At 41.2% G+C, this 144,179-nt stretch overlaps 3 protein-coding genes across 3 annotated transcripts in view; 2 read left to right on the plus strand and 1 right to left on the minus strand.

Moving 5' to 3' along the window:
• Nucleotides 1–10,743, plus strand: part of LOC126284232 (tetratricopeptide repeat protein 28) — a 778,784-nt gene extending 768,041 nt beyond the window's left edge. The window contains exons 28-29 of the mRNA XM_049983010.1: nucleotides 2,641–4,322; nucleotides 8,653–10,743. Coding sequence (XP_049838967.1) covers nucleotides 2,641–4,322; nucleotides 8,653–8,889 — 1,919 coding nt within the window. The 3' untranslated portion in view covers nucleotides 8,890–10,743. The remainder of the gene's footprint in view (nucleotides 1–2,640; nucleotides 4,323–8,652) is intronic.
• A 28,214-nt stretch (nucleotides 10,744–38,957) lies between these two features.
• On the minus strand, nucleotides 38,958–50,968 carry LOC126284234 (peptidyl-tRNA hydrolase 2, mitochondrial-like). Its single transcript, XM_049983012.1, has 3 exons — nucleotides 50,654–50,968; nucleotides 40,167–40,253; nucleotides 38,958–39,390 (listed from the first exon to the last, which is right to left on the minus strand). Exons 1-3 carry the CDS (start codon nucleotides 50,846–50,848, stop codon nucleotides 39,106–39,108), a joined length of 567 nt encoding a protein of 188 aa, XP_049838969.1. The 5' UTR covers nucleotides 50,849–50,968; the 3' UTR covers nucleotides 38,958–39,105.
• Nucleotides 50,969–51,104: 136 nt separating this feature from the next.
• On the plus strand, nucleotides 51,105–94,172 carry LOC126284233 (coiled-coil domain-containing protein 42). Its single transcript, XM_049983011.1, has 7 exons — nucleotides 51,105–51,180; nucleotides 51,257–51,372; nucleotides 51,459–51,669; nucleotides 53,780–53,944; nucleotides 84,765–84,929; nucleotides 90,851–91,000; nucleotides 93,752–94,172. The coding sequence occupies exons 1-7, from the start codon at nucleotides 51,178–51,180 to the stop codon at nucleotides 93,980–93,982; spliced, it is 1,041 nt and encodes a 346-aa protein (XP_049838968.1). The 5' UTR covers nucleotides 51,105–51,177; the 3' UTR covers nucleotides 93,983–94,172.
• Nucleotides 94,173–144,179: the final 50,007 nt, after the last annotated feature.

Below are 144,179 nucleotides of genomic sequence, written 5' to 3' on the forward strand. Positions count from 1 at the left end.
GATGTTCATCTAATAATTTTACTGATATTTCACCAGCATGAGTGGCTGGCACTGTCAAAGCTTCACCTTCCATTGCCGTTGGTGAACTGGAGCCAAGCTCGTGGCCGCATACTGTATGTACCTGGTGCACCAATGTCTGAGGGCTTCTCTGCACTCATTTCCAGTGCGGTTCTCCTCTTGCTGCATGCAACGGTCATTTGCTGCAGTACGGGAAGCCAGGATCCATTTACCTTAAGGCTTTCCTCTTTCTTGTTGAAGCTGTTCACGTGTTTTTGTATTTCTACAGCTTCTCTGAACAAGCGGATGTGATAATGCTTCTCTCTTTTACAAAGCCCATTTATTTGTAACAGCAGTTGTGTTATACAATAGTTGTATCATTAAGATACATGTTACTTACACAGAGCACTGATAAATGTGTGAAATAAGAAGCAGAACTAGAGAGAGATAATCTTTGAAGGCATGAATGGAAACTATGGTAGATTTAATAAAAAAAAAAACTGCATGCGCTGACTCTTTGTCACTGGAAGTACACTAGACTCTCGCTAATCCGGCCATTCCTGGCATATACGGGGGCGGATTAGCAGAAGTGCCGGGTTATTGAGTGTCTGAAATTTATTTTGTTTTTTATTGAAATTTATTTTGTTTTTTATTTATTTTGAAAACATAGAGAAACTGTGCTTTATTACACCAAAGAAAGCAATTTTAAAACATAGACGATATACTTTATTAAATCTAAAAATACATTAATTTTCAAAGAAAATGTAGTCCTTGAGTGTACAATATACTGTACATAATTATACAGTTGTATCACTCACTATGAAACATGTCCCTAATTTGATACGCTACAGTGGCATGGTTTATCATGGAACTGCTTTACAAGCATTACATTGGCAGTGCATGTATCTGGTTGTTTCATAATGTACTTGAGGAAGACTCCAGCTTCAGGACCAGTTGTGTGAGAAATCTTCATGATCTCTCCTCCTGTGTCCTCTTCTTCATCACTTTCATCTCACTACTTTCTGGCACGCTTTTGATTATTTCTTCATCTGTCAAAGTTTGGCCCGTATCACAGTTTTCCTCATTCAGCCACTTCTTCATCTTCATCATCAATTTCTTCTCCTCCTGGAAGGCTGTGGAACATGTCAGTGTACAAAGTAATTGATAATTCCGAATTGTCATACTCATTGCTGTCACTGACTACTGAATCCAACTCGGGATCAATGGATGGCCACAATTTTCTCCAGCTCTTCATTATGGTAGCGCTCTCCACTTTATCCCATGCTTCATCACGTATGTTAATTGCTTTCCACGCCTTCAGCATAGTCTCGATAGAGTCGTTTTCACTTTCGTCCAGCAGGGAGATGAGAAGTGAATGTCTATAATGACATTTAATTGATTCCAAAGTTCCCTGCTTTATGGGCTCAATTAGGGCTGTCACAATGGGTGGGAGAAAGAGTGCTTGTATACCATCGGACTATAGAGAAACATCTGAACGATGACTGGGAGCATTGTCAATTATAACGATAACTTTCAGTGGAAGCTTTTTCTTCTTTAGCTCTTTTCTTACTGCTGGTACAAATGTTTCATGGAACCACCAAGAGAATATTTGTCTGCCCATCCACGCTTTCTTCTGAGTGCAATACTGCACATAGAGTATTTATGTCAGTGTGTTGAAAACAACATGGATGCTGGGATTTTCCAGTCACTACAAGTGTTAGTTTATGACTCCCATTTGCATTACAACACACCATTCATGTTAGAGGCTGTTTCTGTTGCTTGTAACCACAAGCTTCCTTCTCATTCTTGGCAGCTATTGTTTTTGAAGGAAGCATCTTGTAAAAAGAGTCCTGTTTCATCAACATTATACAAGTCATCAGCAATTAAATCTTCTCCCTCTGCTACCTTCTGTATCTTGCTTACAAACTCATCAGCATCCTTATCATTAGCTGAGCGACTTTCCCCGAAGACTGTCAGTTGCTGAATGCCACGTCATTTTTTCCAGTTAGATAGTCAACCTTTATTTGCTGCAAACAAGTTACTACCGCGGAGCTGTTTGTTAAATGTAGCTGCTTTTTCCTTTGTAATAAGGCCACTGATTGGAATTCCTTTACAGCATTGTTGTATGAACCATCTATAAACAGTTATGTCCAGTTCTTCATTCTCACTCTTTCACATAATGTTCTGTTTTCTCAACTCACTATCCATTTGTGTTGAGTACTGTCGAATATCATCTTCTTTCTTTTCAATGTCATTAATAGTTGCTCGTCCATCATTGAACTCAGTAGCAATGGCTTTCTGCGAAGGACCTCAAGTTTCTTCATGAGGTCTAGCGTAACATGTTTCCTTTTAGAAGACATGATTCCAAACAGTAAAGAAAGCTACAGTTTCAAGAACAGTATATAAAACATTGTTTAACTGAGCATTGTTGCGCACAGTTATTCATTGTGTACATGTTTTTGGATGTGAGCCGGATTACTGAGAGACCAGACTACTGAGGGCAAGATTAGCGAGAGTCTAGTGTACAACTTATGTTTGCCCCTGGATATGCAAGACAATCTTCTATATTTTTGCACAGTATTTTTACATTTCATTGATATTAAATATAAGCTTGTATCAGTTAGCATGTTTCAACTTTTTCAGATACACAAGAAGCACCCAAGAGCCTCAGTTTGGACTCATCAAGTTCACTGGAGAGCTTGACGTCACTAGACGGAGAGAATGAGAGGGTTGGAGGTGCATCTGGAGGCCTACGATCCAGATCCCCACCACCTGTAGCAATGCCACCACCCCCACTGCCTTTCTCTCTGCTGCCTGGACACCGCAGTACTGGTGGAGCCTTCACAAGCTATGTCCGTAGGAGAGGAGAACCCGACGGCCATACAGCGTGTGCACCAGAGACAGTGACTGCTGCCACTGTCACAGCAAACACCAGCAGTACCACTTCAACAGCTGCAGCTCCTCCAGCCAAACCCACCATTGTTGGGAGACCCGGAGGTGGTGGTGAGAGTGATGCCGCATTCACTCCAAGTCCACCGGTCGTTCAAGACATCGCAACGCTTACACTCGCACACCAGACACGTATACGTACTCTGTACTCGGGCAATATTGCAGGCAGTGGCAAGGGCGGTGGTGGAGGAGGTGACGGATCACCTCCATCCGGTGAGACGAGTGTGGCGCTACTGCGCTGCAGCAGGCCTGCCAGTTCCAGTTCAGCAAGCTCTGCCACAGACTGGGAGGGATCCGGACACAACACAGTGCTCCGCAGGGCGGCACAGCAGATGCCCTTGCCTCCACTGCCCCCTCCGCGACAGGTACCCGCCCCGCCAGCTCCTGTGGTTGAGGCTCTGCACCCTCTGCCACCTTCAACACTGTATAACCCTGGAGGCGAGTCTCAGCACAGCTCTGATTCTGACTTTGGTAGTCCAGTGAAGTCTGTCTTCAAGACGACAAGATCAAACTACCATAATGCACCCACCCTCAAGCTTCAGTCCACCTCTGCAACATCGTCCGTGCAAAACCCACAGCAAGCTTCAATGTTAGAAAGGCTGAGTGTGAGAACTGAGCTCGGGAATCTGGGAAGTGCCGGGTCTAGAAAACCACTGGCGTTGAGTTCTGGTGATGAAGGGACTTTACCAAATATTAAAGATTCATCATCACGAATTCATTACTTCCCTGTTGCAGATAGTAATGATACAAGTGAAAGCAAGACATTTGAAGAGACACCTGATGTAATGGCATCTAACAGCAATAATGCTAGTAGCAGTAGCACTCAGAACAACAACAGCAACAGCATACAAGACCAGATAATTGCAACGCAACTCAGGCGCCTGAATCGTGAACTGACGCCGACAATATCAGACGTGTACCACGAGCGCAACATCGGCCTCGGCCTCGCACCGCCCCTGTCGAAGTTGCTCTTGCCATCTCGACAAGCCGCGGGTACAGTTGGCGCCAAAGAGAACCAGCAGCACGGAAACGAAGTGGAATCTGGTACCGGTGAAGCACTTCTCGCAGCTGGTCTTGATAAACTGGGATTGCTGTCCGAGGAGTCTAAGTCAGGCACAGACACGTCGACATCGAAGGCACCGTGGCTATCACTGCAACAGTTCCAGCAGAGTGGTGGAGATCTGTCTACTGCTGATCTCCTTGCCGAAAGTAAGGTTCGTGCAACTGGTGGTTCTCCGTGCAGTGAACTGAGTCGCAGAGACGAAGGAGATGGGCGATCTATTGCAGATTCACAGTGCAGTGCAGGCTCCTACAACAAGCCCTCACTTTTAACGAGGGCAAATCCAGGAATTTATTTTGGACAGGATGATCAGAAGGCAAGTATATCAGCATTTCTACTTAATTATAATTAAGATTATATTCTCTTTATTATGTCTCAAGTAAAATATTTAACAAGCAGTTGCCAGTTTCACAAAATGTTTCTAAAGATATGAACTAAAAGGCAGACTTTGTGTAGGATTAAAATTACAAGAGGTAACAAATCTTATTCTTGTGTGAATAATGAATTTTTCACTGAAAAGTAAAGGTGCTGAGTTGTCAAAGGTACATAAACAACATTGAGAACTGTTATAGCTTCTGGGCAGATGCAAGCAGAGCTTTCAGTCTTGTTTATGTTGCTTTCAGTGACTGAAGTTCAGTACTATTTGCTTAGTTGTTACCTACACTTCTTAAATTATTTAAATTTCACCAGGACTTCCAGTTACCATGATTTATCAGTACATGTTTAAGTGTTACCTGTCTTTTTTTGCATACTAGCTGTAAGATAACCAATCTGATTTTTATTGTCTCTTCTTCTTTGCCTCTCTGCTAGTGCTGTAGTCAGGAACCATGAAACTAACCTTAATGAATAGTGCATGATGTTTACCTAATTCTGTATGCAACTCCATAGTTTTTTATTCAGTTTTTTACAAATTTATTAAATTTGATGTCACATTGTTGAGACGATAACCAGTTCCTTAACTTTGCAAAACAAGCAGCACATAAATCAGGCTAGCCACATTTAACAACAGTCCAGTGGCAGAATTTAACAGATAAACTATGATATTGTTTTTAGATAACTATCAGTGAAGTGATTGTTGTTATAAAAGTCTTCAACACAAAATATTTAGTATGGCACAGAACAGATTTCACCTTCACATCAATTGTCACAGTAAGCACAATGTCTTGTAGAGAACCACCCAAGAACATTACACATAGATGTTTCACTCAGTCCATTCTTTAGCAAAGGTCAAACCACACAACAATCAATGGTTCCATAAAAGTAACAGTCTGACTTTCCCATTATTCACAACACAATTTAGTCAAAAAATTACAAATTTAAATAAGAAAATTTGCTAGTGGGTTCTTAGGCACCACCACTTAAGTTTTCTCAGGTACCGATAAGTATACTTTGTGGGAATCTTAGCGTAGTGAATGAAATGTATTGTGACCTATGATATCAGAAAAGTTTATGAAACCGTTTTGTGCCGCTGTGTTGAGAATAGCCTCTTACAGGTGTAAGTGCCATATCAAAAATCATAGTAAATTAGGCAACAGTCTTAATTAAATGGCTTTATCAGTTAGTGAAGTATGCCACCTTGTGCATAAAAATTGGATCAACTAAAGTATAATGACAATGATTGGAATCTTGAAATTTTTATGTACATACCACATATAAATTATGTAGATAACTGTGTAAAGGCAGGATGAAGATCAGATGAAGTAACTCCAACTTGTTATGATTCATAGTAATATAATAAAAAATGAAAAAGAATGAAAAAGGAGACTGAGACAGATTAGATTAGATTAATACTTGTTCCATAGATCATGAATACGACACTTCGTAATGATGTGGAACGTGTCAGGTTACTATCAGGCTTTTGATGCTGTTTGGTAGGTGACGAAAGACTTTTGTGGCAGCATAATTTACCCCCTTCTGTGCCAAAGTCAGATTTAACCCTGCATAGTGAAGATCATCCTTTCTCCTGGTGTTATAGCTATGCACACTGCTATTACTTTTGAACTGGGCTGGATTATTAACAACAAATTTCATAAGTGAATATATATACTGTGAGGTTACTGTGAGGATCCCTGGATCCTTAAATAGATGTCTGCAAGATGACCGTGGGTGGGCTCCAGCAATTATTCTGATTACACGTTTTTGAGCAATGAATACTTTTCTACTCAACGATGAATTACCCCAGAATATGATACCATACGGAAGCACTGAATGAAAGTAGCCATAGTAAGCTAATTTACTGAGATTCTTATCACCAAAATTTGCAATAACCCAAATAGCATACGTAGCTGAACTCAGACGTTTCAGCAGACCATCAATGTGTTGCTTCCAGTTTAACCTCTCATCAATCGACACACCTAAAAATTTTTGAAAATTCGACCTTAGCTACAGACTTCTGTTCAAAGTCTATATTTATTACTGGAGTTGTGCCATTTACTGTACGGAACTGTATAGTCTGTGTTTTATCAAAATTTAAAGAGAGTCCGTTTGCTGAGAACCACTTAATAATTTTGTGAAAAACATCATTTACAATTACATCACTTAGTTCTTGGTTTTTGGATGTTATTACTATACTTGTATCATCAGCAAAAATAACTAACTTTGCATCTTCATCAATATGGAATGGTAAGTCATTAATGTATATCAAGAACAGTAAAGGACCTAAGACCTAAGACCGAACCCTGTGGGACCCTGTGCTTGATAGCCTCCCCAGTTTGAGGAATCAGCTGTTGTATTAACATTACATGAACTACTTATTTCAACTTTCTGCGTTCCTCCAGTTAAGTATGAATTAAACCATTTGTGCACTGCCCCCCTCAAACCATAATGATTTAGCTTATCTAAAAGAATTCCATGATTTACACAGTCAAAGGCCTTTGAGAGATCACAAAAAATACCAATGGTATGAAGGAATATGTATCAAAAAATTAAAGGAAGTTGAGGTCAAAGAGTGAAGGACATGATAATGAGGAGAAAGGAGCAGATGAAGAGAACTTGTGCATTGCTTAATGCATCTGGGTGCACAAAACTGCCCAGGATAATTGTGAAGATGCCTAACAAAGAATTAAACATGACTACATTATACTGAAGCATCTGCTTTAAGAAATAACATACATAGGAAACATTTTCATAGAGCAGTCACACTTCTACAAGAAATTTTGGAAAATACAGTTGTTAGTATGGCAATGGAAGGTCCTGATAGAATGTAAATAATTTTAGGAGTAATAGGAGTAAATATAACAACTCAGTGAAAGGTTTAGGTGTTGGGTCATCATACATATGTGTGTGTGTTTTTAATGTATTTATGCAATTATTGAGTGCCCAATTCACTGAATTATTGACATGTGTTCATACATAAATAGAGAATAATTTGGAATAAATTGTGTGCTGGTCATTATTTTACTGCATTGTGTGGCTCAACATCATAATCTACAAACCACTGTGAAGTCTATGGCAGAGGGATGTCCCATTGTAGCAGTTATTAGGACTTTTTCCCATTCCATTTATATATGGAGCACAGGAAGAAAGATCACTTAAACACCCTATGTATACTGTAACTACTTAATCTTGTCTTTGTAATTCCTATGAGAGCAATACATAACAGGGTGTAGTATATTGCTAGATTAATCACTTAAAGCTAGTTCATCAAATTTAGTAGGCTTTCATGTGATAGTCTGGATCTGCCATTCAGTTTTTCAGCATATCTATGACATTTTCCCATGGCTTAGACACATCTATAACTACCTGTGTTGACATTCTTTGCATACATTCAGTACCCTATGTTAGTCCTATTTTGTATGGATCCCACAGACTTGAACTGTGTTCTTTGAAGTTGCCCAAATTCAATCTCCATTGTTGACTGATTGCATTTCCCTTATATTCTACCAATCAATCAAAGTCTGTCACCTCCTAACATTGAATTGATCCTGCGTGATCCCTTCATTTCATATCCCTACAAATAGTTACAGCCAAGTAATTGTATGTCTCGGTGATATTTTAGGCATAGGATACTACATTTTTTTGTTTTGTCAAGTGCGCAATTTTACATTTATGAGCATTTAAGGAAAGTTGTCAAATCTTTTCCAAAATGAGGTTGTCACTATTGTTGGACTGAACATTCTGCAGTTTTTAAAATTAATTCTTCGTTGTCAGAAATACTTCTCACAGTTGCTTTGCTTAGTAACTTACCAACCTCAATTTCAGTAATACATCCACATTTTTCTTAGCAATAAAAACTGCTAACTTATTTTCTGTCAAATACAACATTAGTACAAGCTATTTCACCTTGTCAGGCCCACTACTTTTCTTTTCTCCTCCAGTTTTGAAAATGAAACTTGCTCACTTATGGCTAATGGCTATGGATCTGCTGCAATGGTATTATAATGATAAAGATGAGCAAACATAATGTATTATTGTTTCTACTTAATGACAGATAATGCTGCAACTGTTTTACTCAACATACCCTTATGCATATGTTACCAACAGTAAAACTCATGAGTAATGAAAGCACAGTTATTGAGGTTTTCCTGTACTTTGCATTAATTTAGCAAGCAGAATCTGTCTGTACTGCCAATTTTCTTCTAGCTAAAGAACTTGTCACATTGCTGACCATTAGTATATAATTCTGAATTTACTTTACTCCATTTCAGATGCAGCCAGCTAGAGTAGTCAGCTTCCTGGAAGATGTAGTTTCAATGGGTGCAGATGAATGTGGAAGTTCGAGTAAGTCGAGGGGTGCTTCCAGAGACAGTAACACAGCACCCCTTCCCAGACTGAGGGCTTCTAAACAGCCCCCACCCCCAATTCCCACTTCTAGGCCTCCACCCACATCCGTGAAGTTCCCTGGAGGTTTTGGACATCAACAGCAACCACCCTCACAGTGCTGATTATAGCTACAATGAGAGTGAGGACTGAATCATTCATTATATGTGCTGCAAAACTGTTTTGTTCTTACAGTACCAGTGCTTCTGTTACATGTGAAAGTGAGTGTTAAGTGTATAAATTTAATTTTTTGTCATCAGTTTATCTTCTTAACTGTGCTTCAGTTACATAAAAAATACTGTAATCATTTGCAAACTGAAAGTGTAAAGTTTCACCATATTAGTGTCTTCCAAAAGGCAATCATTTTAGGGAGATGTTGTATTGTTATTGTCTTCCAAAAACGTTACTAGCTTTTTAAAAAAGATATATACTTTGTAATATGTAAGTGGTTTCCATTATCATTAGGAATAGTATTGTGTGCAATACGGGAAACAAAATGGCATCATCCATGGATGATATTTGTTGTAATAATGAAATAAGAGATATGTGAAACAGTTTAATACAATAATGTTGTTTCTATTGTGGCTGAGGACTTATTTTCTGAAATTAAAAATCCAGAATTTGTGAGAAAATTGTTTTTCGGTAGGCTAGTGGTGCTTGCACGCAGGGTAGGGAAAAGAACTGTGACTGCTCAGTTAAATTGTTAATTTATATAATGGAAATGTACCTTTGTGTTACATTTTTGTTACTAAGTTTCAGTACTTGTGGGGATCAAACACATAAAGTGATAGAGACCTAGCCAACACTGGAAAAATTGTACACAGTTGTAAACTGTGTTGGAGAAAGTATGGAAGAGTGTAGAAAATAATGCCAGAAGATTCGTTATGTGTTGATATCTTTGTTTGTACGTGACTAAAATATTAAGATATTCCTTCAGCTTCTCAAAAATTGCTGTCACCAACCTTGCCATTTATCTTTGTCCTAATGATGTTGACTACTACTTAGTAGACGTTGAATAGATAACAAGTTGTATATTGTGAGATTTATGATTTCTCTCTTATGCATCAGAAAGTCTTCTAAAATTTATTATTTGTTTACTGCAGCAAAAATTGTATCACATCATGAAAATGGCGTTCACTACACAACATTAGAATTTTAAAGAAAAATAGATATGGGCATTTCAAAATAGTTGATGCTATAGCAGAGATTTATGGCAATGGTACATTATCACAACTATTTTCTTCCTGAAGTTTATATAAAATTGTTCTGACTGAGTGATGGAAATTAGTAGTTTATAATATTCCATACAAAATAACTATTATTCTGCATGCGTTGAGCTTTACCACTCAACTGGTAATTTACTAAGACTTTATTTTTATATAATGTATCTGCAGTTACATTAAGTTATAAGAGAAAAATAGTACTCTGTGCAACATATCGAATCTCAGTTTAATTAAAGACGTTCTCAGAGAAAGAATATGAAAAATAATTGTGATATGCTTTAAAATTTCAATCTCTTGATAGTCTTTTTGAAATTGTCTTTTTTATTCAATTCTTACTTCATCTTAAAGTACTGCTTTCAAGAGTGTAACATTAAACTCATTCTTTTCTGGTCTGCAGTCACTGCATAACACAGGTCATCATTGACATACATATTTCAGCAATTTCAAGTGCAATTAGAATTATCTTGTGATGGAAAGAGTTGCTACAAAAGAAATCAGACCTTTATTAAAAGTCTTGTTGGTAACTGGAATATATGTACATATTCAAAAGATAATCATTTAAAAAATTGTAGATTGTTATTAACTAACCAAAAGATTTTTAGCATAGTTCTTGAGAACTTCTGTATTTACTACTTGAAGGCAATGCTTTTTTGGACACTTTTGTTTCATAGAAAATGAAGAGGAAAGAATTAAAAAGAAAAATGATGCATGCACATTCTACAACCAATTTTTTTTTTTTTTTTTTTTTTTTTTGGTCAGTCATCAGCATTGATCTAAAAAAGAAATACCTGAGTTATAAATTTCTTTTATAATTATTTTATGTAACACGGATACAGATGCACTGTAGACACTAACAATCTATTGTCATTGTTCCTTTAGGTGCACTGTCTGGTGTGGTTGATATTTTTGTCGGTGGTAATATAGTAAGTGGAAATTCCATCCTTCTTGGAAAAATGAGTTGTTTTGATATTGCAACTGTATTATTCCTCTTAACTGCACAGATATTTGTGAGTACTGAAGGCCTTGGTCTTTAGAACATGATATGAGAGTGTGAAGCATCTGTTCCAACTTTTCCATTATATTTAAGGTTGGCTAGATACTCTGGCTTTCTTGTGAAGAGTGTATAGAATGTGGATTTGATGTCCTGATTAGGATTGTCAAAACAAGTAGCTAAGATTGACAAAAGGGAAGCATAGCAAATATAAAATGGCTTTCACATCACATTGTTTACACTGTCCCAGCCAGTTTTTAACTTGCGCTCCTCTTCATTTCTCAGTTCTTAATTCTTCTACATTGCCATACAAAGAATACAAGTTCACATCATAAATCTTAGAGCTAAATAGAAGGTTCTGTTTAAAAATGACTCCCTGTTTCTTATTTATTTATCTTCTTTAAGCTGGCTACAATTGCAATTGTACCACCATATTATAAAATAAATATTGTATCTGTGAGTTATAAATGTCAGTTTCTGTGTGTGTGTGTGTGTGTGTGTGTGTGTGTGTGTGTGTGTGTGTGTGTGTGCGTGCGTGCGTGTGTGCGCGCGCGCACGCGCTTGCGTGTGTGTTGTGCAGAGAGAGATAGGCATGAAATGTAAGTAATGACATAGGATTGTTATTGTTGAAATTTGTGTACCACCGAAATACAGCAGCATGTATAATGTGGTTAGTTATAAATTGGTCCTATAATGCAGTTCTTGACCCTCATGTATAATTTATAATGAGCTTCTAAACTACCTGGACCAAAGGCTGGTATTGTTTTCCAAATGTAAAAAAAAAACCTGTTACAAATGTAGGATATTTATATAAATGTTAAGAGACTGATATTTCAGGATATATGTACTTTTACTGTCTACAGATGATTTAGTGTTTCATAAAGAATGTTAATTTTTGTAAGAATGATATAAAAAGAGAAATATGTATCTTGTAAAATAAATGTGTACAAATGTTATAATTCCACAGTCATACATTTATTTGATGCGCAAAAACATAACCTGCAGTCAAGTGATCATCTTTCCCATATCTGAACAGCTATTTTGATACTTTCTTCATAAATGTAAATAAGTGTTCATAGTATTTTAATAAACAGTGCCCAGTTGAAAACTTCTCACAGAAACTAACACATGCTAGCACTTAATAAGAGAGTATTTAGTTTCAGTATTCTGTTTATTCACCATTGACCACTTATAGTGAAATATACAATTAAGGGTAATTTTTAGAGTGAAGTTTTTATAATTTAGTTCCATATCGTTTAGGAATTTCCTTGAGTACTAATGTCAGTCATATTTATTTCACATATTTTGACTATCTTGTAAAATTGGTGTTTGAGTAACCAGTCATACATCTTAACTTTGAAAATATTATACGGCAATATCTGTGCAGATATTGGAAGCTCATTAAAAAGTTTTAGGCATGTTATTTTGTGCAAGTTTGTAGTCCAAACTTCCTTCAAAGAAGAGCATCTGTTTTTGAGTGATACAAACTGCCTTCTGTTTCTTTGACTTGATTACATCTAAAGATGGGTTGTTTATGCCATAATACACAAATTTTGCAAGTATGGTGTTGAACAGTACACTGTTGAAGGCTTTGCTGACATCACGAAGCACGAAGTCACATAATACTAGATCCTTGTGTTCAAATGCAGTTAACTCTTACAAGGGAACCTCCCCATCGCATCCCCCCCCCCCCCCCCCCCCCCCCCGATTTAGTTATAAGTTGGCACAGTGGATAGGCCTTGACAAACTTAAACACAGATAAATTGAGAAAACAGGAAGAAGTTGTGTGGAACTACGAAAAAAATAAACAAAATATTCAAACTGAGTAGTCCATGTGCAACATAGGCAACTTCAAGGATACTGTAGGCTCACGAGCGCCGTGGTCCTGTGGTTAGCGTGAGCTGTTGCGGAACGAAAGGTCCTTGGTTCAAGTCTTCCCTCAAGTGAAGAGTTTATTTTCGCAAAGTTATGATCTTTCCGTTCGTTCATTGCTGTCTGTTCACTGTAATAAGTTAAGTGTCAGTGTTTTGCGACCACAAAACCATGCGATTAGTAGACGAAAGGACGTTCCTCTCCAATGGGAACCGAAAACATTTGATCGCAAGGTCATAGGTCAACCGATTAATGGACAGGAAACCACGTCTGATATATTCTATATGACACTGGTGACGGCATGTGCATCACATGACAGGAATATGTTGTCGACCCACCTATCTTGTACACTTGGTGATTTAGGTTTTCTTGTGGATTCGATACTCATAAATAAAATAAAATAAACTAAACTTTTCTCTCGAGGGAAGACTTGAACCAAGGACTTCTTGTACTGTAGCTGCTCACGCTAACAACGGGACCACCACCCTCCTGAGCTCACACTACCCTTGATGTTGTCTATTTTGCACATGGACTGCTCAGTTTGTATATTTTCCTTATTTTTTTCATAGTTCCACATAACTTCTTCCTGTTTTTCTCGATTGATCTGTGTTCAGTTTTTCAAGGCCTATCCACTGTGCCAACTTATACCTAAATCTGATAGGGGTGCGATGGGGAGGTTCCCTTGTTAGTTAACAACTTCAGAAACATCAGTAGTGGTATTTTTGGGATGTTGGAGTACAAACTACCTGTTGGAGAGGAGGTCATGCTTTCTAAATAGCTGTTTAGCTGGTTTTACATTAGATTCTCAAAAAAACCTGGAGAAAATTGAGACAATAAAAACTGATCAGTAGTTTTGGGGCAGATGCATATCTTCCTTTTCAAAGACTGGTATCACTTTACCAATTTTGAGTGCTCAAGGAAACACTCCATATTCTAAATACATACTGAAGCTGACAGAAAGAGGTTGATAGATGAGATGTATTATTTTTTTATCACGTAGTTGGAGGACCAATAACAGTCCATATTTCTGGAGTTTGAGAATCCTGACACAGCTTTTATAATATCCTTGAGGGTGACAACATTCCAGTGAAAGGCATACCACTTATGTGGCTTAGCGTCAAGGATATCGAAGCACAAGTGCCAGTTTGATTAATTTTCTCTTTCAGCTTGCTCACAAAGGTTATAAAGTAATTGGTAATTTATTCAACGTCCAGTGCTGCATCTTGTGTATGGATTTGGATCTTTTATGTAAACTTTTTGGACAGGGTCAGTTTGTCTTTGTAGTTCATTTTATGTTGTAAATAAACTCTATATGAGGTGTCATCCAGCTCAGGCTCTTGTTTAAAAGAATTTTTATATATTCTGTAGTCTGAGCATATCTTCCCTTATATGAGCTAGCATATCTGTACACCATTTTAATTGTTCCTTTTCTGTTTATGCTTAGGGCTAATTTTGATTAATGGTGAACAAGAGTAGCATATTTCACTGGATTTTTTTTTTCCGGGAAATTATCAGACATTGCTTGCCCAGTGCCGTTCCCAGTCTCCTTGTTGTATACAAAGCTAACATCAGCTAATCTATCAATAAATAGATTAATATATTCATCTTTCTGGCCTCTTACCCATGTAGTATTACACTTGATACTGGTTACTGTGTCTGGCTTAGATTACTGATCTCAGCAGAATGTCAAAATTAAGGGTTTATGGTCCGCTAGTCCATTACTAATGAGTCTGACATTGTACATATCTCTAGAAATTTTTTTAACATTATCCATGTGGGCTTGTAGTTTTTAGCATGTAGATTTAGAGATCTTAATATACTAAAAATGTTCTTATAACATGTTCATCTTTATTGGTCATTTCATTGTTGAAATCACCACAGATAATGAGTTTTCCGCATTACTCCCAGAACAGAACTTCAGTGGCTGCTGGCCGGAGACAGTCCAACTGGCCCTTACTGGTGTAGCAGTCTGGCCAAAAAATTTCATTTTCTCGGATACACCAAGAAGATAATACGTAACCTTTCCTACCTGTTATTTCTGTTAGTCATTTATTTCCATTCTAGTAGTCTGAATCTGTAGATTTCACTAGTAATTATAACAACACTGATCATTTGCAAACCCAGTCAACCACATAATCAGTGACCGGCATTCACCTGTTCGGCTTTATTCCACTCACCTTATATAGTCTTGTCACCTTTTGCCTGGAGGAAAGTTTATTTCTAGATGCAATGAGAATTCACATGGCAGAGACATCACATACACTATGCACACATTCAAAAATCAACTTATTCGTTTAGAAATTAACTTAGAATTTGTTTAAAAACTAAAAGACATGTTTCAAAATCATATGAATAATCGGTAGACCAATGTACGCTGGATGCTAGGCACTTTGTGAAACAAGGTTTTTTTTCCTCAAGAATATGAAATTGCCCCCTCACCCCTCCCCCCCGATACGCCCGGGGCAGATATCCTGTTTTGTCCCCTGCCACCTAGATCCTGCCCTGTTGTGCATGCGTGAATCTGGCAGCTTAGGCGCACCAGTAAAATTTTTTCAGGTAGCATCTGGCTGTTTGCTGCTAATGCTTATAAAGTTAACTGCCACACTTCAGTAGCCAGAAGCAGGAGAAGGTACTACTCATACACGACTCAATGGCGCATGCACATGAGCTCGCTCACAACTGCTCAAATGCATCTAATTTAAGCAGTTGTGAAGTCACTCATCAGAGGCAATTTGTTGTTGTGAAGCGTTGCATAGTCTTTCTCGAGTGTTTGACACATTTTGCTCTTGGCAGATGCTTGTATGAGGACTGTTTTGTTGTTGTATATGGCACATTTCCTTTGCAACTTAAGTTTTATTTTCTTTTTTTCTGTCATTCATGTTTTATTGCTGCAGCATTATTCTGCAGTAGGAAGAAACTGTAATTTCCTTTGTTAGAGTATTGGTTCTTACCAGTTAAAGTTATAAAATTTAACTGAAAACTAAAACAATGAAAAAATTCCCGGAATTCTAAAAAAATCCCCCTTGTTTTTCCTGGTTTTCTCCCAGATGAAAAAAATGCTGGTTTTTACCAGATCTATAGGTTGCCCCAGAACATATACACCCTGAAATTATATTTTATGAACAAAGAATGCTCAGTACAAAAATATTTTGCGAATATTTGTCTTACTTAGAGCATAACTTATTTCTACTGGGCCCTTTAGAATGGGATTTAATCAAAGTCTTACAGAATTATTTTATTTGATTCATTAAGTGATCCTACATTAATAATGATTACACATACAGAAACTAATTTTTTGTAGTATTACCAACCTTTTGTTCAAAACATTGGTCATCCTAGTGAATGTCTATGTTATCACTGTCTCCATCCTCATTAACTAGTCATACATCATTATCCTGTACCACACTTTTGTAGAAAGGAATTTGGTTTAATCCATAGATCACTGCAGAAAGTGCAGATACCAAGTCTTTTTTTTCCCCTCTTCACCTGTTGTACATGACTACTATTTGGAAAATCTTTTACTTGAGATAGAATATGATCATATGTTATCCCACTTCTGATCATTTTGTGTTTGTACACTGGTGTCATCGCATATGCAACATGCAGAGCAACCATTGGTGATGTATAATAAATAGTGAGATGTTTAGCTTCACTTTTTTAAAACTGATATTTGACTGACTTCTTACCAATTGCCCAAGGAAAAATCAGAATTCTGGGAGTGAAGTGTTTCTGCTGTCTGAAATACACCACCATATTCCTCTGAGAGCATTACAGTTTCAAGTTTTGGGACTTTCTTTTGTACAATATCAAAGGAACTTTCTGCAGACATGGATGAATAGCAATATATATTGACGAATCATCCATTTTGAAATATATATTATCATGGAATCACACAGAACACAAAAAAATACAATAATTTTTGTTTTGAGATGCACAACTGTCACAAAACAAATGAATTCACTTAACATTATTTACATCACATTATGGTTTTAAGGCTGACTTGAAAAAATGCCACAGACAATATCTAATTTTCTTTGGACTTTTCACCTTCACTCTCAAGCCACCCACAAAAATGTGTCATGTTTGGTGAATTTTGCACTCCTCATGAATAACTATTCCCAACACATGATAACATAATTGGTGCAAATAATACACTCTACCAATTTGTGTTTTTGGTAAAGACTGATTCTGCATCAATTCAAAGTTACACTGCCACCTGGGAATATATTAAGTTCCTAAAAAAATGACTTTGCTTTTAGTTTATGAGCAAGTCTTTCCACAGAAAGCTGTTTTTTGATATCCTCAGTAGAAGCTTTTAAATGAACACTGAATGCTAGGGAGTCATTGCAGATGTCCTGTTTTATGTTGCCAAGCCTCAGACTGAATCTGATGACAAAACATTAGTAACTGCCTTCTAGTATGCAATGATCTTTACATAAATTTTATGCATAATATGAATCTAACTTTTTACTGTCAACTCATGACACCATATCTACTAGATAATTAATTTATTGCTCACTTTATAATACATAGCATAAGTAGATATGTTGAAATTGTTCGGTCAGCTGCTCTCTCTTCGGAAAATAAATTCCACATCTTACATATGGTTAATTCTGGAGGCAAGCATTTTTTAAGGTGTCTTTTTTTCTTCCCCAGTGCTGTTCTCTGCATTTAAAACATGTTATGGAGCTATATTTCAGCCTGGAGTTTCTTCATATCACTGTGAAGCCTTGCATCACCTCTTGTTTCAGAAACTCCTGCTCCACTATTCATTTTCTCATCAGCTGCATGCTCAACCTTCCTTCTCCCAACAATAAAAATACTTAGGAATGCAGATTACAAACAGGGACCTTACACTGAAGAGCAGTTTGCATGCTGTAGCTTTAGTTTCTCTTTCTAGAACAGTCTTTCTTACCTCAATTAGGCCTCCTTCTTTTAGGTTAGTTCACTTGAATATACCCCATTAAAAAGTTTCTCTGATTCACAGCATTTACAATGTTGTCTAACAGCATTTGTAATGTTCCAGTATCTGGTATATTCACTTATCACATCATCTTCTGATACACATAATGCTTTGCAAAACTTGTCAGCATGATTTGAGATTTTGCACTTGCAGCAGCATTATGTTTTTCGTGTTTCAAAACACTCTATTTCCACATATTAATGAATCTTTTAATTTTCCTTGGCTTTTCTGTTAATTCTGGCACATTCATCGGACATACGAGAATTCATTGTAATTGTTCACCATAAATGAACATCTTGTTATGGAAGTTCAAAGGGATTTGGTATACTTTCGTATAAAATGCAAGATTTGATGATCTCTGTATACAAGATTTGGTACTTTTTGCAAGAAAATATTACTTGTTAGATCCAACAAGCCATTAGGTAGGGGCTGCTACCTCTAACTAATTTTTTTTGATTTGGTACCTTTTGGGAAACAAGCTCCTCTTGGAGATCTATGTAAACTACCAATTGTAATATTCTCTGTACTATGTCTTGTGCAGCTAAATTCTCTGTGTAGTTCAGTACAGTAAGGGCTAACATCTATCTTAAAAAACATTACAGTATCTCTAACAAACATTAGTGCACCTCCATTCTTTCTTTGACATTTACACATAATGTCACCAAAAGTATAGCCCTGAGGAACAAAATATTCTACATGATCTGTCATCCATTGTTCTGATACCCATAAAACATCAACATTTTCAGTACTACAAAAATGTTCTAATTCCAATATTTTTTTCCAAATTGAGCAAATGTTCATTTGTACAACAGTAATGGATTTAGATTTATTGTCTGTGAACACTCACCCTTTCGAGTGGCGCTTCTTGTATCTAGCTCAAGACCAAGAGATTTATTGCCTGTTGAGTCTCTTGTCTTTTATCCTAAATATATTCCTGTTCTTATTCAAACCACTAAATTCATAGGCAGTTTTATTCTGTTTGAGTCTTTCTTTAATCATTTCACTGACATCATCACACACAAACTTTTTCCCTTCATAGTTCAGGTGGAAGCCATGTGTGGCGTAATAGCTACACAGCAGTGATCAACCACATCACAGTTTGCTTAATTAGTACACATTTTCTTTATTTTAATATTCGTCCTTCAAATTTTTTTTATTTAGACATGAACTATAGATTAGATTGTGCCTGTGTGTAACTATAGTAACTCCTGTGTTTCTTTTTTATTCTTTCCTAGAAAATTCTGCAGAGGTTTTACGCAGACATCTGTTTCATTTATTGTTACATCATTGGACTCCATTATGCATAAAACAGTCATTTTCTTGTGTGGTTTTTGTTTGAAGGCCTGTGTCGACAGCGTGTTAAGTTTCTGATCACAGCTTGACCACATTTTTCAGAGGTACCTCTTGTTTTATTTCTCAAAACATACTAGATAGTTTTTTGCCTTGCATATCTGTTAGAAAAATCACACTAGTCTTTTTACCTGATAATCCTTGCTTGTTGTTATAATTTTTTCTGTATTTCCCTTCATTTTCAGTGCACTGTTTTTTTGCAAGTTCTTGGTCATTTGCATAATCCTTAATGCGGCAACTTAATTGCTGAACATGATATTTGTTTTATCCATAAATGTAGCCGATCATTGTTCTTGTTGTGACTAAATTCTTAACTTCGTGAATCATTTCTTTCCCTTTGTACACCTGATTACTTTTGCCTCGAGTCACTTCACTATATTTTTGCTTCACCCTTAGCTCCCAGTTTTCATTGTCGATTTCATTGATTTCGCTTCTTAAAGAGTTGGCTAAGAATTGTAAGCTTCAGACACTTAAATTTGTTACTTCGACATTGTAGTTTTTACAAATTTCCTTTTTAATGACAGAACTGTAGCTTTTTCTCACATTAGAATTACACACTTTTACAATCTTGGTCATTTTGACTTAATTCTCTGGCTAGTGTTTCATAATAAACAATAGTTAGAATGCTTTAAAAAGACATTGTGGATCCCAAAAATAAGTTACTCTTAAAGCTCTGAAAATGTTCCTGTAAAAAGGTCATGAACAAGAATGTGAAGCTGGAGAAATTCAGGACCTTACTGAGGTCTATAACCAGTCTGTCTTCCTGCTCACTGACTGGAAATGGAATGAGACAAGGGACTTATTAAAAGTCATTCCACTCCATTCCCAAACTCTGTGGCACCGGTACAGCAACCATGGCAATGTTACAGATAGAAATCAGTCATGGTTGCAATTAAGATGGATTTATTAGTTTCCCATTTGTGACAGTGTCACCTGTATTGAAAGGCATCTGCAGACAACCTTGGAAAATTACAAAACCCAACCATGGCTAAATATACTTTTGTACTGTTTTTTCAAATTTCACAAACTGCATTGTAACACAAGAGCTGCACTTTGTCATATTTCATATTGGCTCTTGATTGTCTATGACTGTATCAGACATAATTTCACCTTTGTTGGAATGCAAAACCAAGTTGCCCAAAACTTGCTTAACTATTAAGCTCAATAAGACCTGATTGTCTGAAATCTCACTCCAAAGTGGGTTAGACTACTCACAAATAATAGAAGGGGAAAAAAAAGGACTAGATTAAAACAGAACCTAAGTGAAAATTGAAAGATTTTCGAAACAAACAATTCACAAACTACATCTTGAATTGTTTTCAGTGCAACCATGATAATGAAACTATGCCTCTTTCTTTAAACTATTTTACAAAATGTTAGATATTTAACCATTAATTCTTTCCCCGTGTATTTTCAGTAAATAAATCATTCTTCTGCATTATCATGATCCATCTACTCCTTTAATATATCACATAAATCACTTTGCACAAAATTGGTCAGGTCCCTGGAACAGAGAAACATTCCCAGTGATTGGAAAAAAGTATAGTTCACATACCTCTAAAACAATGGAAGTAAAACAGATCCGTAGAACTGCCATCTTAGTCACTCACCTCTATTTGCAGTAGAATTCCAGACTGTGTTCAGAGTACAAAAGCTATCAGGAACAAAATGACCTTCATGGAAATCAGCATGTGTTTTGGAAACACCATTCATACGAAACTTGATTCACCATATCCACAGATAAAGGAATCCAGGTAAATTTGGTATTTATAGGCTTTCAGAAATCAATTTGTTCAGTCTGATTCTGACACCTCTTAAAGGAAATATTTTCATGTGATATCTAACCAGATCTGCAACTTGATGAAAAATTTCTTTACAGGCAGGAGGCCACATGTTATCTACAAACACTGAAGCAGTATTTGGAGGCAGGGCTGGTTTAAGAATATTTTCTCACACACACTACATATAATTTGGCACCCCCTTCCCCTCCCTCATACACTAGTTTCTATATCTAGGGCTCTTGGTAGGATCTTTAAAACTGAATCTAAATATGGTGAGTGTGGGAACGGGTTGTTTTCAATACGATCTGTGGACAAGTTTTGCACTAGATGCACCTCTCTTGCCCCTCTCGGTTTGACACTGCAAGTGGCCACTTGGGTTACTTGAGCCTTAAACCAGCCCTGCCTGGAGGGATGTATGATAGTAGAACAATTACTTTTCTATTATACACCGACTTCATGTATAGTGTTACATTAATGAATTCACAGATAGTGTTAGTTACAATCTCAGACTCTCTGGAAATGATACCGTTATCTGTTAGGGAATTTTGTTTAGCAAAAATACCAGCCCAGTGCAAAGACTGGCAACTATTAATTTAGAAAACTGCAAAAGCTATGCACTTCATGAACTGCAAAAGCCCAGTATTCTTTGACTACAGGATTAACGAGTCACATATAGATTCAGTCATTTCAGAAATATCTGAAGGTAACAACGAAGTGGAATGACCACATGGGCTGATTGCACCAACTTTGACTAAAAGTTAACCACAGTTATGTCAATATTCAACCCTTGTCAACACAAAATTTGACTGCACCAATCTCGGTTAAAGTTGAACAAGGGAGTTGATCACGGTTAAAGTCGACCAATGTTGAACAATCATTTATCTTGAAGTGATTATGGTTAGAATAAAGTAAACATGTATCGTATTAAGAGGGTGATGCATTTTGATGTTTTAAATGGCACAGGAGACGAAAAATGTTATATCTTAAACATGTAAATCATCATTGCAACCACATTGGTGTACTTCTGAAAAGGGCAAATTATTTTGAAAATTACAGGGACAGAACATTTGAAGAGAGATTTTGTCATTCAAAAGAAACAGTGTGGTGATTATGAGGTCTAATCAGTGAGAGGTTGGAATTTCCTACTTATAGGGTTAATCCTGTTTTGCCCATGAACAGACTTCTAATGACATTAAAGGTGTATGCAACTGGTGCATTTAATATAGTTATTGGTGACAGTGCTAATGTTCATAGTATAACAGCGCAAAGACTTATCAGTGATGTATTGGGGTCATAGCACCAGTACCACCACAATATATAAAGTTTCCTCCTCAAGCAGAATTACACTCTGTTGTGGGTGGTTTCAGTGTATTGGATGGATTTCCTGGGGTCATTGGAACAGTAGATTTCAATGCTTCAGCACAATGCTGATCTAGCAAAAGCATGTCACTAACTTAATCATTTTTAAATACAAAATAATAATGTTTGCAGACAAGGTAAGTATACAGTGTATACTGATACTGAGAGCTGGCTGCTGTGTCGAAACTGTAGCTTAATTATTAGCATAGTGAGCTATGAAGAGGAAGGTAGCAGGTTTGCATCTACCTCTTTCCAAATTTTGTTATCCCTTTTTTCTACAGATGTCCTGTGCCTTTCTTCTTAATGTAATAGAAGTATTACATGTAGTAGTAGATGTTATTTATTATAAATAATCTATTTGCTGTTATTCTCATCGCAAAGGTCCGTGTCTGGAATGTTGCCCCACTGGCCAGTAATATTAACATAAATGTCAGTCTACATCAGAAAGTAAACACAAGTTACACATTGGAAGTTTTTGTTATTATGAAACTACACTCCTGGAAATGGAAAAAAGAACACATTGACACCGGTGTATCAGACCCACCATACTTGCTCCGGACACTGCGAGAGGGCTGTACAAGCAATGATCACACGCACGGCACAGCGGACACACCAGGAACCGCAGTGTTGGCCGTCGAATGGCGCTAGCTGTGCAGCATTTGTGCACCGCCGCCGTCAGTGTCAGCCAGTTTGCCGTGGCATATGGAGCTCCATCGCAGTCTTTAACACTGGTAGCATGCCGCGACAGCGTGGACGTGAACCATATGTGCAGTTGACGGACTTTGGGCGAGGGCGTATAGTGGGCATGCGGGAGGCCGGGTGAACGTACCGCCGAATTGCTCAACACATGGGGTGTGAGGTCTCCACAGTACATCGATGTTGTCGCCAGTGGTCAGCGGAAGGTGCACGTGCCCGTCGACCTGGGACCGGACCGCAGCGACGCACGGATGCACGCCAAGACCGTAGGATCCTACGCAGTGCCGTAGGGGACCGCACCGCCACTTCCCAGCAAATTAGAGACACTGTTGCTCCTGGGGTATCGGCGAGGACCATTCGCAACCGTCTCCATGAAGCTGGGCTACGGTCCCGCACACCGTTAGGCCGTCTTCCGCTCACGCCTCAACATCGTGCAGCCCGCCTCCAGTGGTGTCGTGACAGGCGTGAATGGAGGGACGAATGGAGACGTGTTGTCTTCAGCGATGAGAGTCGCTTCTGCCTTGGTGCCAATGATGGTCGTAGGCGTGTTTGGCGCACTGCAGGTGAGCGCCACAATCAGGACTGCATACGACCGAGGCACACAGGGCCAACACCCGGCATCATGATGTGGGGAGCGATCTCCTACACTGGCCGTACACCTCTGGTGATCGTCGAGGGGACACTGAATAGTGCACGGTACATCCAAACCGTCATCGAACCCATCGTTCTACCATTCCTAGACCGGCATAGGGAACTTGCTGTTCCAACAGGACAATGCACGTCCACATGTATCCCGTGCCACCCAACGTGCTCTACAAGGTGTAAGTCAACTACCCTGGCCAGCAAGATCTCCGGATCTGTCCCCCATTGAGCATGTTTGGGACTGGATGAAGCATCGTCTCACGGGGTCTGCACGTCCAGCACGAACACTGGTCCAACTGAGGCACCAGGTGGAAATGGCATGGCAAGCCGTTCCACAGGACTACATCCAGCATCTCTACGATCGTCTCCATGGGAGAATAGCAGCCTGCATTGCTGCGAAAGGTGGATATACACTGTACTAGTGCCAACATTGTGCATGCTCTGTTGCCTGTGTCTATGTGCCGGTGGTTCTGTCAGTGTGATCATGTGATGTATCTGACCCCAGGAAAGTGTCAATAAAGTTTCCCCTTCCTGGGACAATGAATTCACGGTGTTCTTATTTCAATTTCCAGGAGTGTATATATATTTCATGGAGTGCCTCATGTTTGTATCTTGTCAATAAGTATCTTTTCAATGATGATGAGTAGCTTAAAAAAAGTCTCATCTTTCATCCAAATGAAACTGCAAACAGACTCATGATCATCAACTCTATGTGATGAAGTATGTTACTTCCGAGTTATGGTAGCCAATGCAACATTGGGAATATGTATGTTGTGCATGTGCAAATGCAAACTGACATTAGACACTATGCCTTACCTGTATTGAATTTAAAGCCAAAAATGAGATGAAGTTTCAATTGAATTAATGAATAACTTCTACTAGTATTTATGTCAAATTTTAGTACAGCATTATTTGCTGTTCAAGTCATCAACAAGTCCAGAATCATCTTAACACATCTGTTCATTTTTTTGCATTCTAAAATTTTCACTTTCAGTTCCAAACTTTAAGAAATTTTGCCTCCTTTTCTTGCTCTCCATAGCACAATAACAACACCTGTTATGATAACAAACTGAAAACTGCATGTAATTGCAACAGACAATGATTATCGTTATTTTGAATGTATTACAGGCACTTTGTAAGCCATAGACTTAACTGTGGTTAAAATTTTTGTTACCTGAATGTGTTTTGCTAACTGGCATTTGGTGCAGTGCAGAGACAATTTACCTGTGATTAAACTTTAACCATCACCACAAGACCCTTTGTTATCTTACTTTTTAATCAACATTGATGTTCAGTTGTAGAAAAAGCAAATTATAGGCTATGATTCGTTGGTAGCCTACTGCAAAATGGCAGTTCATGAAATGCTGGTGGGTCCTCCTGCTGTAGAAGGAACCCACCCGTGTGTCATATGAGTGCTATGTTTGGACGTCTTGAGCATATTGCACTCAAGATAGCACTTTTTTGTTTATTTTTTGCATTTAATTTTTGCCATTTGCCTATAAATATACAAACAGAATATTCCAGAACAGGAGCTTGGCACTGCTAGTAATGTGAGGTGATTATTTCACTGACAATGCTGACCATGCAGTATGTTTCACAGCCTACAGCAAGATTGTAATCATTGGTGCCTAGCTTGCCTTCTATTGGGATGGCTCTTGCAACTGAATAAGAAATTCTGCTATTCAACTAATTAAAGCATGTTTCAATATTTTTTGGTTGGAGTGAATTTACTTAAGTTTGTCATTTAATAAACAGGCTTGGGGTGCACCTGCTGGAATTCATGCTTCTATGTGCAACTACCAATGTCAAAAGTTAATGTTCCACACTGTAATATCTGCGGGCTGCCATCAGGAAGAAGCACCCAGGGATTCTCAATGTGGGCAATGTGGTTATCCACAATACAAGGTGACATTCGGCAATCCGAACTGCCGACAGGCTCCAGTCATTTCAATACAATAGTCTGGACCACCCACCACACAGTCCAGATTTTGCACCTGTAGTTATTTCCAAGTTATCAGTCTGTTGAAGAGTTTCTGGCAGGACAGCAATTCACATGCAATAACAAAGCCAAGATAGCAGCCCAATAGTCATTCCAGTCATCCAGACAAATTATATCACAGGGTCATCTTAAATATAGTGCCTCCATGGGGCAAATGTCTGAACCACAGTAAGGGCTAAATGGAAAAATAGTGTAAGATGTATAGAACAGTACATATATTTATAAGTACCTTTACATACCTTACTTTGGCTCATAAGAAATAAGGGCAAAGACTTTCTGATATGCCTTTATATTTTAGGCAGAGGAGGGTGTCCTGAGATGACTAGTTTCTCTGCTGAAAATATGCTTTTTAACATCCTTTCATGTTTCACGTTGGTGTCAAGTGACCTCTAATTATAGGCCCACATCCCTTTGTCCCATGTTCTCAATAACTTTTGAGAAGGTACTTTACCACAGTATACCTCTCCGAGAATAATATTTTAATAGCAGCTCATTTCAGCTTCTGTAAAGGCTCCTCTATGGAGAAAGCAATGTCTGACAATTCAACTCTGGTAGAGTTAAACAAGAAAAAGCTATCCTACTGGCATAGTCTGTGATATTACCAAGACCTTTAATTTCATAGAGCATAAAATTCTAAAAGAAAAACTATAATAGAATGCCCTTAAAATCCTTCCACTGGAATTGATAAAAGTTGACACAACGAATGGTCATTTTGACAAATGATACAACAGGACCAAGACTAAATTTGGAGTGAGGAGACACTAAATACAGTGTCCCAAAATGTCTGGTACATGATCTCCTTCTGTTCTCGTCTCTCGTAAATGATTTACCTGTTTGGCAATGACATTAGTGCACTGATAATGAGTCAAACACATTCACACCAGACACTGGTTCACAGCAAACAGTTTAACCCTTAATTTTATAACGACTCACATTATTCAGTTCCAAAAAATGAAAATAACTTTCAGTGCAGCAGAAGTAAAGTTCAAAGAGCACACACTGGATGACACTATGTTGTGAATATTTGACATCCTGGTGGACAGTAAACTGAGATGGCAGCAGCTAGTAAATACAGAAAAGCTCAGTTGTGCCTGTTTTGCACTGAGAAGTCTCCCTTTGTGTTGATCTGCAGATAGAATTACTGGCATATTTTTCATACTTCCACACAATTCTCTTACAGCATAATCTTCTGGAATAATGTAAGTAATGTGAAAAAACTATTTATTCTACAGAAGCATGTGGTAAAGATAATGCGTAAAGCTGACAATTGATCATCTTGCTGAAGTCTCTGCAAAGACCTAAGGATTCCTACAATTGCATGGTAATTTGTATACAGAGGACAGCCAAAAACTTGTAAACACCAACACATTTTTTCCTCACTCTCATTTTTTGAGTCACCAGTCTTCTTACTGGTTTGATGTGGCCCCCTACGAGTTCCTCTCCCATGCCGACTACTTCATCTCAGAGTAGCACTTGCAAGTGACGTCCTCAATTATTTGCTGGATGTATTCCAATCTCTGTCTTCCTCTATAGTTTTTACCCTCTACAGCTCCCTCTAGTACCATGGAAGTTAATTCCTGATGTCTTAACAGATGTTCCATCATCCTTCAATATCACACGTTATAGGAAAACTGTTAGGATTCAAAACAGCTTTTGTTTGTCTTGGAATGGATAAATACTGGCCCTGCATGGTTTTCAAAGGAATCTTACAACATTCTTCCAGCAAAATAGTGGCAAGTTCAGATCATGATGATGGAGATGCACCCTTATCTCTAAGTTGTGTAAACAGAAGCCCTGCTGGCCTGGAATAGAGCATCTTCACTAGGGAGCAAACATTGTACCACGGGATTGGCTTGATCAGCCAAAATGGTCACATAATCCTTAGTGGCAATGTGACCTTGCAGAATAACAATGAGGTCCATGGAATAGCACAATATGGCTGTTCAAATCATCATTGATCCCCACTGTGTTTCAGACAAACTTAGCCAGAAGTTGGAAACAGTGTGAAACAAGACTCATCTGACCAAAGGCCATTTTTCAATTGCACCCTAATCCAGGTTTTATGGCTTCAGAGCCACATTTTCCTGTTATAGGTATTTGCATCATCGATGAGTGGTTTTGGAATTCCATCTCGCCCAGAAATTCCCTACTTATGGAACTCCCTTCACGTTGTTTTGGGGCCGATATGGTTTGTGAGTGTGAGATTCAGTTGTGCAGTGACTTTTGTAGTTTCATCTTCTGCCAAAACTTTAATTCCCTTTCCGAACTTCTCCTTGATTTCCTCCACAGCTTGCTCAGTGAATAGATGGAAAAACATTAGGGATAGGCTACAATATTGTCTTACTCCCTCTTCAATGACTGTTTCCATTTCATGTCCTTTGAGTCTTCTGCAGTCTCGTTTCTTTACAAGTTGTAAATAATATTTTGCTCTCTGTATTGTATCATCCCTGCTCCCTTCAGAATTTCAAAGAGCGCATTCCAAATAACATTTTCAAAAGCCTTCACCAGATTGACAAATGTAAAAAATGCAGGTTTACCCCTTTATTGAACCTATCCTCTAAGGAAAGCCTCAGGATGGTCAGTATCATCTCATGTGTTCCAGGAAGACTTCCTGCACAGTTAATACTATCCATTGCTTCTTCAAATAGGTACAAGTATACTTGTCATAAGATGATTTTCCAAATCTGACTGGTCTAAATGTTCTGAAAATCTGGACAAATGTGTAGGATTTATCCAACCAATAAGTGCAAACTGTAAGAGGTTCGTTGGTGCTGTGCTGGTCATAGCAAAGAAATGTATCCCAAGAGGCTTTCTGCAATGAATATAAAGGGAATTGAGGGAAATGTTCAAAATCCTATACAAAAGATTGTGTCACAACAATGACCATGAAATAGCTGATGAACTTCTGCAAAGTATCAATACAGCTTGCAATAGGCAGTGGACTGAAACAGTTGAGGTCTTAGGCTCTGCACTTCAAGCAGAAAAGGTTGGTGCTTATGGAGAAATCTTGGAGATGCCAAGCCATCAGACGAAATGAAGAAGGCTGTTACTCCCAAGCCAGTAGTAAATAACATTGTATATACCTCCAGAGGTTATCAGATTCAGTCACATACAATTAAGGTAAAAAATGAATTGAAGACTTTCAAACTAGCCCATAACCTGAGTCATGTTACTCTAGACCCATGTTTTTCAACATATCTTCCTTTGGGGCACACCCCTGTATGTTTTAAACTTTCACATCACCACTACAAGCACACATACAATACACTTTTTTTAATTACTGTATTATTATTATGATGCATGGGATCATGTAGAATATAGGCAATTTCTTACGAACTGGGCTACGCCAAGAAATGATATGGTGATAAATTTGTTATGTTCTAGGTATTTTATCTGTGGAAAAAAAATCTTGCAGCACGTCTGACATGTACTTGTGACTCACCAATGTGTCACGAAATGGCAGTCGAGAAACTCTGCTCTAGACCATTCAACAGTGAGGAAATGATAACTCTTAATAAAACAAAAGCAGGGAAAGCATCTTGTTTTGATGGATTCATTCAGAATTCCTAATCCACAGTCGGAAGTATGTAAAAAATGTTTAGCTGTATTCTTTACCGATATTCTCCAAAGTGGTGAATTATCCCATGATTTGAAAAGAGCAAAAACCATAGCCATCTTAAAACTGGCTGAACCAAATGACAAAATGTGAAGCTACCAACCCATTGCTTCGCTTAGACAGTGCATGAACTTTTGGAAAGAGTAATATATAACAAAATGAGCCACAAAATTTTCCAAAACCTGCATACTGAATGGACTGGTTTTCACTCACAACACAGATGCACTTATCAAGTTCTCTCACTGACATCTTATATTCTAAGCAGGATTTCAAAACGAACAAAAGACCTCAACTTTGTTTGTATATCTAACAGAGCCTTACAATAATGTAGGGGAGTGGTGGGGTGTGAAGGGGGGGTGAGGGCAAATTATGATATCCAAACTGTTATTAGTCATACCTTGCCTTCAAATTGGAAACCTCATCAAACATCAGTAGGCACTTCTAACTTCTAATGTACAGTAAGATGGGCCCTTTAACGAAGTTTAATAATTGCCTTCCACAAATATTGGTACTAGCTCCTTCTGTTTTCGCAGTATACAGCAGACGAGCTGTCACATTGCTGAGCTCACAAATCTCTGGTTATTTGACATTTTGTGAGTTACAACAAGCAGCATAATACAATTTTGGGGCAATTTACTGCAGTGTATAAAGCTGTAGTTTGCTCACTTGTTTTTCTGGTAGTGAAGGGTGCTGTTACCGATAGGTTGTTTGGTGTGGATGCCTTCAATGACTGATTTTTACATTGTGGATGGGTTAGGTTGTGCCATTAACTTTGCGACCCACATTGCCTTGAAACCTGATGATATGGCTGCACTTTTACTGTGTGCGCCCTATTTCCCTGGCCTTGTGTGAATAAGTGAAATCAGAATTGGTTAGGATGACATTATTGAGGATCATCCAACCTATTACATCAAGGGAGTGGTCAATCCCCTCATGATGGTAAAAAAAAAAAACTGAATGGTCAGCTTTGCCTCTGCGGCAATTTTAAAGTTTCCATTAACACTCAATCTATCATTGACACCTATCCTTTGCCCTGTAGGGATAAGTTGTTGGCCAAACTTGCAAAGGGCCAATTTTTCTCTAAAATTGATTTATCTACAGTCTATGCACAGGTCCTATTGAATAAGGATTTGAAAAGACACTTTGTGATTAATACACTCTTCAGGTTGTACCAATGTCAGTGCTTCCTGTTCAGTGTGACTTGGGCCCCTGTGACTTTTCTTTGTTTTCTGGAACAATTGATGATGCCTGTTCCAGGGTAGGTAAACTATCTTGATGATGTAGTAGTGACAAGTGCATTCTTGGAAGAGCATTTTACACAACTTATAATCCTTATCCAAGCTCTTAAATAATGCTGATTTGAAGTGCAATTTAGCCAAGTCCCACTTCCTTCAGTCATCCATTGTGTATTTGGGGTTTGAGGTTTCTCAGGATGATGTAAAGACTTCACGTTTGCCGCTGTTCTGACAGCTGTATTTTTTTTTAGGAAAACATTTTTTGTAGGTAAAATTGCCTAGTATCACAAATTCATTGCTATGTTGTCCCATCCTCTTCACGAGTTGCTCCACAAGGACGTTCCTTTTCGCGGACGCTGGCCTGTGAGCTCACATTCGCACTGTTGAAATCTAAATTGCACTCTGCTCATTGTTTGGCTACCTTCTGTACTGGCCCACTTGGTTTTGGGCACAGACGGCTCTTGTTATGGCTTTGGGACCACTCTTGCACGTTACTATGAGGACAGTTCCAAACGTCCAATATCTTACGCATCAAAAACATTCAGCTATGCTACTCCCAAGCTTAAAAAGAAAGCGCATGTTATCTACACCATCAAAAAGTTTCATGTGTTCTTGTATGAGTCCAAGTTCCACCTCATTATTGACCACAAGCCCTTTGTTTCGTTGTTTAATGAAATACATTTTGACGTACCACACAGTATGCCAATGCCAATGTGCTGCCCGCCTTCCAGTGGGGCCAGATCCTACTTTTGATCAGGATGAGCTCCCTTGTTTTCACTTAAATGCTGAAGCACAACATACAGTGAAAGGATTTCCTATTAAAGGCTTCTTGATCACAGCTGCTGATCTGGTTTTGTGCCAAGTTGTTTACCTTCCTTGGATGTTTGGCTGGACAGGTCTCTGGGAAGGGCTTCCGATACTTCAAGTAACACCAAATTTTGGTGTTTGATGTTGGTGTCATCGTAACTTTGGACTGCCTGTTCCCCAGAGTTGTGATCCTGGCGACCCTGCAGAGGGATGTGCTTCAGCTCTTACATCTGGAACATTCGGGGGTGTCTCATACCAAGTCACTGACTCATCAACATGTGTTTTGGCCTGGCATTGATGGTGACATTGTGCATCTTGCTGGTGCCTGCTCTCAGAGTTCTACACAACAGGTGGCACCGTGGTCGACGCGTTCTCCGTGGCAAGCACCACAGCAGTCATGGGAATGCACCCGTGTTGATTTTGAGAGGACCCTTTCCTAAATTATTACTGGTTGTTGATTGCCACTGCTTTCTCCAAATTTGTGTAGGTTCTCCTATGTCCTTTCATGACAGCTGTGGTTATGGTGCAGCACCTCTCATTTTTTTTCTATTGAATGATTACCTTGTACACAACTGAACAGATAATGGTCCACAGTTTGTGTCTCAGACCTTTAGCGATTTCTCCACCCATCAAGGCATTCACCACTTGACTGCTCCTCCATTCCACCTCCAATCTAACAGCGAAGCTGTATGGCTCGCCCAGGTTCAATTGAAGAAGTACATCACGTATGATACGTTGATGCCCATCTCTAGCTCCTACAGGTTTACGCCCGTAGGCAGTTGGAGTCTTTCTGAGCTAATCCACAGCTGTGAGGCATGTACCCTTCTGCTAATGCTCATGCTGCCCCACTGTCCATCGGCGTGTCCCTCATTGAGGTTCACTCCTGGCTTCATGCTCTGACTCTGGGTTTCAGCCACTGACTGAAGTGGATTCTGGCCTTGGTCACTGCTTCCGCCTCTGTATGGTGCACACCAGTGAATGCCTGGTGGGGAATCCACCATGATCAGCTGCAACCTTGCACCATGGGGGGACTTCAAGTCCGCCACCTTTGCCGTCGCCTTCTCCTTAACACTCAACATCTGTCCATGCCTCACACGACATTATGCTGCATGGGCAGACACATCCTCCTTGTGGATCTCGCCCTCTACTGCTGGGTCCAGCACCCGAATGCATGCTGCTGGCTTATCTCGTGATGTTTCTCTGCCACCTGCACTTCCACCACCAAGTGGGTCAGTACTATCGGGTCTTTCATCAATGTTCCGTGGGTCCCCAACCAAGTGACTGGTGCCTTCACCATCTGCTTAGTTCCATTGTGCCGAGGACCCAAACATAAAGGTGCTACCAGTGCACTTGTCACCAGTCATACCTTATAGTACTTTGCGGGAGGGTGGGGGAAGGCACCTGCCACACATCTGCAGCCTCACCACTTCTGCCCATACTCGCCAGTTACGGCTCAGTATCTCCTACCACCATCAGCCACCACCTGCGATGTCTGCTGCGGACGCCATCGATGTGTTATCAGTTGCCCTGATGCCCTTGTGAAAGGAGTGTTCTTTCCCCAAGGTGAAGGAGCACTGCAATCCTGCTATATGCCATGGCACCTGGCCACTGGCGCTCTACACTCAAATACTCTACCAACAAAATCTGCACAGGCTGGCCGCCAAAGACTGCGTGCAACTTTGCATGCGGCACAGCACTCACCGTGCAGCCTATCACAGCTTTCCTCTATGTAAGGACAGCGCACCAGATTGTGCTGTACTGCCTGTTGTACTGTTTTCTATGTTTGTTGTTTACTTGAATGTGGATAAATAAACCTTTCTTCTTGTGGCTGCTCTATTGTTCGTGTCTAGCATTGCAACAAGAGCTATACCAAGATTGGGAAATCCTACAAATTACCTCACTATAAAGATTCAAAGATTGAAACTCCTGTTAGCCACATAAAAGCAGCAATATTCATTGTAAACATGCTTTGTGTTACTAATGTAGTTTGCTATTATTGTTCAGTAAATATCATTGTGATAGGCATGTCAGATATGAAAAACAGTCAGTAAAAGTCACTATTTTTCAGATTGGTCAGTTTTAGTCTGCAGTTTCTTGATTTTGGTTTCCAAAGTGAGTTTTATACCTAGGCCTTTTTGAAAAAGATTTTGTGCAATGTGAAAAAAGGTATGTTGCTCGTAAAGTAATGTTTTATGTGACAGATACATTGAAAAATTAGAAAATGCTATCAAGAAGGTTCTGAGTTGAAACCTTGTTAACAACCCTGTGAACCAGAGGTAATTCATGATCTCCATATTAAGAACATTGTCTAAGTGATGTGAAATCACTGAAAGCATGAAGACATTTGACAAATCAGGTATGGAACATTTGGATCATCAGTTTATGAACCATCTTTCCTCAAGGTGATCAACACTAAGGCTGCGATAGCCTCTTTCCATCGTGTATCAAACACAGGAACGGGACATTGCTGACTTGAAGAAAAGGATTCGTAATGCCATTGTCATCGATGAAACTATGCTACAGCGAACATGGCAAGAAATCGAGCACAGTCGTGATGTGCTTCTTGCAACTAAAGGCACCCATATAGAGGTCTATTAAACACTGTAAAAAAACTTTTATAAACATTGATTACAATAAAAGAAATGATGTTATAATATTTCAACAACTACCATTGTAATAAAATTTGGAAGTTGTTAAGGGGCTTTATGGACACCCTGTATATCCAACTGCTAAATGTATTGAACTGATGTCTTAGTTGCCACCAGGAACACCTCCAGATCACCAAGAAATAATTATTTTGGTTGTACACATATGTTATGTTGAACAGTTTGTCATTCTGCACCACAAGTACACCTGGGCAGTATTGTTAATGCCCATTTTTACATTGAGTTACATATCTTCCGTTACCTGTCTTTATTCTGTTCAGCACAGATCAGATCTTGGTATGCTCTTCAAAACATGATGATGGCCTGGACAATATGTAGTGCATTTGAAGCTGATCTGGGATATCATTGTGTTACCATAATTTGTCCATTGGTCTGTTGTTGTGAAGTCTGTTTTTATGAGTACAAGAATGTCGTCAGCATGACCAGCTATTTTTGTAAATTACCACATGGCAGTAGGAGATTCTCACCACAAAAATGGGGGAGCTATTTGGCTGAGAATAGTCAAACCAGAAAGGTGGAGTATTTCCAATTGTTACTACGATGAAGTGTACAGTCTGGTTGAGCTGCTTATCAGTGAGTGCGCATAAGGGTTATTATCCTGACTGCAGCACAATACTCTGCCACAGGGTACACCATTACAAAAGCAGAAATTCTTAGTGTTGGAGTTGATGAATCTCATGTCATAGTACCAAGTTTCTGCAAGATGTTTCTTGACTTCATGGCAGCAGCAGTTTTTAGAAAATACCTGAGGTCTTTATCCATTTGTACAGCTGGCACACCGTCCTCCCCTGAGAACAAACTGACATCTGACAATAAGGAGCATGAGCTACCACGACACTGTTACACCAAGTCTCAATCTGACCACCAGCAGCATGAGATACCACAAAAGACTGAGTAATAGTCAACACTTCGGCCAAAGATGGATTCTCACACTGTCGTGTGCATTGACGCACCTCCTTGTTCAGCAACAACAGAATAATATTGTCACGGGCCACAGAATCAGCATTGGAATCCTGATGAACATTGGCAAAAAACTGATATTTGCAACTGGGGTCATAGAGTTTGGCTGCTCAAGTCCAGTGGGACTGTTTATGACAACAACAAAACTTGACAAATGCCACAATGACATGCGTGTGCTCACAGTGATAATTAGACACGAACTTCTACATTTCATCAAATGAAAGCAACATTGATCCCTGCAGTGGGGCTAGTGGGCACAACAACTGGTAAATATGAGGGGAAATCTAGGAAAGGAACAAAGCCTTGCACATGTTTGCATCAGTGACATCACAAGTGAAGAAGTGTTGCTGAAGCTGCTTCTCATAAGCCACACAATCTTCGACTGTATCATCATAATGGATGGCCAGTATGCCACAAGTGTAAAAGCTGGCATAGTCAATGTGACCAAAAAATTCATGATAGCAACTGTATGATGCTGCTACTGTTTGAGGAGAGATCTGAGCACTGCCTCCATGAACATGAGAACTGAAGGAACAACCAAATAGACTAAGCACATGGAAGTGAACACTGCACTTGTGAGGTAATTTCTAAGATTGCCTAATTTCTTGGTTAACAAAAGTTTATTTATCAACATTAAAGAAAACAACAGACATGTAAACAGTACAATAAGCAGTAGAACACAATCTGAGAACAGGCATCTGCTGTGCTGTCCTTAAACAGAGGTTCCATACTAGCTGTGTGGGAAGTGAAGATTTATTTGGAAAGATCATGACTTCTGACACAGGAATTGAGAAATTGCGTACTAAAATTAGAATCTTTGTATCAGAACAGTGGTGTGTATATATATATATATTAAAAACAAAGATTCCAAGACTTACCAAGCGGGAAAGCGCCGGCAGACAGGCACATGAACAAAACACACACACAGAATTACGAGCTTTCGCAACTGGCAGTTGCTTCGTCAGGAAAGAGGGAAGGAGAGGGAAAAATGAAAGGATGTGCGTTTTAAGGGAGAGGGTAAGGAGTCATTCCAATCCCGGGAGCGGAAAGACTTCCCTTAGGGGGAAAAAAAGGACAGGTGTACACTTGCACACACACACACACACACACACACACACACACACACACACACACATATATCCATCCGCACATACACAGACACAAGCAGACATATTATGTCTGCTTGTGTCTGTGTATGTGCGGATGGATGTGTGTGTGTGTGTGTGTGTGTGTGTGTGTGTGTGTGTGTGTGTGTGTGTGTGTGTACACCTGTCCTTTTTTTCCCCTAAGGGAAGTCTTTCCGCTCCCGGGATTGGAATGACTCCTTACCCTCTCCCTTAAAACCCACATCCTTTCGTCTTTCCCTCTCCTTCCTGAAGAAGCAACCATCGGTTGCGAAAGCTAGTAATTCTGTGTGTGTGTTTGTGTGTTTTGTTCATGTGCGTGTCTGCCAGCGCTTTCCCGCTTGGTATGTCTTGGAATCTTTATATATATACGTCCAAACTTTCAGGAAACATTCTTCACACACAAATAAAGAAAAGATGTTATGTGGACATACGTCCGGACATTTTCACCTGTGTGGGTCTGTAACTGACAAAATTGCCATACGTGGGGTAAAAAACCCTAAGGTGATCCAAGAATGCTCATGCATCCACTATGAACCACAATTTGGGGTGACTTATGAGCAGCTGGTGTATATGGCGCACTTCTTTTCCGAAAATTTCGACAGTAACAGTTAATGGTGAGCATTATCATGAAATGGTCAGAAACAGCTTCTGGGCTGCTATGGATGAAGTGGATACAGTCAGTATGTAGTTTCAGCTGGACAGGGCTACGGATCACACATCCCACCAGACAATAGCCCTACTCCACGAAAAATTCCCTCAGACTATGATCTTCCCTCTTGGTGGCTTGGTATTGGCCTCCCAGATCTTGTGACCTTATTCAGTGTACTTATTTTATGGGGTTACATGAAATCCAAAATATACAAGAATGAACCATAAACAGGAAAACTCAAGAAAGGAATTTAATGTGTCATCAATGCCATCAACAGAGATGTCTGCCTGCTGAGACAGTGCAGGTGCACATATGCCTGATGTAATTTCAGCAGTTAAATGGGATTGTATTTAGATGAAAAAAAATCTTATTTTGATTCATGTTTGACTTAATTATTGCACCTCTAAAAATTGTCTAATATATGAAAGACCTTATACTTTTCCACACAGCTGTAAAACTTATCACTCCTTTGCATGATAAAGGTTTTATACACTTGCAGAGAACTACTGTGGACTGGGAGGGGGTGGTGGGTAGGGGATGGGGTCGGTGTGGGGGGGGGGGGGAGGAGGGGGGTAGTCAACGCGTTTTGGAAAGATCTTTGATGTGTGGTCTCATATATACTTCATATTTTCCTATTACTAAAGTATAAAAATGAATTTAAGCAAATATAGGACAGTAGCTTCCAAAGCACTAAAATTGAGAATGTGATGGGCTCTCATCAGTCAATCATAGCTCATGTCATGTGATCTCACCAGCCAATGAAAACAGATATTCAGAGCATAGGACACATGACGGAGGACTGACTTCAGTCGATAGCAAGTAACGCGAACATACCAATAGGAAAAGTTAATGGTTTAAATTAATATAGATACAGTATAGCTAATGTAACATTTTTCATAAATAAATAAATCCCCTCCACACAAACCTAAGGATGTGGTTGGGCATGATCTTAAGACCATAGCTAAAATTGCAGCAGCTGAATGTTTCTGACAAGCACAATTATAAATTTCACTGCTGTGGATTACCTGGCTGAATACTTGTTCCATTGAGCCTGCTGTGGGCTGAAGGATAATTATACTATTTTTCACTGTTATCTGGTTATTTGTAATTTATGAATGAACTTCAGTACATGTGAAAAAACAGCCTTAAAGCTTAGTCACTTTAAGATACATCAAACACAAAGTGCCAGTGAAATCTTGAATAATAATATACATGGCTGGTCTTCTGGACTCAAAATTTTTCTTAGTGGCTTGGCACTCAAAGTGTTAAGTTTTGAATGAGACTCAAATAAATCATGATTTAAGAAATTCATCGCACATTCTCAGACGTAGGATAATCTATCCTATGTAAAAAGAAATTTACTTCAAAAGCAATGCTTCTCGAAACACCATACGCAATATTTTCTCGTGACCTGTTAGAAATGTAAACAGTTGTGACATCATACTCATCAAAAGCACTTTGTAGTTCAAATTATTGCATAGTCTTCACCCTTCAGTCTTTTGACCCATTTTCGACAGACACTTGTGTGGGTACTGTGTTTTGTTGTTGTAAATGGTGCGTTCTCTTTGCAAATGCAGTTTTATTTTGATGTTATCCTCTAGTCTATGTTTTCCTGTTGCAGTACGATTCAAATCAGTTCTTACCAGTCAAAATTACAAAAAAATTAACTGAAAACTACAACAAAAAATTCCCTGGTTTTTCCCAGATGAAAAAATTGACATTTTTTCTGGATTTATTGGTTGTCCCAATGTGTATAAACCCTGAGTACATCCATCTACAGCAGTAAAGTTTGGAACAACATTCTCCTTACTCTCATAATATAAATCCTGCTCTTGTTTACCTGTGTTTACGAATATCCTGATAAGTTTAAGTTATGAACGCTTAAGCTCCAACTACGTTACTAAATATTGTTTGGCAGACATATTCCTTTAAGTCCTTCAGATTTGCAGGTAAAAAAATGCTCCTCTTCTGTGACAAATACTTCACTCTCCACTCTCCTTTGTTCTTTTTGCTTATTTTTGTCTAAATTACGTGTCTTCATGACACCCATTTGTGGAATAGCACCACACCCATTCATTTATCTTCTGGTGTCAGCAATCAGTGCTTTCAATGACAAGTCACATTTTTTAAATTATTTTTTATATTTGGTGTTAAGAAAGCTAAGATGAAGGCACTCCATTTTATGACTGGTACAGTGTGAAGATCATCTGTGTATTACAATCTATCAGAAAATACCTGCCTCCAACATCATAACACATTTTCAATATAATGAAGGTTTAATGTTACAAATAATACTGTATTTTGAGTACAACAGCACAGAGGCAACACTGATGCTTTAAGCAGTCCTTGTCATCAGAAGTGCAATAATGCAAAAACTGCACAGTCATAAGTTCCGTAAGGAGCCATCAACAAAGCTTCAAATGCCCTGTCACTTGGTCAATGAGTTCGCTTGGTCCGGGTCCAACGCCCAACACAGTGCGCGAACCTGGAGCGATCTGCGTCCTTCCGGCATCCTGTATGAGAGCAGCAATAAGTCCCACTTCCTGTGCAGCTTTCCTCAATGCCAAGAGATCGTTTTCACTTTCAGTCCGTACGACAACTTTAGGCTCACCATTCTCCAGCCATGTTAGCAGTAATGATGGGCACAGCTCCTCGGCAATTCTGAAAGCTTTCACTGCTGCATGGGCACACTGTGGGGGAAAAAGGCAAAGTTAAGAGTTATCAATAACAGTTAAACACAGTTTTGGTATTTTTAAGTGTAACTGGGAACATGTAATTAATAGATAGACTTCGAGGTCCTATTTGCAGCAAAGCTTACACATTCATTATAATCATTTGATACTTTAAATACAAAGCAAGTAAGTATCACATGTTGTCATTCTGCAAAAATCTACACTTAATATAAGGTGAAGCTAAAGCTGAATAGATACAACTGTCCATAAACAGTAACTAGGAATTTAAATTAATTACCTTGCAAACATCTAAATGAACATTTCCCCTGACAACTGACAAGTAAATATTTACACAGACACAAATAATACAAACACAACACTGTTTCTTGAAGTATCAATACTAGCATTAAGCATACTACAGACACTTGTAGTAATGACAATTAAATTTGAACTTTTCATTTTCAAAGACAACATACATCAGCTTGCTTTGTTATTTAAATACAGGCATAACTTGAAGTAATTTATTTTCTAATAACATCAAATTCCACTAACTGTTAAGGATTTTGACTTATCATAAAAAATAAACAGAATTTGTAATTAACAATAAAGTTTATTGCAAGTAAATCTTCAATGGTAAACTGGTTCTGGCTGACAAATATTTTTTCTGACCCACTGACAATCCTTGGCCAAAGACTGCATCATAATATGTGGACAGTCAATACATGACACTATCAGGAAGCTCCGATAAGAGTCAACTCCAGACAAAAGTACAAGTAAACACAAGAATAATTTACCTGTGCTGCAATCTTCCCTTTGCCCATCTTTAAGTCACTGCGTACCACAATAACCATTTTGATATCACCACCATAATCACTGTACAGCTGAAATACACATAAGAGTATTAGTACGCTGATACTCAGTTATACTTTCAAAGTGAAAATTGGTGTAACATACATTTTTAACAAGAGGTAATGAATGATTTAACACAAAAAAAATAGTACTTTGTTATCAATTTCCTTTTAAAATAACTGAAATAACATGAATATTAAAAATCACCAGCCTGTGTCATCAATTGTACCATACATGCTCTTGCGCTACGGCAACACTGGGAATTTCCAGGTAAAAAATAATTGTTTTTATTTCACTCATTTGCTTGTATTTGCTTAAACTGTACAATACTGTTGACTGCATGGAAAAAACTGAACAAAGTTGATGGCATCACTCATAAAATTTTGTAAAAGTTGGTACAATTTCCAGTCACTAACAACATCACTGCAGCACCTTTGGAGGATAATGGCCATCACCATTCCTTGCCTCTAATTCTCATTCTATAGTTTGTAATGACACAGTCATGTAAATCCACACCTCCCACACCTTGGCTGTACTGGTGGATAACATTTGATGGAAAGCCTATGTTCTCCTTTTCCTTCAGGTTGTGCCTCTCTCAATTCACTATTGGCTCAAGGGCACCAAAGTTGGTAACAACTGTAGCAAAAGTATTGTCATGCCCCCTAACAGCCATCAAATCTATATCAAAGTTCCCTTTTGAACAATGGAAACTCCCAGCTGGAATATAAGTAGTATTACGGAAAGGACAGATCACTACTCACTGCAAAGACAACCTGATGAGCTGCAGACAGGCACAATGAAAAAATGTTACAAATTATAGTTTTCAGCCAAAACCTTTTTCTGCAAAGACGACACACACACACACACACACACACACACACACACACACACACACACACACACACACACACCGCTGCTACCAATGGCAGCTCCGACCAGAAAGCAAATATCACATGAGCAGCAACCTGGGAGTGCAGCAGAAAAGGAGGAGGGATAGAGGGGTACAGGTCAGGGGAGATAAGAGTGCCGTCTGGCAGGGCATGCGGACTTGGATGGTGCCCTGATGAGACTGCCAGGCACAGACTCAGGAGGTTGTGTATGGAGAGAAAAGAGAGGGGAGCAGAAAAAGGGAAAGGACAGAAGGGTGCACTGGCAGAAGGCGGCACAAAATGAGGGTTGAGAGCAAGGTGTGAAAACAGAGGAGGTGGCAGGATAGAAGGGGTGGAAACAGTTGGGTGAAGGGTGTGGGGACATTAGTTTACCACAAGTTGATGCCAGGATAATTTCGGGAGCAGAGAATGAGTTGTAAGGATAGCTCCCATTTGTGCAGTTCAGAAAAGCTGATGGAGAGGAAGATCAGGTTGTGAAGGAGCCAGGGTGGTCTACTTTGCTCTTGGCCACTGTTTGAAAGTGGCCATTCATATTGGGGGTCAGTTGGCTATAGTCATACCAGTACAAAAAGCAGTGCAATGGTTAACAGGTGGTCTGGTCTTTGATGGCATTGAGATAAGCCTGTGACAAGGCCAGAACAGGAAATGCTGGTGGGTGGGCAGATTGGGCAGGTGTTGCACCTGGGTCTTCCACAGGAATATGACCCATGTGGCAATGGGTTGGGATTGGGAGTGGCAATAGGGATGGACTAGGGTGATGTGGAGGTTGGGTGGGCGATGGAACACCACTGTAGGAGATGCAAAGATTTGTGCTGAATGTCCCTCATTTCAGAGCATGATGATGGGTAATTAAAGCCCTGATGAAGGATGTGGTTCAGTTGTTCCAGTCAGGGGCAGTATGGGGTGACGAACGGGGCACTCTTTTGTTGCTGACTTGGCGGATGGGGGGAAGATTGGGGGTGTGTGGTGAAATGGCACAGGAAATCTGTTAGTGGATTGGTCCAGGGATAGTACCGGTCCACAAAGGCCTTGGTAAGACTTTCAACATACTGGAAAAAGGAGTTGTTCTCACTGCAAATACAACGTCTGGATCCTACTAGGACAGCTGAAATTACTGCTAGTAAACAAGTGACAATTAAGTTTAAATTTAAAACCTTTGTCATCAAATATTTGACTGAAACTTTCTGGCACATTAAAACTGTGTTGGTTAGTTTACAACTGCAATTTAATATTTAAGAGCTCAGCATTTTTTGCGCCATCTACAATACTATGCTTTGATTTGCCATCTTTCCTAACCTCAACCAGTGGCCTTTGTACATACGGTGGTTTCCCTTACATATTTTGGAGTAGTAGTTCTTGCATTTTCCACTAGTATATTTGTTATAAGGGAAAGGCCGTTTACAGCGTAGAGTAATTTGGTTCTCATTCATGAGCAGCTAAAAACAGCTTTGATTGGTTTCAAACGGCTGGAAGATGACAAAATAGATTTGTTGGTAAAGTCAACCTTAGATACAAAATGAAATGAAGTCATATGCTCAGTTCATTCTCCAAAACAAACAAGGTGCACACAATCAGCCTATCTGACGGTGAAATGTCAGTGTTGGATTTATGGGATCAATTCAGTAAAGGCAGCATCTGTGAGAACTTAGGCTGCTGCATCTACTCTGCTTATCAAACATTTGCTACATCTCTCTGAAATTGGCAAATAATACAACCCATTGCGGCACACTTATGTTGGAAGCCATTTTCAGCCAGGGCCAGGAAAAATTTTGGTCACAATAGAAAGTTTCACTATCTCTACTCATTGTGTGCTTAGATAAAGAAGCTATGCCAGCAGCTGGTAGCTGCATACTGTGCCCCATGCTTAAAAAAACCACCAGTTGCCTCACTTTGTTAACAGAGAAACTGGCAAATACTAGTGTTGTAGAAAAAGATTCCAGATAATCTCGCAATTGGTTGGTGGTCACGTCCATATAAAAACTGTGCAACAAATCCAGCAGAGCTGATATAATAATATGACATGGCTGCTTTCACTGGGAGCCCTGCCTCTGATTGTATAGGATAAGCCCGTGACAGGGCTGGAGTAGGAAGTACTGGGTGGGCGAATTGCGTATTTCTCGCACTAGGTCTGCCACAAATATATTACCAGTATGGTAAGGTGTGGGGAGTGGCGTAGGGATGGATCAAGATGTTACATATGTTGGATGGGCAATGGAATATCCCTTTAGAAGGGGTGGGAATGATTTAGCTTATGATGTCCCTCATTTCTGAGCATGTGATATATAATCAAAGGCCTGGCAAAGGATATTGTTTATTTGCTGCAGTCCAAGCTGACACTGGGTAATGGGAGAGGGGAGGGGCAGGGTGCGCCTTTGATTCTTGGGGGTGGTGGGAGGATTAAGGGTGCATGAGAGTATGGAATGGGAGATCTGTTTGCAGATTAGCTTTTGGGCCTGGGAGAAGGGGGTTGTAATATGGGATGTAATGTTTGTCTGTGAAGGCCCTCGTGAGATCTCCAGCATACTGGGCAAGACAATTTTTTCCATGGCAGATATGGGATCCATGGATGGCCAGGCTGTATGGGAGGGATCTTGGCAAAAGTTTCAAATATGGCCATTGGTGTACCTAGATATTTCGTGCAGGAATGTTTTCAGCACTTGCCGTAAGGTATGATGGGGACAAAAGTATGTGTGGCAGTTGTTTGTGCTACGCAGACAATGAGAAAGCAGCAAAAAATGATGTGTTTCTCAAAGTAATACATTCCAAAGAAAGAGTGAAACATTGCTGTAGACGATGATTATAAGTTTACTTGCTGCTTGTTTGAGTTGCAGCCATTTAATTGTGCTAGTACCTGCAAAACCAAGGACAGTGTCGCAACCTGTGATATATTCGACTAAACAGTGAAATATTTCTCTGCTTTGTATTGCTACACAATCAATTTGTGTGAACACACTGAGTAAGTTGATAAATGTTTTTTAATTAAATCATGGGAGAAGGTAGGGAGAAGGTATGTGGAGCAATGTTTATTAATACATCACACCTGCAACTCTTATTAATAAACACTGTTCAACCTACCTTCCCCCACGACTGAATTAAAAAAACACTGGTCCCCTTTTTCAAAATGGCAGCATTTGCTGCACTTCCAGATTCCATCCATACATATCACTGACTTAGATAATAAGTACGCTGTCACATTTAATACATTTTTGTGTGTTTGCAATTACTCATTGAGAAGTGCACTACTGGACGATGACACTGTGTGCAATTAAACACTTAACAGCACTCCCTCCCACAATCACAAAATATTTCTCTCAAAACTTATTAATACACTGAGAAACAGAAAACATTATAATATTTTCAGTTTTGAAACCAGAAATATGCTGCCTCTGTTCTGATCTCTGTGTCAAAGAATCAACTCACTAGCTACGTGAAACTGATGTGATGCCAACCTGTGAACAGTAGATAAGCAACACCGTGACTGCCGCTGGCCCCAATCTACACTTTAGCCAGGATTTTTTGGTGTGGGAGAGGTGACAGCTGTCAAAATGCAAGTATCATTGATGTTAATTGGCTTAATATGAACAGAGGCAAGAAGGAACCATTCGAGAGGTGGAGGTTATCATCCACAAAGGCGACATGGTGGGTTGAGGAGGACCAGGTGAAGCAGATGGGAGAGATGGTGGTTAGGTTGTGTAGGAATGAGCAAAGGACATCTTGGTCCTGAGTCTGTGTATTCGTACTCTAGCCGGACAAAGGATTTATCCTGAAGACTAGTAGTTTTCTTTCTCTTTTGTGTGTTCTTGTCAACGATTTAATGCTTCTACTATTTGATGAGTGGTTGCCTTTACTGCTAAAGCATTTACATTCTGGTTTTTGTGGTTTGCTCATTGTTATAAGTAAATCCAGCATGACTGAAATCATGTTTCACAAAATAGATTCAGCAAGTTTGCCTGCCAGGAACACTTTAAAAGTTGTAATTTTTCTTCACCGATCTTTTGTAAATGCAAACAATCTCTAAGAAATCTTTCTTACTACTATATACTTTTCCCAGCCAAGGTTTCGGTTAGTAGCGGCGCTTTAGACCATCTAGCAATGAACAAAATTTTCCAAAACTTTTTTTCAAGTGGGCAGTAATCTCCCATGACAGTCTAATGCTCAATACATTACAAGCCCCAGATACACCAACTGGCTCAGTGTGGTTAAAACGGGGAAAGACATGAGCCATGTTCTTTTCAAAGGTACTCTCCTAGCATTACTTTGAATCATTTATTGAAACCAAATGCTGGATATCTAGCCACCATTGATGCTTTGTGGGGATATCTTATACTAATACTGGTAATTTCCTTTCCTGTAAATTATAAGTTGGTGGCTGTAGATTTTTTCTGCAATCAGCTTAGAACTCAAGCTCCATGACTCTTTATTAATGTGTTCACAAAAAGAACATCCTCTTTCCTCCAGGGCATCCCACCTGAGTTCATGAAACATCTCTGTAATATACATTGATCAAGTCTACTGGTAACAAATGTAGCAGCCCAACCTGGTGATGATCCCACACACTCAAGCAGTACTCAAGAATGGATTACACCAGTGTTCTTTACATTGTCTTTTTTACATGTGGACCACACGTAATTCTCCCAATAATCCAAAGTCGGCCATTTGCCTTCACTACCACCATCCTTGTGTGTTCATTTCATACTGCTTTGCAATATTACCTACACATTTAATCAATGTGACTATATTAAGCAGTACACTACTAATGTTGTATTTAAACATTATTTCTACATTTGGAGCACACTGCCACGAACTGCACCAATCAGAAGTTTTGTCTGAGTCATGTTGTATTCTCCTTCAGCCACTAAATGATGACACCTTCCAGTACATCACAGTATTATCAGCACACAGCCAACAGGTCATTTATGTGTATAGAAAATAAGAGCAGTCCTCTTACACTGTTTTGAGGCATTCCTAATGATACATTTATCTCTACTGAACACTTGCTTTCCTGGATGACATACTGGGTTCTATTACTTAAGAAGTCCTTGAGCCACATGCTTGGGGAACTGTATACTCATACCTTCGTTAACAGTCTGCATTTGGGTATTGTCTCAAACACTTTTCAGAAACCTCAGAATATAGTATCTGTCTGTTGCCCTTCATGCACGGTTCGTAGGATATCATGTAAGAAAAGAGCAAGTTGAGTTTCGCACAAGAGATGCCTTCTAAATCTGAGATGATTTTTGGAGAGCTTTTCCTTCTCAAGGAAATTTATTGTATTCAAACCTAGAATACGTTCAAGAATTCTGCAGAAAACCCATCCTAAGGGTACTGACCTGTAATTTGCAGGTCCTTTCTTTTATCCTTCTTACATGAAAAGAGTCACTTGGGACTTTGCACTTGGTGAGACTGGCGAGTAATGGAAGCTACGTCAGAGGCCTTCAATACTGGAACACACATTCAAACTTGGCTTTTCTTCAATGGAAGTGCAGTGTTGTAACCACTGAACCATCTCACTTGGTAACAGCTTTGACGAATCAACTGATACTCGATCTTGGCTTCATCTTGTATTATTGTGGCGTGACGTGATGTCATATGTGCACAAACAGAGTAAGAGAATAAACAAAGACAATATTTTGGTTGTATGTGACGGATTTTATTTCTGGAATGTAGGCAATGACACACTGACCTGTAGCGTAGCCCAGGGTCAGTTTTGTTGAGAGTTTGGCATGCAGTAGCAAACACTACAGCTTATCAATTTGAGACATCCAGGATGAAGCAGTGATCTTTATGCAACTTCTGTAAGAATTTATGATTCCAGTGAATACTGAATGAATTTTCTACAAATAAAACTGTATGTGATTCACAAAATCAAGTGTTACAGTTCTAATAGCAAACAAACCTTGATCATTAACAGCAAAAAAAACCAAACGCAGAAGCTCTGCAAGTCAAGTGTCATGTTATCATATCAGTTTCTTGCATGTCTTCATTCCACAACAATTTTTTTTCCATACTCTGTTCTCAATATCTTAACATAAAAATTATCACTTCTAGTTTTTCCTTTGTGGGTTTTACTATTTTAATTCACTGCCTTCACAAAGGAGTATTAAGATTTACGCGACTTCACCAAAAAATATTTTGCAGCAACAGAGTCAGTTCTTTTTACCTGTCTTGTACAGTCACGTACACTTTTTACCACTCAGTTGGGATTTTGCACTGGGCAATAGATTCATGATAAATACATGCTAAGTCAATGCTACCTCCTGTTTCCATGTAGTAGTGTCCCTGACCACTGATCACTGAAATGCTGTATTTCCTACTTACTATTTTCAATTTTGAGGTCATTTATGCAGTTAGTTTTCTCCTGTTTGTCATTGCAGTGCAGTGTGTAATAACTAAAGTATTGTGCTTAGTTAGTCTAACACTCTGCAACACAATAAATAGCACAGGCGATTAACAATCCCTACATACTCTCCGACAATTTCCCCCTTCAACGACGGGCTATGGTAATTCACCAATAATATTTCAGTTCTACTTTCTTCAAGCTTTGATCCTCTTTATTTACCCTATAACTCCTCAGTGTCAGTTTATCACAAGAGCTTGAGCTCTCTCAGTTACTCTTTTCTTCCGAGAGGAGGGGGGGGGGGGCGATGGTGGCGGTGCTCGTGAGAGAGAGAGAGAGAGAGAGAGAGAGAGAGAGAGAGAGAGAGAGAGAGAGAGAGAGAGAAAGTGAGTGCTAGAACATTCCTCCAGTTCTGCCGAAGCAAAATGATCAATGTCAAATTCCTATTCCATTTTTATGAGAACCTCTGAAGACATCTCGATTTGGTCTTAGTTCTCACAAACAATATAGGGTGAAGTGGGGTAAGTGTAACCATGGGGTTAGTGTAACCACGGCTTATGGTGCCTTAAAGAAGCTGTATTTTTACCTCGGATCTATCACACATATTAATTTACTCCTTTCTTTGTTATATTTCACCATAAGTTGTCAAATCTGACATAAATTGGTAATTAATTTTTGGACTTTAATTGACATCTATATTTTCACTCTTCAAGTGAGTCACATGCTCAGAATTTGGTGGTCTGTCATTTTTGCAGTTTTAAAGATAACTGCACAATTGTTTGGTTACAAACTAACTTTTGCTTGACAATTTCAAATATGAGATTCATTTTATTCTACTGATAATGCTCTTGATAAGCCAGGCATAGTTACACTAACCCCAACTTTTTCCCATGTGGGGCAAGTGTAACCAGTAGGGGTTACACTTGTCCCAAACAAACTTACCGGAACAGATTTATTTATTTAAGCCGTAACCTTGTTTTTCCTATACACTAGATCAACTAAACTGGTCTTCCTGTACATATGGATACCAGAATACTTGATGTGCTGGATTTGTAGGCCTACTGAGTTTGTGTGAGATATATTTTATTTAAGTCTACTATATTTTTAAACCACGTTTCCTTTTATAAAATATGACACAGTCCGGCAGTGTAGTCCCACTGGTAAAACAAAGAAGAAAAGGATTGCACCAGGAGCTGAAGTTATCACTTTTCAAGATGCCATCTATAAAGAAAAAGATTTTAAAGGAAACAAGAATAACAATGAGAAAGCAAAACGAAAAAGCATTATCGACATAAAAAAGGGCTTGGTAATGAAAAGTAAATCTTCCAAGCAAAGTGCTGTTACTTTATTCGAAATGGCATCTCGGAATGTTGTGGAAAGAAATCCCTGGTTGCTCATGTGGGTAACAAGAAAAAAAGACTGAAGTTGAATCAACAAGTGAAGAAAGTGAAACTGAAGGAGGCCTATGTATAATAAGTAGTGATGAAGAAAACGGGACCAGAACACTGGACAATATCAGGAAAGAAATGATAAACTGTGAAGAAGATAAAGAGGCAAACATTTTTGAAGCCAAAGATAGAATTACACTTGGAAACTATGTTCTGGTAGCTTTTGCAACAAAATGTAAGAAAGTTCATTTTATTGGCTAAATTACCAAAATTAGTGATTTAGGAGATCCAGAAGTGATTTTCCTCAGATGCAAAAATAAGAAAGCATGGAACCACATTCTACTGGCCTGATAGAAGAGATGAGACGGAAATTCCATCCTCTGATGTCATTTAAGTGCTGCCTGAGCCTACTTTGAGTCGCAGGGAGACCTAACATTTGGTGTTACATTTGATTCATACAACATTCACTGACTAAATAATAGTTAGGGCCTAAGTGTGAATATAATAAGTTGAATTAGGGCAGTTTAGCGTTAAACACAAACTCCCAACAACTTTAGTTCAATCACCATGAAAAATAATAAAAAGTTAACTTATAAAGTGAATTTTTCTTTTCTCTTGATACTAGCTATTTTATTGTTTTTGTTAAATTGCCTACTAAAGAAAAATATTACTTTTGTAGAATTTAAACTAATCAATTACTGGCCTAAAACAAAAATAAACCATCTACGAAGCATTCTGTTTCAGTGTTTTATGGTTTATGCTAACATTTTTTAGTTTAGTTAACATTTTCTGTGTATTTCATAATATACAAATTGGCGTCTGCAAAAAAGTTCATATCTTGAGTAAAATTTAAAATATTTTAGTAATTTAAAAATCCTAAAATTCAGTAAAAATTGGGTAATTAGGTCAATTACCCCAAGTCTCTCTTACAATGCACAATGCGGGGTTACACTTGCCCCAGACCATGGGGCACAACACAAAATTTTGAAAACAATTAATTGACCACATTTCTTTTTTTCAAAAACAAAATGTAGATTGTTTTAAAGTCAAACTTTAAACATGAGAAATTTCAAAATCATATCTTCAATAACAAGTTGGCAATTTGGTGTCAAAGTTGAACTATGCCAAACCCTAGATTTTTTTTTCTAAATAAAGAAATACTCTAAATAAAGTCGTAGAATAAATAAGAGAGCTATGGAACAGGAGCCTACTTTCTAAGGGAACTTATACAGAAACCACGAAAGTCTTACTGTTTCAATTATATAATCGTATGAAACCCTAAACTTTTTTAACTTTCTGAAACATACGCTATAGTAATACAAAACGGAACATATGTAGACAAGAAACAAACGTCAAGAAAGGTTCTAATGATTAATGGTAGAGGTCTTCTAGAACAGATCACTCTTCAAACGAAAAATTATTTCTCATAATAATCTTTTCGAGGTCAGTTTTCAAAGAAACAAGCATTCCTTTGAAAAAACATGAATGTACAGGAGACATTAGCAACATCGAGAACACACTGAAATCAAAATAAGCAATAAGGTCACAAGAAATACGCTTTGCTAATTATGAAAGCGGTCCCCACAACTGTAGGTGTGTGTGTGTGTGTGTGTGTGTGGAGAGAAACCTAATCCTTGAGACAGATATTCTTGTCTATTAAACAAAGTGTGAAAAAAACATAGGCCTACTTGTATATTTATTACCGGTATACTCTAAAGATTTATTGTACATTGAAACTATACAAGCACTGAATTGTATTACTGAATTATTTCTTTCGTGGCATGTAAGACTTCAGACGTCAAATAAAATAAACTCACATTTTCACTTTCCACTTCTACGTGTCTGTCTGGCTTCGTAAAATAGCGTCGAAATTTATATGCAGCAAAAAGTCCAAAGGCAATGCCACATAAAAACTGACTACTAGAAGCAAAATTAAGTACAGATGAAATTAAGCCATCGTCACCCATTACGAATTTACGGACACTATTCCCACAAACAACAATCACATCCATTCACACACCATCCCGCTCCCTTACACATACACGTGGTCACTGGCGCAAAATTGTTATCATAGATGATGCAAGTGTAACAACAACCAGTGATCGATGTGACGCAAAATATAGCTATGTAGCAATTTTCTTCTACTGCATCACAACTTTAGCGTATTATTACACGCCAGTGCATGCGAGCTAACGAAGAAAATAGTTTATCTCGGTAACACTGTAGCAATCGTTGATGTCATGGAAACTGACAGTACTACTCCGTCAACAACGAATTTGCTACTGTGCATTCACCTGCGCAAAAAGGGTACCGCTTATATTAGCTAGACTTATGACATATTATGGTATGTACAAGGAAACAACTTTTTATTGCAGTTTACTGTCTCTCGTTGCAATGCAAAAATAATCCATGTCTTTCAGGCTTCCAGTAATCGCCGGTTGAAAACAAGAGAAGAAGCACATCTGTACTCGAATCTTTTGCCCGAAGCGGATGTGTCAGAATACTTTATTTCTAAATTCAACGAGTCACGTATCAAGTGAGACTGCACTACTGTGAACTTTGATTGTTTTTTTAAATATCTGTACTGCTCATTTGACATTTTTATTTTTTTTAATCTGAAAGGAAGCTGCCAGAATGGGACGCAGCGCGTTCAACGCCGACAATGAGACTTGTGGAATTAGAGCGTGATCTGAGATATGTGCTGCGACAACAAAGAGAAGGGAAATCTGTATCTGAACGGAAGAAGGACGATTTGGAGAAACAGTGGAAAGAACTGAATTCAAAATCATTGCAGCTGAAGGAGGCTCTTGTCCATTTTAACACTCTGATAGAGGTATATTGTCCTCAATTATTACTAGAATTAATGATGAACCATCAATTAATCTCTTATTCCTCCCTTGACACCAGTTGTGAATTATTATGTATTTCAAGATTAATCATGTTGCAGAAAAAAATTCCAGAAATATCTTTATGAAAGGCCAAAAGACTTGTATCAGTATAATAAATTAATGAGCCAAAACACAACTTACACTTTCCATGAGAGCTGATGGGATCAAATTTTTGGTGACAAATGGATACATAGTAGTTTACTTAATACTGGATCAGTGTATTTATAATAACAAAAAATACCAAGTGATCTCTGTGGTACTGTGAAGTCTGCATTTTATTTTCCATTTCCTCAATAAAAATGGGAAATCCGAATATCATACATATGCACACAAACATAGCTATACATTAAACCATGTTTCCATTTGCCCATTTCAAATATTTGTTCAAGATTAACTCTCCACAGGCACTGGACTTAGTATATCAGAAAATCAGTTTGTTTTCAGCTAAGACAAAGTTAAGATAAAATAAGGGGATGTTACAAAACATAAAAAACTATAACACCAATCAAGCCATAAAGCTTAGGTTGAGTCAGAGAAAAATTGTCCACCAATGGCGATAATTGAGGTTATTTTTTGGCGTAACATTATAAGCCTATATATTACTCATTGCTATATACATAGCGGCTGAAGATGCTTCTTTAACATTATGTTGAACTAAATTCTTGTTATAGCAGTTTCTCATGTATGACTTAACAATAATGTACCGTCTGTCAAAATTATTCAGAAATTATTTTGGTTAGTGTTGTTTTATTAGGTTAAACCCTCTACAGCATGGTAATATTCCACATTGTAGTATCATTTGTGATCTTAATTTCAAAGATCAGCTAGAAAAATAATTAACTATAGGCTACACCTATTGTTATTATTTTGATACATATTAAATTTTGAGAACAAAAGTTAAGATGTGATTATGGGTTGAATTTCTCTGTATTTACAGATTGTAATTAATTTTATGTTGCTCACAGAAAACTTTATTCAATTTGGCTTAGTGTCACTGCTGATGTAGTCAGGTAGGTACCATATTGTGCACCATAATCCTTGAACAACAAAATTGATAATATGATAATTTAGGTTATCTCTGTGAATGAAACTAAAATAAGATCCTCAGGCATCATGCATCTAGCCATATAAATGCAATGAAAAGTGAGGCATTTGATTAGCTGCACCTTTCATCAACTACTAGCAAAAATCTTCTGCCTTTGACTGGCTTTATTCATCTGCAGATCAGAAAACTACACATTCAACATAGTATATCTTCAGTGATTTAAAAATATGTGAGACATGTTCTCGTTATTGTTTCCAGTACAAACACCATTGTAGATGTGGGATATAGCATTACAGATTTCATATGGAATGATTTTGAACAATGCTGATAAAATTTAGTTTACTTTTTAGTTCCCACTTTAATGAAAATAGAAGATCCTTCAACTTTAAGTGAGTTTCTGCCCTGTGTTACAGGCTATTCGGAAGACACAAAAATGAATAAAGTGAAACATGGATGGATAGTACTCAAAATTTTCTTCCATCGAAAATACAGTTAGGTATAGAAAATCACATTTGAAAAAAGCCTTGAAATATGATTTTTGAAGACAATTTTTCGATGTAAATTTGTACACAATAAAACATTTCCACAGTCAAATACACATTGTTATATGAAAACAGATTTGCTATAGTTGTATAATGTGCTATAGTATGAATCTGTTGCAAATAGCTTTGTTGAAATTGGTGCCCAACAGTTCATTGTGTATGTAGTTCATGAACAATTGTTCCAGAAACGAATTAAATAACTTTCTATGTTCTAAAGATTAGGTGGTGCAATAAACTGCATAGAAAAAATGTATCATTATCAGGATTCCTGATATGTCACCAGATATAAAATATTCTAGAACTGCAAACAATAGTTTTATGTGAAATATTGTAGCTGAAATCCAATTTTACTAGCTTAGAGAAAAGTGTAATACAAAAATCTGAAGCAATTTTGAACAAATACTTTTTCTCCTTAACATTGTGGAAGAAAATCAAATAATGCAGCTAATGTCACTAGTTTTATTCCAGGAAAATGAAGAAAAAAGAAAAAGATCAGACAACAAGATTAAAAGTGCTGAAAGTATTTCTCTTCAATATGAACGAGATATAAAGCACTTGGAAAACAAAATACAAAGACTACATGAAGTTGAGCGAGAACTGAAAGTACAAATTCAGAAACTGGAGTTTTATGAAGTACGTTATTGCTTTGTGTCACTATTCACAAAAAACTCAAAATTTTTTGATTTCTACTGTTCCATTATTTCCGTACGACACAATTTGTTTTTCAGTGAAATTCTTTTCTCCATATTGATTTGTTTATGTTTTACATTCTTGGTACTTCTAAGTTTCTTTTGATCATTCAGCAAGAGTCTTTTGCATGAGCACCACAAGTACAGTAGATGCTTCTATATAAACATTCATGCACACTGCATAGATGTATGACCAAAAAACTGTGTCTGTGCTGTCATCTTCTTCAATTTTACAGTGATTACAAGTGAACTCTTGGTTGTAAAACACTACTTACTAAATAGGAATCAAAACTTTTTCCCTACATTACTTTTTAGACAGTCTTGAAGAGCATGTCACTATACAAGATTCTGATTTTAAAATGCTTGTTGATGAAATGGTCAGAGTCTTCATTCACCAAGTCTAAGAGCTTATTTCAGCATATTACCTGAATTTCTTAGTGCAGAAAACCATTAGTTTGTCTTTCCTTTCTCCTACACAACTTATGTCAGATGGCTTGCCTGGTTTCCATGCGATCTAAGGCATGGCTTTCCGGGCAGGAAGGAGCGCCTGGTCCCTGATACGAATCCTCCCGACGGATTTGTGTCGAGATTCGGTGAACCAGCCAGTCTGTGGATGGTTTTTAGGCGGTTTTCCATCTGCCTTGGCGAATATGGGTTGCTTCCCCTTATTCTGCCTCACTTACACTATCTCGGCGATTGCTGCGTAAACAAATTCTCCACATATGTGTACACCACCATTACTCTACCACGCAAACATAAGGTTTATACTCGTCTGGTGTGAGACATTCCCTGGGGGGTTAATCGGGGGCCGAACCGCACAATAACCCTGTGTTTGGTGTGGGGTGGCGGAGGGGTGAATAGGGCTGTGGTAGTGGTCATGAGGTTGTGGATCACTGCAGCTGCAGTGGGGACGGAGCCTCTCCATTATTTCTAGGTCCCTGGTTAACATACAATACAATACAATATGTCAGATGTCTCAAGTCATATTATTCTCTTCATACTAACCTTCAAAGATATACCCAGGCAAACATGTAACTCAGTTTTACATACAAAACAAGTAAGTATAGTCAAAGAGTAGGTGATGAGTACACTATTTCTCCCAAGTAAATTATTACTTAAAGTATTAATCAGTGCAACCTTACAATAGTGTGTACTGAGATTCTCATGTATTTTTCGACAGTCTTTCTCCTAAACACAATTTATTTGAATGATTATGCCCTCATGATTGGTGTTATCAACTTTGAACCATCAGCATAAGGACTCACACTAAAACTTACCTAACTAAAACTAAAAATTATGCACATAGATAGTTCATTAATCACAGGTATCGAGAATCTCGACGATCTTTTTCCTGTTGACGACACTGATAATCACAAGATGTTGATCCCACTAGTTCCAAGACTTTCGAGAATGTTTTACTTTTAGGTTTGAAGCTGGATAACAAATAATACAAGAAATATTTGTTTTGTGTGATATAATTACTAATTAACAATTTTCTGATTTTTTCTTTTACTTGGACTGTGAAAATTTACTTCTTGCCAAATATCTTGATTCCAGATCGACAGGAAGTACACTCTACGTTTCAATGAGCGAATTTGTGTTTATCAAAAACTGTGACATAAACGGCCATATCTTTTGACTGAATTGACTTAGAATCTTCCCGTTTCTACACTGCCAAGGGGCCTTAGTATTTGACATAGATTTCAGCTTGATACATCGATCCAATCCTAGGAAAAGGGGTCTTAATGGATGGACAAATGGACAGACAGACAGATAAGAAATAACCAATTCTTTACGTTTGATATAATTATAAATTATCAATTTTCGAATTTTTCCTTTACTTGTATGTTGTCAAATTTCATGACTCTTGGACAATGGGAAATACTCTATAGGTTTTGATGAGTGAATTTTTGGGTACAACAAAACCCAGAATCCGACAGTCTGGCACGTTCAGTAATCTGGCATCACTTTATACATACTGAATATTTGGATGCATTTGGCGGAATTCTGTCACAATCGGTGGTGATCAACAATTTCTAGTTGTGTAGTGCCAACAATTATTTCAGTCACTTGTCAGACAGCTTGTGTTGTGCACCAATTATCTACAGAAATTAAAAATGATGTTTTAAAATTTAATCACGATTAGTGCATTTCTCTATTGCAATTGCAATAGCACTGTGTATTGTTGTTGGCATCTCTTAAGACGGAGTGGGAGTGAATGTGAAAATGTTACACTGACGATAAAAATAAAATTTGACATCATTAATTGGACTGAGGAAGTTGAGATTAGAAACAAGGTCATGGGAGAATGTAAAGTTGATTTTTCAACAATTTATGTTATAAAAAAGTAAGGATGAACATTAAAAGCTTGCCTCACAGAAAGGTTGCAGTAAAAGACATTAAAAAAGCCCAAAATAGATAAATTGGATGACATTTTATGCAAGTGTTTCTGTGCCAAAATATCTGAAGGAACATCTGTTCCTGGAACTTTGATTATAGAAAAAGGTAAACATTTCTGTAATGATTTTGGGTTACCAGAAACGGAATATGTATTTTCTTACAGTTAGCTATACCAATTCAAAACTTGTCATGAAATTCGGAAGCTTATAGGTGGGGAGTTACGATAAGTAGTTCAAAATGCAGCTCAAGAATTTTTAGAAACTTTTTGAAATTTGGTTGAAAATCATAACTCAATTGCAAGTCAGATCTACAATGTTGATCAAATTTGCCTACTTTCGCGTTGTTGTAGTTCCACATTGGCAGGTAACTGTACAGCCCACCCTTCAGTCTCTGAACTGAGCTCAGGGAATCTATTCCCAACTTATCTACCAGCAATGTTATTTCCCTGATTAAGCCGATGGAGGAGAGAGTAATTCAAAACTTAAAATGTTTTACAGAGCTTTTTTTCTTCAAGAGCTGATCTACTCAGACTGTTCAGTGGTGGATTTTCAAAAATAAATTTATATTAACGATACTATGTTTGGAATCATCTGCTACCCTTTGGAAGTCTTGGCAAAAACTCTGGCTAAAAACCTATGAAGAAGAAACAGACTCTACTACTCCAATCGAAAATGATGCTGTTGTTAAACTGTTAGATGTTATTCAAAATAAAGTAAGTAATTTGTAGTGAGATGAAGTTTTGGACTGGACAGACATTGTCAATAAATATGCTGTAGCCGAAGATATGTCAGATGAACTGATAGCAGAAAGTGTGACAGGAACCACAACAAGAACTTGAACCACTGGATATCGAATCTGATCAAGAAGAAGGGGTTGATGCAACAAACTCAACACATCAGCCTACAAGGAATGATTTATAAGATTTGCTGAATGCAGTAAATCGAACAATGCTGCAGAACTTATGAATTTATGTACTATATGTGACGAGTTTTTGAAGAAAAATCGGATACAAAAACAAAACGGCATTAGGTCTTGTTTCTAGTGAACAAAATACAGAAATACTGTATGCTTGAGACACAAAAAATACACAGTACTGTGCTACAATATAATGCTCTACTGTTCTGAACTGAACATAAATCTTAAAGGGACCAATGACGTCGCTATTTGGTCCTCTCCCCCAATTAAACCAACCAGAATCTTAGAATACATTGCAGCATGTAAGCAATAAAGTTTTTTCATTTGTTCTTTAAGATGTTGTTTTATGCAGTGCTACACATTTTTTTTTATCACTTTAAGGGAAGCAGGGAATATACAATAAACAATAAAAACCCGCTCACTCATTATTTTACCTTGCATCTCACCCTCTAAACACTGCCATTTTTAGGTGACATCCGCAAGTTCAACAATTTCGGTAGTCGGGCTCTGTAAAGGTCCTGAAGATACTGAATTACTGGGTTTATACTCTATCAAAATATGTGTCATAAATGGCCATATCTTTTGATTGTATTGACTTACATAAGACGCTTACATGCATTACACTGTAAATGGACCAAATACCTTTGTATAAATTTCAGTTTCATGCAACTCCTCGTTCCTGAGAAATTTATCGACAGCACGATCGAAGTGAAATGGTATTACAAATTAGAAACAGGCAAACTCATTCGCCTTTGAGAATAGTTCAATGAAAGTCGTTTATATTTAGTCGTTTATCTCCCTTTTTTTATCTAATAATGTGGAATGTATGGATTGTACACAGCCTGCAATCATATCTATATGTAATGGAGCCCAAGGCAAATGACAGGGTTGGGGAGGTGGTAGGACTTAGAATCGCATTTATTTGGGTGATGTGAGTGAACCAATGTATACGAACCAGGTATAGAGGCAAGAGCGTGCTGAATGGAAGTGTGGATTATGAAACTTGTTTATGATGCAATGAAGACCACTGAACTATCTTTAACTTCCCAGAGAAGCTTGTAGTTGTAGCAAATGCAGCGTCGTTGTGTTCATTTCATTTGCAGAAAATAATATATACTTATGTGGGCATTTCCAGCATGAAATAACTAGCATTAACTTAACATCTGTCAAAACAAAATTAATTCATTTAGAATTTGAGGTGGTGTGTATCAACTATGCACGAGGTTCCATACTAGCTGTGTGGGAAGTGAAGATTTATTTGGAAAGATCATGACTTCTGACACTGGAATTGAGAAATTGCGTACTAAAATTAGAATCTTTGTATCAGTAACAGTGGTATATATATATATATATATATATATATATATATATATACGTCCAAACTTTCAGGAAACATTCTTCACACACAAATAAAGAAAAGATGTTATGTGGACATACGTCCGGAACTGCTTACATTCCATGTTAGAGCTCATTTTAGTTTCGTCAGTATGTACTGTACTTCCTCGATTCACCGCCAGTTGGCCCAGTTGAAGGAAGGTAATGTTGACTTCGGTGCCTGTGTTGACTTGCGACTCATTGCTCTATAGTACTAGCATCAAGCACATCAGTACGTAGCATCAACAGGTTAGTGTTCATCATGAACGTTGTTTTGCAGTCAGTGCAATGTTTACAAATGCGGAGTTGGCAGATGCCCATTTGATGTATGGATTATCACGCGGCAATAGCCATGGCGCGGTACATTTGTATCGAGACAGATTTCCAGAAGAAAGGTGTCCCGACAGGAAGATGTTCGAAGCAATTCATCGGCGTCTTAGGGAGCACAGAACATTCCAGCCTATGACTCGTGACTGGAGAAGACCTAGAACGATGAGGACATCTGCAATGGACGAGGCAATTCTTCGTGCAGTTGACGATAACCCTAATGTCAGCGTCAGAGAAGTTGCTACTGTACAAGGTAACGTTGACCACGTCACTGTATGGAGAATGCTACGGGAGAACCAGTTGTTTCCGTACCATGTACAGCGTGTGCAGGCACTATCAACAGCTGATTGGTCTCCACGGATACACTTCTGTGAATGGCTCATCCAACAATTTGTCAATCCTCATTTCAGTGCAAATGTTCTCTTTACGGATAAGGCTTCATTCCAACATGATCAAATTGTAAGTTTTCACAGTCAACATGTGTGGGCTGACGAGAATGCGCACGCAATTGTGCAATGACGTCATCAACACAGATTTTCTGTGAACGTTTGGGCAGGCATTGTTGGTGATGTCTTGATTGGGCTCCACGTTCTTCCACGTATGCTCAATGGAGCACGTTATCATGATTTCATATGGGATACTGTACCTGTGCTACTAGAACATGTGCCTTTACAAGTACGACACAACATGTGGTTCATGCATGATGGAGCTCCTGCACATTTTAGTCGAAGTGTTCGTACACTTCTCAACAACACATTCGGTGACTGATGGATTGGTAGAGGCACACCAATTCCATGGCTTCCACGCTCTCCTGACCTCAACCCTCTTGACTTTCATTTGTGGGGGCATTTGAAAGCTCTTGTCTATGCAACCCTGGTACCAAATGTAGAGAGTCTTCGTGCTCATATTGTGGATGGCTTTGATACAATACGATATTCTCCAGCGCTCCATCAGCGCATCAGGGATTCCATGCGATGGAGGGTGGATGCATGTATTCTCACTAACGGAGGACATTTTAAACATTTCCTGTAACAAAGTGTTTGAAGTCATGCTGGTACGTTCTGTTGCTGTGTGTTTCCATTCCATGATTAATGTGATTTGAAGAGAAGTAATAAAATGAGCTCTAATCGTTTCCAGACACATGTCCACATAACATATTTTCTTTCTTTGTGTGTGAGGAATGTTTCCTGAAAGTTTGGCCATACCTTTTTGTAACACCCTGTATATGTATACTGATGTATCATCAGAACTTCGTATGTGAAAAGAAACAAGACTTATTTTTCAAAACCTTTGTAACATAGCACGTGACATTATTCTGAAGGTCCTTACAGCCAGTTATAGATCAGTCAATTGCTGAAGGGCAGACCAAGATTTTTATATGGAATCAGTCATCAGTATTTGTGAAAGACAACTTGTAAGTGAGATTAGGCAACTACGAAAGAAAAAAAAGACGAAATTGTAACGAATATGAAATTGAACAAGTTTGTAAATTACATATTGAGGTACTTAAATTTAAATTTTATACAGAAATATATTTGAACAGAAAAAATACACTACTAGTTCAATGCTAATAATTTTATGCATATTTAGATCGTTTGACTTGGTATGAAAAAGGGCAGGAAAATTTTGTCTTTGGAACTCAAGGTGAATGACTTTTTAGTTTCTGTCACAACAGCATAAAATATTACCATTTTTAGAGGTGCGTATGTTTTGACTGAAAACATTTTGTGATTGATCTCTTGTAGTTACTTTGCAGGTAAGATATATGGCAGGATCATACTGATACTTTTTTGGTAAACTGTGAACTCTCTTCTCAAAGAACCATCTCACTGAGCATCTTTCTGTGCTCTAGGGAGATCCACCTTGCAATTGGCAAAAGTCATTTATGTATTGAAAAAGTTTTTGTTCTGGGATGAAGTCAAATGATGACTCAAGAACAGACTGCACTCTGTTATATTTTATTTTCCTTCCCATTATGTATGATGAAGTCGAAGCACCATATTAAATTTCAGAATTCTTTCCTATCAAGTAGTTGCTAGTGATATCCTGAGTGCAGCTTTACAAAAACAGAAAAATTATTTATGGTTCCTGTCCCTCTTCTGTCGCCTTAATCCTCTGTGTCAAAATTAAAAACTGTACTGAATTATGAAGGGCAACTAACAGACAAAAATATATAAGGAATCAAGTCTGAATCCATCAAATATAGAAAATTATGCCTCACAAGCTGTGACATAGTTGCATATAAAACAGTGACCCATATATACAATAAGTTTCCTTTAATTGACATCTATGGTCACAAACTTTTTGTTAACTGATTACTGGTTTCAATCTATAATGACCATCATCAGATCTGCAGCAAAAAATGGGAAAAACGTAGATACACTCATAGATTGTCTACAACTTAAAAAGAATAAATAGACCATAATGAAAAGTATTACTGACAAATATACATATTTGTGCACTTTAAGTATGAAGAGGCATACCTGTTTTATAAAAGCAAAGTCCTAATGTACTGCAGTCATAGTGACATCATCAAATGGTAAATGCAGAATCAGCACCAGCTTCGTCAAATATATATAATTAACATCATATGGACGAGTCATGTTGGCAGTAGGACTACTGTTCAAAACAAGCTGTCATACAGTAGCCACAAGATGTTTGTGTTGTAAGTTCACCAGATGTCACTAATTTCAGCGGCATACACTAGTTTTCAATAATTAATTGAACAGTGAAAATAAAGGAGGATACAGTAGATGAAGTCAGTAATGAGCTTATAACGTATAAAAGGCATTATAGTAATAAAAAGCAATGAAATAGAACATGACAAAAGTAAGATTGTTAAAAAGAGGAAGAGTTAAGAGACAGTAGTTGATATATGCTCTAGTGCCAATATTCTAAATAATGACATCAGCAATAAACACCTTTGATAGTGCACAGGATAATATTAAAAACCATAAAACAAATCATTAAAGAAATCACAATGAAAGAAAACATAGTGCTGCACGTAATCAGTGCCCTTGGTTATCACTAACGCCAGAATTACGCATAGGTGCGAAGTGGTTGGAGAAATGTGACCGCCAGTACCCTGCGGCACTCTGTTGCAAGAAAAGAATGATAAAATTCTGTAACAGTGCATGACCCACATTATCTAGTTAATGTAAAAAATTAAAAATTATGAATAATGGGTCTGAACAGCTAATTTCCAAAAAGGTGAGAGTGTCTTTAAAAGGTTTTGATTTAAGTGCCAAGCCTTAAGACATATTCTTTCCTATGACAGAAAATGGAGATGTCATCAGAGTCCTATATATAGTTACTAAATCGAAAGTTGCAAAAATCCTGATGAGACAGGCATCAAGTGGATGGAACACTGTGATAAATAGATTAAAAAAACGGGGAACAGAAGGTATGTATTGTATACCTCAGGTTGTGTCTGAGTATCTTCATAAGTTTCCACTGGGAAAAAAGAAATTTCATCCAAGAAAACTTTTTAGAATATTTGACTTTCTCATCGTATTTGCCTCATACATAAATGGAAAATTTATAGTTTGTATTATGAAAGTTAACGTGACAATATGATATTTAATAATTAAACTGAAAGTAAAAAAGTATTTCGTTACAAAGCTATTTCTTATCAACATTTTTTGAATTAAAAAGTAAATCGATTTGATACCATTCTACGATTTTTCACATGGATAGTCTCCTCTTGCCCTTTTCCCACAGAGCCTAAATCACAACTCATTTTTTTTTGCAATGAAGCGAAGCTGACTAGCACAAGGAAACAGCCCAACTTGAAAAATGAGAGCTTCCCTACATGTCACGTTTTATTTTTGGAAGAAATGCGAAAATCGCAAGTTGTATATAAACTTTCTTCCGCTAAAATTCAAAAAGATGAAACCTAAAAACTCTACAAATAAAGAAAAACCGACTTTGAGATATATATGTGTTCCACTGTTCAACGATAGGCAAAGGCATAACCAGATTTCTGTTTTTGTCGATCGAAAAAATGTATTTATGATATAGAACTTTATTTTTATGTAAACTGCTGTATATAATTACAAAAGAATTATTAATTACTGGTCATGGACGCTGAATACAGCACACACAGAACTAGAAACCGAGATTTCGAGAACAGTTTGAAATAAAACGAGAAAAGATGAGTGCAGTGAAAAAAAATGATGGTATCTCGGTACTGAACTAGACCTGGCAAAACTAGAACCAGGAAAAAGTCGAGACTGGGGTGAAAATGAGGAATGGAGTAACTAGAAGAAGGAACAAGGCTGGCTCAATGAAAGGTGGACTACCATTCTGAGAACTGGACTGGCCATAACCAAAGGGAATGTTGAACAGTCGTTGTGGGAACGAGACCAGCCACAACTGAAGTGAACAGTGAATGACTGCTTCTTAGATGTCGTTCCTAAGTCCTTCTGTTGACTTTAGTGAGCTGTTTCTTAGGAGCCATCCGTTCCTGAATGACTCACTTCTATTCCAAATGCCTGGCAAATGAAACACGACAGTGAAATCAACTAGTTAATCACTTTTTCAATTTACAGTGCTCAATACTGATTTGTTCCTGAAATATATATCGATTACAAACAGTTGGTTCTAATTTGGCTCAAAATACTTTAATTTTGAAGATTCCATGGTTCACTGTTTGCTTTACATTGTAAATAAAAATGAGCCCAGTAATTCTGCTGAAACAAAATTTATATTTTGTTGGGATGTTGTAACTGAATGTTACTTTGACTTTAGCTCAACACCCATAGTAGCAGAAAGTGTATTTCTGCTATAGTTCCTATTAAGATACCAGTATCCAAGCAAATATATTTATGTATGCACTTGTTGACAGTGCAGTAATAGAATATTATTGCAAACATAATAAGAAATAATCAGTACCATTTATTAATAGTGGGGATAAACAGTTTCACTTAACTTTGGTAGCAGACTGAAGTGTGATACTTGATGTATTGTAACTAATACAATGAAATGTAAATGAATTTGCTGTGTTTTTGGCAGTATATGATTTAGTCACTAAGACAGAAAACATTATAGTGGAACCTCGCATAGCGAGAATAATTCATTCCGAAATCTTATTTGTAGTGCGAAACAATCATTAAGTGAAAAATTTTATTCCATACAAAATAAAACGATAATTTGTATCATGAAGTAAATGATCATATAAAGTTGATCGTCGGTAAAGCAGATGCCAGACTGAGATTCATTGGAAGAATCCTAAGGAAATGCAATCCGACAACAAAGGAAGTAGGTTACAGTACGCTTGTTCGCCCAATGCTTGAATACTGCTCAGCAGTGTGGGATCCGCACCAGGTAGGGTTGATAGAAGAGATAGAGAAGATCCAACGGAGAGCAGCGCGCTTCGTTACAGGATCATTTAGTAATTGCGAAAGCGTTACGGAGATGATAGATAAACTCCAGTGGAAGACTCTGCAGGAGAGACGCTCAGTAGCTCGGTACGGGCTTTTGTTGAAGTTTCGAGAACATACCTTCACCGAAGAGTCAAGCAGTATATTGCTCCCTCCTACGTATATCTCGCGAAGAGACCATGAGGATAAAATCAGAGAGATTAGAGCCCACACAGAAGCATACCGACAGTCCTTCGTTCCACGTACAATACGAGACTGGAATAGAAGGGAGAACCGATAGAGGTACTCAGGGTACCCTCCGCCACACACCGTCAGGTGGCTTGCGGAGTACGGATGTAGATGTAGATGTACTAAAAGATCTAGGTTATTCATGGCATTTATTCAAAGAAAATTATATATGCAGTACTAAGTACTTTATTATTCATTGCCAACACCTCAGCACTTGGCAAAAATGCGACACAGCATTATTGTCAAATAAATTTGTAGCATGGGTAGCCACTGCTTTATTGGGGTGATGATTTTCAATGTACAATGCAACAAATTCCCATGCTTTCAGCATTTTTCTTATTGCGCCAAAAGATCTCTGCTATGCTGTTACCGCCTCCTCCTTCCCCTCTGAAGAACTCCTCTCCACAACTTCCTGCTGTGAAATACACTGCAATTCCGTAAACTCTTCGGTGGTCATTTCTTGGTTGTGATCTTCCACAAGCTTATCAATATAAGTTATCCGCTCCCAATCCCATGCTCTTGGCCAAAGACACAATATCGTTCACTGCAAGGTCCTCAGGTACTGATTCACAATGATTCAGAGTCACATTCGACAAGCAGAAGTGAGAGTTCTTTTAGTAACAGCTTTCCACACCTTTTCGATCGTCTTGATATAGGCGACGATGCTCAACTGATATTTACAAAAATCTCTGAGAGTGAGAGTGGTAGCATCAGTCAACTGAAAGCAATCCTCGAAGAGTGCTTTTGTGTAGAGGAAGTTAGGAATAATCTGCTGGTCCATAATCTGGTGTAACGGACTGGTGCTCGGAGGCAGAAATTGGTCTTGATGAACTTAAATTCTTGAAGGAGGTGGTCTTGTAGGCCTGGAAAATGGACAGGAGTGTTCTCCATAACATGCAAAACGTGGAGTAATACATGCATCTCAAGCAAATATTTCTTTCACCGAAGGACCAAACACTTCATTGATCTAATCACAAGAAACATCACGTGTCACCCAATCCTTGTTGTTGGGCCTCCAAATCACATTTAACTTGCTCTTCTGGACTTTACACTTTTTGAAGGCTCGGGGAGTTTCTGAATGGTAAACAAGCAGCGGTTTACTTTTCAATTTGTCACTTGCACTGACACAGAATAGCAATGTGAGACTGTCTTTCATTTGCTTGTGAACGGGCAATGCATCCTTCTCTGCTGCTATAACGATACGCTTCAGCATCTTTTCCAAAATAGACCCGTCTCGTCACAATTAAAAATCAGAGTCGGTAGATAGCCCTCAGAATGAAACTTCCTGGCAGATTAAAACTGTGTGCCCAACCGAGACTCGAACTCGGGACCTTTGCCTTTCCCGGGCAAGTGCTCTACCATCTGAGCTACCGAAGCACGACTCACGCCCGGTACTCACAGCTTTACTTCTGCCAGTATCCGTCTCCTACCTTCCAAACTTTACAGAAGCTCTCCTGCGAACCTTGCAGAACTAGCACTCCTGAAAGAAAGGATATTGCGGAGACATGGATTAGCCACAGCCTGGGGGATGTTTCCAGAATGAGATTTTCACTCTGCAGCGGAGTGTGCGCTGATATGAAACTTCCTGGCAGATTAAAACTGTGTGCCCGACCGAGACTCGAACTCGGGACCTTTGCCTTTCGCGGGCAAGTGCTCTACCATCTGAGCTACCGAAGCACGACTCACGCCCGGTACTCACAGCTTTACTTCTGCCAGTATCCGTCTCCTACCTTCCAAACTTTACAGAAGCTCTCCTGCGAACCTTGCAGAACTAGCACTCCTGAAAGAAAGGATATTGCGGAGACATGGCTTAGCCACAGCCTGGGGGATGTTTCCAGAATGAGATTTTCACTCTGCAGCGGAGTGTGTGTGTACCGGGCGTGAGTCGTGCTTCGGTAGCTCAGATGGTAGAGCACTTGCCCGCGAAAGGCAAAGGTCCCGAGTTCGAGTCTCGGTCGGGCACACAGTTTTAATCTGCCAGGAAGTTTCATATCAGCGCACACTCCGCTGCAGAGTGAAAATCTCATTCAGCCCTCAGAATCTACGAGCATATTGGAGTTGCTGATGAAGTTCTCTGCTGTCTTTGTGCCAGAACTGGCTGCCTCGATGTGCCTCTCAATGCTGTGGATACCAGTTCTTCTCTTAAACTTCTCGAACAACCCACGGTTTCCCTTAAACATTTCTTCGGCTGATCCAGGCATCTTCTTAACCAGGTCGGCGAAAATCATTCTCGACTCCTCGCAAATGATGTTCTCGTTAATAATGTCGCCTTGCGATTGCTTTTCATTTTTCATATAATGAACAACCTTTAGATATCGTCCAGAACACGGAACCATTGTTTCGGTACTCTTTATCATTCCCTTTGAAGATCTATCTCTTTAACCTTATCCTTGTTCTTGAGTATAGTGCAAATAGTTGATGTAGACCGATTGTACGAGTGTAAGTCAATTATTATGCGCAAAGTAGTTATAAAATTTTATTGTAATCAAATAGAAAACTCAAGAGAACATAATTTTTCGACATAGTCTTCTTGTCTTTCAACACACTTGGTCCCTCGTTGTACGAGCTTTCTGGTGCCCTCATAAGATTGAGCTGCGCGCCAGGAATGTACCATTTCTTTCACTGCTTCGTCTGAGGCAAATCGACGGCCCCTTAATGTTTGTTTGAGTGGAACAAACGAGTGATAGAACGGACAAGATCGGGGCTATATGGAGGATGACCCAGTACTTCAAATTTGAATTTCTGGAGCGTTTCAACAGTATGGGCAGCAGTATGCGGACGAGCATTGTCGTGCAGCAACACAAATTTTGACAGCAATCCCCGGCGCATGCTTCGAATTGCAGGCTTCAGCCTGGCAGTAAGCATCTCATTGTAATGTACACTGTTTATTGTCAAGCCCCTTCCCCCATAATGTTCCAGTACTGACCTTGTGCTTCCCAAAAAACCGTAAGCATCAGTTTTCCTGTGGACGGTTGGGTCTTGAACTTTTTCTTGCACGGCGAATTTGGATGTTTCCATTCCATACTCTGCCGTTTACTCGCTGGTTCGTAATCATGGGTCCAGGTTTCGTCACCAGCGATGATTCTGTCTAAGAAGCTGTCCCCTTCGTTACCATAGCGATCCAAATGTTTTTTGTAGATGTCCAAGCGCGTTTGTTTATGCAACTGTGTGAGTTGTTTTGGGTCCCACCTTGCACAAACTTTATGAAACCCAAGTGTGTCGTGGATGATTTCGTAGGCAGATCGTGACTAATTTGCAGACGATGTGCCACTTCGTCAATGGTTTATCGTCTGTCAAAGGGAACCATTTCACGTGAACGCTCAATGGTTTCTTCATTTGTGGCGGGAAACGGTCGTCCGGCTCCTTCATCGTGCATAACACTTGTGCGACCATTTCGGAATTTTTCTACCCATTTGTAGTCACTCCGTTGTGGCAAGACACTGTTCCCGTACTTTACCGAAAGTCTTCGATGAATTTCGGTCCCTGATACGCCTTCCGACAACAAAAAACGGTTCACTGAACGTTGCTCTTCTTTGGTGCAAATAGACAGCGGAGCAGCCATGCTAACAGCACGGCAGCGATAGCGAAACTAACCAAGCAGCTTGAAAATTGCAAAGATATAACAACAAATAAACAAAGCATGCGTCATCAACGTAAAACGACAGTACTACCAAAATAACAAAAATATAACAAAATTGCGGATATTAATTGACTTACCCTCGTATGTGCTTGCTAAACAGCAACGCTCACACCATGGTCGCGTTTTGAATGATTTTACGTTTCTTTTCTATTGTCATTTTCTTTCTCTTATGGCGGTCTTCTTGCAGTTTTATCATTGGGGACATTTGTACGAAGGTTATTAAAATTTGCACACAAAAAACACTATGTGAACACAAGTTTAGAAAATGTGTGATTACGAGCTGCACTAAGATGGTGCAGAAAGAGCGGTAAATCCAGACTGTAGTACGTACTAAAGAGACGGTTCAATGTCGTTGCCGACATGAAACGTGTTAATATTGTTTAACGTTTCTTCCGTCGCGTGCGAACGGCTGGTGACGTCACGCTAAATGATCGTCACTCATGCGAAACATTGCTTAATAAGCGAGTCATTTTTTTACAAACCGTTTTGAACGTCATGCGAATTGCTCGTTATAGATGGTGCTCGTTAAGCGAGGTTCCACTGTGTATAGGCGTTTGTAGTTACTTGTACCTGTTGTTCTGTAAATAGTGACTACTATGTCGAAACTGAAGTCTCCTCAAGGCTGCTGCTGGAACTCGTGGAACTGCAGCAACTGTAGGCAATGCAGGAACTGCACGAGTGCCTGTGGCATGTCATCTTTAGTTTCTGTTGGGTGGAAGGCTACACCACTGGCGGAGAAATTTGATGTGCTGGTGGAGGTAGGGCGCCATCTGCAGGCGGATGCTCGGAAATGAGAAGGCGCCTGGTGTGTGGTTGCGGCTGTGTAATGGCGGCGTCTCGTTGTATTGCTGTGTATCTCTTGAGCCAAATAAACAGAATCCCTCCCGTGGGGGGGAACACTGATTAAGCAAGCTGGTTTCAATAGCGTCCTGCTTCCTTGCTTGCCGAACTTGCATATTTTGTGGATGCTCACATGTTGCCCTCCCTTGCATTTACTTGTGACACTGTGGAAAACCCATTTAAAACCATGGTGAGGGCATGTCCCATCCATAACGCGGATTCCTACACCTTCTACCCTTCCACCTGTGTGCCTCAAGGTTCCGTCCTCTCCCCTTATGTGCCGCCTTCATCCCCCGTCCACCTTCTGCAATACGCTGATGACACCACCTTCCTTGCCCTCGCCCCCACCCTGCAACGATCCCAACACCTTCTCCAATCCAGTCTTGACCGGTTCACCGCTTGGTTTAACCAGTGGTTGCTCAAGATCAATCCTTCCAAGACCCAGGCGATCATTGTAGGCAAAACAACTCCTTCCTTCCGTCTCCTCGACTTCTATATCGCCTTTTATAGCCGTCCTATCACCCTCAATCTTGACATCACCCTTGACCGTCGCCTCTCCTGGACCCCCCATCTCCAGACTATCCAAGCCAAGACACACTCCCAACTCCATCTCCTCACACACCTTTGTGGCTGCAAATGAGGTTTGGACCCCTCCACCATCCTCCACACCCATAAATCCCTCATCAACTCTATCATCTGCTACGCTCATCCCCCCTGGCTCTCCACCCCTCCTACCTTTTACAAATCCCTTCAAATCCTAGAACGCCATGCACTCCACCTCGTCTATTGCATCCACCTTCCATCCCCAACGCGGATCCTACATGACCTCATCCTGTTCTTGCAACTAGTCCTTTTCCTCGAACGGATACGGATCCTCTACACCTCCTGCAAACTTGATCCCCCTCATCCACTTGTCTCTCCCATCCTCTCCCACCCCCGTCCGCTGCTGCACCTGCATTCCCACATCCTGCCTGCTCTCCATCTCTCCACTCTCCATACCCTCGCCCAAGGTGGCTTCCACCAACTCCCCCTCCCTGATGATGCCCTCCTCCCCTCCATCTACCGCTCCTACCAACTTTGAAAATCACCATCAACCCACTGTGGTTTTTTTCCCCCAATGGTACCCTCTCTCCCTCCTCCCTTCCTCCCTCCGTCCTCTCCCCCAGGCCTCCCCTACCAGCCCTTCCTTCTTTCCTCCCCATCCCATCTCCTCTGCCACTGGCAACTACACCCTCCCCTCTCCCCCACCTTTTCCCCTTTTTGGCAGGTCCTTGGACTCGTACATGTATAGTGAATTTTCGCGCGTCGGAGATCATCGCCTAGTGTTTGTGTGTGCTGTCGTGTTCGTTATCCAGTGTTTCATCGTGTGTGTTCCATAGTTCGCGTGTGTCATCTCTGTCTTCTCTGTGCGTGTCCACGTATCTGAACGTTTTTATTGTGGACACTGCGCCCGTGAACAGCTCCGTGTGTTTTAATTTTGTATGTCTACATTTGTATATCTACCATGTCTGTTCTGCAATCGTCTCCTTTTGTATCATTAGTCATATAAGTGGCCTAAGAGCGGCGTAGTATGCCGCTGCTGGCCCAACTTTTTTTTTTTTTGTCATCAGTCTACTGACTACCGCCACGAATTCCTTTCCTGTGCTAACCTCTTCATTTCAGAGTAGCACTTGAAACCTACGTCCTCAATTATTTGCTTGACGTATTCCAATCTCTGTCTTCATCTACAGTTTTTGCCCTCTACAGCTCCCTCTAGTACCATGGAAGTCATTCCCTCGTGTCTTAGCAGACGTCCTATCATCCTGCCCCTTCTCCTTACCAGTGTTTTCCACATATTCCTTTCCTCTCTGATTCTGCGTAGAACCTCCTCATTCCTTACCTTATCAGTCCACCTAATTTTCAACATTCGTCTATAGCATCACATCTCAAATGCTTCGATTCTCTTCTGTTCCGGTATTCCCACAGTCCATGTTTCACTACCATACAATGCTGTACTCCAGACGTACATCCTCAGAAATTTCTTCCTCAAATTAAGGCCGGTATTTGATATTAGTAGACTTCTCTTGGCCAGAAATGCCTTTTTTGCCATAGCGAGTCTGCTTTTAATGTCCTTCTTACTCCGTCCGTCATTGGTTATTTTACTGTGTAGGTAGCAGAATTCCTTAACTTCATTGACTTCGTTACCATCAATCCTGCTGTTAAGTTTCTCGCTGTTCTCATTTCTACCTGTATCGGGTGTGAAAATAACAATAAAAAATGACCTGTCTAGCATTTACCATTCTGACGTTCATAGGATGGTCTGATATGTGAGATGCATTGTCTACGGCATCGGTTTATTGCTGCCTGGCTGCAGCTGGGTCCCACTGCTGGTGGTGCTGGTGGGAGCGACTGCTAGCTGAATTGGAACATCTCCAAGATGGCGAGCCGCGTAGAGGTCTTCTCCTTCTGTAAAAGAAAACAGCCTAGAGTTCTGCTTATATGAATGTCAGCACTGCGTGGACTGATTTGATTTTTGTGGCGCACTCCGAGTGCATGTGAACGTTTAACTTTGAACACAACATTACCAAGCTGCTCTAGAACTGTTCCTGGTACCTATGTCTTTTTCCCATACTTGTACTCTGTAATGGGTACCGGATCATTCAGTTAAAAAAATGGTTTGACTATTGTTGACGCTTGGCTTTTGGATGCACAAGTGGCTTTAAAATTGATATTACTATGCGACCCTATTTACCACATGGTTTCTCTGTTGGAGATTGCCCATCATGTGGAGTGGCTCTATACCGAGAGAGGAAGATCAATAGTGCATTGTCTTTGTTGTACTGTTGGACAAGGATCGTGGTGTGTGACAGGAAAGTTCGGTGAGTCTGTTGGCCTCAGGATGAAAAGGTGCTGACTTGAAGTGTGAAATGCTATGGGTTTCATAATTGTGTCTGATTGTCAATGACAATAGATATTGGCAATTCTCAAAAAAAAAAAAAGTGTGAGAAGTCTTATGGGACTTAACTGCTAAGGTCATTATTTCCTACGGACAAACACACACAGCCATGCCCGAGGGAGGACTCGAACCTCCGCCAGGACCAGCCGCACAGTCCATGACTGTAGCGCCCCAGACCGGTCGGCTAATCCCGCGTTGCAATTCTCCAACAGAGAAGACCTTTGACAAAGCCTCAGTTATCTTTGTGGAAGATACCAATGACATCTGGATCACAAACGGAAATGTGTATAAAGCATTGGTGACGATGAGCTATTAGCTTCGAGAAATGGTCCTGTAAAATCAGTATGCAGATGCGACCGGGGTTCTGATGCCTGTGGTCACAGAAAATATTTCCAAGGCAGAACTGTTTGGTATTTTTGATATAAATAACACTTAGCCAACATTTTTCCAATAGCAATGTTATCTGGCTGTACATTTGGTACGAATTATGCCCCAGTGGCATGGATGTAGGATCTGCAGTATCTTAGATTTAAGCACTGCAGTAGTAACCATTCATGTCTTGCCTGCTTCTGAATGTACCAGAATCACACCTTTGTATACTGTAAGTGCATGCCTCATTTCACAATAAGATTAAATCTCTGGCTGATTAAGTAGTTTCTTATCATTAGGTCACTCCGTTTGAATATACTGTTTGATCTTACATAAAACAGGATCTTTAGGCACAAGTTTCGCAATTAAACTGGAGTTTACTGGGAAATTTTCTGCAGCGTCTTGACTACTGATATCTATTGAAAAACAGACACCAGCTGGTGAGTCGAACTTTTGTCTTGCCATGTTGGCAGACTTGAAAGCAAATCTGCATTTGTGTTTTGAAGTGTGAACCTGACTACGATTTCAGAGCCGTAATTAGACGGAAGTAGTGCCCAGCGCTGCAGACATTGAGCTGTTCGTGGGGGACAGAACAGGGTGAGCCAAAAATGACTTTACAACTTCTAAGTGACAGAGAAATTTGTTGGCATAACTTACAGAATTGGTAGATGTGTCATTTTGTAGCAAATAGCCTCAAGTTCCACGTAAAAGTGTCAAGTGTCATTTTGGTTCCATGTGACTTGTATTTGTGATATGGCAAACATCCCACTGGTAATCACTATCTTCCCACACTTGTTGCAGCAAATCTGGCGTAACTTGTGCAGTGGCAGCGTAGATTCGATTTTTCAGGTCGGCTAAATTGTTTGGTCGGCGAGGAAAATACACACGGGATTTAGTGAAATCCCAGAGAAATACACCCAGTAGTGTCAAGAAGTCTGGGGAGCGAGGTGGCCATTCATGGACGATTCGCCAACAGGGGAAGCGATTATCAAGGAAACGCTGAAAAGCAGGAGGAGCACAAAGAGAAGGAAAACGAGGAGGCGAAGGAAATTAGTGTTCAGCATCACGTCGACAATGAGGTCCTTAGATATGAAGCACAAGCTAGGATTAGGGAATGGTGGAAAAAAGAAGCGGCTTATCCCTTTCGAAAGAACCATTTGCCTTAAGTGGTTTAGGGAAATCATAGGAAACATAAACCACGATGTCTGGACTTGGGTTTGAATTGTCATCCTCCGAACGTGAGTCTCCTGTGCTAGCCACTGCACTACGTCACTTGGTAGGTAACCTCGATTTTCCCTGAGGAAATGAGGTGGTGCACCATCTTGCTGGAAGTAAACTATTCCGTCTTGGTCATCTTCATCGATCTATGCCAAACAGCTGCTGCAGAGTTCGTTGCATAAAACCAAAACACACAGCGAGCACGCTCCACGCCAGTGAAAGTAGCCATTTCAGCTGTGCACTACACAGGGGCCCCTGGTGGCGGAATGAGGTACATGACGCACTATGTGATTAAAACCTGAAGTTATTTGCTACAAAATGACATATCTACCGATTATGTAAGTTATCTCAATAAATTTTAAAAGTTGTAAAATCCTTTTTGGCTCACCCTGAATAGTTTGGATCAAAGCTAACCAGAATGGCTGGTGCTCTGTGAGGATAATATCCGTAAATATAACAATGGAATTTCTTCACTGCAAATATAACTGCGAGGGCCTTCTTGATCTGACTGTAATATTTTTGTGCCACTGTCAGAATTTTGAAGCGAACACAACTTAGCATTCAAAACCCAGATGAGATTGGGACATAATGTTGCGTGTGCCATAGTTGACGCATCCACAGAAATTGTGAGAAGCTTGTCCGGATCATAATTATGACGTAAGACATTTAGCATCAAGAAAACATTGTTTTAACTTGTTAAATGGCCTTTGGGATACACTGTTTCAATTCCGTTTGGTGCCTTTACAAACAACTCGTGCAGTGGTTCACTGATGGAAGCTACATAAGGCAGAAACTTCCTTTAAAAACGTATTTGCCCTTATATGGCACATAACTGCTTGAAATCCGTCAGAGGTGGAAGGTTTTTAAGGGCAGTGCGTGTCAGCTTGTTTACACAAATACTGAGTTTAGACAAATACTTTCAGAAAATACTTCCTAGTACTTAAATTTGTATTATATTTTAACATGTTTCTCTTATCCAGAAAAAACGTCTTGCCATTGCAAGTTTGAATTTTATAAATAATTATCTTCTCAGCTTGACCTATTTTCAGTTATTTTTCTTCCAAAACTGCAGCTTCAGTGCCTCATTTTTTTAAATCGAATTTTCACAGCATCACGTAATTTAATTTGACTACATTTCATTACTCACATTTTACTTTGGTTGGCGTTCATCTCATAACTTATTTTCAAGACACTGTTTATTCAGCCCAACCTCTCTGCCAAGCCCTTTGCCGCCGCTAACAGTGCTACACAACAATGTCATCGGCAGACCTTCATATTTTTATTTATTTTTCTTGAACTTTAATTATCACCTTGATTTCGCTTACGTCTTGATGATTGTACAGTTTAAATAAAATAAATGTCGTGTGACTAGGGCCTCCCGTCGGGTAGACCGTTCGCCAGGTGCAAGTATTTCGATTTAACGCCACTTCGGCGACGCGGAGAAAATTTCAAAGCCAGCCGGAATCGAACCCGGGCCCTTAGGATTGACATTCTGTCGCGCTGACCACTCAGCTACCGGGGCGGACACCACTTTTTAAATTGAATTTCCACAGCATCACATAATTTGACTACATTTAATTACTCACGTTTTAAATACAAAAAATACAACTACCAACAGAAGGTTTTTCGGATACAGAACTGTAGCAATTAAAGTGAATGTGTCTATTAATAAATAGACATATTTTTGGGCAAAATCCTTAAACGCTTCTTCGCAAAAACAAATGCATAATCTGAGTTTTAAGAAATGTTGTTAGCAAAACAATTAACTGTGTATGTTAAACTAATCAACTACACTCCTGGAAATGGAAAAAAGAACACATTGACACCGGTGTGTCAGACCCACCATACTTGCTCCGGACACTGCGAGAGGGCTGTACAAGCAATGATCACACGCACGGCACAGCGGACAAACCAGGAACCGCGGTGTTGGCCGTCGAATGGCGCTAGCTGCGCAGCATTTGTGCACCGCCGCCGTCAGTGTCAGCCAGTTTGCCGTGGCATACGGAGCTCCATCGCAGTCTTTAACACTGGTAGCATGCCGCGACAGCGTGGACGTGAACCGTATGTGCAGTTGACGAACTTTGAGCGAGGGCGTATAGTGGGCATGCGGGAGGCCGGGTGGACGTCCAGCACGAACGCTGGTCCAACTGAGGCGCCAGGTGGAAATGGCATGGCAAGCCGTTCCACAGGACTACATCCAGCATCTCTACGAACGTCTCCATGGGAGAATAGCAGCCTGCATTGCTGCGAAAGGTGGATATACACTGTACTAGTGCCGACATTGTGCATGCTCTGTTGCCTGTGTCTATGTGCCTGTGGTTCTGTCAGTGTGATCATGTGATGTATCTGACCCCAGGAATGTGTCAATAAAGTTTCCCCTTCCTGGGACAATGAATTCACGGTGTTCTTATTTCAATTTCCAGGAGTGTATTTACTAATAGCAGGTATCTTCCTTTACATAAAGAATTAACTCAACTCATCCTAGTCTATCTTGTTACTCTTTTTTTAAACAAACAAGCTTAATTTTGTTCAAACGAATGCAGACTGAGGCATCAAATCCTCTGATTTCTGTTATGGCATATAACGTCAATTGATCACATAAGGATATAACAAGAGTAATTATGTCATTACAAAAGAGTATACGCAAGGTGTATAATATTTCCAAGTTAAATACCCAAAGTTAATTGCCCAAAGGTTCAGAAATGAAGAAAGAAAATAGGAGGGAGTTCTGCTGGATTTGTAAAAAAGACGTTCCAGTGCTGTGTCCTTCCGGGGGCGTTTTCTTGAAATTTAGACGTCTTAAAACGTTATTTTAACACTTTTTTTTTCTTCGGAGGTATCGGTAAAGCGTACAGGCGGACTCCGTCACAAATCGAGGACATTGATGGAATAGAACTAGATTTTTGGCATACAGTTTACACCTGTAAATTTAGGTCTTTAGATAAGTACTGTAGCTTAGAATTTGGAATATCCAGATATAAACACACTTTACATTTCACTGTTTGATCTTAATCACTCACTGTACTCGTGAGTATTCTGACTTGCAAAGAACCTGACGCCAGCCAAGCGGTTCTAGGCGCTACAGTCTGGAACCGCGTGACCGCTACGGTCGCAGGTTCGAATCCTGCCTCGGACATGGATGTGTGTGATGTCCTTAGGTTAGTTAGATTTAAGTAGTTCTAAGTCCTAAGGGACTGATGACCTCAGAAGTTAAGTCCAAAAGTGCTCAGAGCCATTTGAACCATTTTAAAAAAACAATCTGACTGGCACTTAGTGAAGATTCACATCGTCGCCTCGACTCACGTGGCTGTTTTGATAAACAGGGCGCCTCCACACTGCTTACTTCATGTGCAGCTGGTCTGGCCAGCGTGAACTGGCAGCGCTGCTGAGTGGAAGATATATCAACTGCTAGGATCACGTGAAATGACACCTTAGTCGCTGTCTTCCATAGGGTGACGACATAGTGTCAGTCCCTGGCAACTCGTGTAAAAAAGAGAGAGAATAGATGGCAGAACCATTCCAAAACAAAACTTATACTGCCGCATTGTAAAACACGTGACTAACAGTCACACATAAATTAGTTCGCACAATATACAGTCGTGATTTCGAATTCACCACCATTCAGTAAACTGAGCACATTGCGACATATACACGCCGAAGTTGGTTGCAGAGCTTGCAGTTTTTTTTTTTTTTTTTATATACCGTCATTGTGTTGTCCTCCAGTGCTGCTGTCGGCGGCCACTGTGTAGGACGATGCTTGTGAATCCCGAAAAGCTCCCTAACGTAAACCTTACATCACGCTCCAGTTGGAGCTCCAAAGTGAAATGACTACTTCTCACACTGAATTCGATGTTATTCTCTCACTAACAGCGGACGAAGTGTCCTTGGTTCCTTCTCTCTTCACTATTAACTTCCGCCCCTTCTTCGAGAGCCAGTCCTAGCCTCTAACGAGCAGTCATCCAATGACAAGCGTCAATTGCCCTGGAGCGTTCTCCCACTAGATTAACACTGTGGAAGACGGCCGACGTGTCAGGACCAGGCAGTTTGTCCGCCCGACGACCGTGTGGAACGTTGTCCATGACAATTATTACTACCCTATCAGTTATAGCTTACTATTGACAGACTTCCCACATCAGGAGCCGTTTTGTCAGTGGTTTCTTCAACAGGCAGCCATTATTCCGGGATTTGTGTCATCCACTGATGATTCGAAGGGTTATGTGGCTGCTACATGATGGTGCTCCAACCCACCTCACCGTTCCCAGGTCGACGAATAGGACGAGGGGGTACAGTTGCATGGCTTGCTCGGTCACCGGATCTCAACCCGTGCGATTTCTGGTTATGGGGTCATCTCAAAAGTATCGTGTATGTAGAGCCAATGCCAGATGTGGAGACAATGGAGCAGCGTATTCATGCTGCCTTTGACATTGTTCGGTCGTAGCGTGGCCGATGCGAAGGTTAAGTGATGGAACATGGTATGGCGCGTACAATGATGCGTCGAGGCACATGGAAAATATTTTCAACACATGATGTAACAGTGGCTATATGGTACAGTGCGTATTAGGCCGCAGTCTCTGTAACAATGTGTGATTGAATAAATGGCGTCTAGCATGGAAACGACGCGTTTCCGGACATTTTGGTTCATTACACCTTTTTTGTTTCTTGTTCTCTCACTGATGAATGCCCAACCTTTGTACACGGTGGAAGAAATCACTCTACATAAGTGACATGAACAGGCTCAGATGTTGAGTGAACACTACGAAGGGCGCGGAAATGATGTGTACTCGTAAGAGATAGCGCTATCAGCACCTGATAGAATTTGAAAGGCGAGGTAAAGGGGCCTGCCTCTCGGTCTCCATTTGGCCGGTTGCGATGGGTCAAACCTTGCAATTCTACTGCAGGCTAGCCTTCCCTTTAGCAACGCAGGTTGCACGGGGCAGCCTAATCGCCAGGCGGAAACAAACTACCAGCAAGTCGAGCAGCCTGCAACAGGAACCGCCCTCATAATAGGAGTCGCGAGGAACAAGTAGTGAGTGTTTTCGTTCCACTGCGCAAACCAGGATATAAGCCGCGTTCTGGGGCTTGACGGGCAGTACCACTTCAGTTCAATGGAGCTCAACAGCTGCATCGCAGCTCAGCTGAAGAGAAGTATCGACCTGTTCGGCGGAGGAATCGTCCCGCTCGCTGAGGATGAGTCTGACGTGAAATCAGCTACACAGCAACAATGCACGACATCGGCATGGCACATGCCCACCCTTGGAAGGAAACAGTCGCAAAGACCGGCTTGGACTTAGTCTGTGAATGGAACCCGGGCACTGGCTGTGAATTTTGTAAGGTGTCATGAAAGTTGAGTATTTGTGTTACTGAATGAATCAGTGTTTAGTAGTTATTTCAGTAGTTGTGCGTGATACCGTTTGTTGGGGGTAGCGAGTATTTTTTTGCACAGGCGTATCAAAGCCATCTTGTAGGCTGTTATCAATATGCAGAAGTCACAGTTGCCACATCGACAGGCGACGAGGTGAAGTTACATCAGCAATAAATGAACTAGACAGTAGTTAGTTTACGGAATAGCGTGTCAGACAAATCAAATTTTATTTCTGTTTACTTTCATTTTACCACAAAAGTCCACCTTCTGCATTGGCGAAAGGTTCTTCATTTGCATTTACCCGTCGAACGATTCAGCATGTATGTGGCCGTACTACTTCAGTCAAATGACACAGTTTAATTTGTAATTCAAAGAAGTACTAAAGCAGCAAATGTCATATTATTTCCATTATCTAAAAGAGATAAAGTAAATAATAAAAATAGCATTTTACATCCCTGCGTAAACTGCAATTTGATGCGTTTATTAGCACACTGGGTGACTTAGGTCGTTCATCACGTCTTGCTACTTCAGTTCGTAAATACATAATATATACATGAGGGTGCATCTACGTCTTCACACGAGCTCTGCAAGCTACCGTACGGTGCGTGGCGGAGGGTACGCTGTATCATTACTAGTCATTTCCTTTTTTGTTCCAGTCGCAAATACATCAAGGGAAAAGCGACTATCTATATGTCTCCGTATAAGCTCCAGTTCCTCGTATCTTCGTGGTCCTTACACGAAATGTATGATGGTGGCAGTAGAATCGTTCTGTAGTCAGCTTGAAAAACCGGTTCCCCCGAAGCGTCTCCATAGTGTTTGCGTGTTGTTCGAACCTACTGGTAACAAAAGTACGAGTAGCAGCCCGCCTCTCAGTTGCTTCTGTGTCTTTCCTTAATCCGATATGGTGCGGATCCCAAGCACTCAAGCAGTACTCATGAGTAGGTCATATTAGTGTATAACATGCAGTCTGCTTTAAATACGAACGACAAATTCCCCAAATTCTCCGAAGAAACCGATGTCGACCATTCGAATTCGCTAGCCAGTCCTCACGTGCTCATTCCATTTCGTATCGCCGTTACACCCGGAAATTTAAACGACGTGACTGTGTTGATTAGGACACTACTGATTCTGTATCTGAACATTACTGGCTCTCCCACTCACCCGCATTAACTTACATTTTTCTAGCTGCCATGCATCACACCAACTAGAAATTCTATCTAAGTCATCTTGGATCATACTACAGTCACTCATCTTCGACACGTTCCCTTACACCACAGCGTTATCAGCAAACAGCCGCAGATTTCTGTCGACTCTGTGCCCCAGATCATTAATGTATACCGAAAATGATAGCGGTCCAGCACGCGTTACTATACTCTTGTCTCTGATGAACAATCGCTGTTGAGGATAATGTACTGTGTTCTATTACTTAAGAAGTCTTAGAGCTACTGACATATTTGGGAAGCTATTCCATATGCTTGTTCCTTCTTTAATGGTCTGCAGTAGGGTACCGTATCAAATGCTTTTCAGAAATCTAGAAATATGGAATCTGCTTGTTCCCTTTCATCTGTAGTTTGCAGTATTTAATGTCAGAAAAGGCCAAGCTGAGTTTCATACGAACGATGCTTTCTAAAACCGTGCTCATTTGTACAGATAAGACTTTCGTTCTCAGGAAAATTTATGATATATGAATTCAGAGTATTGTAGGCGCCCTGGTGGTCCCGGCCGCCTACGGTGGACTGGATGGCCGAGCGGTGACCTCTCCAGTTGTCAGGATGCTACGAAATGGCTGTAGAAGCGTCAGAAACGCCAAAGAAGTATTATTAACTCATAACATCTGTAAGGTGTCAGGCAAATCCAACACCTTCCATGAAAACCCTGACAAGATAAGCAAATCCAGTAGTATGTCACATAGCTCCGAATAAATCGTGACATTAAATTAACCAAAGTAATACGAGTAACGAGTGAGCAAATGGAATACCACAGACTAACACAATAATGCCTAAACGCATGTCGTACCTTCCCACCGTGAGACCGACGCAGTTCCAAGGGGAGAAACGAGGACAGAAGCCGAGAGCAGAACCGTGTTAAGCTAGAAGGCCCTACGATAAGGGACGGACTGGACACCCACGGCGCCACCTAACCAGTAGAGCCACACAACCCGCACGTTTTAGCGCGAGACTTTTTCGCGACTCTGTTACGTCAAGGACCACCCCCCAGCCCCTGTTAAAAGCTAGAGCCCTCCAGAAAAACAGTATAGATCTTACGATAACACAAAAAGGGCCACTACCACCCGCAAGTTTTAGCGTGAGACTTTTTTGCGTCTCAGGTACGTCAAGGACCACCCCCCAGCCCATGTTAAAAGCTAGAGCCCTCCAGAAGAACAGTATAGATCTTACGATAACGCTAAAAGGACCACACCAGCTGCAGGTTTTAGTGTGAGACTTTTTAGCGTCTCTGTTACGTTGCAAACTTTAAAAACATTGCCCCACCACGAAACGTATAACGTTTCTCATTGGATAGACAGAATTTTTGTAGGCGGAGCTTAAGGTTAACATTGAGACCCTGATTGGTCAGACGAAAACACAGCCAGATAGTTTTTTTAAACCAATTTCGGTAAATTGTAGTAAGGAGAAGTTAGGGGAGAGTTAGTTCCGTAACGGCGAGCTGGATGGCTGCTGCGCCGGCTGCCGCCCCCCTGACGAACACCGACAAGGTAATGAACGCACGCTATGCCGCATAACAGCGCATAAAGCTACACTCAGAACTGCAGAAGTCTCATCTTTTAACCCCTTTTTCGCGTAATACTAGTGTCGATCGTTAATTAAAACTCATGGTGTTCACATTGGCCACTTGGAGAACAGATCTGAAACGCGATGATTTTTCTTTTATATAGTTATTGAGAAGCCACATCAGGCACTGTAATTTAGGACAAGTTAGATAAGTAATTAAAGATAATTGAGGGTCACTGTAGATCATTTTGATAGTTTTCTCTTTTTTGAAACTTAAATTAAACGTAGATTATAGATGTGATATGGCATAGGTCATCCTTCGATCGATTGTAGAACTTGGAAACCCATTCAGGGAATATTCGTTCACATTTTTGTTGAACGCAGTTGGTTTTTACCATTCTGTATTAAAACATCTCCTTTTATCAATAGTACAATTCATAAACAATGTTTTGTGAGTAGAATAAAATTTCCAATGGTAAACTTAACTGCTTTTTCGACGTTATTTTACCAGCTAACTAAAAATAGGAAAGCCTTGAACCTCTTCCACTAAATTTAGTTAGTATTAAGATTCTTTTACGGGTAGTGCAGTGGAGATGACGCCCATATCATTAAGTATTTGGTTATATCATCGCTAGTCTCACTGAACTCTTCTGAATTCTACATGTCATGTGTGGTTTGGCGTCTCCTTACCAGCAACAGGTCCCAGGTTCAAACTAGTCAATTCCCTAAAAAACACGCTCAGAGTGTCGTTGCGCGAAAGTGGTAGGGAGATTCCCCGAGTCCTCGCTGACTCGTAGCGATGACACCAGATCCGGGCCGCGCAGACTTGCTAGCGCAGCGCCGCGTGCTGTGACGTAGCGGAGGAATGCCTTCGGCCGCGTGTGGCTGGCTGCGTCAGGCGGGCCGGCCGGCTCGGCGGAGGACAGCAGGCGGCTGCTCGCAGAGGCTCCGGGTTGGAGTCCTCGGAGCTGTCGGCACCAGAAGCGTTTTCGTAGTGCGGAGTGTACTCTGTCCCACCCCGTCTTCTTCCCTGCTCCTCCTGGTGGCTCGTCCGCGGTGGGCGGGCGAAACGGAGTCCCCCAGCGTCCTCGGCTTACCCGGTTGTGACGGCGGATGCACAGGGCCTAGGCTCCGCACGATCTCGATGACGGCTCGCTGATGTGGTCAGCATTGGCGGCGAGCGAGTCTGCCGCGATGTCTGCTAATCCTGGGTTGATGATTGACAGCGGCAGCAGAGAGGACCGGAGCTGGTACTGTCCCCTCACGTCTGCTGCTGGATGGGACGCCCTGACTGCAACATCTCCTGAATAAAGATTAACATGTCGATCACCGAGCTGAGCGCTACGCACCGACCCAGTACACATCTAACTGCAAGTCTAACAGCGAGTGCGAGTGCCTTGTTGCTATCAAAGCTGGCGTATTGAAAGGAAGCACGAGCGACGTCCTGATGTCATGCTCGTTTGTAATGACCGCATTCGTTCCACTTATACTGCCGACTCATCTGTCGTACTCGCCCCTTAGGTGTTCTTGCGACAGAGTTACGTGTTGTTGCGGCAGACTTACGCGAAGTTGTGAAATGCAATACATCTGACGCTATACCTCTGTCTTTCACTCTACGAAAGTCTCTGTCTAACACAAACCCGCGTGCTAAGCAATTCTCTCCCGCCTGTTGTGTGTAACCAGGCCATTACCCTGCGTGACGACACATTCCGATATATGTGCTATCCTTCTTACCTCTTGGCTAACCTACTGCCTCTGGCTCTCGGCATAGGCAAAGAAACTTTGACAATATTTCACGTTTCCAACTCTTTACTATTGCGCAACACTACAGTTTGTTCAAGGATTCTGCAGCAATCCGAGGTTAACAGTACTAGTCAGTAATTTTGCAGGTCAGGTCTTTTACCCTTCTTATATTCAGGAACCAGCTTCGCTTTTTTCCAGTTGCGGCTGGGAGAGTGGTATGCTAATCGCATGCCCCTCTGTACTAGCATCCGGTGACGCCAACTGGCTGAGGATGACACGGCGGCCGGTCGGTATCTTTGGGCCTTCAAGGCATGTTCGGACGCTGTTATCTTTTTTCTGGGGGGGGGGGGGGGTGAACTGGTCGAGACATTCGCTATAAATGTAAGCTAAGTAAGGTGCAAATGCCATAGAATACTCTTAGAAAGAACTGTTGTTTCTCTACGCCGGGAATGATTATTACTATGTCGTCCATTTCTGTTCGGTGGTCAAACGACGGCGTGTTTGTACGATTATGATGAGTGAATGATTTCTTAAACGCGAAATTTAAAACATCGGATTTCGTCTTGCTGTCTTCTGCTGTCCTTTCAGACTGGTGAGCGAGTGACTCGATGGCAATCCTAGACTCGCCTGGCGGTTTTGCGTAGAAACAGAATGTTCTCGGGTTTTCGGCCAAATCGTTTGCTGAGGTATTGACAGTGACAATTTTTGTATCCTTCACGCATATATCTTTTTACACCGTTGCCTTTCTTATTTTGCCAATTCTGTTTTGAACCAGGAGTGGAAGAACCTTTGTTTCGCGAACATTTTCCGAAATTCGTTGTTAAACCACATTGGGTCTTTTCGTCGTTAATCCACTTACTATGCACATACGTATCCAGAGCACGATTTATCGTCTGTTTAAGTGTTGCCCATAACTCTTCTACGCCCGTCGTACCGGAACTAAATGACGTCAGTTCATTGTCTAAGCGTCAGTAACCAAAATATATTAATATACTAATTTACAGAACGAAAAGAGATGCATGGAAGCGAAATGATCCACTGTACATAAGAGAGAACGTGTTTAGTATTTGGGAAGCGGGGTTTGGGAGAGTTGCAGGGATGGGTGTCATACTGTGAGTGAGAGGGAGAGGTATGGAAGTTATGGAGAAGAAAGAACGTATTTATGTTTGAGAAAGTGTAAAGGCATTTGTGTTCACTGATTGTTGTGACGTTCTCGTATTGGAACACAATCAGCATGTCAGGTGGTTGTCTGTATGTTACTAGTGCATCTAGTATGTTAAGTTTTGTGCTCGTTTTCTCACAGGACTACATGAGTCAGGTGGTCGAACAGTCAGACTTCAAAAGTATAGACGAGCTGGTGGAGCGGCACGAGACTCTGGTAGCTGCCCGGGAAGATCTAGCTCAGCGCCAGCTTCGTGAGATGGACAACCTGGAACAAGTCCGGACCGCTATGCTCGATCTGGAAGAGGTTTGTATTTTCAGTGTTCAATATACCATTCCCACGTTTGGGAGTATTTAAAGCACTATGTTTTGAAAGTAGGAGCACTGATAGAGAGAAGAATATGTGCGTAATTTATTACTGTTACGTGAGGGTCACGTGTCCTAGTGCAGACTTGAACATCGTAGAAAATTATCTTCAACTTGTTTTCCTTGTGATCTGAAAAAATCTGTATGAAGCAATCAAACTAAATAGTTAATATGCACTCTAAGGCAAAAACTGTATACCACGATGGAGTTACGCAAATTACTCACAAATTGATATTAAACAGGAAATGAAAAATTGTAATGTTTGGCGGTCGATGGATGAATGTGTCACATAGCAGCGCAGGTTCAACGCGCAGCTGACAAGGATAATAAAGAGGGGCATTCGATACCAGAACATAAAGTCTTTGTGAATTTCATTCGGTGCACTCAGTAACTACGCTTGCAGACCGCCACGTCAGCATTTGAGAGATGACTTGCAGTTGGGCTCAGTGAAGCCAGTTGGAGAAATTGGCGAATCGCTCGACATTTGAAGAGGAGCGATGCCACTATTGGACGCTGTTGGCAGGAATTGGTGAAGGATGGCCGAAGACAGCTTTAAGAACGAAGCGGCCGACCTAGCGAGACGGCAGGACATGAGGACTAAGCAATCGTCAGAGAGGCACTCAGAGCCCCGGATTCATTATTGTCATCGATCCAACGTGTAACTCGTGCTTCAGTAAGCACGAGGACCATTCATGGCGACTCACAGAAAGAGCGCTGGACTCACGGAGTCCCTTGCACCCACTACCATTGACTTCCGTACACCAAGAAGCACGTCTACTCTGATGTCGCTCGCATTCGGTCTGGAATGTCAGTGAATGGAGGAGAATTGTCTTCGGTGATATTCCTGCCTCGAACTGAACCCCGATGATTAACGAAGAAGCCGGCATATCCTCCCTGCTATAAGCTATTCAGCTATGGCTGAGCGTACGGATCTCCGTGCCGGCACGTTCACAAGAGCTCAGTCCGTCAGTTCACCTGATGATGGCGACATGTTTGATCGCCGAAATATTGTGCCCGTTGGACACTATAGACCGGCAGTACACCCGTGGATATTTTGATTATCAAATACGCCGGGAGAAACTCAAGAATCACACTTGGTTGTTATTCGCGGCACGTTCACAGCGTAGCGGTACGTCGACGATATTCCGTGCCCCGTTTTGTCGGCCTTCACGGCAAGCTATCCTGGACGTACATTTCAGGAAGGTAATGCCCGCTCGCACAAGGCGAGAGTTTCTACTGCTTGGCTTCGTACTTGCCAAATCCTACCGTTGCCACGTAGGTCGATGTATCACTTCCCAACTGAAGTAGTTTGGAACATTATGGGCAGGGCTCTCCTACCATCTCGATATTTTGACGATCTAAAGCGCCAAATTGAAAAAAAAAAGAAAAAAGTTGGCACGATTCCCTCAAAAGGAGATCCAACAACTCTATCAATTACTTCCAAGCCGCATTACTGCCTGAATAAGAGCCAGATGTGGACCAACCCGTTACTGACTACTTCAATTTATGAAGCTGTATCTCTTGAATAAATGATACAATTTTTTGAGAAATTGTAGTATCTATTTATTTGTGCATGTACATCACATCTACAGGTTTCCGTCCCGTTCGGATAATTCCTTCTTGGTACGCAGTTTTTTGTCTTACAGTGTATTTTAGTATTTCTGAATAGCTTATAGCAGGGAGGATATGCCGGCTTCTTGTAGCCGAGCGGTTCTAGGCGCTTCAGTCTGGAATCGCACGACCACTACTGTCGCAGGTTCGAATCCTGCCTCCGGCATAGAAGTGTGTGATGTCCTTAGGTTAGTTAGGTTTAAGTTGTTCTAAGTTCTAGGGCACTGATGACCTCAGAAGTTAAGTCCAATAGTGCTCAGAGCCATTTTTTAGTGAGGATATTTTGAGGAATGAAGAGGGAGACAAAGTTACATTGCCAGACGAAAAAAAAGAGAGGTGCTTAAAAAACATTGTCGAATGTCAATGTAACTTCTACATGCCATCAGTAGGTGTGAAAATGCTGAAAGTTGCAACTGTCTGTGACAGGTAGAATGGATATTGAAGTGTATTAGTATTCCAGAATGAGATTTTCACTCTGCACCGGAGTGTGCGCTGATATGAAACTTCCTGCCAGATTAAAACTGTGTGCCTTACCGAGACTGGAACTCGGGACCTTTGCCTTTCGCGGGCAAGTATTGTTCGTGTTTAGTGTTATTACCAAGCCTGGTAGAGTATGCAAAGGACGTGATCAATATCAGATGTTGAGTGACCTCTAGGCAGTACACGGAAATGCCGTGACCGAGCGGTTCTAGTCGCTTCAGTCCCGAACTGCGCTGCTGCTACGCTCGCAGGTTCGAATCCTGCCTCTTGCATGGATGTGTGTGCTATTCTTAGGTTAGTTAGGTTTAAGTAGTTCTAAGTCTAGGGGACTGATGATCTGAGATGTTAAGTTCCACAGTCCTTAGAGCCACATACTCATATAAGACTGCGTTAAAAGAACCTGATAGAGATCTAGAGAGTATTCACTGTGGGTCTCCATTTTGCAAGTCGGTCGATTGTTTGGTTGGTTGGTTTGGGGAAAGAGACCAGACAACGAGGTCATCGGTCTCATCGGGTTAGGGAAGGACGGGGAAGGAAATCGGCCGTGCTCCTTGAAAGGAACCATCCCGGCATTTGCCTGGAGCGATTTAGGGAAATCACGGAAAACTTAAATCAGGATGGCCGGACGCGGGATTGAACCGTCGTCCTCCCGAATGCGAGTCCATTGTCTAACCACTGTGCCACCTCGCTCGGTGCAAGTCGGTCGAGTCCCAGATTAGTGCGGCATTTGCGTGACAGCGGCCCTGTGTCGGACTGCATGGAAACGTGAGGGCAGGCGTTCTCGTCGTCAAGGTACCGGTCGGCCACGTTTGACCACGACTAGAGAGGATGAGCTTGTTGTGCACCGAGCACATCGCAGCGCCTTCACATAGGCGCCTGCCATCCGGGAACAAGTAATGGACTCCCTGCAACACTGGTCGGAGACTAGCAGCTGCCGACTAGACATGGATGCACGCAGTAACCACAAACGGCTGCCTTTGGAGAAGTGCACTGACTGGGAATCATAGAATGCAGATGAACGGTGTCGCATTGTGTTCAGCCATGATTCGTCGTGGTTCTGCACAACCCTAAATTACCATAATCGGGTGGTTCCCGATGTTGTGGAGAAGTACAGGGATGTTACTCTGGCTCGATGATGTAGGGAGTCATCAGGTCACGGATACTACTGATCGAGGGAACCCTGACGGCGCAATGTTACGTCACAGACATCCTGCGTTGGATTGCAGATTACGGCAAGGAAGGAAGAATGAACTGATTGTTGGTGTTAATAACGATCATCCTCCTTTACCTCCTCTGCATTACTGCAGACGACGTGTCACTGAGCACATGCGTTGTGTGCATGCAGTACACGTGAGGCGCCTAGTTGTTTCCACCGCACTGTGTGGAATACGAAGGTTCTGTTATAGTTCGCTAACCTGCTATCTTCAAGTTGATGTCCCCAGCTCAGAAAACAGCACGCGGACCGTAGGTTCTGTATCTTGAGGCTGAGACTGACTTTTAGCGAGGTTCTGTTCTGAAATATTGTAGCACTTCTTTGGATTGCAACTCGCGTATTTTAATACAGCCGCACGAGAAGACTGCATGATCTTAATACAACACCTTCTGATACAACAAAGTACATGATCAAACGCAATGTTTACGAAAATGTATCTTTTCACTATTTGTGGCACGTGTCTGTGCCTCATGACTATCGAAGTGAACCTTTTAATACTGAATACTGGCAAACACATCCTGCCACAGACAAGATGACTGTACATCTCGACTGCATAATCCAGAGTGACGAACAGGAACTTAAATAAAAATTGGATACACATCCTACGCAGACAACATATCTGTTCTTCTGGACTGCCTAATCCAGAGTGACGAACAGCCCGAAACACTTCGCGCGCCATACCTGAAAAGGCGTGAGCCGAACGCTTCCGAAGTGCTTCGTCTGCAATTTCGTCAGTCTTTTGTTTTTGATTTAAATTGTTTTTAATAATTCTAAAATGACTGATTGGTAGTCAGCTGTTGAGAGATATTTATATTAAAAAGTGAAGTCATTCCAATGAGTGGTTTAGCTAATAATAATAACTATATTTTAACGTTTGGTGCCCTTGCTCCGAATACAGCACCCAATCACAGAGCAGTAGCATTATGCAGGCGGTCTTTCTCATGGGAATGGTACCGAATCTAACATCTGTCACAGGCACCTCACACCACATTTCGTCATCTATATACTTCTTGCATCTCCACTGCCCTGGGAACAGCTTCTTGGAGCCTAATATGATGGTTAACTAAGCCAGAAATACTACAGGCTGAGTACAGAGTGGGATCCGATGAGTGGGAGTTGAAGCGGGCCCGGCAGTCGCGCGGCCAAAACATTACCATGTATGGTGCGGGACGGAGCAACAATGACGTCACGAGCGACGGCCCGGCTATATAAGCACGGCAATGACAACCACACGACAGTCATCCACTTGACAATGGCAGAGGAGATCTCTGCCGAAAGCTCGTGGACAGTAATCCACTTGACGTGGCTTGAAACCCGAGAATGTTTTAATCAGACCAATTTAAGTAAGTTTTTTGTATTTCATAATTACATTGGTCTAATCCAACTCCAGGTACACAACTTTAAGTAGAACACAGCTAGCAGGCCAGCTAGGACATTATAAATGATCACACTTGACTACCCAAATTTCGGGTTAACTGTAATTGTATATTTAGGTTTTCCTCCCTAGGAAGAGTTATAGCTTTAAACTGGGAATCAAAGTTCGCACTCCTCCACCTTGTGTATAATTGTGAGTTTTGGGACTCTGTATATATTTATTGCCATTAAGGCATTGAAACTAAGATTTCATGATCGCGTACATTTCTAAGGTGGACTTGCAGTGGGCCACACAGCTGATTAAATTTGGAAACTCATGTAAATTTTATTTAGGTATCACGACTTCAGCCATTCTCAAGTAACATTACATACTGTTGCTGCACTCGCCCTTAGTGTAAGTTAGTTTAACTTAGATTAAGCAGTGTTTAAGCTTAAGGACCAATGACCTCAGCAGTTTGGTCTCATAAGATCTTACCAGAAATTTCCTGGTGGAGACTATGAATCACTTGCACGAGGGTACATATTGATGCCAAAGTAAGCTGTAATTATGTAGTTGAAAGCGGTTGTATGGAGAAAATCTTTCTGTTATGTTTCCAACCGCGACTAAACTTAAGCAGTTAATATATGCTCCAGTCAATACTTTTGTTAAAAGTCCATATTGATCTTAAGTGTGCGTTCCTAATTATGTTCTTCGTAGAACAAAATCCTCCAGGCATTATGTACGTTCTAAGAAATGTATGATTGAAACTTGCCCGCGAAAGGCAAAGGTCCCGAGTTGAGTCTCGGTCCGGCACACAGTTTTAGTCTACCAGGAAGTTTCATATCAGCGCACACTCCGCTGAAGAGTGAAAATCTCATTGTGGAAACATCCCCGAGGCTGTGACTAAGCCATGTTTCTGCAATATCCTTTCTTCCAGGAGTGCTAGTTCTGCAAGGTTCGCAGGAGAGCTTCTGTGAAGTTTGGAATGTAGGAGACGACATACTGGCAGAAGTAAAACTGTGAGGACGGGGCGTGAGTCGTGCTTGGGTAGCTCAGTTGGTAGAGCACTTGCCCGCAAAAGGCAAAGGTCCGGAGTTCGAGTCTCGGTCCGGCACACAGTTTTAATCTGCCAGGAAGTTTCGTATCAGCGCACACTCCGTTGCATAGTGAAAATCTCATTCTGGAAATGTATGATTGTTTTCAGGAACGATTCAGTACTATTATAGGACTGAACAACGAGGTTTCGCAGCTGGAAAGTGAGCTCGGCGCAGCGACCGACGAGGCCCTCCGCTGGGAGAGAGTCGTGTGTCAGGTGAAGTGCACGGCCAAGGCGACGTCTGCCGAGCTCACCCAGGTACCACACGCAACGGACACAACACAAACGTTTCTCATCTTTACTTTAGTTAGCATTGAACATTATGTGCCTTAGATAGCAGCGTTCCGTGTCATTGTTATCTGGAGGCCTAGCCTCACTGCAGGAAACCTGGCGCAAAGTTTCCTACATCAGTCCTGGTGGACGCCAAAAGAGCCATCAAGCAAACCCATCGTCTTTAGAAAAAAACTCCATTCAGTCAATGGGGAAAAGTGAATGAACTGTTTCACAGAATTACAGGCATAATCGCAGGACACGATTTTAATTATCGCTGTATTTGGACATAAATTGCTCATCTTCAGGAACTGGATGAAGTAGCAAAAGTCGACATTAAGCTCTTGAAACCTTAAAATTTTACCGTTTCTACATACAATTGACCCAAACATAATTAAAAATAAAATACATCTGATATCTCCAAACTTCGGGTAGCATAGGAAGAACAAGTCGTCAGGAACGTGCGCTGTCATATGAAACCTGTATTAATATGGAATGGATGACTAATTATTCGCTCCTAATAGTTATAGTGAAGAAAACTGCAAAGTATTTCAAGATTACAAAAAAATAGTAAATTAAAATGTAGTGTTTTCAAAACTCTAGTTTTTAACTTCCTATATTTTCTTAATATTTAAACATTTGTCGAGTTCGGTATTGACGTATAGAGGAAGCGCGGCACTATCGCAGGGAATAGGGAAAGTGAGACACCATTTGATTGGGTATGGAAACGCATTCGTGGATGCGGTATTGACCAACACGATGAAAGCACAATTGTACTTGCCTGCACGCAATCTATTGTTGAGAACGGTATACTAGCTGTCACATCTCCGGACTCTGCTTTTGTATTGGTCTTGCAACGAGAAAAATTAAATGAACTTATTTACCGAAAGACAGACGGAGTGAAACAGGCTGGTGTGAAGAAGTAAAACAATTTATACCTCTTGAATATATCAAAATTTTTATCAAATACTGATTAACAGCCATAGGATTAGACTTTTCATGTAATGTAGAAAATAATTGCCGTCTAATTTTTGAATCGTAGTTACTCCCAGGACCAGAGAGGCATTAGTACATGCTCTGTAATATAGCGTTGACGTAATGATAACAAGAGGCAATTGCTCTTAGCCGCATATTAAGCTTTTATCTATGTAAACAAGGTCACTAACGCACCATGGGGCATTGGCTTTCGAGACGGAACTATGTAAGAAAAGGAATCGCGGCACTGCTATGCAGATGAAGACAATCTCTGTCAGTGTTCCGGGTTAGATCGAAACCACCTGGCATGACACGATGCGACATGATCGGTGGCACTCGGTGATCTTCGAGACGAGAATGTCATAGCCATGCTCTAGATTTCATTTTATCCATTGTCTCTCTCTCTTACTCTATCAATAACACATACACAACACTACACAGGGGTGACAAAAGTCGTGGGATAGCGATATGCACGCATACAGACGGCGATAGTATCGCACACACAAGGCATAAAAGGGCAGCGCATTGGCGAATCTGTCATTTGGACTCAGGTGACTCATGTGAAAATATTTCCGACGTGATTATGACCGTACGGCGTGAATTAGACTTTGCACGCGGAATGGTAGATGGAGCTAGATGCGTCAGACGTTAGTTTTTGCGGAAAATCACTATTCTATTTTTCGATACACCCAGTGTCAAGAGTCTGCCGAGAATCCCAGATTTCAGGCATTACCTATCACCACGGATAACACGTGATCGACGGCCTTCACTTAACGACCGAGAACAGCACAATTTGCTTAGAGTTGTAAGTTCTCCAATGACGTCATAGTGTATAGGAAGTTAAAGACTATTCAGTTGTTTATGTTCATAAGCAAAGTTTTGTCAAAGAAAGACACTATTTGAGAACCGTGACTGTGATGTTACACACAGTATACAATATGTTGTGCATACAGCAGCAACAGCGACCATTGGGTTTTCTTTTACTTTCGTGAGAAAGCAGCGCTACCTGTTTTTATCTTCACACTGTTTACATGCTATTATCAGAACACGGTAGTAGAGTCATCATTTGATTCTCCAGTCAACCCTCGTTGCCAGGCCATACGGCCCACGCAAATACTCGTCTGGTGGAATGATACAGAAAAATGCTTTATGTCAGAACACGTGACAATTAAGGTGGCAAAGATGCCGCCCTCTCCCCTAGGCCAGGCGGGAACTACGGGTTTAGCCGTAGGTCGTCTCATCACTGAACACCTGCTGAATAGGCAACCCAAATTACACTAGTGCACTGCGTGGAGCCTCGATGCCCCTTACGAAGTAGTACAGAACACACAGGCAACCTTTATCTTCAACTAGACACCCCGCGTACTCATCGCTCCTTTACTATCACAGATGAGGTGTCTCGTATGATAAGATCAAATGCAAAGTGAGTAAGTTGAAAACTTTTTATTCATCCTATTGCATCCCATTTGCCTCATTTCTTAACGTACACTAACGAAATTGGTTTTCCAAATGCAGAGATGGGCAACTGATGAATGACACTTCTGCAGAGTGATTGATGACAAAAACCGATCTTAATAAATTGCTGCCCATATAGGTAGTGTGATGAATCTTTAATTGCTTAACAGCTGTTCACAGTCGCCTAGAAAAGACGTTAAACGTGGTTTAGTTTGGTTGTTTAAGTGTTGTTTCTCGTGACAATAAATAGGATGTTCGTTTTCAAATGTCTCCAGATTTATTAAAGTTATGGTATCTTCTTTCTTTCAGGTTAAAACTGCTTGCTGGAACCTACATCAGCTCATGTCCAAGCGCAAGTGGAAATGCTTGCAGACAACGCACGACGAGAAAGACTGGGAAGGGCAGCTTGTGGATATTAAAGCCATAATTAAAATCACCAGGCAGATTCTTGCAGAAGCACGAAAACTTGTTGAGGAGGAACAAAATACCGTGGTCGCTGTTGTTGACGAACCCTTGCGCGGAGAGGAAACTGACGAGTGACAGAGTTGCATCATGGGCGTGAACCTCTGCTTGCCAATGCTTTTCATTTACTCTGCTCTTATTTGGCCACATCTCCAGTTACATATACGTTTTAAAAATGACTGGAATGTATGCGAGGGAGAGAGAGTATGTTTTGTACCATGTATCAAGGAATTTTGCATGCTTAATCCATTCAGGGATGGGACGTAAGAAGAACTACTGTTTATCTATGCTTTATGTGAACTGATATTAATCTAATTTTATATTAATAGTATTCAGGCTGGGGGATATTCCTAGATTCATATTAAAGCAGATGTGAAAGTTTTCTTCGTAGATTTTAATGATTCTGCGTAGGAGAATTTTTTTTAGAAACTTGTAGCTTATTTAGTGTATAAATGCTACATAGTCACTATTGTTGCTAAACCACATATTTGTTTTTGATATATGAACTCATCTGAAAATGAAGCCATATTTTAATAAATACCAGTTAAGATAATGTTCTGTAAAATATTTCATCCCCCATCATTAATATATATCGTGCAAAGTGACCTACGGAACTAACTGCCTATAGGACTTCCTTATTGAGTTTGCCAATGACAATTAAAAGTCATATTGCCTAAAGGCTTGCTTTAGGATGAAGCAGGGTAGGTACAATAGCCAGCTTCCTAATAATATGCCATGGCGGTCACCTGAAAGTTAACGGATTATAATTAATAATTTGGAATCCACATTCTTAAGAGCGATATTAACATTATCATTTTTATTATTTTTATTGTTCAGTGTATTTATTACTCACTTCATGACATAACCATTGCTCGTGTGTTAATATTACGGCTGGCTTCTCTCCTGAATAAAAAAGAAAAATAACATCTCCGGAATACAAGACCTTGAATAATTAGAAGAGTTTATTTCTAGTGATAAACTTATGACGTACGTGTGCTTGGTAGCTGGTGTTACAAATGACACTAGAAAAATGCTTTACACGCTGAGTAAATTGATATTGCTCTTGCTGTGTATTTGAGAAAAGTGCTGTTGGAATGTTTTATTTACCTAATGAGAGGTAATAGGAGCACGGAACAAATGACTTCACCCATCACCCAGCAGGAAGAAGCGTCAGTCCGTGGCCCTCATTATCCTTAGCACAGGATCAGTACAACTCCGATCTGCACAAACCACAAAACACTTCCGATAGTAGGTGCTTCCGCCTTACTAACTACCTTAACCTTAGAACGTATTTCTTTGGCACAACGAAGATCAAGGACGTGGAACGTTTCATTCTGCGAATGACATGCTACACCTCAATATTACACGTTTTAAAGCTGACCATACAGAAATAAAATATCCGTCACATATTCAAAAGACACAGAAAAAGAACCGTGCGACTACTACGGTCGCAGGTTCGAATCCTGCCTCGGGCATGGATGTGTGTGATGTCCCTAGGTTAGTTAGGTTTAAGTAGTTCTAAGTTCTAGGGGATTGATGACCACAGCAGTTGAGTCCCATAGTGCTCAGAGCCATTTTTGACACAGAAAAACAAATAACAATGAAAATCATCGTGTCATCCAGTAACCAAACAGGCACTTAAACACGCAGAACACCGACCAATAAAGCAGTTAATATCTACATTATCAGAAACACATTCAGAGGGACCTAACAACAATTAGTCAAATGGATGTAGCCAATAGACATACTGACACAGTTACCGATAGTTCGTTGTGGAAAAGTAAAACTAATACGAAGTTAACCATTCCATTAATCTCAAAACAATGCTCATCACTCCCTGATTACCATATGCAGAGAAACAATCCCACAAAACTGTAAATATATTCACTCAAGACATTATCAACAACGTGCAACACAAAGCAAACTACAGTATACAAAGACGTACCTTCACAACGAACACATACCCTTTTGGTTGTATGTTCATCAAAGTTTGCAGTGTAATTCATAGGCTTGTAAGTAGCTCAGACACGAACAAATTTTCGCAAGTGTTACATTGAAAATGTTAACTAAATTATTATTTTAAAAGAAAATAACAGGTATATGTATAAGTATTTATTTACCAATAGCTGAGTTAAGTATGCAATAATCTCTGACTAGCACCGTTCAGTACAATGCAGCCATCTATGAACATTCCTGCTGTGAAGCAACAGACTAGTTATCCATGTTCCATACAGACACAAATAATTCTCTCAAAAGAATAATTAAAAATACTTAATGCCAGTCAACGAAGCATGCCATCATTCTGCACATTCCCTGCCTGTCTGAGGTCCAATTAAATTGTCAATGGAGCAAGGTGCCACACGAAGACTGGAGTTAAACGTCACTGGAGATGGAGAACAAGATCGGAGAGGCGAAGTAAACTGATTCTGCTCTTTCAATGAAACCATCCCACGACTTACCTTCAGCAATTTAGAAAAACTACGGAACATCTAAATCTGGACGGCGAGACGGGGGTTTGAACAGTCATGCTCCTAAATACGTGTCCAATGTGTCAACCACTGACTTAGCCACAGCTGGCCGCGGTGGCCGAGCGATTCTAGGCGCTTGAGTCCGGGATCGCGCTGCTCCTCCGGTCGCAGGTTCGAATCCTGCCTCGGGCATGGATATGTGTGATGTTAGGTTTAAGTAGTACTACGTCTAGGGGACTAGTGACCTCAGAAATTAAGTCGCATAGTGCTTAGAGCCGTATGTACCATATTTTGAACTTAGCCACCTAGCTTGGTAATGCCACAGAGACAAAACTATCGCGTTATTAAAGAAAATGTGGCGTATCCATACGATATTTAACGTTATGTTACAGGTTTCATTAAGAAATCTCAAGATGGCAATGTGTGTCCAGACTCCAAAGAGACAGTTTTATTAAGACAAAAAGCAATTATAGACATTGGCTCCTTGCTTTTTGTATTAATTCATAGTGGCTGCTTGATCAGTAATTAAGGCGACAACAGCCAGTGATCCCTCCTGTGCAGTTGGACAGCAGACTCGAACTCTTACGGGAATCTGCGAAATGGGTGGTGGGCAAGGGCCACTACGCCCGCCGTGTGTGGCTGAGTTGAGAATTTGGGCCTGACGGGAGGCGTGCTTCGATAGCCTGCGCATTTGCGATAACCACTGTGTTCGTATGACTTCGTGGTCAACTCGTCTGCATAGTAAGCAGGAGACCTGATTTAGAATCGTGGCCCGGTACTAATTGGCAACTTTCACCATGGATTTAAATCATACCTACTTGCAGCCAATGTCTGTAGTTCCTTTGTAGCTTAATTCAAAGTGGCTGTTGGATCAAAATGGTGTCTATTCTTCAGGACATAGCCGAGGGAGAAGATACCACATATATATGAGGCAATTTTAATTGGCAACAAAAAGTGACTGATGTAAAAAGTGGAATGATGATATAGTGATAGTTTGTTATGCAACAGTAATCAGTTATGAAATGTATGACAATGCCCACAAGAATTCAACTGAAAGAATAGGTACTATTCCGAACATATATGCATCTTTTCTCGCTTGGTGACTTTCTGCACTAATCGAACGCTATTATCTGAATACTTTTGACATATTAGTGTAAATTCGACAGCCGCGCGTGGTGGCCGCGCGGTCTTGGGTGTCTTGTCACCGTTTGCGCGGTTCCTCCCCGCCGGAGGATCGAGCCCTCCCTCGGGCATGGCTGTGTGTTGTCCGTAGTGTAAGTTAGTTTAAGTAGGATGTAAACTTAGAGGCCGAGGACCTAAGCAGTTGGGTCCCATAAGATCTTACCACAGATTTGCAGTTTGTAAACTCGACAGACAATATCATGTTCGAGATATTTAGCAGCAATATGCTGTTTCCTAATTAAATGGTTAGATAATGGATATTAACTACACGAAAAGGATAAGACTACCTCATGAACAATAACAGTTACTGCTCAAACTGGCTAGTTGAAATATTTAGGTGTAATAATTTGTTGTCATATCATCACCATAGTAGCCAGTTTGAAACGTGAAAGCCTTTAAGTATAACACACGAGCGGTCTTCCCCGGTTTCACTCGTGTAACACTAAGTAGCGACGACCACATTTCTCGTCTAGCATAGCAGTAGTTTTGTTTACGGGCTACTGCATAGAGTTATGATTAAAATTCACAGGAAAATGTTAGCTAATTTGATGAAGGAAGAAACCTGCAAAGCATATTCACTAAATGAACATAGCATACAAGATCTTCACCACAGAGGACTTCATCAAGAATTAGAGCACAAAGAAGAAGGGGAAGAAATAGCCTGCACCCGCAAAGGAGTTGGTCAATTGTTCAGCATATCACTCATACTTCTTGACGTTTATTTAGATCACGCAGTTTGGGAATCGAAGGAGATTTATAATGGGGAAATTAAGATAGACAAAAATTCCCGCAGAAATAGCCTTTTATGTACAGGCGACGCCACGTCGCTGGCGGGGAATGATGATGACCTACAAAGGGGAAGATAGTTATCAGGAAAGACCTGTGAAGAGTACCATTTGACGATTCCAGAGTAAGTGGCAAAATCAATGGCTTTTAAAGGAAGAAATCCTGCATAGACAAACATTGTGGTTAATAACAGAACAGGCAAAACATTTTAACTATTTTTTTTGTGACGTCATGTGTGAGTATGACGAAGGCATAGAGAAGAAATTACTGAAGTTTTGAAATGTATGTGGAACGATAAACAATCAACAGCTCTTTATTCTCACGAAGTAATGAGTACTATCGACAGAAAATGACAACAATTTTTTCACAATGCAAGGCCATAGTCATAACATATTTCTTTAAAGTCAGTGCCGCCATTAGATTGTTGTTTATTTACAGTGTTACATTCACACTTATACAATCATGATTTCGGCTTCAAAGTGCCATTATCAAGTGTTTTCTGAAAGTAGCTTAGACAATAACAGTGGAATACGTAACAAGTGATATAACAGTATAACAACCCATATTTGTAATGCTTACTTACAAGTGTTATAAATTGCCTAAGATAGCATACGGTCGTATTAAAATACACTACTAGACACATTGTCTAAGAGCCAATATTTCTGGCAGAGCCTGCTGCTTTGTTTCATTATTTCATTACTGATGGTGTATTCAGTCTAATGGCAGTACTGACTTTAAAGAAAGAAGATGTCAAATTGATCCCATGTTTTTAAATTTCCAGAAGGCTTTTGACAACGTCTTCAGAAGCGACTTCTAAACCACTTGCGTACCTATGGAGTATCGCCTCAACCGTGCAACTAGATTCGTGAATTTTTGTCAGAAAGTCACAATTCGTAGTAATTGACGGAAAGTTATCCAGTAAAACAAAAGAAATATCTGACGTTTCCAAAAGAAGTGTTACAGATCCTCTGCTGTTCCTGGCCAACATAAACGATATGAGACAATCTGAGTAGCATTCTTAGACTGTTTGCATGGATTCTGGCATTTGCCATCTTGTAAAGTCATCAGATGATCAAAACCGATTGAAAACGATTTAGACAAGTTATCTATGTGGGGCAAAAAGTGCCAACTGACTCTAAATCATAAAAGTTCGAAGTGATTCACATGAGTACTAGAAGCAATCCGCTAAATTTCAGTTACGTGATAAAACACACACATCAAAAGGCTGCAATTTCAGCTAAATACTTAGGAATAACTTAAATGTTTTGGGGAAAGTAAACCAAAGACTGTGGTTTATTGATAGAAGACTGAGGAAGTGCAGCAGGTCTACTAAAGAGACTGTCTACATCACACTTGTCCTCCTTTTCTTTGAATACTGCTGTGCATTGTTGGATTCGCGTTAGGACTGACGGAGGACATAGAAAGAGTCCAAACAAGGGCAGCTCGTTTTCTATTATCGCGAAATAGGGGAGACAGTGCCACGGACATCATAGCGGAATTGAGGTGGGGTTTTCGTCGCGTAAGGATCTTCTCGTGAAATGTCAGTCAACAGATTTCTTCTCCGACTGCAAAAATATTTTGTTGGTTCCCACCCAAGTAGGGAAAAATGACCATAATAATAAAATAAGAGAAATCGGAGCTCGCAAAGAACAATTAAGTTCTCGTTTTCCCCGTGCGTCCTTCGAAAGTGGAACGATAGTGAAATAGTTTGAAGGTAGCTCGATGAACCGTCTGCCCGACACTTAATTGTGAACTGCGGAGTAATCATGTAGAGAAGCTATAGATGTCTAAAATATAAAACGAGGAAAGAAACGAGATTGAAATTTTATGACTCAGTGCACTTCTAATGCTTGTCTACGAAAGTGAATGGTGAGTTATAAGAGCCAAGAAAGTCGAGTGCAAGCAACAGAGATGAGATTTATAAGAGCAGTAAAGGGATGCACAAGAGCTTACAGATCACTAAATTCGGAAACTAGTAAAGAACTGAATACATTTAATATACCCTATAAAATAAAAGAGAATAGGAGAAACTAGAATGAACGTCTGGAAAGAATGAGGGGAGAAAGACAAGAAGATTTAAGACAGTTAGTAGAACGAGGACAGAGGAAGCGATGGGTACCGTAACAGGCAAAGCAAAAAATGGCCTAATGCTTTAACTGAAGCGGTGATGATGATGATGATGATGATGTTAGTAACCGAATATCAACACTTCCATTTAATTGAGACGATTTAAGTAGTGTGCCAGAAAAAATAGTAGGAGGAACGAATGTTATTCCATATCTAATTTTCGGCTACAGTGACAGCTCCTGGTAATATCAGGTGCTGCTACCTATAGCACCACCAGGTCCGACCGATTGCAGCGCCAGTTTAGTGTGAGCTATGGCCATTTTCAGTAACAGTCCAGTGCGGGCTATAGTTCCGGTGTGACCTTTTCCAGTATTTCTCTTCACAGTCAGTGAACGTCAGCTCTATACCAAAAATGTTCTTATCAGCTTAACGTCTCATGCATTGTGCAGTGCGGGTAATCAATGGCCTCTCATGCCGACCTCACAGTTCATCACATTTTCCAGGTTTGCGTACACTGAGGTGGATCACTGTAGATTAATGCTTTCAAACGATCTTCAGCAAACCTCAAAGGTTTTCCTGAACGTGGAGAGTCACTAACGTCAAAATCGTTGTCCTTAGACCGAGAAAACCATTTTCTTGCTGTGCTTTGTCGAATGTCGTTATCCCCATACGCGGCAGAAACGTTTCTGGCTGCCTCCGCTGCTTCTACCCACCCCCCCTCCCCTACTGAACTGAAACAGAAGAATATGTCGGACATGTCTCGATTTATTTACTTGGCATTCCATGTTCTAGCATTCACACATCCATTCACTATTTTGAAATGACAAAATGATAGTTTGTAAACTGAGATACCAATAATGAAAAAAATGACACTCGATAAATAAACCTGTACCAACTGGAATACCAACATGCAAGACAAAAACGCTACGAACTTATGCAACAACCTGATAAGTATGCATGATTCCATGGAGTCCTACCACTCGCCACTAGGTGGCGAAGGCATCGGTTTCACAGCGACTTTAATTCATCACTATTCAGGCAATATGCACGAAATATTTACAGTTTATGTACAGAAACCTTAACCGTGAATCAGTCTATTGATTAGTGAAAACTGTATCAAAAACGCTACCATAGTTCCTGAGATTGCCGTCCGGGGTAGCCGAGCGACTCTAGGCGCTACAGTCTGGAACCACGTGACCGCTACGGTCGCAGGTTTGAATCCTGCCTCGGGCATGGATGTGTGTGATGTCCTTAGGTTAGTTAGGTTTACGTAGTTCTAAGTTGCAGGGGACTGATGACCTCAGAAGTTAAGTCCCCTAGTGCTCAGAGCCATTTGAACCAAGTTACTGAGATTAGGCACAACATACAGGAAGAAAGCACGGCGAAGCGCTTTAATTTATATGTGTGTAGAACAGACAGAAGATAGAAGAACAAGATGTACTCCTTTTATTTTACAATCAGAAGTTTCTAGCACTTCCTCTCTCATTTGGTCGTACATTACCACAGCTAATACAGATTTTTACGTGTCCGCATAAAGAGGGCCCGAGAAAATGGGAGAGAATCTCGCTGCAAAATGATACTAGTGCTGTTGTAGGTTTTACAGGTCATTGACCATGGTAGGTGGTAAAGGAGGCACAATTCCGTATTTTCAAAACATTTATGTGTGGTTTTAGGAGACAGAACTGGGGTACTTCCCTTGTGAGCATGGGTTTCCAGCGTTCTGATGGCCGCAGAAAAGTCTTCTATCACGAAACAACCCTGAATTTGCCGATCACTCCATTCTTGTCCTGCCCAGTTGATTCGAATTTTGAAGCCATCAGTTGTAGTTTCAGTTGTGGCAAGAGGGAATAATTCAGAGGTGTCAAACAGAGCAAGATGCAGCAATAGTTAAAACACTGAATTCGAGGCCGGAAGGAGAAAAGCTCAAACCTTTGTCTTCTCGACCGCATTTAGGCTCCCAGTGTGTTGTTACCACGATTGGCGCTGTCAGAACTGCACTGCGAGCTAGGCTTCCCTCTAGCGGTGGCCTACACGCCAGGCGGAACGAGACCGATAGCAATTCTAGCGGTCTACGACAGAGATTGTCAGCACGACAGGAAGTTCGCTGCATTTCCGCAATCATGTGAAACAGGTAGTGCGCCGTTTCATATTCATGCATAAACCAAGTTACGAGGGTTGGAACTTAAATAGCGGCAACTATTTATTCACAAGCGCTACAAAAGAGTTACATGTTTCCACCTGTTACTGTCCCTCAAATTGGTCTACAGCGTTCTGTAGAACCCTTTACCAGCGATGTGGAAGGCATAGTATACCATTAGCAGAGCCTGTTTTATCGATTATGTGAATGGAGCGGTCTATTGCCTGTCGAATCTCTGGAACAGTTCTGAAGCGAATGCTGCGAAGTGGTTCCTTCATCTTCGGAATCAAATCAAAGCCACAAGGACTTAAGTCCGGGGAGTATGGTTGATAGTACAGTACTTCTCAGTCTCATCGACCGAACAGAGCAACCACAGCTTGCGCTGTATGCGCCCGCACATTGTCTTGCAAAATGATGGGTGGGTTGCGCAGAAAGTGTCGCCGATTGTTTCGCAAAGCCGATCGCATTTGATGCTCCAACAGCGAACAGTAATAGTGTGCATTGACGGTCTGCCGTGTAGGAACGTAACGCGTTAGGATGACACGATCACAGTCGTACACGAGAATCACCATAACTTTCACCATACTGCGGCTCTGATGCACTTTCGACTTTTGCGGCGATCCGTAATGACGCCATTCGTTGGATTGACGTTTCAGTTTTGGCTTCGTTTCATTGGATTCAGAACTGTTCGAGAGATTCTAAAGGCAGTAGACCGCTCCATTCGCACCATCAACGGTATACTACGCCTTCCCCATCGCTAGCAACGGGTTCTACACAACACTGGTGACTACTTTGAAGGACAGTAACAGGTGCAGACATGTAACTCTCTTGTATCGGTTGTGAATAAATAGTTGTCACTATTTAAATTCCAGCCCTCGTATTTTCTGCACTTCCCTGCATAACGGGCAGATCCAGTTTCATCAAGTCTCAGCTCCACTGATCTCAGGAGTTCCATCACAGCTCACTTGCCGATGAGCAGCGACCTGTTCGCCTACGACGAATCCGACGGGAAATGAGCAACACTGCGACAGCACAAGAAGGAGCAGTGTCTGTGCTATGAAGAAGATTGTCATATTTTCGGGTTTGGAGATATTCTGTGGGACACTGGCACGGGCTAAGACGATTTGTGCACCGATCATATGAGGGTTGAGTATCTGCGTTACCGAATAAATTACTGTTTTTGGAGCAAACATTGGCAGTTATTTCAGTAATTGTTATGTGAATGTGTGCCTCTGTTTGTTGGGAGTAACGCTTCTGTGTGCACAGACATATCAACAGCACCTTGTTGCTGTTGTCAAGGTACAGAAGTGACAGCAGCCACATCAGCTGGCGACGAAGTGAAGCTATAACAGAAGTTTCCCTAAATCGACCAAGACTGTTTCAGGATGGTACCTTTGGAAAGATCATTGCTGACCCTACTCTACGCACTGCCTACCCGAAACAGCGGTTCATCTCATTATCGTTGGGATGCTAAACCCTAATATTACTTCTTTCCTTTTTTTTGGAGGTGACGTTTGTGGCCACACGCTACTCGGGAAATGTAATCCATCAAATGAAGTATCTTTCGTTCGACCAATGCTTGAATATTATTCCTCAGTATGGGATCCATACCAGATGGGACTTATAGAGTAAATAGAGAAGATCCAAAGAGGAGTAGCACGTTTCGTTACAAGTTCATTTAGTGAGCACTAAGGCTTCACGGAGATGCGTAGCCAGCCACAGTGGCAGACGTTGCAAAAGAGGGGTTCTGCATTACGATGTTGTCTATTTTTAAGGTTCTGCGAGTGTATTTCCTAGAAGAGTTAATGAAAATAGAACTTTCTCGTACTATATCTCGCGAAAAGACCATCAAGGTAAAATTAGAGAGATTGGAGCCCACATGGAAGCTTAGCAGCGAACCTTACGCGACAGGAGTTGAAGAAGTGGGAAGTGAAACTGATACACAAAGTACCCTCCGCCACACACCGTAATGTGGCTTGCGGGGTATAGACGCAGATGTGGCAGCGGGCAGATGTCTTGGACAGCGGAAGCATCTCTGCCACTGACTCTGGTGAGTATCGTCTTGACTATCGAAAATTGCCGAAAGCAATAGCTTTGGACTGAACAGCTAGTACCGCTGGCCAGACCAATGGATACCAACCTGTCTGACACCATTACCATTGAAAGACATCATATATAAACGATAGTCGTACAATCTTCACCACCTTGAAGCAACCTCCACTACAGCTAAGAGAGCTGTTCTGGAAATGTGTTATTTGCAACAGTTAGCTACATCTTCCAGCTGTTTGTCTAAACAATCGTCTCTCCAATTTAAACATTTGTCGTTGCGTTGTACCAATTTTCCAATATCCTCCTCATAGAAGGAAGTCGCCTGTGCTTCCCGCCACCTCTCTAAGCTGGTCTGCAGTACGTTGTCTGTGCCAAATGTCTTTGTAGGCAGCGGTTCATGTGAGTCGAGATGAACATCAGAGAGAATCAAGTCCAGACTATATGGCGGGTGATCACACACGTTCCAAGTGTAAGTAGGATGTTTAGGTTTTTTTATTGGTAACGCCGCCGCCACGTAGCGCTCTGTATGAAAATCACTGGCTGTGCCGTTTGCAGTCTGTGGCTGGTTTGCATTGTTGTTTGCCATTGTAGTGTTGGGCAGCGGCAGCTGGATGCTAACAGCGCGTAGCGTTAGGCAGTTGGAGGTGAGCCGCCAGCAGTGGTGGACGTGGAGAGAGAGATGGCGGAGTTTTGAAATTTGTAAGAATTGATGCCATGAACTGATATATATATTAAGACTATTAAGGTAAATACATTGTTTGTTCTCTATTAAAATCTTTCATTTGCTAACTGTGCCTATCAGTAGTTAGTAACTTCCGTAGTTTGAATCTTTTATTTAGCTGGCAGTAGAGCGCTCGCTGTATTGCAGTAGTTCGAGTAACGAAGATTTTTGGTGAGGTAAGTGATTTGTGAAAGGTATAGGTTAATGTTAGTCAGGGCCATTCTTTTGTAGGGATTTTTGAAAGTCACATTGCATTGCGCTAAAAATATTGTGTCAGTTTAAGCACAGTCTTGTATAATTGTTCAAAGAGGACGTTTCACAACGAAAACGCTGCACGGGAGTCCTCATTGCCCCAGCACTGTCATGAAGAGAGAAACACATGACAGGTACGTTATATAGGGTTGCGCGAAATCAGGCGCAACCTATAGTGGTGGGGAAAACATATCTGGCGGGAGACACTATTGTTCTAAGCATCTTTAGGTGCTCACTATGTGCTCAGAACTGAAAAGAGCGACGTGTCGCGATCGACACAATACATCAATCCATAGTTTCATTGAATTTTCACTGTCTTTTCCACATCGCGACCTATCTGACCTCACTTTCCTGATAGGCCACGTATTTAGGTATTTAGTACAGTCCTGTTGCGCCTAATTATATACAAGATATAATCATAAAGTTCTAATACCACATGAAAAAAATTAGATTTTAATGCTTTTTTTCCTCATAGGTGCAGTCCTGGTTCACACTAAAATCCCCGTCCCAAAGTACCCTGAAATGTGCTTTAGAAAGCAAAACAAAATCGTGCAGCCTTTTGATAAAGTGGAGATTGTATGGTAACTGGATTTATGTATTTGAACAATCCATGCTAAATTGGTGGAAATGAACGACAGCAAAGTACGATCACAAGACAGTGTTTAGGTGGTGCAGAGACTTCCTGAGAGGTCAAACAAATCTCAATGTTACTTAATGAAGTGGCAGACCTTCTCTCTGTGAAGAACCGGTAATCGCAAGGGACTACTCATATCCACTCAAACTGAAGCAGCAGTATAAATGTTGCAGCAGACTCAAGAGATTCCAGGTGAGTTTCTTTAGTCGCCTAATTGCCATGGATGAGAGCTGAGTGTATCCCTGCTACCTCCAGACAAAGGAGACAAACAAGCAGTGCAAACCTGTGGATTCATCAGCGGCGAAAAAGACAAAAACCTAACCATCGCCAGACACAGCGATGCTGAGTATATTTTGGGACTGCCATAGTGAAATATAAATGGGCTGTCACAGGAACACTATACAGAACTCTCCTGCAAGGTTATGGGAGGCTATCAAGATGAAGCGCCCGGAGGAGCTGTCCGAAAGATTTTATACACAACGTCACCTCAGGTTATTCTGCACAGGACACAGTGACAAATGCTGCAAATTTAGCCTCATTCCTCGCGCTCTCTGACATGGCTCTAAGACTGTTTCTTTTTTAGTAGGATGAAGACACTATTTCACGGCAAGAATTTCTTGTATGTCGACGAGGTGGTTTTTTAGGTGGAAAGATCTCTGAACAACCAAAATGCAGACTTCTACAAGCGATGTCACCGCCCATTCAACCATCGTTGTAGAAAGTGTGTCTTAGTGAAGGGTGAATATTTATAGGACCGACAAACTTACGAATTTTTGGCCACAGCCTGATATTTTCGAAGTGATAATTAAAAATTTACTTCTATCCATCATAGCTGGTTACGGTACCCTGAACGTAATCCACGAGTAAATGTCAAAAATTAAGGTGAATCTGAATACATACATATAATAGAACTGCCATAGGACACACCACACCAAATACTTTGGTAAAAATGTGAACTTTATTTATTGAATTTGTAAGTAGGCTGTTTAGGATTTTATGATGCATAACGCCACGTAGCGATCTGTATGAAAGTCACTGAATATTCGCTTGTGTAGTGTTGGGTTGTTGGATGGGAACTACGTGTAGCGTTGCTCATTTGGAGGTGAGCAGCCAGCAGTGGGGGACGTGGGGACAGAGATGCCAGAGTTTTGAGAGCGGACGGTATGGAAAGAGGAAATTTGTAATAATACATTGTTTGTTCTCTATCAAAATCTTTCACTTGCTAACTATGCCTATTAGTAGTTAGTGCCTTCAGTAGTTAGAATCTTTTGTTTAGCTGGCAGTATTGGCGCTTGCTGTATTGCAGTAGTTCGAGTAACGAAGCTTTGTGTGAGGTAAGTGATTCATGAAAGGTATAGGTTATGGTCAGGTCCATTCTTTTGTAGGGATTATTGAAAGTCAGATTGCGTTGCGCTAAAAAAAAATGGTTCAAATGGCTCTGAGCATTATGGGACTCAACTGCTGTGGTCATTAGTCCCCTAGAACTTAGAACTACTTAAACCTAACTAACCTAAGGACATCACACACATCCATGCCCGAGGCAGGATTCGAACCTGCGACCGTAGCACTCGCACGGTTCCGGACTGCGCGCCTAGAACCACGAGACCACGTTGCGCTAAAAATATTGTGTGTCAGCTTAGTGATGATCAGAATAACTAAAAAGAGAAATGTCTGTGTACGGTCAGTTTTGCTCAGCTGTTTGGAAATCAAATAACGAAAGAGGTTTTCCAGCACGGTCATTTTTGTAAGGGGACGTTTCAAATTATCTTTCACAGCCCACATTCTTACAACGAGTAACTCCAAAAGTGTGAAGAAACTGCACACGTAGAGATGTCACGTGTTACAGAAAATGTCCGTCTTTGATATAAAACCTGTGCGCCACCCGGCTGCCACAGAGACGAAGTTCAAATCGTTCCCTTAAGGGGCCAATAAAACTAGTCACTTCCTAGAATTCTGAGCTCGCCCAGCGGCGCCATTTGGCAATATTGGAGGATGTAGAAGATTATGGAGCAAGTGATGTCCCTTGCTCGAACTGCTGTTGTGCTGTATCACTTCGTGGTCTTGTAAACGTCAGCCAACGTGGACGAAAACTTGCGAGATGGAGTCCAATCTTTTTAATTTTTGTAGCTCCTCTTCGCCTGTCTGCTAAAAGTATCCGTCTGATGGAGTCTCAAAGAGAGTTTGTTCACTTTCTAACCCACTAGTAACAGCAAACTTTCCGCGAAACAGTTCAGAGCTGTGTCATGATCAGGATGCAGTCATCTCAAGTACGTTCTCGTTCGTCGTCGTGTACAGTCGTACAATGCGGCTTCTCTGACGGACAGGCAGCGTTTCCAGTGTCTCCAGCGAACATGCTCGCCGCTTCCTTTTGCAGCGTAGCTTTGTAATTGTAAGTAGACTGAAATTCTCATTTTCATGGAAAACGAGGTTGAGGGTTAGATTTTAGGTCTTGCTTTCACAGCTTAGAACCGTAAGCTACATGAAGTAAAAGCCAACGTTGAGGAGTTTTTCGCTGCTCAAATGGATCACGTTAAAGAATATTTACGACGTTAGTGAAAGAATAGTACAAAATACGAATGGTACCGATAAATTTAAGCAAGATAATGGTTCAGAAATTACAGTTGCAATTACACTGAGGTGAGAAGGATAGCAGTATGCAGATATAAAGATGATGGTAGCATTGTATAAACACGTTATAAAATGGCAATGCATTGGCGGAGTTGTCTTTGTACTCAGGTGATTCATGTGAAAAGCTTTCCGAAGTGATTGTGGCCTCACGATGGGAATAAACGGACTTTGATCGGGGAATAGTAGTTGGAGCTATACGCATGTGACATTCCATTGCGGAAGTCGTTAGGGAATTTAATATTCCGAGATCCACAGCGTCAAGAGTCTGCCGAGAATACTAAATTGGCCGCGCGGGGTAACCGTGCGGTCTACGGCTCCTTGACACGGTTCGCGCAACTTCACTCGTCGGAGGATCTAGTCCTACCTCGGGTATGGGTTTATATGTTGTCCTTACGCTAAGTTAGTTAGATTAAGTGGTGTGTACGCCTAGGGACTGATGACCTTAGGAATTTCGTCCCACAGGAACTTATCACAAATTTCCAAAATACTAAACTACCGGCATAACATCTCATCACGGACAACACAGTGGCCGACGGCCTTCACTTGATGAGCAACGGCTTTTGCGTAGAGTTGTCAGTGCTAACAGGCAAGCAACACTGCGTGAAATAACAGCAGAATTCAATGTGGGACGCACTACGAACGTATCCGCTAGGACAGTGCGGCGAAATTTGGTGTTAATGGGTTATGGGAACAGATGACCGACGCGAGGGCATTTGCTAACAGCACGACATCGCCTGCAGTGTCTCTCTTGGGCTCGTAATCGTACAGATTGGATCCTACACGACTTGAAAACCGTGGTGTGGTTAGGCGAGTCCCGCTTTCAGTTAGTAAGAGCTGATGGTAGGGTTCGAGTGTGGAGAATACGCCACGAAACTATGGATCCAAGATATTGCAAGGCACTATTCAAGCTGTTGGTGGCTCCATAATGGTATATGCTATGTTTACATGGATCATTGACTGAAAATCGTTATATTCGTCTACTTGGAGATCACTTGAAGCCATTCATGGCATTTATGTTAGCAAACAACGATGGAATTTTTGATGATGACAATACTCTATGTCACCGGACCACAAGTGTTCGTGTTTGGTTTGATGAACGTTCTGGTTCAAAAATGAGACTTAACATCTAAGGTCATCAGTCCCCTAGACTTAGAACTACTTAAACCTAACCAATCTAAGGACATCACACACATCCATGCCCGAGGTAGGATTCGAACCTGCGACCGTAGCAGCAGCGCGCTTCCGGAATGAAGAACGTTCTCGACAATTCGAGCAAATGACTTGGCCACCTAGATCGCCCGACATGAATCCCAGTGTACATTTTTAGGACGTAGGACGTAATCGAGAGGTCAGTTCGTGCACAAAATGCTGCACTGGCAATACTTTCGCAATTACGGAGGGTTATAGAGGCAGCAGGTCTTAATATTTCTGCAGGAGAGTTCCATCAACTTGTTCAGTCTGTTCCCCGTCGAGTTGCTGCCACACGATATTAGGACGCATTCCATAACTTTTGTCGCCTTAGTGTACTTATGCTGGTTTAGGTTTACGATCTTTCAAAATTTAGTTTTTCTTTGAATTTCCATCTTATAAAATACAAATGTAGGTCGGCAATCTACATCGGTTTGCACGCGATGATGGACATATGTAACTTCATAAATACACGACAGCTATGGTCGCTTAATATGGAGACATCACAAATTTTAAGACATAGAACAATAAAGAAACACCAGGATTTATCTTTTAACCTCCTTTTTCCTAGCGTAGCTTGACGTTACAATTTAAATTTTTTTCAAAGCTCAAGTAGTGAGTCAACGAGGAATCCTTTGAATTAATAAAATATCAGTTTCAACAGCAGCAGTCAGAAATCGCACCACTCTCTTTATATCACACAAAAGATTTATAACCGAATAATCCTGCCTCGGTCATATATTTGTGATGTCCTGGGGTTAGTTAGGTTTAAGTACTTATAAGTTTAGGATACTGATGACCTCAGATGTTAAGTCCCGTAGTGCTTAGACCCATTTGAACCATATGAACGTGTCAAGCAACACACCAATAATACTGTATCAGAACATTACAGAATTGTTTTTCCTACTAATTTTTACTAACTTTCATTTTACCATATATAGGCCAAGCTAATACTCATCTGATCAAGTAGAAACATTACCCTAAGGTCACTCTAAAGCGACACTTTTATTGTACACTACAAAACTATAAGGAAAGAACTGCAGATGCTGCTCATCGCACCCGTCAGTTCGGTTATGTACAGCGTGATTATACGTAAAGTCGCAGTTTAATAGCGCTGTAGAGAAAAAAGCGAAGAACCTGATCGGAATGATGTCAAATTTGAACGGCATTTTAAAAAAAATAAAAAAGCGTACAGTGCTCAGAATGACGTCACATTCGAACGGCATATTATCAAAGAAGGCATTATTCGTTATAGAAACAAAAAAAGTTGATGGCGCTGATAACGTAAATGCCAGATGAATCGTAATACGATGATTATGATGTGAGTTGAAATTTAATCCAACCGTTCTGCGCAATGCACATGACCACGCAAGTTTGGCATTCAACACTTGCGGCTCTGTTAGGTAAGCCGTTCCATCACGGGAAGGTCGTACCACATCGGATGGTGAAAACAGATTTTTAATTGTCCTAAGGTCAAGAAAAGCATAAAAATCAACAGCGCGTGAGTTTTTAATTGAGCTGAGGACAACGACATGCATAAAAAGCAAAGAGTAAATCTGTTTTTAATTGTCTATGGAGCGGTGCAAGACATGTTCAGTTTGCAACTGGAAAATGAACCATGTTTCTGCAGTCTGCCACAAGTTGAAATCGAGAAACAGAATGTACCACAAAGATCAGAGTGTCACTGGGGTCAGGATGCGACCTTTCAGTTCAGCTAACCTTCTAATCGGAGGACTGAACACAGCATCTTTCAGGTAACCACACAGCCAGAAGTCACACAGATTGAGACCAGGTGATCTATATGTAAATGACGTCTGGTAACTTTAGCATTTCGAGAACGCGTCTGCAGCAGCCGCTTCAGTGGCTGTGCACTGTGCGCGGTAGCGCCATATTGCCTAAAAAGGGTCTTACCCACACGTCCAAGCTATTGAAGGCTTGGAATGATGTCGGTGTACAAAAATACTCTTATAGCGTTTACCATTGACGGTATGGGTAATAGGAAACGAAGGACGGACCTTGTCGAAAACAAACGGACCTGCGATAAACGGTCCAATCAACCTGCACCGCAGAGTCACCTTTGCAGTATAAAGCTGTACCGGTTGATTTACAAGCTGATTATCAGTTATCCATATTGTGCAATTCTGTGTACTGACATGCCCTTGGAGATGACCTTCGTCGGTCAGCTGAATGTTCCGTGGCCCATGGAACGTCTTTATTAAAATTTTTACTCAAACTGCGAGTGAAGTTGAATGCAAGAGAACATACTTTCTCTTTACTTATTCTTATCAAGTCAACAATGACCCGCAATATTCTAGCGCAACGCAATCTGGCTGCTAAAAAAAAAAAAAGGTACAACCTGACTTCAAATAATTAATTCAAAAGAATGGCCCTGACTAAAAGGAAATCTTAACAATAACCTATACATTTTATTAAGCACTTACCTCACCAAAATCTTCATTTCGCGAACTACTGCACTACAGCGAGCGTCAATACTGCCAGCTAAGTAAAACATTGTAACTACTAAAGCCACTATCTACTAAGAGGCATGTGGTTAGCAAAGGAAAGATTTTGTTGCAAACCAAATAATGTACTTTTTACCTTAATAATGTGACATCTGGTTCAGACACAAACATAATCGTCATTGACAGTACAAAGGTATAGAATCATGAATAATATTCAATCTCCAAGTCGAACATGTACAGATCGTTAGCCTACGCTAACACTTCACTTCAGACCTCTACCCTCCATCAATGCTAACTTCTCACATCTAACATCCATCGCTGCTGGCTGTTCACCTCCAACTGCCCAACAGTACTTCCATCACTGCTGGCGACTAATTTCCAACTGCCCAACACTACTGGCGATTAAATTCCGACAACGCGTCCATCCAGCCACAGAGTCTCTTACAAAGAAAGCGCAGTCAGAAATCTAATGCAAAGCGCTATACAGTGCTGTCAACACAGAAGCAGCCCACTTACACCCACTTCCTTGTGAGTAAGAAGCGTTTTTCTTACTGGCAGGTCGGCATGAGGGAACTACCGAAAATGGGTAATTTTGTATGGACATCATTGAAAGATGTTTCGTAGAATTTTGTGACTGTGCTCAAAGGCATGCCGAGAGTTTTATCAATTCCTGTGGACTGCATGTTTGCAAATCACCGGTCGATCCCTCGTGCTGTGCTGTGGTCACGTCTTCAATTTACGTAGGGTCACTTGTTTTCTTCCATCTGCCACATTGCCCTTCAAAAGACTTTGTCTTTTCGAATTTCGAAATCATTTTCTCCAGATCTTATCGAACATCGGAACAACGTCTTTTTTCATACCCTTGAGTGTCCGGAACTTCTTTTCGTTAGATTCTTTTGTTTCCATAAAATTTCCCCCTTCGTCGATAACAGTCATTTCAAATTTGATGTCATCTTCCATTTTTCCAGTGTTTTTAAACAGCGACTTCAATTATAGTCATCCTGTATATGGAGAAGAACAGCGGTCCTACCACACTTCCCAGCGGCAACCCCGACGGTACCCTTGTGTCTGATGAACACTCGCTGTCGAGGACGAAGTAATGGGTTCTTTTACTTAACATATATGGAAACTTGTTCCGTATGCCCTTACCTTCGTTAACATTCAGCAGTGGGGCACCGTGTCAAATGCTTTTCGGAAATCTAGGAATATGGAATCAGGCTGTAACCCTTCATCCACGGATCGCAGCGTATCGTGCGAGAGATGGACAAGTTGCGACGCTTTCTGAATCCGTATTGATTTGTGGACATAGAAGTGACTTTAATAAGGTGCAATTTGGGCACTGCAGTCAGCTTTAAGATCTTCGTTTGTAGAAGTTTCAATAATTTGGCATGAAGATCTCCTAAATAATCGTCCTATTTAAAACATTATGTTACAAGTAACGGCATTTTTAATGTTAATGACACCATTTCTTCTACAGAGCTGAATCTACTGATTTTCCTGCATTTTTGAGAAAATTATAATAAGCTATCTGCTTACAGTTTTGACGTAAATCCACAGCAAAATTACGCATTATTATTGCCAAACAGAATAAAAAGCTCGATAGATCAGAATAACAAAGTCCAACAACACAAAATTTACTTGCTTTGAGTGCGCTAGAAGTAAACAGAGATCTTCGATAGAACGGAGAAAAATTTCGATTGGGCATATCGCCACCAGCACCGGCTTTGATTGCCGTTGCTTGGACCATAGATAACAGACCGTGTATAAAGTTACTGTACTGCAACAAACATCTCGAGCAGCTGAATAGTGGAGGCAACCATCTGCAGACTCCAGCTGGGATAATGTTCATTTAATCTCTTTCTTATTTCCGTGTAGGTTTCTTTATTACAGTGATGAAATGCAGCGTTCGGCTGCACCGAAAGATATGTGAAATAAATTATTTCGTTTAGCAGGTAGAGTTGTTTGAAGAATTAAAAAAAAATGGTGAATACATTTTTTGAAAGCTAGGATGTATGTTGGTTCTTAGGTCTAAAACTCGACGAATGACGATTTTATAATAATAGATTGTTAATATGTAAGTCACTACAACGCTTCTTTCTTTAACTAACGTTTTTAATATAGAGTGTAATTCATCTGCACTACCTATGTGGTTATATGCAGCCTTCACTGTTATATCTGGCCTTCAAAAACTAAGCGTGAGATTTTTATATTCATTCGCTCACTACGTGCAACGTGTCAGATGCACAGAAAAAAGGAAGTTAATACAGTTAAATTTTGTATTGTGCCAAATTTTATCTAAAAGCCGTAGTTTTCGAGTTATTCACGTACAAAACTAACCTTCAAACGCACCCCCACTCACAACGCTCATCCCACACCTGTCAGTATTTCACGGTGCTTTCATCCTACCACCGTACAAAAATTTGGAAATGCACTAATTATTTTCCACATTAGACTTCTTTTTTGGCCTCCGTTGACTGTTCCTGTTACGTCACCGGCTTACACTTTCAAACTGTAAAATTAATGTTTGTGTAAATTTTACATAATAATTTTGTGAATTTTAATAACAAAAAATAAACAATAACATCGTTTTATTCGTCAGGTCTTCCGCCTACAAAACTACTGTGTCTGTAAGGGTTAACTTTGGATCAATTTGTCAAAGTAATTAATTTTATCGTAGTGTTTATGACAGTCGTATTACTTTCATTACCCTCACGGGCACGTTTAAAATTAAAAACGTTAGCGAAATATGCTGGTCGCGTAATATCCAATCAACAGAGACCAAAAAAGGTCGAATATCGGGAACAGTTCCTGTAGCCCGAAATTTTTATACAGGGTGTAGTGTTACGAACAAAACACTAGAAATTATGACGTTTAAGGATGAGTGTGGGGGGGGGGGCAGTCTAGAATCATAACAGAAGACCAACCAAGGTAAAAGAGAAAATATCTCATAAGTCACTTTTGTACATTTTTCTTGAATAACTCGAAAACCGTATCCTCCAGCGAAAATGTATCCCGGTATAAAATTTAACTAAGGTACATTAAATTTCCTACAAAAAATTCAGGTTCATTTCTTCTGTAGGACTAATAGTTTTTGCGTGCGAGCAAGGGAATATGAAAATCTCACGTGTAGTTTTTGAAGCCAGATATAACATTGTGGTTTGCTTAACACGACATAGATACGGGCAGCTAAATCACACTGTACTATGCTTCTCATTTTGATATTGTTTCAGGATCTATATTTGATTAAGCAAAAGTAATAAAACATTATTTTAGATAGAAACGGATGTAATCTATTATACAGTAAAAGCGCAATACAATTTGTCATACGTATAGCTGAAAGACATTCAGAAACTTCTTTATATTTCGTATGGCACACATTAAGACTTCTGAATCGCAAGAATAGGTATACATACCCCCACCACGTATCAAAATTTCAACATAGGTCACCACAATAGTATAACAGCTATAGTCGAATACTATGATCTTTTATATAGTTAACTGCACTAGTCATCACTGTCAAGAAATCTTCGAAAGGACCATTTAGGTTCTTGTGGGACTCATTGATATCTGTCGTCCCGCACGACAGCCACGAGATGGCGAATAAAATTTTCCCCATTTGTGGAAATTGTCTACACATCTTCCATAACCCTTTCGGATGCGGTTCATGGTTGTCCAGATTTCTCGAGTTTTATCAAATCCAAGTTTTCTTTTCCTGGATGCAGGGCAATCTGAGGTACTGTGGTGGATCGTTTTGCTGCCAACAGCGTTTCCATTCATCGATGGCAATAAATTCGTTTTCAGTAAGAATCATGGCTATGATGAGAGCGAGATGCCTTCATTTGAGCTTTTTCCATACCACATGGAATACGTCATTCAACACTAGAAGGATTATCAACAATCTCCTGCTATTCACCCAGTAGCGTAATCTTCCGTCTGATATCAGGGGGTGGAATGTACCTCAAGATAGATAGCGAATTTGCTGGAGTAGCTTGTATCGACCCATTAACAATGCACGTGGGTTCGTTAAGTCGTACTTATATATTTTTCATACATGCAAAATTAAGCCAGACAGATGCACCTACTCTGCTGTTGAGTATATCAATTGGGGTGCTTGTATGCGAAGAGCGTCTGCTGACGATACCCCACTAATGCTACAGAGCTTATGGAGAATGTTGTTTCTTCTTTTGAGTGTAGCAGATTTTCGTGTCAAGTGCTCCTTAAAGGAAAGTGCTTTGTATAACGTGATCCCAAAATATTTTGGACGCGTGTTATGACCTAGTCCGTCTTCCTCAAAACGGGCATCAAGGGCTCTGTGTGCCAATCTCTAGGACAGATGGAAATACGCAAATTTTGTTTTATTTGAGGTTACTTGTAACCTAAATTTGCGTAAGTATTGGCGTAAGATGTTTGGATCAGAAGTTAGGAGATTTTCATTTGTCTATAAGGTTTTGCGTTGAGCAGCTATCGCCGTCCGTCGTCTAGCCAAACTTTCTGGACTTACTGGAGGAGTAATAATTCAACAAGAGAGCAGCGAGGACAGAACCCTGTGGTGAGCCATTATTCAATACTTTTGGGCAGTTAGTGTCTTCTCTTGTGGGTAGTTACAATAAATGTCTCTTCAGCTGCCACGTTGTCAATAAGTTTTGTTGTTCCTCTGCAAGAAATAAGTTGTAATAATTTTAAAACAGTCGATACTTCCAAACGATATTACATGCTGCTCGTAAATCAACGAAAGCGATACATTTTTTGTGCTTCATTTGGCATTCTTCTTCAGTAACTGTTGTTGATGCTAAGACGTGATTGGCACAGCTCGGTCCTGGTCGGAATCCAGCTTCCTCAATAGGAAGGCTCTGAAAGATCATCGAACTTATTCCACAGCATATAATTCTTTAAGGGAACTTACACAGTGAAGTGACAAAAGTCATGGTTTACCTCCTAACATCACGTCGGACCTCCTATTGCCCGGGGTAGTGCAGCAACTGGACAGGGCGTGGACTCAAAAACTCGCTGGATGTCCTCTGCAGAAATACTAAGCCATGCTGCCTCTACAGCCGTCCATAAATGCGAAAGTGTTGGCGGTGTCAGATTCTGTGCGCGAACTGTCCTCTCGATTGTGTTCCACAAATATTCGGTGGGATTCATGTCATGCGATCTGGGTGACCAAATCATTCTAGCAGACTGTTCAGAATGGCCGGCCGTGGGGGCCGAGCGGTTCTAGGTGCTTCAGTCTGGAACCGCGCTGCTACTACTGTCGCAGGTTCGAATCCTGCCTCGGGCACGGATGTGTGAGATGTCGTTAGGTTAGTTAGGGGACTGATGACCTCAGATGTTAAGGCCCATAGTGCTTAGAGCCATTTCTTGTTCAGAATGTTCTTCAAACCAGTCGCGAACAATTGTGGGCCTCGTGACGTGGGGCATTGTCATCCATAAAAATTCCACTGGGAACAAGATGTCTATGAATACAGGCGAATGGTCTCCTAGTAGCCGAACATAATCGTTTTCGAATGTTTTTTATTCCAGACTTTGCTCACAATATGAATTCTTTAGTGTGAATCTTTTACATGGTGTAATAAAGATCTGAGGATAGTCATTACGGACTGAAACCGGTCATCATCTTAAGAATTCAAATTGTGAGCAAAGACTGGAATAAAAAACATTTGACATTATTGAATCACTGTTTGTGTACGCGACCATATCGCAGTAGGTGAAAGATAATCGTTTTCAGTCAATGGTCGGTACAGTTGGATCCACGCTATTACGGAGCCACCACCAGTTAGCGCAGTGCCCTGTGGACAACTTGGTTCCAAGACTTCGTCGGGTGTGCACAACACTCGAGCTTCACCAACAGCTCTTGTCAACTGAAATCGGGACTCATCTGACCGGGCCACAGCTTTCCAGGCCTCCAGATTCCGGTCGACACAGTCACGAGCCAAGGAGAAATTTCGCCGCACTGTCCCCACGGATAAGTTGGTCGTACGTCTCACATTGATTTCTCCGGTTATCTGACGCAGCGTTGCTTGTCTGTTAGCACTGACAGCTCTACGCAAATGCCGCTGCTCTCAGCAATTAAGTGAAGGCCGTCTCCCACTGTGTTGCCAGTGATGAGAGGTAATGACTGAAATTTCTAATTCTCGACACACTCTTTGTGATGTCACCGCAAGACACCACACTTGCTAGGTGGTATCCTTTAAATCGGCTGCGGTCCGTTAGTATACGTCGGACCCGCGTGTCGCCACTATCAGTGATTGCAGACCGAGCGCCGCCACACTTCAGGTCTAGTCTAGAGAGACTCCCTAGCACTCGCCCCAGTTGTACAGCCGACTTTGCTAGCGGTGGTTCGCTGTCTATGCAGAGACGACAGTTTAACATAGCCTTCAGCTACGTCATTTGCTACGACCTAGCAAGGCGCCATATTCACGAATGTATTCTGAACAGATAATATTGTGACTCATGTACCGTCAAAAGTGACGTTCATCATTAATGGATTAAAGTATCAAACTAATTACGTCCGCTTTTTGAATTCTCATTCCTTGTCATGCTCCAGACCTCACGTCAGTATAGTTCTTCCCTCCTCACGCCAGCCTGCGTAAACTAAAACGCGTGCATTTCGGCCTCCACTCGTAACACGGTGTTGGCTCTTCTGCTAACACAAAGCTCTTGACCCTGTGTATCACGGAATATTGAATTCCCTAGCGATTTCCGAAATGGAATGTCCGATGCGTCTAGCTCCAACTGCTATTCTGTAATCAGAGTTTGTTAATTCCCGTCGTGTGGCCATAATCACGTCGCAAACATTTTCGTATGAATCACTTGAGTACAAATGACAGCTCCGCCAATGCACTGTACGCGAAAGCTATCGCCAGCTGTAGAAGTGCATATCACTATCCCATGATTCTGGTCACCTCAGGGTAAATAGTGCTCTGGGTGGCACCAAAGAATTGTCACTTCGAGGGAAATATCAAAAGCTGGGAAGCAGAGGCAGCAGGTTGTTACAAAGATATCTTGCCTAAAATTAATTTGGCCCAAGAGATAACAATATAGTGTTTCAACTGTTTCTTACCATTTGATCTAGCTAAATGCAGCGATAGCGGTAATTTCTGAGAAGTTTGGTTAACAGCAGTACCACATCTGTAGTACTAATCTAACAAGTCGTTACATTATTAAAATTAATGCTTGAGTTTAGCTATAAATGAGAGAAAGGTAAGTGACGACTTCACTTCGCATAGTGCGTAACGACAGACATCTGCTGTCTACCCTCCGCCACGTGACTAGGTTGTTGCTTTCAAACCATAATACTGCAGAGGGAGTGACGTGCGCGGCCCGTAGAACCTGCCTGCCTGTGGGGCCCGCCGCCTTTTTGCTGGCTGGGTATTTCACAGCGGCTGCCCGTGGCTGCTGGGCGCTTCGCCCTGGGCTGCCCTCTGCGGGCTGGGAAATCCCAGGCGCCGTGGCCCGCGCTCAGTATGACGGAGTGCTGCTGCTGTTGCTATAATAGTGTATAGTCGCTGCATCCTCCACAAGCGGCCCCGCTGGTGCTAGCTTTGCGACTGCGAACCGTGCGAGCCCTCAGATGGAACAGACAGCGGCTTATCACTAAGGTTATTGCTTCTCCTCCAGTCACCTGCTGTTATTACCGTTTGAGTAAATCATCGATAATGTTACTCCCGCGATAGGAAATTGGAAATTTCTGGTAAGATCTTATGGGTCCAAACTGCTGAGATCATCGGTCCCTAAGCTGACACACTACTTAAGCTAACTTACGCTAAGGACAACACACACACCCATGCCCGAGGAAGGAGTCGATCTTCCGACTGGGGGAAGTCGCGTGGACCGCGCGGCTACCCCACACGGGCCGGCCGCTGTCGCCGAGCGTTTCTAGGCGCTTCAGTCTGGAACCGCGCACTGCTACGGTCGCAGGTTCGAATCCTGCCTCGGCCATGGATGTGTGTGATGTCCTTAGGTTAGCTACGTTTAAGTAGTTCTAAGTCCATGCTACTGATGACCTCAGATGTTAAGTTCCATAGTGTTTAGAGCCATTTCAACCATTTGAGCCCCGTGCGACGCGATAGGAATTAAAGTTTGACCGTGATCGTATGTTGATGGAAAGCAATCAGAATAAGTTTCGTCATCGGAAAGGTTATGTTTTGAGAGGGAGCAGTAGTTAATTTAAGGCGGTTCGATTCAACCTTACACCAGTTGCTAAGAGAAACTGCAGTTGTGTAAATCAAGTGGTCGCCAGCCTAATTAGGCAAAATGAGTCCAGGTAAATGTAGTGTTAATCAAGAAGAATGATTGCTGTAGATGACTTTAAACTGGAATCTGTTTTGTTTGTTGGATACGATACGACAGCACAATCTAAGATGTATTGTAAAGCAGATGTTTATGAGCAACGTAGGTAAAAACCAAAATGTATTGGCGACATAATATCTCTCATTAACGCGCGTTATCTGTTTTCAAGCAAGAGAGATAATTTTCATTACACTGTACCGCTTAATAAGGGAAGAATACAGCTAAATGGGACATGGAGTGACTTTAACACTTCACTTTTGTAAGATAGTAAGGCAAGCCAGGCTGCAGTCCATCACAGAGGTGGCCAGTGGGCGGAAAGTGGTTGGAGGAAGCCATTTAAGAGGAACTGCTGTAAACTGAGCCTTTGTGCAAGTGGTGGGAAGGTCATAAAACTTCATGCATTTTCACGTTAGAAGCTGGGACGATTTGGACAGAGCAGCTGGTGCACGTGTTTAGTGGAGGAAAGACAGTAGTAACTACATGATGATAGGGTATCGCTACGTTGTTTTGTCAGGCAGTAGAAACATATGTTTGATGACCATGACTCTCTGGGAAGATGACAGTCTTCTTTCAGAAACTGGAAATGGTCAGTCTGGAAAGATTAGATCTCTCTGTAGATAAGGGACTGAGGTCTCATGTAGGTAGATATTTTTTGCCAATACGTGACCTTGCTTACTGTGAGAACGACGCCTCCCTAGTCTAAACTCTTTTTTAAGACGAGAGATATTTGCAGTTGCTGATTGGCTCCTGTCAGCATATGGAAAGTGGAGGATTGCTCATCCAGTGTGAGACTCCCAGAACTGTGTCTGGATTGCCTACTAGGTCAACAGAACAGTCAAGAGTGGAGATTCAATGAATAGAGGATAGTTCAATGGGTTTGTGCAGTGTGTGTGTGTGGGGGGGGGGGGGGGGGGGCGGGTTCGTTTTCTAATTCGTCTCCTGTACTGAGGCTTGGTGGAAAGTGGTTGTGGTACTTTGCCTTCTTGTCTTCTGCTCCTCCTCTGGTGGAGAACACCAGGTCTTTCCCTGGTAGGTGAGACTTGTGGTCTGTAACTTGTGGTGGACTAAGACCCAGTGGCAGTTTCCAGCTGTACTGACAGCATATCATCTCGGACATATCGTGTGTCACGAGGGTGAACTTATTCACACTAAATCGGCCATCTGAAGTTTGACAATTATAGGACACGCCGCTGTGCCTGTGATTCAAATTGGTTTCGCCAGACCAGCAAACGGGAGCAGCTCAGACTGAAATTTGCTGGGATTTCAGGGCTCTGATATGGATGGTTCCCACGTTTATGATAATCAGAATGCTACACCGCGTAGTTTTAAAATTTTTGCAGATGCATCAAAACATCACAGTCGCTACTGTGCTCCGCACAGCATGCCGTTTTCTGCTGCCGCCTCAATCAAGATCTTCCACTGGATTCATGTAAACAAAGTCAGATTGCATTGAAAAAGGGATTAATTCAGGAGAGAATTTGTGTTGCTTCCAACCCAATGAATGCTTTGCCAATGAAACACCATAAGTTCTGATTTGTGTGTCTTATTTTTGTGTAAGATGTCCTCCCCTCGGGAGGACATCGAACAGTTTTGTAAATCAAAAATATGGTTCAAATGGCTCTGAGCACTATGGGACTCAACTGCTGTGATCATCAGTTCCCTAGAACTTAGAACTACTTAAACGTAAGTAACCCAAGGACATCACACACATCCATGCCTGAGGCAGGATTCGAACCTACGACCATAGCAGTCACGCGGTTCCAGACTGAAGCTTCTAGAACCGCCACACTGGCCAGCTGTGAAAGTGGTGGTTGTAGCGAGTTTCTGTAGTGTTATAAATGACTCTTGATATAAAATAGCTTTGTAAATCATCCTCTTGCCGCTGGAATTTTATGATTCAGTAAAAACTAACAAATGCCCTGATGTAATAGCTAACATACTGTGTTGATGTAAGCTGCCGCCATGTCGCCAGCACACTGGTCGGCAAAGACGAAGCGCAAAGATCCATAGTAGGTGCTCGATCAAGCGCGTCTATCGCGAGAGAGGCCAAAGACACACTCGCAAGCAACGTGCCGCCAACGCCCTGTCGACCGCAAGTATTTAGATCGCTGCTGCTGACCAGAGGGCCTCATTCACTCAGTCACTAACTCGCATTGCAGTCTGGCATCTGTCAGTATACACATGAAGTGGCATAGATTACCACAGGCTACGACAGTACATTGCGACCAGAATGATGTTGATAGTGGGACTTGTGCTTTACCCATAGCGATACTAAAGTTTATAATAGCAAGAATACCAATACTGTCTGCAAGACGGCTATTATTGAAGGGCTTGTACCACAGAACGTGCACTTTATTAAAGTTAAGTGAAACATATAGTTCATCTCAATAAAGAACCGTGTTAATCCAAGCGTGCATTTGTCTTTTAGAAAGAAGATACCGGCCACCATAATAACATCCTCTCCCTTGATTCCGACGGTAGAAGACTCTACAGTGCCGACGAGGATACTACAGTGCCAATCTAAGTTAATCAATTTGACAAAACACTTTCGTGTTTTAACTTGCAGGGGTGCTCGTTTCTATTTGCTAATTTGTTGCTGTGTTCTTCCATGTATTCCAGGAGGGGAGCAGCACAACTAATCAAATTTTTGCTATGCTATAACTCATTTCTGTAAGCCATGAATTCCTCACCCCCTCTACCCCCTGCCCTGCGACTCAGCCGCAGACGGCCATTGTGATGGATCTAATGCAAGTTTTTCAGTTTCAGAACCAACAAATTGCTACCTTGCTGGCGACGGTACAACTACTACTGGCTCCACAACCAACCAACCAGCACAACAAGTGCCGCCGACCAGCACACCAACGTTCCGACAATTTAAGGAATCAGAAGAATACCTGACTCAGTTCCAAGCACATTGTCAAGTTCATCATGTTCAAGATACTGTAAAGTTACAATATTCCCTTTCGATTACGGGGTCCCCATTGTTCAGGTTAACACAGAAATTATTTCCAACAGCGTCTTCCGATGAACTCAGCTATGACAAAGTAATTGCTACATTAACTCAGTCCTATGAACAGCAAATTCAAATAGCAAATTCAAGTAGCTGCAGCTCGATATCATTTCTTTCGCTTGTAGAAAAAGCCGGAACAGACATAACGCCAGTCTTACACAGAATTGATGGGCATGACAAGGAAGTGTAAATTTAAGTGTAGTTGTAGCAGCCTTTACAGTGATCTCATGATACGTGATGCTATAACATTCAATGTCTTGTAGAAAGAAGATACCGGCCACCATAATAACATCCTCTCCATTGTTCAGGTTAATACAGAAATTATTTCCAACAGCGTCTTCCGATGAACTCAGCTATGACAAAGTAATTGCTACATTAACTCAGTCCTATGAACAGCAAATTCAAATAGAAAATTCAAGTAGCTGCAGCTCGATATCATTTCTTTCGCTTGTAGAAATAGCCGGAACAGACATAACGCCAGTCGTACACAGAACTGACGGGCATGACAAGGAAGTGTAAATTTAAGTGTAGTTGTGGCAGCCTTTATAGTGATCTCATGATACGTGATGCTATAACATTCAGTGTCCCACATAGTAGAATGTGGGAACTGACCCTAAAGTACTCTGATACATTATTTACTCAAGTATTGCAAATCTTAGAGCAATATGATTCGGCTGACAAAGCGGCCGATGAGTTTGACCAGGCCCCGATTTGACGGGTCGAGTCACTCCCAGCTCGCGACCGCAAGGAGCGTCAAAGCAAGGAGCGTGTACACAGCCACGCGGGCAGCCACGTACACAGGTAAACAGGCCTGTAAATTTATTAAACTCTTGCCCTACATGTTTCGCTCGCCATAAAAGATAGGACTGCTTAACACGTAACGCAACGTGTTACACATGTGGAAAAAAGTCCATGTCCAAGTAGTTTGTCTGCAACAGCATAAAAATGTCAATTTTGCCCCCTCCCAGGAAAAACAGGCTTGTGCACATGAAGTGAACGCTGTGTTTTCAAGACCTACAACAGGTTCTGACCAAATTAAGATTAAGGTTGTGCCTTCTTCTCGCCCTAGTGCTGTGCAACGGCGCTCTAACAAACTATTTGTCTCATTAAGAATTGCTGGCCGTCATGTGACACAGGTGCCTCAATAAGTTTGCTTAATCGTGCCATGTACGAACAGGTAGGCTCACCACGCCTTTCTAAATCTAGCAAGCACCTCACTGCTTACAATGGACAAGAAATTCCAGTGCTTGGACAGTGTAGTCTGCCTACCACTTACAAGTCTCACACCAGGCCAGTGAATTTTACTGTGTTGAAATCAAGAGACAGTGAAAACATATACGGTTAGATGCCTTTGATTTGTTTGGACTTAGCATCCACGACTATGTACTTTCAGTATCCCCTTTTCGTGAACTATTTTCAAAAGAAATGGGGAGAGATAATAGCTTTGTAGCGCATGCTACATTGAAAGACAATGCACAGCCTAAATTTTTCCAGGCCTGCCTCGAGCCAATTGCTTTAAGAGACAAAGTAGCTTATGAACTGAAAGTATTGCAAGATAATGGTGTAATTGCTCCCATTAGACTGTCGATGGGCAAGTTCTCTAGTTTTGTTACCGAAGCCTTCTGGTCGCATTCGCATTTATGTTGACTTCAAATGTACAGTCAACCCACAGGCGTAGTTGACCCTTATCCGTTACTTCGCCCTGAGAAACTCATGGACAGACTTGCTACAGGACGTTACTTTTCTAAGATTGATTTGCGTGAGGACTACTTGCAAATTCCATTGGATGAAAAACCACAGAAAGCTTATTGTAAATACGCACTTATTATTTGCGTTTGCCTTTCGGCAGTGCTTCCGCATGCTCCATTTTTCAACGTTACTTGGAACAGGTGACTGCAAAAGTACCATACCTTGACGATATTGTCGTCTCAGGTCGTACGGCAGAGGAAACAAATTGCCAATTTGCGTAATCTTTTTCGAGTGTTGTCAGAAGCAGGACTGAAGTGTCGTCTCGAAAAGTGTGACTTTTTTCAAACTGTGCTTAGGTCGCGTGATAAACAGTTAGGGTGTGCACACCCTCCAATCTAATTTAATTGCAATCCGTGACCTGCCTGTTCCTCGGAATGTTTCTGAACTGCAGTCAGTACTATGCAAGATGACATACTACATTCGGTTCATACCGAATGCCGCTCAGATCGCAGCTCCATTGCATCGCTTAGTTCGGAAAAATGTGCCTTTTGTGTGGACAAAGAGAGTCAAGACGCATTTCAGGAAGTCAAAAATGCTCTGCTTTGTGAGGTATGTTTTGTGCATTTTGACCTTGCCAAGCCAGTACTTATGTAAGTCGACGCTTCTTCCTACCGAATAGGTCCTGTGCTTTTGCACAGACTTTGTGCACAAGACAGACCCATTGCTTTTGCTTCTAAGTTGTTAACTCGAACTCAATCAATTACTCTCAAATTGAGAAAGATGCTCTTGCCACTGTGTATGGTGTGACAAAATTCCATTATAATCTGTTTGGTCGCAAGTTATGTTTAGTGACAGATCACAAGCCGTTGCAGTTCTTGTTTTATCCGTGAAAGCCGCTTCCTGCATGCACTATTCAAAGCTAGCAACGATGGGCTTTGTTGCTTTGTCAGTACTGAAATTGTGTACAGACCTACGGCAAACCATGGTAATGCTGAAGCGCTATCTCGCCTTCCGATTGGCCCAGGCTCTGATTTTGATGCATCTGCCGCATCTTGTTGCCAAATCGTTGCGCAGGACTCTGAATTGCTGAATTCTTTTCCCTTACCCTAAAGAAGAATTGCGCAGGCCACAGAAACAGACCCAGGCCTCAAGGTTTTGTTGTATTTCATTCGCACGTCTGGGCCTCGTTCATTGAACAGTATTCAGAACTCAGTTGTGCGCAGATAGTTTGTGTTGTGTTCATAGTTCCGCGTAGTCAGTGCGTACACAACTTTCCACTAGAGCGTGCCCTGCTAAGCACAACAGCTCAGGCGCAGCGCTCGTCCGTCTCCGCACTACAAGATGGTGCTGCTTTAAAGACGGACCAAATTCTGCTTCCGCCGATCCGCGTATTAATATGTAACGCAGCCAATGAGATTGCTGATAACGTAGAACCTTTTCTCCTCGCGGATCACACTCGCGCAGTGATACATATAACGAGTGTACAGACCTCCGATCAGTAAGTGTGCATTAGGCTGCCCCAGTCTGTACCAGTCTACATTAGTCTGTACCAGTCTATAGTCAAGTTTCAGTCTGCACCTAACAAAATTACCATATTCCTGTACATAGCCATGAAGAGAAATGTATAGGCACTTTGTGAAGTATCAGAGATATGTGAGAATAAGATTAACGTAACAAGACCAAAGGATCTTCAGATTGTCAATTGTAAATAGCATCCAGAATCAAGTTAAGTTATTATTTTAATAAATGTGTGCGAAAATTAATCAAGTTCTGTTTAAAGTTGGTTACCGTCAATCTGCTACTCTAAGCGTGCAAGTGGCATTTCTATCGTCTGACCTAACGGCAGAAGATAAACACGCCACGATAAGACCACGAGACATATTGCTGACACTCTCCTACTTCGTTAGAGTGACAAGTCAAATAATCTGATGGTGTGTGTACCGAACGTCTTACAGTACGCACACCACAGTTTGCATGTCGGCATAACCTTTCACTACAACAGGGTGTGGTTCTCGTTCGAAACGACAGTGGACAGTTGACTGGCTTTATTCCCAAAATGTCGCAAAAGGGTGTATTGCGAGGAGATTGGGGAATTGTTCGCACTAAATAGTTAGCGTGACGGCACTGCGCTTGGCAGGGGGCATGGACGCCCGTACTGAACAGATGACATCACAGTGTAGAATGAAGGCTTTCACGACCGGGTGACATGGCTGTTGATATACTTTCCGGGATGTGAGGTCGTGGTCCAAGAACTTTTTCTGCTCCTTACGTTTCGTCCAGGACTGCGCTGGACTTCCTCAGAGGCGCTGCTCAGCTGAGTCTTGCCGACTGACTGGTCGGGTGTCTGAGAGCGACTTATATATTGTGAGAAAATTGCTAACAATTTTTATCTTGACAAGGTGGTAATCGATAGTCAACCTTATCTTTGCTATGGATTATCACTGCTCATCACGTGTCACCTGAACCACGCCCCCCTTTCTCACAATATATAAGTCGCTCTCAGACACCCGACCAGTCAGTCGGCAAGACTCAGCGGAGCAGCGCCTCTGAGGAAGTCCAACGCAGTCCTGGACGAAACGTAAGGAGCAGCAAAAGTTCTTGGACCACGACCTCACATCCCGGAAAGTATATCAACAGCCATGACATCACAGTGTCGCGCATTCATGGAAAACCTACCCGCTCTGCTACAGACATCCTCATCTTGGACTAAGACTCAATCGCCATGGCAACGAGTGCACATTGACTTTGCAGGACCATTTTGGAACACTCGTTGGCTCATAGTAGTAGACCCTTTAGCAAATTACCATTTGCAGTGCCCATGGCTTCTACCACATCACGTAACACCATTCAAGCGTTGTCCTCTATACTTCGCATAGAAGGTTTGCCAGAAATACTTGCGTCGGACAACGGACCGCAATTTACTTCAAATGACTTTCAACAGTTTTGTGAACGAAATGGCATTTGTCATCTAATAAGGCACCTATAGTGCTGTTCCTCCTAGGTTATATGGCCTTCCGAAGTTACACAAGGAAGGGGTTCTTTTCAGTCCCATAGTGAGCAATATCGGCTCTCCGACGTGTCGTGCAGCCAAGCATCTTGCTTCTCCGTCGAGTTCACAACTTGGTCGGTGTGAATATCATATTAGGAACTCAGCTGATTTCTATGTCGTTTCGAAAGAATGCGGTTGAGTGACTCTGATATTTTAGTAAGTTTTGATGTGATCTCTCTCGTCACTCGTGTCCCTTTGTCTGTTTCGTTGCGGTTAACTGAGGTTATTTTCGGTGCTGAATTAACTAATCTCTTTCGGCATATGTTGACAACCATTTACTTGTTATTCAATGACCAGTATTACGACCAGACAGATGGTATTGCGATGGGTACCCCGTTGTCTCCTTTGATTACAAATTTGAGTATGGAAGACTTCGAGGAACGTGCATTGGAGTCAGCGCAATTGAAACCCGGCTGTTTCTTCAAATATGTTAATGGTACATATGTTGTTTGGCCTCATGGTAGGGAGAATTTGAATGCATTTTTAGAACATTGAACTTGATACACTCGAACATTTGTTTTACGATGGAGGTGGGAGAGGATGTTTGCCTTCCCTTTCATGATGTGTTGGTTAGGAGCAAGGTTGTTGGATCATTGGGGCGTGCAGTCTACAGGAAACGTACCCTCACCGACTTGTATTTACAGGCTAATAGTTGTCACCATTCGGCTCAGCGTGAAGGGGTACTTCGTACATTGGTACACAGAGCACATGTCATTTCCGATACTGAGACTTTTCCGGCTGAGCTGGCACACCTTGAAGCTACGTTTCGTCAAAATGGTTATAGTGAAAGACAGATTGAACGTGCGTTGTGCTATTGGCCAACTGTGCATCGGGTGATTGATGTTAATACCGAGTCGACACCTAAGTCTACTGCCATTCGCCTTACGTAGGAAGCACTTCCAACACGATCGGTCATGTTTCACGAAAATACGATGTGAAATGTTTTCCTACATGCATCTAAAATTAGAGTGCTTTTGAGTTCTGTTATGGTTGATCTTGGTTTGCGTAAGGCCGGTGTAATCGCATTCCTTGTAGCTGTGGCATGGCATATATTGGCCTGACTATCAGGACCGTGGAGGACCGATGTGCTGAGCATAAACGGCTCATACGATTACAGCAGCCAAGTAGATCTGCTATTGCCGAACATTGTTTGGATACTGGTCACCTTATGTTATATAACAATACCGGGATATTGGCATGCACGTCCAGCTACTGGGACAGTGTTATTAAGGAGGCGGTCGAGATTAAATTTGCGAGGAACCCTGTTAACAGGGATTGAAGAGTTTGCTTAAACTCTGCTTGGAATCCTGCTCTTTCCCATGTTAAAAAACAGAGTCAATGTTACCTCACTTGCTAGTTCGTAGTCTTTCACTATCGATACCTTTGACTCTGGTCGTCTTTGGTGACACTAGTGTTCAGTGTGTGTGCGTGTTATATTTCCTGAATTACTCCAAGAACCCAGGTTTGAAATGTGCCTGTAAAAGGCCTGTGCTTTGCAATTTGTGCTATTAAATTGCGGGGTGTGCTCCCGCCGAAATATCGGCGGTCGCTGTAGCTGTTACATTTAACAGATGGAGCACCAGTAAATACGTAAAAACAAGCGCGTCTTGGAATGCATCGTTCCCTCTAAATTCCAAAGCAATCGGCGAAGAATCGTCGAAGATTTATGATTTTGAACACACGAACATTTACATTTTTATTTATGCAGAAGATTAATAGATCACACTTTGCTGCTGCTAACCTTGATTTCTATGTAGTATTGGAGAATATATTAACTGAATCCCAACTTAACGAGAATTTTCTAACATTTCTTCTTCAGTTTTTCATTTTACCGCCTATTACGCACCTACACCTGTTAAGACTTGTTCTTTTTACTGACGGTGCTGGTCTTTCTCTCTATTCTATGGATATCCCCATGCTCTTTGTCACTTTGGCTAATATGTACATATGAGGTCTGTTAGAAAAAACAGAATTTTTTTGTTAATACGAACGACGGAAACACTCTGTCAGGCTTTGCGTGGGAACTATTTGCAGCAAGAGGGCTTGCAATCACCACGTTGTCTCCAACCCGTTCTTTGGATTCCGGTAGGCGGCGTATCGGTTTTACTCAAGCTTAGAGTCAGAAGTGTCCTCGGGAAGAAGTCCGACAAAACTGTTTCGCAGACTATCACTTCACACTGGTCTGTCGGCAGCAGTTGTTCACAGAGCTGTGAACGAGCACAGACTGAAACGATAGAAAGGAACGAAAGTGCTCCGATTGACCATTTCATATACTGCCCCATAGTTCCTATCATCAAGAAACACGTTGTAACATTGTCATAGACGCATATGTAGCTTGTGGTGTTGGCATTGTCCTGCATGAAGTAATCTTCAGTGTCGTTGGTTTGTACTGCAGTATGTTGTTGACACACCTGTCAGAAGTTATGCTGTGATGGGAAAACATAGATCCGATAATTATTGCTGCACTAACTCCACACCGTTTCCACATAATGTAGAAGCTCTTGATATAAGTGATGATGGTTTTCAGAATTGATGAAAGTATATGCTGTGGGAGGCGTAACTGGGTCCGTAATACCGTGAGCGGGTTGCGCCAGTGGGTGCGGTATCTGCCAGAATCGCAACCCAGCGGACCGAGATCTGCTCTGCAGTTCCTAGTACAACTGTTCACAAACCGTACCTTCAGTCGCGTGATCTGTTACAGACCGGATAAACTCAGCAATATGTCTATAGCAGACGCACAACACCGGCAGTGATAATCGAAACGCCAACGTAGCCACTGGATCCCACCTGGAAAGAAAATAATCATGAAAACACTATGTTTTATTGCTATAGTCTTGCCTCATTTGTAATTGCTCTAGGAAAGCACAAGTGAAATCCTATGCTAATCATTCATGAAAAAGCACAAACTAAAGTCTATGCTAATCATTTAGGAGAAAATAACTCTGCCGTAAATTTGTCCTACATAGGGAGACTAACACCAAACGAAAAGAGTAATGGATATGCAACATCTCACCAATTTTACGCACCACTACGCTCAGAACTATCACTGGGAAAGTCTTTGCACGCCTGCCGCTCCCGAGGATCCAGTAACAAGTGTCCTTTCCCGAACTCTCTCGTCTCTAGACAGGCTCGCAAGACCTATGTTTGCGTGAGCCAGCCGTGAGCCAACACCCTCCTCCACTTTATCATTCAGGATTGGGTTCATAGTAACTGCTCAATTGAAAAGAGCAATAAACCTCCCCTGACGAAGAAAGATGATCCTCTTTGTCTATACAGGGTGATTCCGTGATTATGTTACGAACTCTCAGGGATCATGGAGACAAGTAAGTGTACCAATGTCACCCCGGTCCAGAAATGACCGAGTCGAAAATCGTTCTGAAAACTCTTGCTGTGGAATACAATTAACGGTACTATTGTTACCTGTAGGGTAGGCAATTCCAGTAGGCACTGAGGTGTAGAGGTTGGGATAACAATTCAACTAATCAAATGCAGATGGTGTATTGTGCACTGGCATGAGCAGTCCTGGTGTACAGTGGCTGAATTGTAGTAGACTGCAGCCTGTGTTAACAATTTGAAGTACTAACGTCGATTAACCCTAACCAAACTTAGTTGAACCCGGTGACGGAACTTGCAGACATGATTTTCATGTATAGGTATGCAAATGGAAGCAGCAGAGAAGCTAAAAGGTTGTACAGGAGCGAATATCTGCGTAGAAGAGATCTGGCTCACACTATGTTTCCAGGATTGATCCAGAGACTGAGTGAAATAAGACTATCGGTACCACAGCACGGCGACCGAGGAAGACGAGCAATTACACTGACTCTCGACTTAGAAGATGTAGTCCTTCCTCGAGTGCATAGGCGCATGCAGTCAGCACTCTATCAGTTGCATGTGAAATAATGTTTCGTACTGCGTGGCGAGTAGTACGGGAAATGCAGCTACACCCTCACCACCCACAGTAGGCGCATTTATACTCCTGCTGATTTTCGAGCTCTTGTCGTGTTCGGCCAACGGTCCATTTAATACCTTACAGTCCTCATATTGCTGAGTATGTGATTTTCACGGATGAAGTCTGTTTCACCAGAGACGGGATGCTAAGCAGTCGTAACAGTCGTGTTTGGACCGAGGAGAATCCCCGCGCTACAGTTATGGAGAGCCATCAACACAGATTAACAGCCAATGTGTGGACACGTATAGTCAATGATTACATGATAGGTCCGTTACTTCTTTTTCCCTGCTTATATGCTCCACGCTACACAGTCTTCATCAGAGACATAATATTCAATTGCCTTGAACATATCCTTCTTATTATTCGTCACCGGATGTCACTGATGATGATGATGATGATGTTCGGTTTGTGGGGCGCTCAATTGCGTGGTTATCAGCGCCCATACAAACTCTCAATCTTTGCACTGTCCAGTCTCGTCACTTTCCCGAATGATGATGGCATGATGAGGACAACACAAACATCCAGTCCCGGGGCGTAGAAAATCCCCGACCCAGCCGGGAAACGAACCCGGGATCCCCTGAGCCACAGCAACGCGAGCCACTAGGCCACGAGCACCGGATGTTGTTCCAACATGATGTAGGCCAGCTTCACTTTGGACTGAAGGTTCGTGAATACCTGGATCACATATTCCTTGAAAAATGGATAGTCAGAGAAGGTTCTGTTTCATGGCCAGCAAGGTTACATGATCTCACCCCACTTGATTTCTTCTTGTGCGGCCGTGTCAAAAGCGTTCAAGATGTCTACCGCGTCTGAAGAGGATCTCCTGCCAAGAATTCTAGCTGTCTCGTCACCGGGGATATTATAACGGGTACGACAGAAGGTTATGCGGCAATGGAATGGTTGCGTTGACGCTGTGGGACGCCGTTTTGTACAACTGCTGTAAATGTAGAAGCTTCTGAAACTGGTGCACGTAAATGGGATTCATTATTACTGTACCGCAGACTTAGGATTTTCGGTCTCTCTGACATCAAGTTTCGTGCACCGTTACTAGTTTTGAGGATATTGGGACGCATTCAGTGGGAATTCTGAACGTCACGATGAGGATTCGGAAGTTGAGACCCTTAGTTTGAGCACTGCGTGAGGCTAAGGTGTTACTTAGTCGACTTTTATTTATACATTTCGACTCGGCCGTTCCTGGACTGGGGTCCCTTACCTCAAATACGTACATTTATCCTTCTCCATCATCCCTGTAAGTTTGCAACATCATCAAGAAATCAGCCATTATACTGTATATTGAATATAGTAATGTCTTTGTATAGTGAAGAGAACGTCCTCATTTCAGGGGCCGAGTAAGGACGGTTGGTTGACGGTCGAATCTTTCAAACACCTCACGGCGCTAGCCCGTTGCCTGCTTCTCGTAGTTCTATAACGGCCTATTGTCTCCCCTTACCAATGTTCCAACTTTGAGATGCAAACAGATATGAACTACCTGGCCTCAACTGTCTGTCTGTTCACTCACTTGCTTCGTTGTATTGAAAACTGCTAGGTCGATTGTTCTGCGAGTTCACTTGCCCCGACAAATGCAACCGCGTTCTACTAGGTAAAAAATCAAGTTGTCCGTCACGTGCAGACCGCAAAGGGCAGTTGCAGTACTAACGTCGACGAACCATACCTGATTCTTACGCCTTCTGTCCGAATTCTGCCTTTATATTTGCATTCCATCACATGTAAATATTACAGTTCTTAATAAAGTCTCAAAATACTGCTTGTAATTTTATTTCTCTTCGCTCAGTATACGTTCGTCTGTTCCGTAAGGAGGGAAGAGTAACCATAATTGAACAGTGGTTATTCTGAATATTTCTGTAAAATATTCAATGTATTTCCTAACCAGTTCTTCTTTCTTACTTCCGTGCTTAGAGTACCTATCGTTGTGGTTTTGTAAATTTTTATCATACTCTCCTTTATATCGTACCTTCCGATTTAAACTGTGTTTATTTTAATTCCGTTGCCCACCTTTCCCATGCAAGATAAGGTGTAGAGTGAGAGGCTCAATGAATTTACACGTCCCATTTATTAATCTTGTGTTTCTACTTCACGCCAGGTAGATTCTGGGCCTCTAAATGCTTTGATTTTGTGCCAGTTCGGTGCTGCCGGTGGTAGCGGTCATGTGTGCATGAGGTATGCTTGCTTGTGTGAATGTGTGTGTGTTATCTTTACTGAAGATAGATTTGGCTGAAAGCTGTAATGTTTGACAGTCTTTTCGTTGTGCCTGTCATTGCGGTGAGTAGCACTCCATCATTTTCCTGATATTGTCATTTAAAATTCGAATCACACTCCGAGGACACACTGAAGCCATACTTTTCAAACTTCGCCTCTCCCCTACCCATACAGAGATTTCCTCATGAAAAGTGACCAGTATGGTTGCCACACAGCAAGCAAACTGGTTGTCGGTGTTTTCCTGATACATCCTGTACGATTTGCGGCCGTAAGCAGGTATACCACTGCCCAAACACGCATGCACTTCTCCACTCGCCGTTAGTAATCTCGTTGTCGACGGGACGCTAAACTCTAACCTTCCCTTCTTCTTCTAGTTACCCCGTCCTCCGGTCGTTGCCCTTGGTCTTTAGTGTATTACATTCCTGGTATTCCCAAACCAGTTTACTTTTTACGTCTCCAAGCAGCGTACGACAGCGTGTAATTTTCACAGAAAATTCTTCTATAATTGCGGCTGAGGTGTATCATTCACCGCAGGATGCCTTTTAATCTGCTGTTGACCTTATGCCAACGGAGAAATCTCTGAACACGTCTGTTTTCGTTACGTACGCTACAGCAGTTATACTCTCTCAACATTGGGGCTCATTATGCTTTCTGAGCTTCAGAACTCTCTCGCTGTGTTTTTATGGTTACTGGCTGTTATAAATTTCATTAAAGGAAATAACAAATAACTCAGCTAGAGTAAAAAAAAACTTACATCAGCCCGTATCCCTGTTTCCACCTTTTAATATGGCTTGATAAGAATGTAAGTTGATTAATAATGGGGCGCATATGGTTTATATTCAGTGACGCTCATGAACAATAGTTACGGGTATCATCATGGTTGATTAGACAATCAATTCAGAACTTGCTTCCGGGACGGCACTAAGAGTTAAGGATGGGAAAAACGTCCCGGTTAAAACTTTACTGTTATTTTAGTTTTGAATAACAGATATTTCTGGGTATTTGATCTCGGTTACTGGTAACTGACCAAAATATATAAAAAAGGTTCAAATGGCTCTGAGCACTGTGGGACCTAACATCTAAGGTCATCAGTCCCCTAGAAATTAGAACTACTTAAACCTAACAAACCTAAGGACATTACACACATCCATGCCCGAGGCAGGATTCGAACCTGCGACAGTAGCGGTCGCGTGGTTCCAGACTGAAGTGCCTAGAACCGTTCGGCCACACCCGCCGGCCCTAAAATATCGAAGTAGCCATTAGCCATAGCAGCAGTGCTGAAATATTTCGTCTTTAAATAAACCTTCTTTAAAAAGGAGTAATCTTTATTTGCAAAATTTGCATTGGTTAATAAAGGAAATGGGAAAAGCGATGAGTGCTATCCCAGATCTTAGATGATCTGGGGTGCTATGTTGATAGCAATGTCGGTGGAAACGAGCAACAAACACATGGAATAATTGTGTGTGGTACTGCATTGCTGAGACAATAATCTCCTTTAGCTGTACGTCGCGGATTAAGATACGTATGTACGAGCTGTGAGAAAGACTTGCCCCCACCTGAGCTATACCATAGTTTCTCGCTGTCGTCGCTTGACATCCCTTGTATTGCAGAACGGCATCAACACTACCCTGGAAATACTTTTAGCAAGTGATGGAGAAAGGAAGTACAATGTTGCATTTAGTTCACAAGATTAATGATTTTTCTACCATTTCCAAGAATAGTAAACGAGGAAGGAAATTATAGTTACTTATATCCGAAAGTAACTACCTTGTTATACTACTTTTTCCCCTGAATTTCATGGACTGTGCGGCTAGTCCTGGCGGAGGTTCGAGTCCTCCCTTGGGCATGTGTGTGTGTGTGTGTGTGTGTGTGTGTGTATGTTTGTCCTTAGGATAATTTACGTTAAATAGTGTGTAAGTTTAGGGACTGATTACCTTAGCAGTAAAGTCCCATAAGATTTCATACACATTTGAACATCCCATTAATTCTTCAATTAATCTTGTTACAACTATTACACTGCCGCTTCTCACCCCCCCCCCCTACATTTATCACACTTTCAGTATTCACGGTATTTTATATAACTCTTTTCCATTATCGGTTCCGACTACCCCCACTCACGACACGATCTACTGAGTCACTCTCTCACACACGACTCTTAGGTCTCAACTGTCTCGCGATGCAGACGTGCTCAGTCGAAAGACTCGCTTTGTCAGCACGACAATGTCCAACGAATATCCGCGTTGCAAAGCACACGGTGCTGAGTACATTTGCCTATACTTAAAGCTTGCAGACTAAAGCTTAGATTTTGCAAGATTTTCCATTATTATACACGCAGCCACCTCATAGATGCTCAATATCATACTAGTATACGTCCCAGGCCTACGCGTCTGCAGCCCCCACTGCGAACCAATTCATTTTTAAGTGTGCACTATTCGTACATGATGAGACAAACCACCGTATACGCATTTGTACAGACACTCATTTCCTGATCTTGTTTCCGGCTGGCGACGCCGAGCGATTCTAGGCGCTACAGTCTGGAACCGCGCGACGCTGCCTCGTCATGGATGTGTGTGATGTCCTTAGGTTAGTTAGATTTAAGTAGTTCTAAGTTCTAGGGGACTCATGAACTCAGATGTTAAGTCCCATAGTGCTCAGAGCCATTTTGAACAGTCATGAAATTATGTACTCAATAATGACCTTAGAAGCTAAGTCCCACAGTGCTCAGAGCTATTTGAACCATTTTGAACCTACCCTTCTTGTTAATTTATATATGATGCTCTAAATTTGCCTTTCTTTTTCACAGTGGATCATAACTTCAACGAAAGTGCTGTGAATCGTCCCTACGTCTTGAATGTTGCAACGATTCCTTAAAAAAACGCCATCGTGTTGCGGTCACAACCCTGTGCTCCATCTGCAAAGCCCCTTTTACACGAGCGACCTTCACGACTGAACAGCCACTCCCTGACAAGTGAATTCTATTCCTGCAGTGAGCCGCGCTTGTCACGAGTGGTCGTTTTCGTTTACACGTCGACACCAAAATTGTTTGTGTTGTGAGAGCTGTCTGCTGTGCAGTTTTAGAACTGAACGATGAAAATGAGGTTATGGGGGTTACAATCTTTCCCTCCCACACGTCACTATTAAAGTTTTCTTAGTGTCTTCATTAGTTTCAAAAGCTTCTAGAGGCGGAAGATATACAAAAGAAAAAAACTTTTAACTTATCTTCATTGTCTCTTTTTGTTGTTGGCTCCAGTTCTTGCGTCTAGGAGTACATTCTTGAGGCTGTAACTTTAACTTACTGGGTTCCAGATGACTAAATAACTGATGAAGTACTATCTGTTGCTATGGTTTTCTTTTATTTTATCCCATTCTTCAATATCAGAGTGGCTTCACAATCTCCATTTTTATGAAACCATCAATTACATTATTGTAGAAAAAGTTAAAAAACACGTGCGTTTCCATCAGAAGCATGCGCTCTACTCCTAACATTCTGCGGTATACTCACAATATTCCAAAGAATTTAAAAATCAAAAGAGTTTACAAACTTTCTTCACAAAAAAAGAATTTCCAGCAAGTTATATCATTATTTTATAAATGAGTTCAGAAATTAATTTAATAATTTTCTGTTAAATTGCGTAAATAGTACTGTGAATTCGAAGTATGCCAGATATTTCTTAATGACAAATATTTTCAAAAAGGAGAATAATTTTAGCCGTACGTATAGAGTGTAACAAATTAATCTCTTTTTATACATTTTAGTGTGAAATATATTACAACGTATACAAAATTACATCAAATTCTTTCAGTAAAACAGCCTAGAATGTTAACGTATACCAGATTCGAAATTAATCCTGGTATCGGTTACTTCTATTTTTTTAAAAAAAGATTATGTTAGAAAAGTGTGTCCCATTAAAGGGTTCATCATTCTTTTTAAAAAAATTTAGTGTATTAACAGTATATAGTAACAATGGATGGTAATAAAGTTTATTAATGAAAAAACAAAATAAGTAACGTACGTACTTGCGAAGATACTATTGTAAATTATCCAAACTACTGGGAACTGAATGAAAAGAATGCACGTCGTCAAAAAAAAACGAAACATCTACATTTATCTTGTCAGCAAATGACATGCTTACAAATGCGTCCAACAATATTTATAAGGTATTAAAAAAAACACTCCGTCTTCAGGCCACGAGTGGCCTACTGGGACCATCCGACCGCCGTGTCATCCTCAGAGGAGGACGCGGATAGGTGATACGTGTGGTCAGCAAACCGCACTTCCTGCCATTATGGTGGTATTCTTGACTGAAGCCGCTACTATTCGGTTGAGTAGCTCCTCAATTCGCATCACGAGGCTGAGTGCACCCCGAAAAATGGCAACAGCGCATGGTGGCTGGATGGTCACCCATCCAAGTGCCGACCACGCCCAACAGCGCTTAACTTCGGTGATCTCACGGGAACCGGTGTATCCACTGCGACAAGGCCGTTGCATGTCGTATTAAACAGCGCTGGTTAACCAATCCTTTTATCTTAAAACGCGAAATAACATCGAAACTTACTTTAATCGTTGAACATATCTGAACTTTTCGCTGTTGAAATAATTTTCAATAAAAACGTTTATTTACACAGCCTAACAAAATAGGGAAGCTGCCAGAAGACATGATCAGATGTCGTTAAAATACACACCATTGGCGGTTATGGAAATAATTAGAATTACAGTTTTTGTGATAAGTGCAACGGCACCAGAGTGCATAAGTGTTGTTCGTGTTCAGTGTTGCTACCATGCCGGAGAGAGCACATAAGGGGAGTGAACGGCGCCAGACGCTGAGTGAACACTGTGAAGGACACAGAGGTGTCGTGTAGGCTACTCGTGTGAGTCAGCGTTATCACCACGTGACAGGGTTTGAAGATGACCTCATTGTGGGTGAGCAGTAGGCCAGCTAACCGCGCCGTGCAATACCCAGATTTCTGGGGCGTTCGTAAGTGACGGTGGTCCGGTGCTGGACGGCATGGCAACATTAGGGCGGGCACATTCGTCCTCAAGGTTCCGGTCGACCACGTCTGCCCATGACAGTGGAGGATCGCCCTACTGTGCACCAAGCACACTGTCACAACTTCACACCTACACCCACTATCGAAGAACAAGTCATGGATTCACTGCAACGTTCAGCGTCGTCGCGCACCATTTGTTGGGTACTAGCAGCAGCCGAACTAAGGTATTATTGTCCCATGTGTAGGCTGTCGTCAGCACCACAACACAAACGGCTTCGTTTGGAATGGTACCATGACCGGGAAGCATACCTGGTGAATACCGTCGCGGACTGCCCTGTTCCAGGTGACCGTTTTCGGCGAGTATGGTGGTGAAGTGGGGAGAGGTCTGATTCTTCCAATGTTTTGGTGAGCCGCAGCGGTGTTACTCCTACCGCAGTGGTCTGGTAAGGTATAGAGTATGACTTCAGTTCAAAACTGGTAGTGACTGAGCGAACAGAGGTAGAGCAACAGCACATCACAGGAATCTTGTGTTCATATGTGTCTCGTCTCATTCAACAGTAGCGCGGTGCAATTTTTCAAGTAGACAATGCTCGTCCACAAAAGGCGCGTCTATGAACTGCCTGCATGATGTTGAGCCAGCAAAGTTCCCAGATCTGTCCCCGTCAGAACAATTGTGGGATCAGCTTGGACGTCAACTTCGTCCAGCGCAGTATCCACGATACCAAGGACCAAATGTAACAGCTGTGGAGCAGCCTGTAGCATCCAAACGAAAGGAGAAGCAGCGTCATACTGATAAGCGGTCTAATACTGTCAATTTCTTTGTAAATTTGACAGGATTTTGTAATCACTGAAATAACAACTCATCCTCCCTCACACCATTGAGTTTTCATATCGTTTGCGCCTTTATGGGCGTTGGCTTTCCTGTCAGACAGTGTATTTACGTTCTTATTATTGCGTAGTGCAGGTTTTTTTTGTGTCTAGGTATTAAAAACGTGAATAACTCTTTGACCTCAGGTATTTCGTCTGTCTTGAGGGAGAATATTAGTAGGAAAACATGCCAGGCTCTCATACAACAACAAAAAATGATCAAGAAAATATAAAATCATAAGATCCAAAAGTACAATAAGGGTGACCTTGGGGAGAACAAGGTAACTTCCGGTGTTAACAGACGTCAACAACTGCGCAGTCTGCAACATACACAATATTTTAGATCTCAGCACTCGCCAGAGTCAATTGATCACTGACGTCACCGTTTCATTCGCGACGTGTTCGGCGTCTGATTTATACGTAACCACGTGACGCGCAACCACAAAGTCACTCGTGTAAAATGAACTTGATAAGGTCGTCGATGGAACGTTAGACAGTAATTTCGTTGTGATATTGTGTTGGTTTACGGCCGTACGTAAAATCGAATCCTACATACTTAGGAACAAGGCTGTATGCCCAAGTGATCCGGTCCTCTAATGGTGTGTTAAATGGAGAAAAGAGGGACGCAACTATAGCTGTGACATCGAAGAGGACACTCCGCTCGGCGATACAGATTTATTTTTTCCTAAATCCCTTAACGGACAATATGTGGTCTCATAAGTGTGCTTATAATAAAAGAAATAAAGAAAAACAACTGCTGCAGCGCTTGATCTCCAACCACTCCAAACCACTGCCATTTCTGGCTTCGGTGATGTCAAGCGAGAGCTCTGGAGGGCAGGGTGGTGGTCTGTTGTGTTTTCTGGTGAAAGCTGGTTCTGCCTCGGCGACAGTGATGGCCGTATGTTGGTTACAAGCAGGCCAGTTGAGGGTCTGCAATCAGCCTGTGTGCGTGCTAGGCACACTTGGATCTACACCTGGAGTTATGGTCAGGGTTGCGATTTTGGTATGATGGCACTCTCGTGGTTTACGCCCTCACCCTGACTTAAAATTGTACGTCGATCTGGCGATTTAACCTGTTAAGCGGCCATTCGTTAATAGCATTTCAGGTGGTATTTTTCAGCAGGGTAACATTCGTGCACATACTGCTGCTGTAACCCAGCAGCTCTACAGAGCGTCGACATATTGTCTTGGCCTGCTCGATCACCAGATCTACCTCCAATCGAGCACATATGAAACGTCGTCGGACGATAACTGCAGCGACAACCACAAACAGCAATAACCGTTCCTGTAATGGTTAACCGTGGGCTATACCCATGGAACTCCATCCCACAAGCTGACCTCCGGCTCCTGTGCAACCCAATGCATACACATTTGCATGCTCGCGTTCAAAATTCTGGCAGTTTCGCCGGTTATAAATGTAACAGTATTTCACATTTGCAACGTCTTATATTGCTCTTACATTAATCTGTGATCTTATAATGTTACTCGAAATTTCATTACTCTACATTTATTATGTTTTTGTGTTACGATTTCCTTCCATCAGTGTATTTCCGTGTGACCTCTGGTTTCTTTTACCACGATACTTGTATCTCACCATGTAAATGTGCGTTCACAAAATACACTCCTGGAAATTGAAATAAGAACACCGTGAATTCATTGTCCCGGGAAGGGGAAACTTTATTGACACATTCCTTGGGTCAGATACATCACATGAACACATAGACACAGGCAACAGAGCATGCACAATGTCGGCACTAGTACAGTGTATATCCACCTTTCGCAGCAATACAGGCTGCTATTCTCCCATGGAGACGATCGTAGAGATGCTGGATGTAGTCCTGTGGAACGGCTTGCCATACCATTTCCACCTGGCGCCTCAGTTGGACCAGCGTTCGTGCTGGACGTGCAGACCGAGTGAGACGACGCTTCATCCAGTCCCAAACATGCTCAATGGGGGACAGATCCGGAGATCTTGCTGGCCAGGGTAGTTGACTTACACCTTCTAGAGCACGTTGGGTGGCACGTGATACATGCGGACGTGCATTGTCCTGTTGGAACAGTAAGTTCCCTTGCCGGTCCAGGAATGGTAGAACGATGGGTTCGATGACGGTTTGGACGTACCGTCTGACACACCGGTGTCAATGTGTTCTTTTTTCCATTTCCAGGAGTGTATTTGTATGGAGTGTGGCCATGCATGGAAATGAAACGTGGCCGATAAATAGTTTAGACAAAAAGATTATAGAAGCGTTCGAAATGTGGTGCTACAGAAGAATGCTGCAGATTAGATGGGTAGATCACATAACTAATGAGGAGGTATTGAATAGAATTGGGGAGAAGAGGAGTTTGTGGTACAACTTGACAAAAAGAAGGGACCGGATGGTAGGACATGTTTTGAGGCATCAAGGGATCACAAATTTAGCATTGGAGGGCAGTGTGGAGGGTAAAAATCGTAGAGGGAGACACACTAAGCAGATTCAGATGAATGTAGGTTGCAGTAAGTACTGGGAGATGAAGAAGCTTGCACAGGACAGAGTAGCATGGAGAGCTGCATCAAACCGGTCTCAGGACTGAAGACCACAACAACAACGTATAAAAGCGCAGTGCGTTGGCGGAGCTGTCATTTGTACTCACGTGATTCATGTGAAAAGGTTTCCGACGTGATTATGGCCACACAGCGGGAATTGACAGATGCTGGACGCGTAATGGTAGTTGGAGCGAGATGCATGGGACATTCCATTTCGAAAATCGTTAGAGAATTTAATATTTCGAGATCCCCAGGGTCAAGAGTGCGTCGAGAATATCAAATTTCAAGCATTACTACGGACAACACAATGGCCGACAACCTTCACTTAACGACCGAGAGTAGCGGCGTTTGCGTAGAGTTGTATGTGCTCACAGACAAGTAACACTGTGTGAGATAACCGCAGAAATGGATGTGGGACGTATGACGAACGTATCCGTTAGGACAGTGTGGCAAAATTAGGCGTTAATGGGCTATGGCAGGCAACGACCGGCGCGAGTGCCTTTGCTAACAGCACAACATCGCCTGCAGAGCCTCTCCTGGGCTAGTGACGATGTCGGTTGGACCATAGACGACTGGGTAGCCATTACTTGGTCTGGTGAGTAACAATTTTAGCTGGTAAGAGCTGATGATAGGGTTCTAGTATGGAGCAGACTCCACGAAGCCATGAATCCAAGTTGTCAACAATGCATTGTGCAAGCTGGTGGCGGTTCCATAATGGTATGGGCTCTGTTTATATGGAATGGACTGGGACCTCTGGTCCAAGTGAACCGATCATTGACTGGATATGGTTCAAATGGCTCTAAGCACTATGGGACTTAACATCTGAGGTCATCAGTCGCCTAGACTTAGAAGTACTTAAGCCTAACTAACCTAAGGACATCACATACAGCCATGCCCGAAGCAGGATTGGAACCTGCGAACGTAGGAGCAGCGCGGTTCCGGACTGAAGCGCCTAGAACCGCTCAGTCAAAGAGGCCGGCGGGACATGATTATGTTCACATATTTGGAGAGTATTGGGGCCACTCATGGACATTACGTTTCCAAACAACAATTGAATCATTATGGATGACAATGCGCTATGTCACTGGTTTGAGGAACATTCTGGACAGTTCGAGCGA

This window comes from Schistocerca gregaria, chromosome 8 (assembly GCF_023897955.1).
Source record: "Schistocerca gregaria isolate iqSchGreg1 chromosome 8, iqSchGreg1.2, whole genome shotgun sequence".
NCBI classification, from domain to species: Eukaryota; Metazoa; Arthropoda; class Insecta; order Orthoptera; family Acrididae; genus Schistocerca; species Schistocerca gregaria.

Bases quoted from the DNA above. Each gene is read 5' to 3' on its own strand.
- LOC126284234 (XM_049983012.1), bottom strand. From the start codon at position 50,848: ATGGATGTGATTGTTGTTTGTGGGAATAGTGTCCGTAAATTCGTAATG. The intron at 40,254-50,653 runs GTGAGTTTATTT...TGTGTATTTCAG, and splicing joins TAGAAGTGGAAAGTGAAAAT to CTGTACAGTGATTATGGTGG. The intron at 39,391-40,166 runs GTAAATTATTCT...TTTCCCCCACAG, and splicing joins AAGGGAAGATTGCAGCACAG to TGTGCCCATGCAGCAGTGAA.
- LOC126284233 (XM_049983011.1), top strand. The intron at 84,930-90,850 runs GTTTGTATTTTC...GATTGTTTTCAG, and splicing joins CTATGCTCGATCTGGAAGAG to GAACGATTCAGTACTATTAT. The intron at 91,001-93,751 runs GTACCACACGCA...TCTTTCTTTCAG, and splicing joins CGTCTGCCGAGCTCACCCAG to GTTAAAACTGCTTGCTGGAA.